Raw genomic sequence first — 142,009 nt, 5'->3', positions numbered from 1 at the left:
TCTCCCAGGTCATGGCTGAGCCAGCTCCTCTCCGTTAGGCCCTTCCCCTGCCCCCATTCTCTTTTCCTATAGAATGCGCATCTGTTTTAGAGGTGGTCTCATTTCCTTCTGCTGGTCTGTGAGCAGCTTTAGCTCAGGTACCAGGGCTTCTGGTCATAAATTCATAGGAAAGGAAAGCCAGAAAGCTGGAGATGGTGAGGTCCGACATCTGCCTGTTTTTGCAGACGAGGCCGTTGAGGCCAAGGGTGGTTAACGACCTGCCCAAAGTCACCGGCCAGTTAGGAGCAGAACCAGATTCCCAGCCTGGTGGTCCTTCTGCAATGCTTTGCATTTCCTTAGTGGCACCTAGTAAAGTGGGCAGGGCAGGTTTGATGGGTGAACACGTGTGTACGTGTGTACATGAGAATCTGTGTTGGTGAACATGGGCACACCTGAGTGCACATAGCTCTGTGTGTACATGTGCATGTAGACACATGTGGCCTCTCTGGCCCCTAGTCCAAGTCTCTGTCATGGGGGCTCCAAGTTCATGTTGCTGGCTGGTTGGTCAGGCTTGTCAGGGTCAGAACCAGCCCTGTGTCCTCACCCCATACACAGCGCCAGTCCTTGACCTGCCCTCTGGCAGGTAGGAGCTATACCTGGGAAGCACAAGAAGCAGGGGGAGGGATGTTCATGTCCAGCTTGCACCTTTCTTAAATGAGCATGTGGTCTCAGTGGCCATGCTGACCAGCTGTGTGACTGTTCTGTGCTCTGTTTCTGTCATCTTTAAAATGGGGATAATAACAGCACTTACCTTCTGGGGTTATTATGAGAGTTGGACCTTTTAATATCTATGAAGAACATTTCCTGCTTTATAAGGGTTTCTTGTTGTTACTATTATTTTCGCTACTGCTACTAATGGAACCAATTGCATGAACCAGAGAATAGTGCTAAGAGCACATAGATGCCTGATCTGGGAGTGGAGGTTGCTGAGGCTCAGAGTTGGGAGCAGTTAGGGACGGCTTCCTGGGAGAGCAGAGGGATTCGTATTGGTGGGAAAGAGGAAGAGGCTTGTAGAAATGATGGCAATGGGGAATCGGCCCGTGGACAGTGAGGTTTCCCCTGCAGAGAGTGGGACATGAGGACCAGAAAAAGTGTGTCTGGACTAGGGGTGAGGCTGTGGGGGTGAGGGACTTCCTGAGGCCCCCAGGCCGCCCTACCATCTCTTGCTCACTCAGCCCTGGCAACTTTTTTGTCTTCTCTCTGGGGCAGAGGCTGGGAGGGTCCTGAATCCACACCTGGGCCCAGTGGAAGAGCGCCTGGCCTTGCACGTCCTCCAGCAGCAGGGCTTGGTGCCCGAGCATGTGGAGTCCCGGCCCCTCTATAGCCCCCTGCAGCCGGACATTGAGCAGGTAGGACCTTGACCCTTGGGCCCCAGAGCCCCCGACCCCCAGCTAGCCCTGCTCCAAGGACACCATGGATATCCTGGAAGCACCAGTGGGGGATCTCAGGATTTGGCCAAGCCCTCCTTGATAGTATTTCTCCAAAGTCTGAGTGGTTACTGCTGTTGGCCTATAAGGGGACCTTTTGGGCCTGGTCTCCCCTGGCTACCTGCAGCCCTCAGGGCCTGGGGAATGAGCCTGACCCGCCTTCTCCATCCCTGTGTAGCCTGGACCTCTGGTCTCCCCTCAGTCATTCTGAAGCCTTCTGTTTTAGCCTGGCCTCAGGGTGCCCTCCCCTACCATTGGTCACTGACATCCCAGATGGCCAGCCCTGTGCTGGGCTGCAGTGGGGAGTTCACACAGGGTGACCAGCACCTGATGACAGAATGGCAGAGCAGCCGCAGAGATCAGTCATCAAGAGTACCAAGGACATCCTCCCACACAGAGGGAGCGTGAGCAGAGGGACAGCAGGCCCTGGGCTGAGACTGGGGAGGACTCCAGGACAGGGTGAGCTCAGGGCTGGGTTTTAGAGGAAGAGAGAAAAGATTACAGACAGACGAGGGCCGAGGCAGCCATGAAGGTGCCTTTGTACACATGCCGAGGACATCACCTCTGTTGTTTGGGACTGAGCTCTCTTCCCCATGGTGATGTGGCCACCAGTTCCCCAGGGTGGCACGGCAGGTGTTGAAACATCAGCTCTTTCATTCTCTAGCTATGCGACCCTGAAGAAGTTACTTCAGTCCCTTCTGTAAGAAGGGGACAGAAATGCACCCAGCTTGTAGAGAGGCAGGGAGCTGAGGGGTGGCAGGTAGAATGGTTTTCTGTCCTGGAAATCCTCTGAGCCCCCTATGACTAAACCATGCTCTTTGACCCTCCACGACTTTGCATATACTGTTCCCTTGGCCAGAAATGCTCTTCTCCCCTTTTCTGTCTGGCATACTGAGACTCAGCTCAAACATCACCATCTCTGAGAAGCCTGCCCTGACCCTCGACCCCCCAGGCGCGGGCCTGAGTCATCGGCCTGTGGTGTAGTGGGCTCGCCTCTGTGGTCAGCCCCGTAGTCCCATTTAAGGCACCTTTCCCCCAGGGCGGTGAGCCTCTCTGTGGCAGGGCCTGGGTTTTCTCTTTCCTGTGCCCCAAGTGTCTGACACAGAGCAGGTGGCTTGTAGATGTTGGTTGAATGAAAAGGGCAGTGAGTGAACAGGGCTGTGTCTCCTCAGGGGAAGCTGCAGATGTGGATCGACCTGTTTCCAAAGGCCCTGGGGCGGCCTGGACCTCCCTTCAACATCACTCCACGGAGAGCCAGAAGGTGACTTACCCCAGCTACAGACTCAGAGCTGAGTGGGGTGATGGGATGCTAACAGCCAGCTGTGGGCAGGACCAGGGTGTGGCTCTTGGGCCAGGCTTTGGGCTACTCGGGCCACAGAATACTTCTCTTGCGTGGGCCTGGCCAAGTGTCCAGCCAGGCAAGCATCGGAGTCTTGAGGGAGCCGGCTTCCTGGCTTCTCAGCCAAGGACTACCCTCCCTTTGGTGAGAAATCCATGTGGATTTGAGTCATTCTCCACAGGTTTTTCCTGCGTTGCATTATCTGGAACACCAAGGATGTGATCCTGGACGACCTCAGCATCACAGGAGAGAAGATGAGTGACATTTATGTGAAAGGGTAGGGGTTTCCTCCTTCCCACCTGCCCCAGCTCGGTGGTGTCGCCCCTGCTCCCTCTGGGGTGGTGCAGTGGGAAGGGGAGTTCTAGTGTAGGGCAGGGGAGAACAAGAAAGGAGGGAGGGTCTTATGGGGGTGTCCCCCACCAGATTTCTTCTTCCACATTAATCTTTGGGTTGAACTTACAAGGTCTGAGGATGTCCCTCAAGGGAGAAGTTAGAACATTTTAATATTTATCGCATGTTTGGTACATCATGGAGATTTCTTGGGAATTATTTTTGCTTTATCATTTACCAAGTTCATTTACCTTCTTAATTTCCCATTTGCCTAAGTTGAGGATGCGTGTTGTGGTAGAAACCTTAATTAGAAATGTTTTCTAAAATATTTATGTCTAGTTGGATGGTTGGCTTTGAAGAACACAAGCAAAAGACAGATGTGCATTATCGGTCCCTGGGAGGCGAAGGGAACTTTAACTGGAGGTTCATTTTCCCCTTTGACTACCTGCTGGCTGAGCAAGTCTGCACCGTCTCCAAGAAGGTGAGTGTCGTTCCTGTCCCCAAGGGTGCTAGTCCCAGGGCTTTCTATATCAGTGTGATTGCACCACCAGTTACTGCTGTGCCATTATCATACCCTCACTACTGCCCACTGCTGTTGGAATCACCACAGCCATCACTGCCTGATGACTACCACCATTGTCCCATCACTACCAATGTCACCACCACCATCATTGTCCCATCACTACCAATGTCACTACCACCACCATTGTCCCATCACTGTCAATGTCACCACCACCACCATTGTCCCATAACCGCCAATGTTACCACCAACACCATTGTCCCATCAGTGCCGATGTCACTACCACCACCATTGTTCCATTACAGCCAATGTCACCACCACCATTTCCCCTATCACTGCACATCACTGCCACCATTTTCCCCATCACTGCCAAAGCCACCAACACCATCTCTGCCACTCTTACTTCTCCTTCCAATTCTACCCTCATTAGCATTGCTGCCACCCCACATCCACCCCCATACCAGTGCCACAACCATCATATGTAGTTAAGTCCAAATCTTAAAACTACTGCCTTTCTCCCTGCTCCAGACAAACCAAGCAGCAGGAAGGATCATGGGGTCAGAGTGGGAAGAACATTTGTAGGGAAACCCATCATGGCCGTCAAAGGGGCCATGGGGCTGACCCCATAGGAGGGCTTACCAGGAAGGCCAGTGTGGCCTGTCACTTGGGTTGTCCCTATGATTGGGTATTGCTTAGCCATGTCCCTCCTGCTACCTTTTTTCCGATGTTTCTGTGTCTGGTGCCTGTGGTCACTGTCCAAGCTGGACAGTCACTGGGAATGACTCTGCCCTTCCAGGCCTGAAGCCGTTGCCGTCCTCTCTCCACCTTCTTCCTCTCACGTCAGGCTGAAGGCACTTGGGGAGACTTGCTCAGCATCAGCCAGAGGGGAGGGGTGGATTCAGGGACCTCAGCTCTCTGTGTCTCAGCATCTCCTAGCTTAAGTCTCATCTGGGCCATAGATGCTTCACTCCTGAAATAGGCAGATCCAGAGGCAGGTGGCCTCCTTCCTGGTATCACTACACCTGCCTTTAGGGAGCAGCCCCCAGAGCACAGTGAAGAGGGTGCTATGGGCAGTGAGGGCCTCGCGGTCAGGCTGACGGGAGATGGGGGGCATCTCTGTTGGAGCTTCTGACCACCTGCATCCCACCTAGATGCAATTCCACCTTGAGATGCTCTCCTATTCGATGCAGCAAACACCTCTCTGGCGTTTAGATTCCTCAAGGCTTCAAGTTGCAAAGCTTCTATGAGTCCTCTTTCTTTCCTGAGTGGTTGATTGGCTCAAAGAAGGGAGATACGTAATGTACTTTGGCTGCCCAGGTCTTCTTAATTCTCTTCATTATATCCTGCTGCGTGACCCCTTCCCAACACAACACACAGGATCATCCACCCTTTAGAGAAACCAGAATGTTCCGCCGAACATTCTGAAACCTTCACACAAAATATGGATTAAAGAAGGTGAAATGAATTTTTTCACCCAGGGATTGCTGCATAGTGCCTGCCTGAGGGCAGAATTTAGCAACAGGCCTGGGATCTGTGCACTCAAGGAAATCCTAGCCTATTTGTAGGCTCCGTCTTGTTTGCTTTTGCTCAGGGTGTTTGTCTATCACGAGATGTTTGCATAACAAAACACAGGCTGCTTTCCTAGAGGAGAGCTCCAAATCCAACAGACCTCACCTCTCTTTGCTGTGGACAGAGGGAGCATGGGGCCAGGAACGGGGAAGGGAGGGCTGGGCATCCTGCATGTCATCTCCAGGCTCACCAAGCCCTACGATGGGGTTAGGCATGGATGGGAAACCGAGGCTGAGATGCAGATTGGCCTGCTCAAATGGGAGGCGGGACAACCCCTTCATTGTGACAGATGGAGATGTGGGCAAAGAGTTGAAGGAAGCAGAGGCTGGTGTTTTTGCTACAGTGTAGGAGGAGAAGGAATCTCCTGGCACTGTGGCAGGTGATTTGACATAAGTGGCTGTTATGCTGAGTGAGGGAGAAGGAGGGAGAAAGGAGAGGGAGAGAGTGCTAATTGGTGGTACAGAGCAGGGTTACCTGGCAGTTCTGAGGGCCAGCTGGAGTTGCTGATTAAGAATTTGAGGTGGCTCCATTCTGACAATGATGGGTTTCATTGTTGCATTGTAGACACTGGCAAGGAAGAAGAGGAGAGTTGGGCTGACCCATGGTGGCAGTTCCAGAGGAGGAGAGGGGCTGAGGACATACGGAAGGGAGCAGTTGGCCTTAACGGCCCATGGGCCTGGGCTAGCCTTGGAAGAACGAGAAGCCCATGGGGGCTGTCAGGGTGGAGAGGAGGACGAGGAGTCGGGGAGTCCAGGAGGGGCCCATGGGAGGGGCAGGGAGAGAGGGCAGAGGGAACGGAAGTTCTGTGTGGTGCCAGGCTCCTGGAGAGGGTGGTTGGCAGGAGGGCTGGAGGAGGGGGAGTCCAGGGGCTTCTGAAGTCAACCAGGAGAGTGAGGGGAGAACTGGCTCGATCCAGGTGGAGCCGGTGAGTCCCTCTGTGGGAGAAGGGACCCTGGGCGGCAGGTGGAGCTGTGCCCACAGTGGGGTACCAATTAGCCAGTCTGGGCTAAAGGACTGAGTCTGGGGGTGGGTTAGCGGGGGGCACTGCACAGCCTGTGAGCTCCCTGGTTCTGCCGGAGCGCCAGCCCTCTGCCAAGGGGTTCAGGGCCTCTGGCAAGCAGGCCCCCCAGGGACCCCATTAACCAGACGAGACTGTCGTAAAGTACAAGGTCTCCTTTCATCTGGCTGCTTTGAACCACCGCTGGTCGCCCCTGCCGGCTCCCCACCTGGAGCCCAGCACACCCACCGGGGCCTGCCTGCGTGTCAGGCACCCACCCTGCAAATAAACAGCTAGTAAAAGGGCCCAGACCGGGAGTGTAATGAGCGCCTGGGACCTGGGGGGCCATTCCCCAGGCTGGAGCCCCGGCCCAGCTGCTCCCACCAGGGGCCGTTTGAACCTCTGGCTCATTACTGAGCCCATAAACCCGGCTGGCCAGGGGAATGGAGGATGCTGGAGGCCTGGCAGGCGGGCCTGCCGAGATGGCCATAAAAGCCCCGCCAGAGGAGGGAGGCACCTGCAGGAGGGCTGGGGCCCGGAAAAGGGGGAGGCACCAGACGGGCTGGGGGACAAGGGGCCAGCTGGGGACTTGAGCCCCTTCACCAACCCAGGCAGCGGTCTAGGCTGCAGTGGGGTGCTTTGCAAGGTGACCGTTCCTTACAGGGCATGGTTTTTGGTTCAGGAGCTCTGTGGGTCTGTGTGACCTGGGGTAGCAGCAAGGCCGTGTGTGTAGGGCACCCAGGGCCAGAGAAACCCTGTGTGGTCAGCAGTGCTCCTGACTCCCCGTGGAGTCTGTACCCCTGAGACTCAGTCCAGGCTCCCACTGTGAGCTGTGACCTGGCATTTAGGACCTAGCACCCATTGTCTGCAGGATGGTCAGAATGTTTCCTGTCCTTACCACCCACTCAAGTAAAGCTACAATGAGAGGACAGAGAACAAGTGTGAGCAGGAAACCCCAGTGACAGGCCTGCTGGTAAACCCAGGCCTCGGCATGCCCTCAGCTGCTCCACAAAGCCTCTCTGAGAAGAAGCCCAGATGATGCTGTTCCAGGCTGACTGGTCTGAGGGAGGTGGGGTGGGTACAGCGGGAGACTGGTGACCTTTCCAGCACCGGGGGCTTTTGATTTGCTGCAGAGCAAGCTCTTGGAGGTAAAGGAGGGGTGGGTTGGCGTGATGAGGGAGGGCCTGGGGTCACTGTCCCCTAGGGTGTCAGCTCCTTGCAGCAGTGTGTCAGGGGGTATCCTTCTCGTGATAGCCATGGTCAGGTGGAGGACCCTCAGGTTCCCAGCCAGCCCAGCCTGTCCCCAAGATCACATGGGCAGAGCAGGGTTTGGAGGTGAGAGCAGGACTCTGGGGCCGACTGCCTGGGCGAGAATCCCGGCTTGCCACTTCCCAGCTGTGTGACTCGGACAAGTTCCTTGCTCTGCTTACCTCAGCTGTAAGGACGGTATCTCCCTGATAGGTTGTTGGAAGGATAAATGAGCTCATAGTGGTGATGGGCTGGCACATGAGAAATGCAATATTAATACTATTATCATTGGCTGTCAAATCTTGGGGCAAATTCTTAGCTTCTCCAAGACTCTGTTTCATTTTCTGTAAAATGGGAGTGAGAACCTTGACTCACAGAATTGGGAGTTTGAAAGGAGCATCTTAAGTAAGCCAGCATGGTACCCTCCTGGGTCCTTGAACACTTCCCTCTGGGGGCTGCCCTTAGTTATCTTCCCATCAGGACCTGGCTCTGGCAAGTCCCTAGGGGATGTACCACTCCACTGCCTCCTCCAGGCAGCCTTCCAGGCTGGAATATATCCCACTGCCTCTCTCTAATGATGCTTCCCTGCTTCCTCCTCTGCTTCTCCTCTGGGCCAGGATGCTTTCTGGAAGCTGGACAAGACCGAGAGCAAAATCCCAGCACGAGTGGTATTCCAGATCTGGGACAACGACAAGTTCTCCTTTGATGATTTCCTGGGTGAGCACTGTTTCCAGACCATGCCATTCTGCAGGTTGGGGGCTGCCCCTGAACCACTCTTGGGCCCTTTGGGAAGGCTGGCAGGAGGAGTGGTCCTATGTTCTGCCCTCAGGGAGTTCAGGGTCACTGGGTCCCCAGGGCCCAGTGAGGTCTGTGACACAGTAGTGCCAGAGTGATCAGAGTGGCCGGCAGGCTGGGCCTGTCAGCAGAGAGGGCGTTGAATGCTAGGCCATGGTGGACGGTAGGACTCAGATCCTTTCGGAAGAGAGGGAAGCATGAGTTGAAGGCAGTCAAGCATGTCACTGGCTGCTGCCAGCTGTCTGACATCACACTTGACAAGGTGCCCCCCCCCCCCCCCCCCCCCCCTCCCTAGGCGCCCCCCCCCCCCCCCCGCCCCCTAGTCTAGACGCAGACTGAGCCCCGTGAGTGAGGGCTCAAGTCACTCTTCACCCTGTGCCTGCGTGATGATGACTGAATGAACAAACAGGGCTCCACCCTCAAGCACCCAGACGGGATTCTGGCGGGGGAGAAGTGCGCGGAAGCCCCAGCTGGGGAGCAGCGAGCGCTGGGCGGAAGGAAGTGTAGGAGCGGGTGCTCTTGCAGGGGTGGGGTGTGGGGCGAGGAGGATGGCGTTGTGCTGGGTCAGCGGGCTGGACTGTGAGTAACAGCCCCGTCACAACCATAAAAGTTAACCGGGAAAACGTGGCCTCTCCGTACCATGGGATGTTCTTCAGCCACAGAGAGAAATGAAGTCCTGACACACGCTGTGACTGGATGAACCTTGAAAACACGCTAAGTGAAAGAAGCCAGACACAAGAGGACAAATGTTGTATGATTCCATTGATATGAAGTGTCCACTATAGGCAATCCAGAGAGACAGGAAGTAGGCTTGTGCTTGCCGGGCACAAGGAGGAGGGGGAATATGGTGCTTCTTTTGGGGGTGATGAAAATGTTCTGGAGTTAGGTAGTGCTGGTGATTGCATAGCCTGTGAATAGACGAAAAGCCACTAGGTCATAACACGTTAAAATGGTTAAAATGGTACATTTTACGTTGTGTGAATTTTACCTCAATTAAAAAAGAAATGACCTTGTGAGAAAGGCAGTCTGGGAGGTCAGGAGTCCTGGGTTCTGGTCCCGCTCTGCCTCTTGGGAGCGGGTGGTCTTGAAGGAAGCACCGAGGCCTCCTCTGGTGGCCCTTGCTTGCAGGAAGGTGAGTTGTCTTTGCTGAGCCTGGGCCCTTGCAGGGGACGTCAGAGGAGCAGCTCCACAGGCGTGAGGAGGAGGACTGCCTGTTCGTCCTTCTCCCCAACCCCTGCCCTCCCGGGCCCGGGCCCCTGGGCTTGGGGGACCCGGAGCTGCTCCCGGACTTCACTGTAAAAGACTCAGGGTGCCAAAATCATGGCACCAAATGGGGCTTTCGTTATTTTACTTATTATTCTGGAATACATAATTGCTGTAGAAAAGTTAGAAACTATAGATAAACAACGCCTCCTCTTACTATTTAATGATAATCCCACTACCCAGAGATAACCTCCACTAATATTTTGGCATATATTATTTCACATATAAGCAAACACATATATGTTACATGTGTATTTTATACATGTATATATATATACACACACATACATTTTTAATATATGACACATATAGCAAAATGGGTTTATATTATGCATACTGTTTTATATCCTGATTTGGGAGAAAACAATGTTTCGAGAACATCCTTTCTGTTGGCAGTTATCTATCTGCATTTATATCTGCAGCATCATGCTTAATTCCTGCCTGATGTGCTGTCATCCAGATGGACCCTGTTTTGCCTGGCCCATCCTCTCTTGGTGGGCACTCAGGTCATCTCCAGGGTTTCCAGTGTGAGTGACACCTTTAGGCACATCTCTGGACCCTTTGTGCATCTCTGGCCTGAACTCTAAGATTCTTAGTCTTTGTACATTTTAGCGGTTTTTGAAACATTTTGTTCAATTGCCCTCTAGAAAGATTTTACATTTTTATACTCCCACCTGTGCCCTGTGCGTCTAAAGGCATCATTTTTCCTGAACTATTGCTACCAGAGTTATCTCTTAAAAAAATTGCCGATACGATACCTCATTTTTATTGGTATTTTTTCATTAGTTGTAAAGAGTAACTTTAAAAATATATTTATTATCCCTATTATTGGTGGGATTTTCTTTTTCATGATTTTGGGATGTTCATCTTTTATTATTGATTTTCAGGGTTTTTTTTATATAGTAAGGACACATTACAAATAATTTCTCCCATTTTTTCAATCACTTTTTAATTTTTTTATGGAGTCTTTTTTCTGCTTAGAGACAAAATTTTTTTAGCATCAACCTATCAATCTTTATGGGTGAGGCTTTAGAAAATTAATTTTAAAAAGGAAAACAAAGAAAACTGCATTTTTTTAAAAAAAGATTTTATTTTTCCTTTTTCTCCCAAAGCCCCCCCAGTACATAGTTGTGTATTTTTAGTTGTGGGTCCTTCTAGTTGTGGCATGTGGGATGCCACCTCAGTGTGGCCTGATGAGCAGTGCCACGTCTGTGCCCAGGATCTGAACTGGTGAAACCCTGGGCTGCCACAGCGGAGTGTGTGAACTTAACCACTCGGCCACAGGGCCAGCCCTGAAAACTGCATTTTTACTGAATGAGGAAACAGTATTCAAAATAAAATTAAATAGGCTCATCTTTTGTTTTTAAAAATTAAAAAAACTATTAAAACTAGTTTTTAACTCCACAAGATTTCTTTTTTCCTCCTTCAAAATGTGTCTTCTAATTGCATATTTCACTTCTTTTGAATATTTATTACTTTTATTTTAAAAGTAATAGCTAAAATCTATAATCTTGCCATCTGGAGATAATCTTATGTTTTCTTACAGTCTTTTATATAGATCATGCTGCAATAATGCTGTGTGTGCGTATATATATATAAATATATATATATACTTTGTACTTATACAAATTTTGTATATATATACATATTACAGTCTTTTATGTAGATCATGTAGGATAATTTTACGTATATATAGTAATTATAGAAATTTTGTATATATATATATATATATATGGTTTAATATCCTGATTTTTCTTAATGTTATGTGGGGACCATATTTACATGGGAAGTAAACATTCATCTACATTTGAGGGATGGAGAGATGTGTGGATGGGCAAATAGATGAAAGCTGATATAGAGTTGAGCAAACAGATAGATGGGATAATAACCTGATTAATGGATAGAATGCCCAACAAATGGGAGCTATAGTGGGATGGAGATAGTTAGAGCAAAGCATGTAGATGGATGGAAGGATAGATGGATGAGTGGAAGGAAAGAAAACTGGAAGACTAGATCCAATCAGTGGATACTTGCAGTAACCGAGCATTCCACACTGAAAAAAATCTAATCTCCTTTGCATGGTGTTCAAGAATTTCTTAAATTTGGCCTCAGAAAACATTTTTTAGATTTATCTCTCTCACTTAATCCCTTCAGCAACTGATGCTCCAATGCCATTGACTTCATCATGTTGTGATCGGATTAGGTGGAACCACATGAAATTGCTGTTTTTATAGGTCAAAGTTAGTTGAATACCAGCGTTTTCGTATGGTTCAATCTAATAGCTGGAGCTATACAGGAGATGATGGATAAAATGGATGAGCAGATAAACAGTAGAGAAAGATGGATCCTTGGATAACTAGGTGGGCAGATGAAAAAATTGGTGGATGAACCACAGGGAGACACCACTTCACACCTATTAGGATGGCTATAAAAAAACAAAAACAAACAAATGGAAAATAACAAGTGATGGGGAGAATGTGGAGAAATTGGAACCCTCATACGTTGCTGGTATGAATGTAAAATGGTGCAGCTGCTGTGGAAAACAGTTTGGCAGGTCCTCAAAATCTAAACATAGAAATTACTGTATGACCCAGCAATTCTACTCCTATTTATATACCCCAAAGGATTGAAAACTGGGACTAAGATACTTGCACACCAATGTTCACTGCAGCATTAGTCACAGTAGTCAAAAGGTGGAAACAACTCAAGTATCCATCAACAGGTGATATATCCATACCATGGAATATTATTCAGCCATAAAAAGGAATGAAGTACTGATACATACTACATGATGGATGAACCTGGAAAACTAAGCAAAATAAGCCAGACCCAGCAGGACAAATATTTTATGATTCCTCTTATATGAAATATCTAGAGTAGGCGAATTCATAGAGACAGAAAGTAGGTTAGAGGTTACCTGGGACTGAGAGGAGAAGAGATGGGGAGTTATGGCTTAATGGGCACAGAGTTTCTGTTTGGGGGGATGAAAAAGTTTTGGAAATAAGTAGTGGTAGTAGTCACACAGCACTGTGAATATAATTAATGCCAGGAATTATACGTTTAAAAATGGTTAAAATAACAAATTTTATGTTATATATATTTTACCCAAATAAAAATTTTAAAAAATGGATGGATGGATAGATGGATGGATGGATGTAGACGATGGGTGAATGAATGGAGTTGCACACAGTGAGATGAATAGTTGAGCACGTGGGAAGCTCTGTTAAGGGTGAATCAATAGGGTAGATTAATGGGCATGTGGATGCCTGAGTAGATAGTTGGGACGCTGTCTAGATGGAACAAGAGGCAGTGGATGGGGAGATGGAGTTTGTGGAATATGACCCTGGCTAAGCCATGGAGAGAAGCTGAGGAGGTGACAATGAGTTTTTCTTGAGCCTGCCCTGCCCCAGGGTAGCCCTAGGCCAAAGAACCCCTCTCTGCTGCAGGCTCCTTGCAGCTGGATCTCAACCGCATGCCCAAGCCTGCCAAGACAGCCGAGAAGTGCTCCCTGGACCAGCTGGATGACACTTTCCACCCAGAGTGGTTTGTGTCCCTTTTTGAACAGAAAACTGTGAAGGGCTGGTGGCCCTGTGTGGCGGAAGAGGGTGAGAAGAAGAAGCTGGCGGTAAGTCGGCTCCCTGCAGCCCAGCAGAGGTGCGGGAGGGTCTGCCTCCGTAGATGTCACTGGGCACTTACATGTTGCTCTCCTCTCCCGCCTGCCTCTCTCCGTTTTCCAAGGCACTGTCCCCCTTCCCTTCCAGTGCCAGCCGTCCTCTCCCTGAGGCTCGCAGCCCAGGGAAGTCTATTTCCAGTGAATAAAGCTCTTGTCTCCCACGGACCCTGCTCCTTGGCCCTCACAGGGATCTGCATCCTGTATTCCCCCTGGCTGGGCTTCCTGCGGAGGACAGGGGTAGCACCTTTCCCATTTGACCAGGACCCCACAAGGACCGTCCTTGTGTTACTCTCCTTACCCAGAGGCCTGCTCAGGGGTGTGACAGACCATGGAGGACCATCCTTCCTCTGGAAAGGAAGTGAATCCCTGACAGTTTACTTAGACACAGCAGGCAGCCAGCCAACCCCCAAAGTGGCCCTTGAAATAAAATATCCTTGTCGTATTAGGAATCATAGCACTTATTAAGAAATAATAGCACCTCAAAAGAAAAATGAGTGAAGGGCACACGTAGGTAAGACAGAAAAGAAGTATGAATGGCCATTAAACATTAAAAAAGGCTTATTCCCCCTACTAATTAAATAAAGGAATATTTTTAAATGTAAAAACATTTTTTTGCTGATTAAATTAGAATCTTTTTGAAAAAAATGGGAATACTCATTGCTGGTGAAGATGCAGAGAGTCTGGCCCCTGCGTTTACTTCCGCTGGGAGTGCTTATGGTTTTACCATTTGGGGAAGCAATTTGGGAATATAGAGGCAGAGATTTAACAATATTTATGCCCTGGGGACACTGTCATCTCTCTTCTAAAATCTCTCCGGAAGAAATAACAAGATGCAATAAAAAATGTAGGTTCCGGGGTGTTTGTTGCAGTATTATTTATAACATCAAAGAGGTGGAAACAACCTAAATGAACCAAAATAAGTAGTTTACTAAGTAAATTATGGTCAACCATCCCATAGAATGTTTCAGCCATTAAAAAGCAAACTTTGAAAAATATATAATTATATAGTGAATTATGATATATTTCTAAGTGAAAGAGGCAAGCTATGGAACTCTATATACACAGTGAGATAGTTCATAAACTTGCAGGGGAAGACAGCTCTGATGCATAAAAATATTAACAGTGCTTGTCTCCACATAGTGGAAATGTGGGTGATATTCTCGTTTCTTTGTACATTTCCATAGTTTCCAAATATTCTACAAGGAGCACATACTGCCTTTATGATCAGATCAACCCTATATCTTTTCTTAAGAAGATAACAAAGTGGCTCTTAGGTCTGTCCTGGCCTAGCTGCTCTCCAAGCCATGGGACAGAACCTTTGTGCCCCTGATCAGGTCTCCTCTGTCCCCTCAGGGCAAGCTGGAGATGACCTTGGAGATTGTGGCGGAGAGTGAGCATGAGGAGCGGCCCGCTGGCCAGGGCCGGGATGAGCCCAACATGAACCCCAAGCTCGAGGACCCAAGGTTAGTACCCAGCCCCTGACCCCGGATGCCCAGAGGGGCTGAGAGGTGGAGCTGCAGTCCGGGAGGCACCCACTGCATAGCCATGCAGAGGTCACAAGACCCACATGGCCCAGAGAGGGACATGACTGGTCCAAAGCCACACAGTAAGTTAGGGGCAGGTGACAGGCATCATGCCAGGGAACCCTGGACTCCTCAGCTAATTCAGAAGCTGGCACTGTTGGGCAGCTGTTTGCTGTGTGCTGAGCGTGCTGTCATATGGCGTGTATATGTTGTGATGTGGACTCTTCTGGGCTGGGTTGTTATTATCCCCATTTTACAGATGAGGAAACCATCTCAGCAAAGTGAGATAAGGTCATTCCACTAAGAAAGTGATGAAGCTAAAGTTCTCACACCTGGTGTGATTGGTCAAGAGCCCAGTCAAGGCGTCTCTCTTGACCAAGCTGCCTTCCATGACCCTCCCGTGGTGTTAATGTGGCTTTCAAATGGTCTTTCAACCTTAATTTTCCCATCTGTGAAGTGGGAAGACCAGTCCCTGTGTTCTCTCCCTTGCAGGCTTATAACGGATATAGACCAATCTAGTCTATTTAGAAGCCTTGGAGGCAGTTACTGGGGGCTGAAAGATGACTGGAGCATGGGGGTCAAGGCTGCATTTGCTGGGCCCCTCCCATGGCCTGCTTGGCTCAAGGTGAACTTAGCACAGATGGCCCACTTTATCACAGTGCTGTGCCATGTGCCATGAGGGTGGCACAGCAGTGAGAGGCAGCCCTGCCCAAGGATGTTGGGATCTGTGTGGAAAGACAAGAGAGATGCAGGAGACCCAGCAGCATGCAATCTGATGTTAAAACAGGCATTATTGAGACACAGAATTCTGCACGCTCTTTGAGTCGTGGGGCTGACCTAGGGAAGGTTTTGAGGTTCTTGGTTGGGAGGGAGAGAAAATCAGCTTTCTGGGTTCACTTCCTACCATCCTTCTCCAACCGTGGACCAGCCATGTGCATCTAGGCAGGTGGCTTGGCTTCTCTGGGGCTCCATGGGCCCTAGCTCTCCTAAAGTGTCAGCCCCTTGAGCCTGTGACTAAGTCCTGGGTCAGGAAGGAGAGAGGGCGACAGGGAAGGTGTCCTGGACAGTGTGGCTGGCAACTGGGCTCCTGAGGGTGTGTGGGGCTCTGTGGCATTAAGAAGAGGAGGGCAGCATGAGTGGGGTTCACACTAGCACAGGTGGGAGGAGAAGGGAATATGAGTACAAAAGGCTCAGTTTTGGGGCAGGGGCTGGGGGCCTTGGGGATGGGCAGGTCCTGGGGGACAACTGTGGAGGGCCAGGGCAATGTGGGAGCAGGGTTTGGAGAAAGCAGCCCTGGTAGGGGGTGCCCTGCTGACCTCTAGGATCTCATTTCCAGGCGCCCTGACACCTCCTTCCTCTGGTTCACCTCCCCGTACAAGACTATGAAGTTCATCCTGTGGCGGCGTTTCCGGTGTGCCATCATCCTCTTCATCATCCTCTTCATCCTACTGCTGTTCTTGGGCATCTTCGTTTATGCCTTCCCGGTGAGCAGACCTGAGGGGGGAGGCACAGACCCTGTGTTGGAGGGGCTCCTGGTCTGATGTGGAGGGTACAGCTCTCGACCTCCAGTAGGCCCTGGTCTCATGGGGAGTCTGTCCTTGTCCTCAAAGAGCTCCCCCAGTCTGATGGAGAGAAGCAGCCTCTGTCCTTGGGGAACCCTTAGTCAAAGGGGGGAAACTGAGCTCTTCTCCTCAGTGGGGAGACCTAGCTGTCCTCAGCAAGCCCCTGGAATATGCAATCAAGGGGTTGGCAGAAGGTGAGGCCCCTTGAGCAGGGGTGGGCAGGAGAACCTTCTTGAAGGAGAGTGTGGAACTGGGTCTGGAAGGGAAGGGAAGGTGTGGATGGCAGAGCAGAGGAGAAGGCCCCTCTGTGTATGAGGATGGCACCTGCTGAGGTCCAGAGGAAGGGGGCACCTGGGGCTGGGAGAGGGTCTCAGTGTCCACGTGAGGACCTTGATAGAGTGTCTGGTCTCCTGCAGTGGGGTGGGTGTGGGGCAGTGTGGGAGAGCAGAGGGTGGGCCGGGAGTCTCTCACTTGGCACAGTGAACATGGGGGTCCCTTTCACCTGGTGAGAAGCCGGTTGATGCCTGACAAAGAGCTGCCAGGGCCACACCAGTGAGGCTGCCGAGTCCCCAGCTCCAAGGGGCCCCTCCCAAGGAGGGAGGATCTGGGGCTCTCCCTGGTTCTCACAGCTCATCAGGGAATCCTCAAGATGCTCCAGCCCCTCAGCAGCTCTAGAACTTCAGCCCTTGAAGGGATTGCAGTGTTCCCAGGCTGATACCCGATTTTTAATGTTAAGTTTCTTTTAACTTTTTAATATAAAATTTTCAAACTGATATAAAAGTAGAGAGAATGGTGTAATCTCAACTCCATGTCACCTTGATTTTAATGGCAAAGAAACACACCCAGAATGGGGAAGGGACTGGCTCAGGGCTGCATGGCAATCTGTGCACAGCTCCCAGTCTGGGCTTCCGGCCACCGTGGGCCTCAGTCCTGGTCAGCACCAGGCCACTGGCCAAGTGCACTGTCCCCACTTGTGAGCTCTTTGCTTTGTGAATCCTCTACGCAGAGGAGGGGGATGGAGGGCTCTCTTCCACCGCGGCCCGCAAGGCCTTGTATGTGAGTACAGCGTGCCTCCTACGAGGAAGACAGTTAAAACCACAAAGCTGCCCCTTCAGTCCCTAACATCACGAATTGTGGGGAACAGTAGAGGGGAAGGTCTGGTTTGGACATCCAGGCCCAGCTACCCTCTGGGCCATAAGTGACGAAGGACAGTCTAGAGCCAGAGTGCCCCTGCGTCCTGCTGCAGGCCAGGCCCCCTAAGCTGGCTGCCGTGGCCTGGAGCGAGCGCCATGCTGAAACGTGATCTGAGGCTCAGCAAGAGTCTTGGCCAATCGGCCAAATATGGCTGTGGTCTGGGGTGGGGGTCCAGATTGTGGGGACCTGAAGCTTCTACGATTTGGGGGGCTCTCCTGAAGCAAAGGAAGACGAAATTATCAATACAAGATTAGACACTGGGCCATGAAAGGGCACGTGCAGGTGTGGTACCCCGGGATCTGGGTGGGGCCCAGGACTCCGCCCTGGTATTTCCTCCCCTGGGCAGGCCCGGGCTGCTGAGTGGGGAGGTGAGGTTCTCCTTGCCTGGCCCGCCCTCCACTTGCCTCCACTCATTTTGAGAGTATCTGGCTGCCATTCAGTTCAAGTAAGGACTTTATGAAGCACGTGGTGTGTCCGGGAGGCAAGGGGCGTCGCGGGGATGAGGCAGAAGGTGATGAGCCTCATGTCACTGGGGAGCTTTGTCCCATAGGAGATGCAGTGAAGCCAGTGAATGAGGGAGAACAGCGGGTGCAATCCAGCGTCCCATCTTGAGGCTCAGGCCAGGGGAGTGCAGGCCAAGGAGAGCTGGTGCAGACCCTTACTCCTCAAGGGAGTGGTCTGAGGAGCAGCAGCAGTGGGGAGCTGGTTAGAAATGCGGAGTCCTGGGCCGGCCCCGGGTCTGCTGAGGAGAACCTGCCTGGGACACATGAAGGTTGGAGAATTGCCATTGTACAGGACGGAGCTCTGTATGTGGAGTCAGGAGATGGTGGCTAGATTCTGGCTCTGCCCTTGACTTCCTGTGTGACCTTGGCAAGGCCCTCTTGTCTGCATGAGGGGGCTGGGCTAGGTCAGCTCTGACCTGCTGTGACTAGGGCTGTGGTTGAGGAGCTGTTTCGCCTTCCCTGAGGGTGCTGCACACCAAGCCTGAAGAGCCGAGAGGATGGCAGGGGCAGGCCCCGAGTGACGTTACCAGCGCCCTTTCTATGCTTAGCCTTTGCCCCGGCCAGCTGGGCCTTGCCCTGTGAGGCAAGCCAGGCCTTCAGGGGCATGGGGAAGGAGGTCCCGCTGCCTGGCTGGGAGAGAGAGGGAAGATTTCCAGCACTTCCAGCCCATGGTCCTTGCATGTCCTTGGCCCTGTGGGCAGGAACCCCAGCAGCCCTAGTCAGAGCCTGTCTCCTGGGTCCCCAACAGCAGCATCAGTGTTTTTTGAGATCTTCTGGAAACTGTCTTCTTTAAAATACCAACCCTGCCTTCCCTCTCCCAGAGCTGGCATGTGGGGGTCAGATCCTAGGTGAGGGGTCCAGGGCTAAAGCGGCAGCGTGGGCCCGAGGGGCAGACTGTTTGTATTTGCAGGCCTTTGCTACAGCCTGGGCAAACCCTGCTTCTCTCCAGCCAAGTTGCCCAGTTACCTGGTGTGTCCTGGATCCTTACCCGGCTTTTAGGCCTCGGGGGCAGAGGGCCTGGTGGAGAGGGGCCCAAGGCCAGGGCTGCACCCCCCGCCGTTGGCCTACTCTCCCACCCTCTTGGAAATTCCCCTGGGAGGGGGACAGGAGGGCAGCCTGTCTGATTCCCCAGCTCCTCCAGAGCCAGCCGGGAGCAGGGCCAGCGTGGGGAGGCAGGAGGCGATCTGGCGGGGAAGGAGCGGCGGCTTTGTTTCCAGAGTTGGCTTTCCCGGGCCGGCGCTGGGGAACATACTGTCCCAATTAGGAGCCCTGTGTTGTGTTGTATGTGTTTTCATGGTTTTTGGGGGGAGGAGTGGAGAGGGGAGATTCCTGTCAGTCCTGTAGCAGCCAGCGCTTAATCAGGGGTGACCCATCTCTGGTTCTGGCTCTTGTCGTGGGTCATCCCCGTACACCCTGCCCCCTGACTCTCTTTTTCTCCTTTCTGGATGGGAGCATGGTGGTCAGTGAGCCCTGGGTTCGCGTGTCAAGGTGTGGGGGGCGCGGGGGAGAATCAGGGCCATGCCTTCAGGTCACCTGTCTGATAGAGGAGGCCAGGACAGGCCTGCCCCGGGCCAGGCCCTGGGCGACCAGAGTCCTCTTGGCAGCTGGTTGGGACATGGGAGTGAGCCCTGGATGGATGGGGACGAGGACAGAGCGATTCAGGCAGCCGTGGCCCCCAGATGGGAGTTTTCGGAGCATATGGGCTTGTCTGATGGTGAGGGCATGGGGAGGGCGGAGTGTTGAGTGGCATGGGGCGCTGAGCGCAGGGTGCAGCCAGGCGGTTGAGTAGATGAGCCTCCTTTCTCAGCTCCTCCGGCCCTCCCAGCAGCTGTTACCACGCATCCCTGCCTTCTCCCTCCCTTCAGAACTATGCTGCCATGAAGCTGGTGAAGCCCTTCAGCTGAGGACTCTGGTCCAGGACTGGCTGCCTTCTCTGCCCAGCTCAGCTGAGCTCCTCCAGACCTCCAGGCCTGACCGTCCTGCCAGGGTGGGCAGACAGACAGAGAGACTGGCACAGGCTCCAAGAGTTGGTAACATCAAGCCCTGGGATCACTCTGCTTCCATCATTTCTTTCTCTTCCAACCCAACCCTTTTTGGATCAGCGCATATGTATTTCCGTATAAAACAGTTTGAACCACAAAGCAGTGTGGGTGTGTGTATCTCAATAGCACCTGAATGGGTGTGAGGGGCAGGGCATGTGTGTGGGGGTGGGGTGTGAGGGGGGTGTATGCATCTCTGGCTCAGTGTTCCAAGTGGGTGCCGGGCCCCAGGGAACCGTGACCCTTTGATAAGACTGGTTGGGGTGTGGGGTAGGCTCTGAGGCTTGGTGCTGGCCGGCCTAACCTCCCTGCCTCCTCAGGACTTCCCTCCTTCCCCTGTGCCTCCTCTTTTTTCCCAGGCTCAGGGGGACAGGTCCTTCTGCCTTCGGGTTTCTTTGACGTCACCTGGGACGATGTTCTGCTTTATACAAATGGAGCCCCAAGGAAAGGATTGGGCCAGAAACTCTCCAGGCAGGGAGGGCTACTGGACACCTGGCTGTGGGCTTGTCCCCCATGCTCCTGGCATTTCTTGGAGTTCCCTCCCTCTGCTTCCTCACCCTGCTTCAAAGGTCTGGTCTGGACAAACCCCTTTGTCTTGTGGTCTGAAGCTTAGCGTTAGCTGTGGGTTTGACATCTCCTGTAGGAATCGGGCTTCATCTACGGGAGCAGCAAGAACATACTTAGAGAAAAAGCAAAAAGCATAAAAACATCGTGATTCCAAAAAGAGGCCTCTGCCTCTCTTGCCCCAGGGGTTGGAGCTCTGGAGCACGGTGCTGGCTGCCTCCTCTCCTGTTACCCAGGAGGGCTTCTCCTGTTTCTTGCTGCGAGCCTGCTCCCTGGCCCAGGCCCCAAGGCCCCAGAGCAATCCTTCCAGGCCCCTTGGCTCTTCACTGCACTCTGGGACCAAGACTGAGGCCCTGCCTCATCCCCAGCTGATTGGCAGGACTCGGGGTGACTGGCATGGGGCTGGTGGCCTGAACCCTCCTGGGTTGGGGAGCTACACCTTGAACACTGAGTAATTCTCTCTTTCGGAGAGGTTCAGGCTGGAGGTGGCCCTCAATGTCTAGCTCTGCTTGGGCCCTGAGAGGCTGGGGGGCCAGTCCTGAGATCCTGATACCTGAACCCTGGAGCCAAGTGGCCGCACCTCACACAAAGCGCACAGCAGGGCCCAGGGCCAAAATTTTTTCTGAGAAGGCAGTCTGGTGAGGACTCACTGTGCGTGCCTGTGTGGGGACAGTGAGAGTCAGCTGTCCCATAGAGGAGACTGGAGGCGAAAGGAAGGAAGAGACGGGGCTGCAGCTTCACGAGGTGCAGAGAGAGCTTAGAGGCCAGGGGGCACCTGAGACGATCTGAAAGTAGAGAGCAGGAAGTGACTGGCTAGGAAAAGATCAGAGACACAAGAGAGAATATGGGATAATTAACAGAACCAGTTTCTGGAGAAGGATGGGAGGGTGTTAGCTTTGGAAAGAAAGTTCTCTTTTCCTTCCAGGTACGGGAAGGCAGGAGAAAATAAACACATACCATGCAACTATCACCTGGGTTAAACCAGTTGTGGGGGACATTGTTCCTGCTCATTAATTTTATCTGCTTCATTTGCTTCTTCTTGCTGCTCTGAGTTGCAGATAATAGAAAACATTGCTCAAACGAGTAAAAGAAATTTAGTGGGTTTGCAGAATTGAAACATTCAGAAGGACGGGCTTCAGGCAAGGGCTGACCCAGCTCCTCAACTAGGTCACCAAGAGCTTGTATTCTCTCTTTGCTCTGCCCTCGGCGGTGTTGGCTTCAGTCTAAAGCTGGCTGCGTTCCTAGAGCTGGAGTTGAAGCTGCTCCCTGGGACCATGTAGGCCACCAAGCAAAACTCAGGGGGGATGGGGAGTGGATGGCAAGAGGACACCATGTCCAATGAATGTTTGCTGAGATACTCCCCATGGCAGCCCTGAAGCAGGTTCCGAGGATACAGCAGTGAGTTACATATGACTCCTGACCTTCCGTAGCTCTTGGCATGGGGAGAGAGAAAATATCCCCCATGGTTATTTGTGCCCTTATGGGAGTAGCAGAGAAGGGGCACCCACTGCCCTAGGGCAGAGACAGCAGGAGACCCTTGAGAAGGGCTATCCTCTGAGCAGAGTGTTGGGCGGGCCTGGTGTCTGAGGGGTAGGGTGTGCTGAGCCGCAGAGATAGAGGCCGAGTCTTGAGCTGTCAGAGAGCCAGGCTAGTTCAGGGGGTGGTTGAGGGAGAGGAGCCTGCAGGGAAGCGTGACGGAAAGAGGGCCTGGAAGGGTGAGGCCAGGGGTTGGAGGACTTTGTGTGTGAGCTGAGGAGTTAGAACTTCATCCTGGAGGCAAGGAAGAGCACAGCAGGACTTAAAGCTGGACTGACCTGGATCAGAATCATGGGTTTTGAAAAACCATTTTAGCTTAGTCCTTAGCTTGGGAGACAAGAGTCCTCTGAGGGCATGTGGGTGGGCTTTGGGTTATAAAAGCCTTATGACCTTTGGGGGGAAGGGTCTAGTGACCTCCCCCAATTCTCAACAAGGTCTGTGATCACGAATGGTGAAGAACGGTTGCTCAGGATGCTGTGTGGCCAGCTGCAGAGGGCCGTTCCAGAAGGCTGGTTTATTAACCCAGGAGCCAACTGGGGAAGATCTGAAAGGCAGAGCAGGAGTGATTCATTCATTCATTCGTGCCTTTTATTCATTCACTAAAGAAATATATATATATATGGCCATCTGTGTACTAGGCAGGGTGCTAGGGTCTAGAGATACAAGGTTGACCAAGTTTAACATGGTTCCTGCCCTCCCAGAGTTCACAATTTAGTAGGAAAGAGACACAAGTAGATAGGAAATTATAATACACTGATGTGTAAGCAGGGGTTACAGGGGTGGAAAAGATGATAGGAGGAACAGAGTGTGCAAAGACTGGTTATAACCAGAAACTGGTTCAAAGATCTTTAAGAATTTCCACATGGGCACAGAACAGTGGTTCTCAACCAGGGGCAATTTTGCCCCCCAGGGCACATTTGGAAATATCTGGAGACATTTTTGATTGTCTTGATGGGGGGGTGCTACTGGCATCCAGGAGCTGCTAGACATCCTTTGATGCATAAAATAGCACCCCACACCCCCCAGCCTGACAACAAATTATCCAGTCCAACATGCCGATAGTGCTGCTGTTGAGAGACCCTGGTATAGCGGTAGAGGGTTCCAGGCGTGCTGAGCAACTCGACTTGATAGATTGACTGGCCAGGGCTGCAGAGGCAGGGGAGTGTGGGGTGGGAGATCAGTTCCGAGCGACTCCCGATTGTCTGGCTTTATGAGCGGTCAGATGCAGGCACCATTTATGAAGTCAGTTTTGGACAGGAAAGTTCAGACATGGTTAGGGCGCAGTCAAAATGCCCTTCCTGCCCTCCGTGTCTCCCTGCAGTTATGGTCTCTCTCCTCCCTTCACAAAGTTCTGGAAAGCATCATCTACACTTGCTCTCTCCACGTCCTTACCTCACACTCCTCCACCCATTATAGTCTGACTTTACCCCTGTGCCCAACTCTATGGGTCTCCTTGCTAAAAGAAGCCTGATACTGTTCAGCTTTCGGTATGATCATGAGCTGAGAAAGGAGCTCCACCCCAGCCCCAGGGGGAGGTGTCTTATTAGATCAAACCAATCACAGTTAAAGCCATTATCCTTGCCAGTGATTGGTTTAGGAAGAAGCATGCGACTCATTTATGACCAATGAGATGTCATAAATTGGTCAGGTGGGGAAGGTGATAGTAGTTATGGGGGGAGGAGGGCAGCTAGGAAAGTTTACAGGAAGCTTTTATCCCCAATAACATAGGACACACAAGGAGGCATAGCTTCATCTTCTGCCTTTTACTCTTGTGGAAAATGTAATGACTGGAGCCATAGCTGCCATTTTGTGATCATGAGGGGACAAGCCTGAAGAAGAAAGCTAACACACAGAGGAAGGCAAACACCTGGTTCTCCAAGAAACTATTGAGAAAGACCCAACTCTGGAACTGCCCTGCCTCCAGATGTCTTTACCTGGGATCATAAATTCCTTATTGTTTAAGCCATCTTTGGTTGGGCAGTATGCTGCCCACAGCTCAAAGCACCCTCGCTGGTAAATTTCCTTCAGCTCTCCTGAAGACAGTTTTTACTGCAGTCACCAATAACTAGGGCGGCTGTGAACAGGCACCACATCTGAGACATCAGACATTTATTATTTATTATAACAATTTTCCCACAGATGGCAGTAAAGCGTTTTGTTCTAATAAAATCAGTGTGTAACAGGAGTTTTCTGGTAGAAGCAAAGTACCTTGAGGAAGGGGCACCTTTTCCTAATTCACACCAGGGCCACATGGAGGCCTGGTTGTTAAATCTGTGGCCACTTACCCCTCCTGACACTTCGCAGCAGCTGGCAGCTCTGAACATTCACTTTCTTGATGCACTTTCAGTCTTTGGCTTCCACGATACCCCAGTCGCTTGATTTCCCTCCTCCTTCCCCAGCCTTGCCTTCTCGGTGTCCTTCTCTGCAGGCCTACACTCTTCCCCAGGGGTCCTGCCCTGGCCTTCTGTTCTCAGGCTGCACACCCCCTCGGCAGCCTCACCTGCTCCTCTGGCTTCAGTTGCCCTCCAGAGGCTGCTGACTCCGAATCCTTACCTCCAGCCGCATTATCTGCCCTGTGCTGTAGCCATGTTGTCCAGCTGCTAACCCAGCGGGCATCTCCCCCAGGGTGACCCACAGGCATCACAAACTCAAACCTCTTACTCAGCATCTCCATCCTCCACCCCATCGCCCTGTCGTTCCCTCCGCCGACCCAGTCACTGGAGTTGGATGTGTAAGAGGCATCTTTGAGTCTTCCCTCCTCCTGACCTCATATCCACAGCATCAGCAGATCCCCCAGATTCTGGCACTTGAATCTGTGGATCAAGCCCCTTCCTGTGACCACCTCCACTTGTGCTCAGGCCCCCAGCAGGCCGCCATCACTGAAACCCAGGCAGTACCCCTTCAGCCTTCCTCCGCTCCACTGCCCGATTCACTGGCCACAGGCAGTCATATCTGGCCCTGCCTGTGGTTCCCTACCATTTTCGGGAGGAAGGTCAACCATGCTGGCACAGGACCCTTCCAGAGCCACCCCTTGCTTGCCTTTCCCTTTGCTCTGCTGAGCTGAACCATTTGCAGGCCCTCGCCCATTGCTCAGTTCTCGGCTTGGCCCGTTCCTCTGGGCTGTTTCCTCTAACTGCCTGGTGCCTCTCCACTGTTGAAACCTGGCAGAATGGACTGTCCCTACCTCCCCTCCCCTCAGTCTGCACCTCCAGGGCTGGAGTCGCATCTCAGTCCTTAATGAGACGTCTGCTTCCTTCACTGAAGGGAGCTCATTGTTCCATTGCAAGTTCTCTTTAAATAGCCAGGTCCTGGGAGCCATTTCAAATAGGATTTTTATGTTCTGAAATTCAGTGAGTTCTCAACATTTGAGACCCATTCTTGCTGCAACGTGGAGAATCACTCTCATCTGTTAAAAAATGGCTTGGTAAAACTTGATAATTCTTTTATATCCAGAATACTCAGTTCCTTGCTTTTATGTTCTCTACTGGTGTTTTAGAGAGAGAGAGTCTGTGCGCACACACACATCCCCATTTTCCCCACAGGGCCATGTGGACCGCCCAAGATGGAGTGACAGGGGGGTTGGACAGACTCAAAGAGCTACAAGCACAGCCCTGGCCCGGCCCTGGGCTCACACCCCCTCCCCATCTCACCTCCACCCCCAGGGGAACGCAAACTGGTCTCAATCCTCTCTCCACGTGTTTCATAAACGTAGGATTACGGGATTTCCAGAGGAGCCAGGTGGGCATCCCCTGAGTGGGACTTGGGGACAGCCCGGGAAACGTTTCCTGCTTGTAGAAGAGAGCAGGCTGAGTCAGAGTTCAGCCCAGCGTGCTGGTCCTTAAATGGCGGCTGAGACCCTGATGTGACGAGGGGGACCTCCCCTCTCTCCTTTGCTCAGAGCTGTTGCTCCCTCCTCTGGGAAAATAGCTGCAGCCCAGACCCTGTGGCTTGGCCCAACGTGGACTTCATCCCCTGTTTCTCTGCCTTTGTTTTGGTCTTGGTTTTTCATGGTGCATGTGTGTGTTTGTGTGTGTGTGAAAGAGACAACAGATGAGACAGATGTAGAGAGAGACAGATTCCTGGTGAGGGAGGGGGGCAGAGACAGACAAACAGAAAGACAGTGCGGCCGTGACAAGAAAGAGAGCAGAACCTCACGCAGCTGCTGGAGGCTTTGCTCGCTTATCCTTCCTCCAGCAGCCAGAGCCGCTCCCTCCTGTTTTCCCCACTGGTTCCCAGGCTTATTCAGTTAGAAACAGAAGACCGGAGGAAGAGAGAGATGCCCCCCTGCACGGGCCCCTCAAATCCTCTTGGGGAAGCTTCATGCCGCAGTTTCCTCATAGCCCAGGAGTTCACTGTGGGCTCCGTTGGGTACCCCTGGCTCCGTTTTCCTTCCCTCCATAGGCTGACTTGTGTGTGTCTGGGGCAGGGGTTGGTGCAGCTCCCTGGCAGCAGGGCTGAGTGCTTGCCCCAGCCTGGCTCGTCCTCCACCTTTCTACCACCAGCCTAGGCCCAGAGCCTGGCTGCCCCTTCCTCCTGCAGGCTCAGGGGACCGCTGTGGGGCCTCCAGGAACCCACCTATGCCTCCCATCCCAGCTTCTGGGGCCCACTGTCTTCTCCTGCTCGACTCAGGCCTACGTAGGAAACTCTTCCCTTTACTGCTGGCTTCAGCAGAGATGTGCTGGGGTCTTTCCAAAAGGAACTTGACCATGAACCAAGGGTGAAACAAAAGACCAAAATACACAATGAAATCACTCACACTTATAATGGGCAATACCTTTGAAAAATACCTGCTGGTGCATCTTGCCTCTTTGCAATCCATTTTTCCCTCTCCTTCCCCTGGAACACTTTTACCATCCAGACTTACCCCCTGGAGAAGAAGAAGAGGGTGTCAGAGACCCCTCAGGATGAGGAAGACAGAAGGGTAACATTGTCTGAGACCCCAGGAAAACCCCCCTCTTAGATGTCCCCGGAAGTGTCAATGTGGAAAGGCCTACCCTGGGAGCCCCACTGTGGAGACCCAAACTCCCCCAGAAGACACAGCCTGGGAGCAGAGCTTTGAGGGCCCTCAGTCTGCGAAAGGACGGCCAGCCTGACAGATTTGTCATCAACAGAGCGATTTTACTAGAGCGTGGATTTTAGAATCAGGCACACAGCAGTTCAAGACCTGCCTCTGCCACTTAGCTGTGTGACCTTGGGCAAGTCACTTTATCTCAGGCCTCTGTTTTCCTTTCTGCAACATGGTGGTCTTTCCCTCACAGCGTGTGGTGAGCACTCAGATGATGTGCAGGGCCTGACACAGTGGGTGCTCAGTTTATTTTGGAAAGGAGCTCTGTGCGGACCCGGGCGTTGGGGAGGAGGGAGGGTGCTGAAGAAGAAGACAGGGCAGGTGGGAGGTGGCTCCCCTCTCCGGGGGCTCCTCCAGGGTGGGGGTGATGGTGACACCATTTCTTTGCCTGGCAAGGTCTGGGCTTGCTGCCCTCTGGATGTGGAAAAGAAGTGAGAGAAGCTGTGTAGCTGCCCCGAGACACCGGCAGTGCCCACCCCACCATCCTGTCTCAGCCGCCGTGTCCAGGCTTTCCTTCCAGAGCAGGCAGGGTGACCTCAGTTGTTCCAGATGTCACCCTCGGGAGGGCTGGGTGAGAGTTGCTGCAAACGACCAGCATGTGGGTCCCTACAGATGGCACACTAGAGGACCCCCCTATACAGACCCCTCATGCAGACGGACGCATCCTGTCATGCTCCGACCCATGGGAACACAGTCACAAACGCAGGCATTGGTACAGGCACATGCACTCGCAGTGTGCACACTCAGGGCACACAGGCTTTCTCTCCGTGCGTGTGTGTGTTTCACATTGTCGGCCAGAATATGCTCTGGAAACCTAAGCAGAAAAAGCGTGTGAATGTGGCCATCATTAGGGATAAATTAATCCCAGACGTGTACGGAGTTTTCTTTCTTCATTCTCAGCCCTACTGCAAATTCAATTATGACTCTCTGCCAGCTACTGAAATAAGGGGACAAGGAAGTACGTGGCTGAGCCTGGAAAATGGGGCAGGGCAGGGGACCCTTCTTGTTCCACACCCTCGTTCCCCTTCCCTGCTGTCCGGGATTCAGGAAAGAGTGGCAATCATCGCTGGATGCCACACACCGCTCGAACCTCGGGGCAGCAGCAAGGTGCCATCCAAGAATGCGGACCTGGCAGAAACTGAGCTGCCCTCTGAGAGCTGAACTAGGAAATGACCGCATGTGGGATCAGAGCCTAGGCTGGCAAAGGCTCCCCGTCGAGGTCACTGGTCCCAGGGCCTGGCAGGCCTCAATGGCGCACATGTTCACCCCTCTAGGGAGAAGAGTGTGAGTCTCAGACACCCACCTTGATCCTGCCCAGGGAAGAGAGACTTGGCTGGGGGACTCCTTGGCCAGCCTTTCCATCTCCCATGGCCACTGGGGTCTGGGCCACAAAAGGTTGAATTTATCCTTCACCCTTCACACTCATGGGCAAACTTCTGACAGTGTTTTGGCTTCCAGCACAGGTCTGCTTATAAGGGTGTGTATCTAAGTCATGCTGATGCAAGCTGTGCTGCCCACTGAACACTTAGACCCTCTTGGAGCTCCGTTACTGGGGTCTGCCCCTTGGAGCTGGACCCTCCGCCCTCAGACTCAAACCATGGGGGATCTTTGCCTGCAAGCATGCCCGGGGGTGGGGGCGCCCTCCGGGGCAAGAGTGCCTGCCCCTTGAGAAGCCTTCTGGGGCATGTGGCCATCCTCTCCTTGGGCTGTGGGAAATCTGGGCCTTCTCATCTGCCCCTCACTAGGAATGAAGGGCATCCCCTCTCAGACCGAGGGTGGTCCTCTGTGACAGCTGCCTCCTCTTCTTTTTCTTCCAGAGACAAAAGGCAAGGAGGGGAATTGAGCAGCTTTAAGGGGACTACAGGGAGAGGGGGAATTGGGCATGTTTGATTCCATAAGAATCCCCGAAGAGGGTCAGGGGAGGCTGGTTTTGAAAGAGGATGGATGGATTGGTGGAGACTAGATTTTGAACGGGAATGTTGTGAGTGGGCAATCAGGGACTTTGAGGCCAGGAGGGAGGTGGAGCAGGTAGGGGTGACCCTGGTGGCCCTGGTTACCCTAGACAGAGAGACTTGAGTGGGGAGCTGCAGGGCCCGTGGGAAGAGGCCTGTGGGCCTGAGGAGCAGGCGTTGGGGCTGGAGGTAGGAGCTCCGTATGCCCCTGTCCCGGGGCCTCTGGGGCCTGTTACATAACCTAGGCCTGGCCAGGGAGGGCTGGATTTTCACAGTTAGGCTCAGACTGCCAGAGAATGAGAAAAATGGGCCTGAGGGAACACCTCCACCACAGAGACTAGGAGGGAGGAGGCCAGGGAGGGAGGCCGAGATCGTGTGTGTGTGTGTGTGTGTGAGTGGGCTGGCTGTGTCAGTCCCTGGTCCATAGGAGCCAGCCCTGGAGGAGGCCGCGGTCCCTGCTTTCCCCAGGGGCCTCCAGGTGGGGGAGGCTCCACTTTGTATTCGGTCAGGCTGTCTCAGATGCCAGAGACTCCTATTCACCAGGCCAGGCTCTCGAGCCACAGCTGGCTCAGAAGGAGCCCACCCCCATCCACAGGGGAACTCAGCGAGGGGCAGGGGCAGCAGTGTGCTCCCGGGGGGCCTCAGCCCTCCTCCAGCCTCCAGAGGTGGCTCAGTTCAGGGTGAGGATGAAGTTGGAGGCTGGTCCTGCCTCCGGGCTGGTGAGGGGGGAGCCCTTGGCTACTGGGGGCCCACTTCATGTCAGGTGCTGTGCTATGCACGTTGTCACCTTTAATCCACACCTGTGAGAGGTAGCTGTTTTGGCCCCATTGGAGAGATGAGAAAACTGAGACTCAGAGAAGGCACACGGCTTTAATGAAAGGTAGACCCAGCCATGTTGACTCAGAGGGTGTGCTCTTCTCCTCCCCTACAGGCCCAGCCACCCATCTCCACGCCCCTCAGTCTCACAGCCCATGACCTCCAGGCTGGACCTAGAGCCTCTGCCTGGTTGGGTGGGTGTGGGGGTCAGGAGCCAGGCAGGAGAGATTGTGCATGGAGGTGGCACTGGCACTGGGAAGCTCTGTGTTTTCATTCACTCCACCCCTATTTATTGAGCACCTGTCACCGAATTCTGTTCTAAGCACAGAATTCTGGCCCTTGTACAAGCTCCCGGTTGAGGAGCCAGGCGATAAACAGTTTCAGATAGTAATAAGTGAATGCGAGGAGGAAAAATAAAGCAGGGGAAGAGATAAAAAGGACGATGGGTGGGGAGCGGCTTTTTTCCATAGCGTCTGGGGAGAAGCCCTCAGAAAATGGGACATCAGAGCCGAACCTGGCTGAAGTGGGAGAGTGAGGCACATGCAAGACCTTGGTGAGAGCATTCCAGGCAGAGGGCACGGCAAGTGCAAAGGCCCTGAAGCAGGAATGAGCTTGGCTGGCTGGTCTGGTCACACTGGTCACCTCCTGGGGGTTGGCCACCATCCTCCAAAAGGGTCCTCTTAAACTCATTCTGGCCAGGGAAGGTTTCTCAGCAATGTCGTCACAGTTCATTCCTGTCACTCCCTGTGTTGCCCTTGCCAAGAATAGGGGGTTGCCCTCACCCCCTCTGGGCTAGGCGTGGCACACAGCCCCTTGGCCGTCATCTTTCCCATGGTTGGCCACTTGGAGAAATGCTTCCAGTATTCACACTCCTCACTCCCACTCTAACCCCTGCTGGGGACTCGGGTAACATGCTCTTTCCAGATGGACAAGGGTGATTATTTACTTTATTTTTAAAAATAACTTTCATTGGTTTTTGCCTTATTATGAAAGTAATATATGTTCATTATAGAAATTTGAGAAAATGGCTAGCAAAAGGAAGAGCATAAAAGAGCCACTAACCTCATTACCCAGAGAGAACCACTATTGGCACTCGGGGATCTCTAGAATTTTCCACGTGAGTATGAAATATATGTTAGCATTTTTAAAGAACATGATCTCACTGTATGTAGTGGTTTTCAACCACTACACTGTGACTATCCGTCTGCGTCACTGAGTGTGCCTCCACAGTGTGGCTTGATGGCTCCGTAACCGCCTATCATTTGGATAAGCCGTGGTTTATTTAGGCCCTTATTGATGGACTTTTAGTTTCTTTTTGGTTTTTTTTGAGCATCTGGTTCACAGGGCTTCTCCCGGGTTGTTCTGGGAGGCTATTCTGTAGTGTCTGAGCAGTCCTTGAGAGAGGAGGCAGGGTCAGATGCCCCAGGATGCCGGAGGTCAGCACAGGGACCCAGGCTGGGCGGGTGGGTCCTTTGTTCCTTCTCTAGGGTAGGGGCCCTTTAGGTTTCTCAGCCACCCCTGGGCAAAGGCTGAATTACTGGGAAGACTGAGGAGACAGGATTTAACTAAGAAAACTGTTTTCCCTACAGCTGTCAACAAACAGTGCTGCTCATGGAGGAAGGAAACTCGACTTGTAGCCTGCACACAATAGGCTTGGGGTGGGGAGAGGAGGGAAGGGGATGGTAGGGGAACTGAATACGCAGAGTAGGGAGGGGGGCGGGCAGCACCTGCCCTGAGGTGAAAGTCCTGAGCATCGGCAGACTGCCGAGTCTTCAGAAGGCATTGCAGGCAAGCTGCGGGGTGGGGGGTGTGGGTGGGGAGGTGCCAGGTGGGGACCTCCAGGGGAGCAGTGGGGGCTGTCTGAGTATCACTGACTGTGAACAACCTCCCTTGCCTCCTTCATGAAGCCGCCTTTGATTTCTCCACCAGGGCAGCCTCATGCTTTCCTGAGCCCTTGCTTTCATGGTTCATGTCTCCCTCAGAGCCCTCACCCCCGCTGCTTACCATCACAGCGGTTCTTTGGGTCGGCCTGAGCTTGACTCCCAGTTCTCTGGCTTCTCTCCCCACCATCTGCGAGGCCTGAGGCAGTTCTGTTCCCTCTGCCAACAAGGAGTCATCGTATCTCCTTTAGAGAGTTCCTGTGAGGTCCACAGCCAGGACTGTACAATGCGGCACATGGTGGATGCTCTATTTTTTAATGTTTCTTTTTACATTTTCTTCTCCCATCTTGGGCTAAATCTCGGAGGGGATATAAAATGTCTTTGCCATCTCTGAGCCTTGCCCCACCCTTAGTGGTGGTCTCCATGTACCTCGGAAGTTACACAACGCTTTACTGGGGTATGGGAAGAAAATATTTACGAAATCAAAGCCGTGACTCTTTCCTAATATGTCGTAATGTTTGAACTGATCCTGGGCTCCACTTGTGCCATGTGGCAGATGGGCACGGTTTTCATGTCAACTAAATAGGTGTCCTGAGAAAAGTGGTGTTAGTAGCATCATCCTGGTTCATTGGCTTTTGGTGACAGCTTTTGGTGCGAGCCTGGATAACAGGATTTACAGATTACATGATCTGGATTTAACTAAAGTAACCCTCATAAAAATGGACACATGGCTTAGAAAGATTCCTTCCATGAAACACTCTGATGGAAGATAAGCTAACAATGCAAACAGAAGAGAAGAGCAGATTGAAGATAAGCTAACAATGCAAAGCAGAGCTGATACCCACAACTCCCACTCCAGCTAGGACTCAGCTGGCCAGTTGCATCAGGGAGTAAGAAAACAAGAAGGATTTAATTAGATCTGACAAGAAGTCAGTGACACAAACTGAACCATCAAGAAGACTGGTTGAAATTAAGATTTCCATCCGTTACCTGTACCAGTGACCCTTGTCCTAAACCTTGAGTGTGCCTTGAGATGTTAACTCATGGCAGTTGTACATGGATATAATTTATGCAGAGATAAGTAGACACACAGCGGGAGTGCGTGCTCAGGCTTTTCCCTGGTGGGGGTTTGCTGTCTACCAAAGGGTTTGGAGAGGGCTGCCTCATGGCCGCCAGTGCCAGGCCTGGCACACAGCGGGGCTCAGGAAGCTGGTGTAGGGCTGTCCTGCTCTTTGTGTGAGAGTGTGCCTGTAGGAGGTTTTTATGACTGTGTAAGTGTTCTGCTCACCTCCCTTATTTGGCACACTCTCCCCTCCTCCTCCTGCCCCACCCCCACACTTTTCCTCTCATTTATCCCCTCCTGCCAGTGGGTGCCCCTGCCTGACCCTCATTAACTCAAAGTGTAAAAACCATTTGTCTACAGCCCCTTTCCCCCTCCTCCTCCAGCTGGAGGCTGGGGCCAGGCCCTTCTTTCCTCCCATCTGCTGTCTACACTCAGACCTCTGTGGTTTATGAGCTAGACCTGAATCTGCCAGTCCCCATACAACAGGCAGGACTTGTTAGGGGATGGCCTCAGGGCTGCTCAGAAGACCTACCAAGAATGAGCGATGCCCCTGTGGGAGTCCAGATCTGTGCCTTATTCCTCAGAAGCTGGCAGGGCTGCCTCAGAAGGCTGTACAGGTTGTGCACTGCACACCTCTAAAGGCCTCATCGGTAAGGCAATGATGTAGATGGCACTCATCCCCAGGGCTGTGTAGGACACAAAGAGTGTCATGTGTGGATATGGCACTGTGTGTGTCCTCTTCAGCTCTCTCCTCTCCAAACCTTTCCCAGGCTCCAGGGCAGCTCCTGCTCCCAGGACCTCTGGCCCCAACCTTCCCACCTTGAAGGGGTGACAGGGAGGAAGAAGGAAGAAATTGGGTCTGGGATTAAACCAGTTAATCAATGCCAAGTGCTTAGAACTCTATAGAAGTGTTTGCTTTGTTGCCAAGGAGGTGATAGGTCAGGAAAGAGGCGAGGAGTGGGGCAGGTGGCCTTTGCGTGATAGCACTGAAGGTCCTGAGGATTGGGGACTGTCCTTAAATGAAGAAGGAGCCTGCCCAGAGTGGGAGTGCATGGCTCCAGGGGGCTGTGCATGGCATCCCTCACCCCGTTGGCATCTCCCCTGGGCAGGGAACCGCACCTTCCTCTGGCTCAGTCTCGGCAGGCTGCCCGAGGGGCTGGTTGCCTGCCTTCCTCGGGGCAGCCCAGCAGGGCAGGCAGAGGTGAGCGGGTGGGGGTGTCCCTACTCCTCCCCCATGCTGGCAGGGGCCCAGAGGAATCCAGGAGTCAGAAGTAGATCCGGGGTTTGTGGCCGGAAGCCCAGCCTGGCCGTGCACAAGAAGGCGTCTGAGTTTTCATTACTCAGGGGGAGCCACAAATTATCTGGACGAGCATGGTTGGGTTTAAGGAACGTAAACATCTCAGCACACAGTGTCCATCTCTCAGGGAGGACAGGTGGAGGACCTCATGTGGTGGCTGCTGGAGACAGGGGTGGGCACTAGCTGGCCTCACCCAGGGGCTGGGTAGGAGCCACCCAAGCAGGGTGCCAGGCTGGAACAGAGTCCAAATTCCCCTACCAGTGCTTCACTTGCTGGCTTCAGCAACCACCTCTCTTGGCTTCTTATTTAAAGGCCAACCCACCCTCCACTCCAGCTGAGGATGACTGAGCAGGTCTCCTTTGTCAGGGTAAGTTAACTGAGACCTTCTCTTCCTCCCTCTACCCTCCTCGACTTTGATGGCCCAGAGCATCCTCAGGGACCTAGGATAGGTGGGTGGTGGTCCTTAACCAGGAATGGGTGTGGGGGCTAGGGGCGGGGCTCTGTTCTGGGGCAACCTCGTCACACGGCAGGGACAGGAGTGAGCATGGGAGAGCAGAGCCGGGGATGGGAGGCCCTGTTCCAGGGAGGCTCTCTTGCTCCTTGGCTGGAGGAGGGCCTGACCTGGCATTGCTTGGTGGGCTGCCTGGGTGGCCCTCTGCTGCCTGGGGCTGTCACCCCCCCACCACTCCCTCACAGCTGTCCCAGACCTTCACTGGCCCTTGTGGTGGCTGCTCTGGGACTCACTCAAAGCCACCGCTGACCTGCCTCCCCGCCCGCCAGGGTAAAAATAGATGTTTCCACCGCGGCCACCTCCGCAGCCTCAACTTTCTCCTACTTGAGCCCTTGCCAGAGCCTGCTCGGCGAGTGGAACACGAACTGCAGGGTGGAGCCTGGCGTCGGGGCCGCTGAGGAGCCTGGCTGCTCCTGAATGCCCCATTGTTCCTGGAGGTGACCCTGTCTGTCCCTCCTCCAGACCTGGGGCCTGCCCTGCTCACCTCCAGGCCTCTTCCCATTCCCTTTGGCTTTGCTCCCATCTGGCCTCTCAGCTCCTTACCTTCCACTTTGTCAGCCGAGGAGGTATAGTCCCTCCCTTACAGGGCCAGCTCCATGGGCATATGAGCTGTGCATGGGGCCCTGTGTTGAGAAGGGACCTGCGCTTGGTTTACTGCTCTTCTGTCACCACCTTGAAATTGTTAATAATTTTGAAAAAGAGGCCCAGCTTCTAAATTTGGTACTGTGCCCTGTGAATTATGCAGCCCGGCGTGCTCCGTTAGGAGCTACTAGTCTGACGGCGAAGACACAGGTCTGATGGGAGAGGCACATCTCTCCCTTAGGGAGCCCAGAGAAGGGAGGAAGAGGCATGGCAGGCCCTAGAATACAAACTGTACAAGGGGGAGATGTGGTCTTTGCCCCTGTTTCTCCGATGTGGGAGAAACAATCCTCTCAGGGAGCCTCAGATCTCCAGCCCCCAAGCTCAGAGAGCTCAAAGATCAACGGAGAAGGCACAGCCACTGCCTCAGAGAGCACATAGTCTGATGGCAGAGGCAGAGCCTGTGCCTTCAGTAAGTCCATGATCAAATGGTGGAGACACAGATCCTGCCCTTGGAGACCCTGAGAACCGATGGCAAAGACCAGAGAGGCACGTGGGTAGCAGGGTTGGTCCCAGCTGAGACTCCAGGGCATTCAGGTGGGCATGGGGGCGTCTGACCAAGAGCAGGGCATGGGAGACCCCTGGGAAGGCACTGATTCCAGTGGGAGCTGCCGAGGGGGAAGAGCTTCCGGCTGGGTGGGCCCTGGCAGGAGGGGAGTGGAGACACAGGAGAGGAAGGCAGTGGTGCCGGTGCTGCGGGGGTGTAGGCTGGCTTGTGCGGGGCTTGGAAGGACTTTTCTGAGGACCCCAGGGAGCAGAGCAGATCTTGGATGCTTTTGAGGGTGGCGGCCCCAGAACAGCATGAACATCAGCGTCCTCCCTGCGGAGCAGCCCGTGGGCCAGGGCCCTGCAGCCCGGGGGCTGGGTGCAGAGTGCCGTGGAGGCTGGGAGCATGGCAAACCCCAGAAGGCCAGAACCCCTGCTTGAGCCCCTGGGACCCACTGAATTTCCTGTGGGTAGGTGGGGTGAGGGGTGCTTGCTGGGGTACCGTGGGAAGAAGAAGGTTGACTGGTGACTGGGCTCAGGGCTACTGTCTCCCCAGCCCCAGTGAAAGCAAGTGGATGCCAGTAGCTTTGTGCTCACGCTTGAGGGCCAAGGGACCACAAACACAGAAGGGAGTGCCCCATGAGGGGACTTCCTGGAGGAGGTGACCCACCTGAGAGCTTGGACTGATGGGAGCTCTGAGAAAGCCCCTGTCTACCCACCAGAGCACCACTTCTTTGGGGGTGCACATCGCCCTCTCAAGGCTCCTAGTTTAAATCGACCCCCAGGAATAGTGCAGATGAGGAGAGGTTTTCCACACAGAGTTGGGCTCCCTGCACCCCGTGAAGAGCTAACAGGCTCATGGGCAGAGACAAGTGGCAGAGCAGGTGAGCCCTGGAATCTGTCCTCCCTGTGTGAGGTCCGTGCTCTGCCCTGGACACCACCTGGCCCCTCATCAAGGGCCTGGCTGTGGGACGCTGGCATTTTCCTTTGGCCTGGCAAGGGCACCCCAGGCCAGAGGCAGCCAGGCCTTGGGGAAGCTTCTCGTGGGGTTCCCACCACACAGAATCCTGGGCATCCGCTGTGTGGCCTCTGAGGAGCTAATTAAATCGTGATCAGGGGCTGTGTCCACAGCGCTGCTCTGCCCGTGGACAAGCCTGAGGGAACCTACCTCCCCTGAGCCCATCTCAGCCAGTCCACCAGCTCTCTGCCCAGTGAAGTCTCTCCCCAGTGATTCCTGGGGGATGGGTTGGACCTCACACGTGGTAGGGGTCGTGGGGGTTGTTTGTCCCAGGGCCTGAGGCTCAGAGTATGTAGTGGGGGCCCTGGGATCCCAGAGGACCCTCCTAGTAGAGTGACAAGTGGAGTCCCTCCGCCAGGAATGGAGGAGGTGGGGGATGTTGAGGAAGAGAGAAGGGAGGACGGAGAGACGGTGGGGAGAGGGCCTTGGGGGACCAGGGCATGGGCTGGGAACAGACGTTTTTACCTTTGCAGAATGACTGTGTCCACCCAAGTGAGGTAATAGGGGTGCCTCAGCTCAGAGGTCCACCCAGGCCTGCCTTCTCAGCACAGTGTCCCTTAACCAAGCCCCCCAGCATGGCCCCCACCATGCTCAAGAGCCGGCTCTGCTGGGTGTTATGCACACACGCACAGGGAATGTTGGAGAGTGTATCAGAAAAATTCAGTTCAGTCTACCCCCTGCGGAGGGAAAAACCAAGCTCTTCCCTGCGTGGATTTCTCCTGTGTGTCTCCTTTACTCCTCACTCCAAACACGTCACTTCTGATGCTTCTGGTCACCAAATGTGTGGAGGTTTTTCCTCACACCAAGCAATTCTCTGCAACACAGCTGGGTGTCCTACAGTTACACTGAATCCTGACACTATCTACCTGGAGACAGCACCAGATCCCACAGGTTGAGGGCTCAGTCCCACAGAACTGCACCCACCCCACTTCAGATGCCGATCTCAAGTAGCAGGTCCCCAGGCTACCCACAACTTCTGTCCAATTTGGCAATAAATTGGAGGTTCCCGTGGTCCCCTCCTCAGGTTACATTAATTTGCTAGAATGGCTCACAGAACTCGGGGAAACACTTAAGTTTACCAGTTTGCTAAAGGGAATGATAAAGGATACGGATGAGCAGCCAGATGAAGCGATGCATAGGGCAAGGTATGGGAGAGTCCCGAGTGCAGGATCTTGTCCCCATGGAGTTAGGGTGCATCACCCTCCCAGTGCGTGGATGTGTTCACCCACCCAGAAGCTCTCCAAACCCTGTAAACTACTGGGATTTCATGGAGGCTTCCTCGTGAGACATGATCCATTATTAGCTCCATTTCCAGCCCCTCTTTCCTCTCTGGAGAACGGGCAGTGGGCTGAAAATTCCAAGCTTGTAATCATGGCTTGGTCTGTCTGGTGAGCAGCCCCCATCCAGGAGCCCCCCCAGAGTCACCTCAATAGAACAAAAGATGCTCCTAGTGCTCTTATCACTTAGGAAATTGCAAGGGTTTCAGGAGCCGAGTGGCAGGAACTGGGGGAGGAGATGGATATTTATTTTCTGTTATCTCACAGAGAGTGAGCGCCAAGATGCCTAGTTCCCACGAGTCCTCGTGTGCCCACAAAGGCTAAGTGGTGGGATGTGCGTAGAGGCCGTTTTGGGCCATGGGGAGAGCAGAGAAGAGCAGCAGGGCAGCAGGCTCGCAGTCTCTTTCCTTTCTGACCATTTAAGTTTGCGCCCACGGCAGGCCGGGCAGCAGGAGGGAACACAGTCAGGTCCAAGGAGAACTTCTGGGTGGTCTCAGGCACTGATACATCCTGCGACAATAATCCAGGCTCTTGGGGAGTTTCTCCTTCTTGGAAGTCAAGACCAAGGGCTGAGCCCCGGTTCACACCTGAAGCTGGGTGGCTCCCGTGCCAGCCTCCCTGGGGGCGAGAGTAGCTCTACCCCTTCTCCTCCACCTAGCTTGCCACCTGCAGGGCTCAGCTCAACTCCCCGCAGAAGCCCCCCAACTTCTGCAGCTCCCACAGCTGGGTTTGCCTTCTCCACCCTCGCAAAGCAGGTCCTGCGTGCACCTTCAGCTACAGGCCCTCAGATCCTACCAGGTTGGGGAGACAGCAGCATCCTCCACTCTCAGCTCAGCTAGTCCAACCCCCTGAAGCCAGAGACAGCAAGGAAGCTGCCTAAGCCTGCACAGCCAAGGAGGGGAAAGCAGACCCCATGGGCTCCGTGCTGTCTCCTGGGCTGCCAGTTTGTATGAGTGCCATCACTTCACTCGTTCTTCGTTTCTTCATTCGGCCAACAAGAATGTCTTGAGTGTGTGCCGAGCACAGGAGCTTGTGCAAGGAGGGCAGACAAATGAGACTGATGCTGCCCTCCAGGAAGCAGACAGATAGACCTGGGCAAGTGAGTGTCCCTGAGCCCTGCAGGCCACTCTGGGCCAGCGGAGCACTCAGTCCTCCTGGAGGGCCAGGGCTCCCTCAGAAGGCTCCAGGGGGAGAGACTCCTGCCCCCCGGGCTTGCGGGATGGGGAGGATGGGGTGAGGAAGGAATTGAGACTGAGGGTCAGGCTGGTGGGGGGACCCCAGCGTCCAGCTCTCCCCTAGGACCACCCCCCCCACCCCCGGAATGTAGGCCTGCCCTCTGTTTGACTTCCCCTCTCACCTCTGGACTGTGGCTCCTCTCGGCCACTTCATTCGCTCCCCTCGCACCTCCTGAGGAAGTGTCCCCTCTCCTCACCAGGCTCCCACCTTCTCCTCCCCTCTCTGTCACCTCCACTCCAGAAAGAAGCCTTCACTTTCCCCACCTGCCTCTCTCCTTTCAACCCCCAGCATCTGTTGGGGAAATTGGGCCATTTGAAGAATAAAGGGAAGGCAGGAGAGAGGAAACTCCCGTCTCGGGGCCCAGCCCACAGCTGGCGGGAAACCTGTTCCTCGTTAACACCCTGAGTCAGGGACCAGAAGGGGGGTGTCGTGCCTCCTCAGTCCTCCTGCAGGGACCAGGAGGTGAAAGGCACGCTGGGAGATGTTAGCTGGAGTTATTGGGAGCAGATGGGAAGGGATGGTGGGAGGGGCAGGGATGTGAGGGAGGAAGAGCGTCAGCCTAGGGGTGGGGGAGTGGTGGGATTATGTGCGGGAGGGGATTGGACAGAGCCTCACCCAGACCACTGGGGTCCTGAGCCAATTATCTGGAAATATCTCCTCCACAAGACGTTCTTTGGTCCGGACTACAGGGAAATCCAGATTTGGGGTACACAGACCTTCAGGAAGGGCAGAGCCAAGAGCCATGTCTGTCTAGGGCTGGTGTGTCCTAGCAGAAGCTCCAGTGTGTAGACACTGGGGATCCACACTGCCCTGCCCCTCTCTGGAACCCCTCTTGGGTCTGAGGATCCCTATCCAGGGCACTGGCAGGGGCAGGGTGAGGGATGGGAGCATGCGTTAAGGTTGGACTGAAGACAAGGAAACTGGAATCTGCTAGACCAGAAATGGGAGGCTGGACACGGGGCCCAGGGGGAAGGAATGAGGCAGGAGTTCTCAAGGGCACTGTGGGCCAATGACCAGTGTTCGAGGGTTGAGGGTGATGGTGACAGTGATGTTGGTGCTTGTGGTGGTGGTGACAGTGCTGACAGTGACAGTGTGATGGTGGTGATGGGGTAACAATGGTGGAGACTGATGTTCTCAGCTTCATTCCATTCGGATGCCCACTTTCATGGGGTACCAGGTTGGCAGATCTTCCCTGGCTTTCTCTTCAGTGCGACCCTGAATGCTCATCTCCAGTCCTCCAAAACGCCTTGGACTTAGCTGGGCTGCATCCTGGTCTTCATCCCTAACCCCATCCTCAGTCCTCGGCCCTCAGCCCAGGGCTGGTTCTCTCTGCTGAGAGAAGTGGTATGGTGTCAAAGCCCCCAGTCACTTCAGAATCCAAGTGATTTTAGGTCCTGGAGGAGGAGGCTGAGCTGGGAAGGGTGGGGTTGGGGCTATTGTTGTGTCACCTCTTGGCCCCTGCCTCTCCAGCACTTTTCCCTCTTAACCCAGGCCCAGGCAGGCCCCCGGCCTGCACTTCCTGCTCCACACGGCTTGGGCCCAGATTCCTCCTCCAATGTTTTAATTAGATCCCTCGCTCATTAGCTGCCCGAATGCCTTCCAGACACCCTGCAGCTGCGGTGGCCCTCCCCGCACCTGCCCATCCAGCTGGGCCTCCCCCACACCTGGAAGACATCGAGGCTTTCAGCCGGGGCCCCAAACTCCAGCCCCTCCCTGTGGCCTCGAATAGGTAGGACCAGGAGAGAAGCTAAGGGAGGCTGGGAGGCCACAGGAGAGGCCCCTGCAGGGAAGGCTGGGATGTGAGTTATAAGGGGTCCGATGCCCCTGTGTGCCATGGCGAGGGGAGCCAGGTCTCTGGTCCTCTTTGGCCTCACCATGCGGAGGCGCCACTCCCAGGCCCCTTGAGAGAACCGCTTAGGGCACAGAGTGTTCACCTTTATAGTGGCCAAAAGGGGTATGTGAGGAGAGAGCTCAGAAAGGAGGCTGGGAGCGGGAAGCTGGGCTTTGATCTCAGCAGGCTTTCCTGTAGGATTTGCCAGGCTCCATCATCATTCAACAATTGGCAGAAAGAGAGTCACGTCCAAGGTTGTGGAAAATGGCCCAGGGTGGAACTCGGATTTGCCCCAGCACCAATCTCCCTTCCTCGTCTGCTGATTTGCACCAACTCCAGGGGGCACCAGCCACACAGAATTAAGTGAATTCCTTTAACATTCACTTAAAAACGCTTATGAGGAGATAGGCACCATCATAAGAACTTTGCAAATATTAACTCACTTAATCTCACAATAACCCTATGAGATAGACACTATTATTTATCCCTGTTTAACAGGGCATTTGAACAGCTCAGGTTCACACAGGTTGTAAGAGGCTGGTAGCGACAGGATTCCAATCCCTGCGGTCTGGGTTCTCAGTCCTCGTACCCTGCTGCCTCTCTAGAATAAACCATGAGTGGTGTTCCCTGGAGTGGGACAGAGGTGGCTCTATTTAAGGCTCTTCCCAGTAACCAATAGGTGCTGGAATTGCTACCATCCCAGGGGAGATGGGAGATTCTGGTTGTGTGGCCAGGGGCAGGCAAGTTCGTGTCTTCCTGACTCAGTTTGTGTAGCGTAAAGTGGGAAAACCATCCTTAGCTCATAGAACTGCCTTGAGCCTTAAATGGATTGGCAGAGCCTCCCCATGCTTCCTCTATCACAGTTCTGACCCCTGCCTCGTGGGACAAAAGCATCAGCTGCTGCTCAGCACCTCTGTTCCCCACCCCCAAGCCCAACCCCTAGGAGGCTGGTTTTTTAAGAAGTAGATCCCTTTCACTAAACGAATGTATGAGGACCTCAATTGATCAAAGCAGGTAAAAGCAGAACTGAGCTGGTTAAAGTCTGGTTTGCATGGAAGTGATGGTGAGGAGGCTGAATGCTGGTATGTCCTGCCCCTAGCACTCTTCTGTCCTCCCAGGCACCTTGCAGAGACCTAGGACTCCCCAGACCTTGGAGTCATTGTCCTGAGGGGGCCAACCGACCATCTTTTGGGGAGCCAGCTGGTGCCCTGGTTGGTGCCCCAACCAGTCCCTCTGGAACCTTCCTTAGGGCTCACTCCTTCCTCTCATAGGATGACAAGTGTGGGCTGAAGGACTTGGTCTGGGAGGATACGTGGAAATGAGAGCATTGAGCTGGAGTTACATGCGGGGAGCAAAGAAGAGGAGCAGAGAGAGATCCCCCTTGCCCAGTAGCCATCCCAGCCATGTGTGTGTGCGTGTGCACGAGGGCATGTGGTTAGTCTCTTAAATAGTTTTTCCATCCGCCCTCCGCATTGTCAGTTTCCCCAGCAGGAGGCTGGGAGGGGCTGGCTGCCAGGCCCAGATCTAAATGTCAAGGCCTGGAAAATTCAACCAGCCCCCAGAGTCCTACATCCTCACTCCAGGCAGCAAGATCACGGAGGCAGGCATGGGGCAGAATGACAAAGTTAGTCCCTCCATGCCTTCTGTGTTTCGCCTCTGCAGGATCGCTCTGCTGCTGGTCTAGACCTGGGGCCTAGCAGATCCAGGCTCCTCCCCAGCCATCCCATACACCTAGACCAACACAGACACGTCATGGCTCCTGCTGCTCAAGAAACTACAGTGGCTCCCTACTGCCCAGCTGGGTCGAGATTAGGTCTCCGCCTAGTACTTAAGTTCCTGTCATCAACTAATTTCATCCATGGTTACTTCCAACAAGACCATTCTGCGTCCCCTTCTAGAATCCACCTTCTTCAGGAAAACTTTGATCAACACCAATTTTTCTTATGGTGCATAGTCTTGTGCTCAGGGAGAGCGCCCCCTATTCATCACGAGTGGGAATATCATACATGGTAGACTGTGGCCTCTGGACAGCGGGAGCCTTGTCTTCTGATGCAATCAGAGCCGAGTTTGAATTCCTTGGGCCCCGTTATGTCCAGCTGTGTGACTCTGGGCTACTCACTTCATGCTTGTGGACTTGAGTTTCCTAATCTCTAAAATGGGGATCACAGTCCCCCTCCTGTCTCTATGAACTTATACATCTCCTAGAAGGTCAAGTGTATGAAACGCACAGTTCTAATCCTGTATTCCTAAAGATTCCATGGGGGTGGTCAGAGATGGGTGGATTAATCTGCATGGGCTGCCATACAGAATGTCACCAACAACACAAATTTATATGCTCACAGTTCTGGAGTCTAGAAGTCCAAGATCCAGATGCTGTCAGTGTTGGTCTCTGGTGAGGCCTCTCTTCCTGGCTTGCAGATGGCCACCTTTTGACTGTGTCCTCACATGCCTTTCCTCTGTGCAAGCACATGGAGAGAGAGAGAGCTCTGGTATCTCTTCCTCTTCTTGTAAGAACGTTGGTCCTGTTGGATCAGGGCCCCACCCTTATCACCTCATTTAGCCTTAATTGTCTACCTAAAGGCCTTATCTCCGAATACAGTCTCACTGGGGTTTAGGACTGCAACACATGAATTTTGGAGGGACACAATTCAGTCCGTAGTAATAGGTTACAAAACAAACAAACAAGAGTTCCATGGTTGACTAAGTTTGGGAAAGGATGAGTTAAAACAAGTTAAACAGGGTTCTTGATTGCAGATCTTCTCACAGCCTTTCCCTGTGAACAAGGATGCTCCAAGGTGGGCCTGGAGGAGATAACATGCTGTGTTTCCCAAGCACATTTGACCTTGGAACTCATTTTGGTTGATCTTGCTGAGCTAGTGTTTTCTGGAGTTCTGTTCTATACTCACTAATCAATTGCTGCCTAGCTGTTTCTAACTTGAGTACCGATGGGCAAGGTCAGGATTATTGTTCCACTCAAAGAATGGAACACTAACCAGGGAGCTGTTCCTAGTTAATGCTAGAGCTCCAGTGAGTAATTTGTTTGTGACACTGTCAACCTTGGTTCCCACACCTACAAGTTTCTTTTTTTTTTTTTTCATTGTGAGGCCCAGCTAATGCTGACTGACAGCTGTACCCTTGCTTGGCTCCCAGATCACAGCAGTGCAGGCTGGGACCCTGGAGGGCAACTCTTTGCCATCAGATGCCATCATGCCCATGCTGCATTTCAGCTGAAGTCTTGCCTAGAGGCTGAGTGGTGGACAACCCTCAGTGGGGTGACCTTTCATCTTCCCCTTACACCTTTCATGCATGATCCCCAAGGTCTTTGCTGAAATTGGTGCTGTCCAGGAAGTTGTGGTCTGGGTCCTTGTACTCCAAGGTCTGAGGACCAGCAGCATTGTATCACCTGGGAGCTTGGTAGAAATGCAGAGTCTCAGGTCCCATGGCAGACCTAATGAACTGGAATCTGCATTTAGCAAGCTCCCAGGTGATTTATAGGCAGGCTCATTAAGGTTTGGGAAAATTAGTCTGGAGCAGTGATTTTCAGAACCACAGGCTATAACCCATAGTGAATTGTGAAAACAATGCCATGAGCTGCAATCAGCATTTAAAAAATAAAAGAGTAGAATTGAACATATAGGATGCCTTGAGTTGACAAGGGCAAGTGTTTCGGGGGGAAACTTTGTGTCTTCTGCGTTGCTACATACAATGTGCGTCACTATCTAGGGGCACTTAAGGGTGGCAAAATAGGGGACTGGCTGTGGTGACCTCTGCCATGCCCTGCCCACCTCCTCCCCACCTGGCCTTTCCCCAGCTGCCCTGGATGCCTAAAGGTTTCCCGTCACTGACCACACACACCTTGTCACCACACCCTGTGGCCCAACGCCTAGGTTTTGGGGTGTGGTGGGGGAGAGCTGGAACCAAAAAGAATGACTTCTAAAATAGGTTCCTTTCCAGGTTTATTTTTTCCCAGCTCCTTCTCCCCGTTCTTTTTCCAGCTCCTTGCCCTGGTTCCTCCTTCTGCCCCTCCTGTTCCAAGCTGGAAGGCAAAGCCAAGTCCAGCTCATCAGAGGTGGGAGTCTCTCTCCCTCCATACTGTAGATTTCTCTTTCCCGAGGCCTCCTCACCCCATGCTGAGGAGTCAAAATAACCCAGCTGACCCTTCGCTTGCAGGGTCATTCCTACCTCTGGCAGTCGGCCACCAGCCCCACGTCTGCCAGAAAATTTACCTGATCTTTGAACCTAGCACTCCCCTGGAGATAAACCCGGGCGACTGCTAAAGGCATCAGCGCTGCTGTAGAGTCAGAGAGTCTGGGCATGTGGAGGGGAGCAGGGCTGGCAGAGGGCAGGAGGCTGGGGGCAGAGGGGCTGGAAGGGGAGGGACTGCCTGTGGCCCCTTCTCCCTCCCTTTACCCTCAGCCCCTGGCTCAAGGCCAAAATGGAACGTCTGGAACTCTATCAGGGGACCTTCCCTTTTGGAAGTCCTTCATCATCATCATCACTACTGTAGATGACATAGGGTGATCACATGTCCCTGTTTGCCTGGAATGGTTGGGGTCCATACCTGTTGTCTGGGTATAATTACTAATAGGGTCCCCTTTCACTCTTAAGAGTGGTCTAGTTTGCATTTTAAATCATGTCATTATCTTATATAAGTAAAATAAACTAAAGAAAACTTTGCCAAAGTTCATTAAGCTAATAAGAAATTCAGCTGGGACTTCACCCAAATCACAAACTTCTCCCAGGATGCTTTATGGCCTCCCAGCATACCTCATATCCTTCCCAGGATGCCTCATGTCCTCCCAGGATGCCTCATGTCTTTCCCAGGATGCCTCACAGCCTCCCAGGATGCCTCGTGACCTTCCCAGGATGCCTCACTTTCTGATTCTCCCTCTATCTGGCAGGAAGGGTATTGTGGATCAGCATGTGAGTCTGTGTGCTGGAATCCTAGACTCCTCACAGGCCCTGAGAGCCAGTTAGAGGGAGTTGGTTCACTCTGTAACAATCTCTCCCAGCTGCAGGGTGCAGCAGAACCCAGGGAAGTTTCTGAAGCCTTAGATTTCGCTGCAAGGGTGGGCAGGGCTGAGACGGAAGTTGAAGTCTTACCCAGGAGGGCAGGATCTTTTCTCAGGGTACTTCCTGGTTTTCCTGCTCTGGCATGCTCAGAATCCCAGCTGTGGAAAACATGAACTTCCTAGGGGTGGAAGACACTCAGGCTCCCACTTTTTGTTCTCTGCAAGGGTGTGTATGGTGAGTGGAGTGGAACAAGAGGGCCTGGGGCTGAGCAGTGGGATGGGGAAGCAGGAACTAGTGCTTTGCATGCTGAAGGGCTTGCCGCCTAGGGGCAGGATCTTGGGATAGAAGGACAGTATTAGCTGTGCATGGTGTGTGCTCCAGTAATTGCCCTATGAACTTGGCCTTGGTGGTTGAGTAACAACTTTGAGGCACAAGGCCACCCCAAAGTCTCCTGGTATCCTTGTTCCTCCAGGCCATTCATGGACCCTGACTGCTGACAAGTTTCTGGCTCTGTCAAGGCTACTGGCCACAGACTTAGAAGGCTTTGCATCTTGTCCTACTGGATCCAAGCCTTAAGCTTTGCTGGGAATCTGAACCTGCCACATCCAGTCCAAGGACTGTGCAGGAAATACAGGTGAGGGGACACCGCAGGCTGCCTCCCCTAAGGAGCACACTGCTAGTCAGGGATGGAAGAACACACGCACACATACACAAATGCCCACATGTCGACACTCCTTATATGTAACCCATTCACAGTACCCACGTAACCCATGCACACCCATGTGCATACCAAACACACACACTCACTTCTAGACACCTCACACACACTCCATCATCTATATCCATGTGTGTGTACACACATACACAAGCACACATACAAACACATGCACGTTCAGACACACATGCAGGTACATAATACACACACCCTGCATAGCAGGTACTCACATGTGCATGCCCCTGGCCAGCCATGCAGGAATGGGGAATGGGCCCCTGCCATGAAAGAGGGGAGGTCTAGAGCTCTAAGAATAGGGGCTGTGTGTATGGAGAGCACCCTGGTTTTCAGGGTCTCGAGACTCAAGAATACTGGAGAAGAATAAGTGGTGCTTAGAGCATAGGTGCAGCAGATAGAATGGGGAGATAGCATGACCAAGGCCCCTCAACCAGGCTCCTGCCCCATTGTCCACACCCCCAATGTCCCAAGGGATGAGCTTCTCCTTGCCCCTTCTGCCCCAGACCCTCTCTCCTCCTGATTCATTAGAAGACAGAGAACGGATTACCTACAAAATGAAACCCAAATCAAATTGACACCAGACTTCTCCCCAGCAATGATGTATGCAAGAAGATAGAAAAATTTATTTAAACAATTCCAGACTGGTGTCCCCTGAATTTTGTTAGGGGAAGCAAGGTGGGGGGGGGCGGTGTCTATTTTTGGGTTTGAAGGTTAGGGAGAGAAGCTCCCCAATGACCCTCTTAGAGGACATATCCTGTCAGGATGATGTGGGTCAAAGATCTTTGAAAACCTAAATGGAGCAGTCAGACTGGCCTTCTCAGGCAAATGGGACTGGATGTGGCAGGATTAGAGTAAGCAAAAAGGAGAAGGCCTGCCTGATGGGGGACTCCAGAGCAAGGGTCCAGAAGCCAAGCAAGGTGCTGTGCTTGGCAACTGCTTGGCCCTTTCAGGTGTTCCAGAAGGTGCTTCTGAGCCCTCTTGCCAGGGGGCAGTCACTGAGGACCTGCTTGCTGCAGGCAGCCCTGGGTTTGCACAGGACAGACGCTCCTCTTCCTGGCCCACATGGCTGTCCCTCAAGTGTGGCCAGACTGGTGCACCTGTGGGCCTGTGAGGCTGTGGTGTGGTGCAGTCCACTAACCCTATTCAGAGGTCAGAAGTCAGTCTGTGGTCAGGGTCAGGGTCAGTTTTGCAGCCAGGGTCAGGGTTAGTCTTTGGACAAGATCAGTTTTGTGGCCAGTGTCAGAGGTTGGTCTTGGCTAGGGCTGGAATCAGTCCGAGTCAGTGTCGGGGTCGGTCTGTGGCCACGGTTGTGGTCAGTCTGAGGTCACGTTGATGTGACCGTGCTCAGGGCTGAGTGAGGCTGGGAAGCAGTTTATCCTCAATGTAACTGATGTGGATGAGACTTGCAGTGAGGCCTGCGACCTCACCAAGCCCCAGCTGATGAAAGGTTGCCTGGCCCCTCTTCCAACGGAGACACACACAATGTCTGGATGTGAGTAGCTCTGAGTTCCAAACTTGGCGAGGTCTGGGGTGGGGGCAACAGATCTGCTGGGCCATGTGCCCACGACTGGAAGGCCCCAGCTCCCCACTGACAGGACTCCTGCACATGGCTTCAGTCTGGGGGGCCTTATGGGAACCATGGCAGATGGTGGCCCTGACTCTGAAGCTTGGCATCTGGAGGCCAGGCTTTGGTGTGGAATGTGGCCCAGGGCAAGGGCTCTTCAGATGTGACACGGCTGGCACAAGCTGTGTGTGGGCCTTCAGCGTAGCTGGTGACAACCCTTATCCCACCCAGATCCATTCCTCATCCCTTAAAGCAACCAGTAATCCCGTTCCACGCTGCTCCTCTGCCTAAGGAAAGGGGCAATTGGACAATTTCTCTGCCCTGAGCTCATGCCTTTTTTAATGTGTTGACCCAGAAACTGCCCATTCTGGAAGGAGAAGCAGGGGAAGGAAGGGGCTTAGAAGGCTGGGAAAAGACCAGGCGCCTCTGCTCTCAGCCAACCCAAGCCCAGTGTCAGAACAAGCTTGCAGGGAATAGGGTGGCCCGACTAGAGGGCTGGGATCCTGGGACCCTCAGATGCCTGTCACCCCACTGGCAATCACTTGAGCCCCTGCTATACTCCAGGCTCTGGCCTCGGCTCTGCAGGGAATTCAGGGGTGAACCAGATTCTTGTCCTTAAGTCTTCCCATAGAGGGCTAGAGAAATATGTCCATTTACTGTATGTGGGCTGACAGCAAACGCTAGAATTGCTCCCGTGCTCCAAGGTCTTCAACCCGGGCTGCACATTGGAATCACCCAAAGAGCTTCTAAAAACTAGGGATGTCTGCATTCTACTCCAGACCAGTTGTAATCTGAATTACAGATTCAGAGGAGGAGGAGACAGGATGCCTCCTAGGCTCCCATGAACACAGGCTTCCTTAAAGCATAATCAGAAATGATGGTGATGCTGATGCTGATTAACAGTAATAATAACAGCTACTCTTTATTGAGTCTTTGCTATGGACCCCCAAATCCTCACAACAACTGTGGTGGGTTTAGAACGTGGCCACCAAATTCTTTAACACTTTTTTCAATGAGAGGTAGGGTCTGTGTCCACTCCCCTTGAATCTGGGCTCTGTGACAGTTTGGCCAATAAAATATGGTGGAAGTGACATTGTGCCATTTTCTAGGACCAGGTGTTAAGAAACTGTCAGCTTCCACTTCCTGTCTTTTGGGATATTTGCTTTTGGAACTCAGCCACCATGCTGGGAGGAAGCCAAGCAGCCACATGGAGAGGTCACACGTAGGTGACCCGACCAACAGTTGCGACTGAGGTGCCAGCCGACAGCCACCACCAACCACCAGACAGGTGAGTGAGCAGGACTTCAGACAGTTCCTATCCCCAAGGGTGAGTCACTCCAGACTCAAGCCACCCCTTTTAAGGGGAAGGAGCAAAGATGACCTGTCCCCACTGAGCGCTGCTCAAATTGCAGATTTGTGAGCAAAATCAATGACAGTTGATGTTTTAACCTGGGGGTTGGCAAACTTCTTCTCTAAAGGACAAGGTAGTAAATATTTTATGCTTCGTGGGCTGTTAGGTCTCCACTGCAACTACTCTACTCTGTTAGACCTGTTCTGCAAAAGCAGCCACAGGCAACATGTAAATGAATGGGTGTGGCTGTGTGTCAATAAAACTTTATGTACACTGAAATTTGAATTTCATGTAATTTTCATATGTCATGAAATAGTATTCTTCTTCTGCTATTTTCCCAACTCTTTAAAAACATAAGAACCTATTATAAGCTTGTGGGCTGTCCAAAAACACAAAGTGGGCCATAGTTTGCCCACTTTTTTTCAAACATAGTTTGACCCCTGTTTTTTCTTTCCTGTGGAAGACTCAGCCCGAGCTAACATCTGTTGCCAGTCTTCCTCTACTTTGTATATGGGTTGCTGCCACAGCATGGCTGCCCATGAGTGGTGCAGGTCTGTGCTTGGGAAGTGAACTCGGGCCACCGAAGCAGAGTGTATGTGCTGAACTTAACCTCTAGGCTACAGGGCTGGCCCCCTGCCAATCCCTATTTGAAGCCATCAAGATTGAGGTGGTCTGTTACATAGCAACAGATAACCAGAACATTAACCCAGCTGTGTAGATGAGTTTGTGGAATTTAGGTGAAATTGAGGTCCAGGGCACTAAGAAACTCCTTTGAGTTCAGAGCTACAGTAACTGTGAACTTAGCTCATTGATGCTTAGCTCATTTACAAGAGGTCAGGTGGACTGGAATAGTGAGATTAGGATTAAAAAGATTCAAGAAACAAGAGCTGTTTGTTGCTTTCCAGCCGTGTTCAGGGAAGAGAGGCTCAGGAAATGGGGAGGGGTCTCTCTTGTGGAGTTGGGATATTTTATTAGGCTTCCCCAGAGCAAAGTATTTCCCTTCAAACGGTTCCACATCCCTTTCCTAGTCCCACATTCATGAAGCAATCTTCTGAGTAAGAATCCATCTTTTCAGGTAGCAGCGGCTGTTAGGAGTAACGTTAATTGGGCGCTTAGTGTGTGCCAGGTGTTGCTTTAAGCTCTTTATGCATATTAACTCATTAAATCTTCACAATAATCTGTTATTATCCCAAATTTGTAAGTGAGGAGATTTAAGTTTAGAGAGTTTAATTTAAAATGTAGGGCTAGGATTTGAACTTGGGCAGGCTGGCTCCTGCTATTCTGTTCCCCACCTTGACCCTGGGAAAGGGTGCCCTGGAGTGGAGAGTGCACTCTAGGCACTAAGAAGGGACAGTCCCTGCTACAGAGGAACAAACTGGCATCTGGTTTGTGCTCTGGCTTGTTTGAGTTGAGTTAATGTGAGTCTGTGTCTGAGGTACACTGAGACCTTCAGCCCCTCAGCTAGAAAGGCAAAAGGCTCCACCTGGAAAGGCAGAGGCCCTGAGGCCTTGCTGGGGTGGGGAGGACATCTGGCAGGGAGGGCAGACTGTCAGCTGGCTGGCGCCATGGTTGGTGCCCCCACAGGTCATTTTAGTTCTCATTTTACTTGACCTCTCAGTAGTATACAACTTTATTTGCATAAAAGTTTTTTTTATAACATTCTCTTATCTTTCTAAGTCTTTACTGCATCTGCAAGGCTTTCTCACCCTGATACTGGTTATTCATGTCTTCTCTCCTTCCTTCTCTCCCTCTCTTTTTCCCTTGTTCATTCCCTAGTGGTTTGTTGATTTTATCAGTCCTTTCAAAGACTCCATTTTTGGCTTTGTTGAACCTCTCTATTATATGTCTGTTTTCTATTTCATCATTTTCTTATTTGTAATATTTCCTTTTATTATATTTGGGTTTATTTTGGTGTTCTTCTCACTATTGGAATCAATGCTGAGCTCATTGTTTTTCAGCTCTTTCCTTTTCTAATACATCAAGGGAGTAAATTTTCATCTTTATGCTTTGACTGAATAGCAAACTTTCATATATTATATTTTCATTATTGGACACAAAAATATTTTCTAGTTTCCTTATGATTTATTTTTTGACACTTGGGTTATATATAAATGTGTTTCTTAATTTCCAAACATAAGGGGATTTTTCCATTATTTTTTTTGTCCCAAATTTCTCATTTAATTGCATTGGGATGAGAGAATGTGTTCTTTATGATTTCATTCTTTTATATTTGTTGAGATTTTCTTTGGAACCCAAGTATGTTTGAAGAAAAAATGTATCTTTTGCAGTCGTTGAGTGCTGTTTTCTATATATGTCCATTAGGTAAAGTTTGTTAATCCTGTTTTTCAAAATTTCTGTATCCTTACTGATTTTTTTCTTTTTGGTGTATCAGTTACTAACAGAATGTGTTAAAGTCTCCCAATGTGATTGTGGATTTGTCAATTTTTTTCAAGTTCTGATCATTTTTACATTACACACTTTCGAGGCTATGTTATTAGGTGCATACAGTTTAAACTTGTCATACCTTTCTGATGAACTAAATCTTTCATGATTGTGAGTGGATCACCTTATCTTTGGCAATGCCTCAAAGTTCATTTCATCTGAAATTAACACAGCTACTTCAGCTTTTGTTTGGTAGGTATATCCTCAGGTTTTTGATATCTTCTGTAAACACATTTAATTGGATTAAAAGTGTTAGCTTTTAACTAATATATTAGTGAAAAAAAATCAGACTACACGTATGATGCCAATTACACAAAATTTCACAGCTTGAAATTCCTTGAACTCTCCCAGTGATACAAGTTTGGTTGTTGATTCCAGTGGAGGGTCTGGCTTTGTTTTATGACTTCTTAGTGATGGCTTTTTCATCCACTCTTTCTTTTCCCTTCCTCCTTCCCTCCCTTCCTCCTTCCCTCCTATTCTATCTCTTCTCCCCAGATCTGTTCTGCATCGTCAACCCTCTGCGTAATCCTGGGAGGCACGTGTGTGTGTGTGTGTGTGTGTGCATGTGTACACTTGAACGGGGGGCAAGTGGGGGGCAGGGGAGGAGAAAGTGAGTGGTCATTTTACTTTCAGTTCACCCTTACCCAAAGGATTCAGTACTTCAGAATTCCAGCTTAATGTGGGGGTGCTCTATCGACCCTGGGAAGGCCCTGGGCTTTCCCAACTTTCTCCTTCTTCATGAGAGGTATGAAAAATCACAGCTGGGCTTTGAAGCTTTTTCTTACAGATTGGCAAATGCCTTCAGGATTGGGGTGTTCCCTTACCTTTCCAGGAAATCCCAACTTTCTCATAAGCTCTTCTACGCTCTTAAGATTATGTTTTTAAAAGAAACCCCTCATCACTTTCAGTTGTCTTCAGTAGGAGGATTGATCCAAATAACTTAGTCCACCAGTACCAAAAGTAGAAGTCAATTTGCTCCTTTTTGAAACCACCTTCCCCTGGCTCACATGGCATCACTATTTCTCAATTTTCTACCTGTCTTTGCTGCCTCTTCTCCATCTACTTTGGACTCTTCTTGGTCCAGGCCTTAGGGCACAGCTCCTAGGTTGGTTTTCCTTTTCCTCTACATGTTTCCCAATGAGTTCACCTATTTCCCTGACTTTAATTACTGCCTGGGATGCTCAGGGTTCCCAAATCAACATCCCTAGCCTGGACCCTTCTCCTGTCCTCCACAGCGTATGTCCAGTTGCCTGCTAGCTACTCCTCTTGCATCTTTTGCTGACACCTCAAGATTATCACGTTCAAAGCTGAACTCATCATTTCCTCCCACACTTGCTCCTCCTCAGTGTCACCACCTCAATAAAGAGCATCGTCATCCACTAGTTCTTCACTGGACACTCAATGGTGTAGCTATCTAAGATCTCTAGTATAAAATTTTACTTAACCAAGCACAGAAGTGAATGGCCGTTGCTATGAGTTGAATAGTGTCCCCACCTCAAAATTTATATGTTGAAGTTCTTTCCCTAGTACCTCAGAATGTGAACTTATTTGGAAGTAGGGTCTTTGCAGATGCAATTAATTAGGTTAAGAAGAGGTCATTAGGGTGGGATGGGCCCTAATCCAGTACGACTTGTGTCCTTATAAAAAGGGGAAGGTGGGCAATGACACACACAAAGGAAGACTGCCATGTGAAGATGAAGGCAGGGTTTGGGCCGGTAGCTCTACAAACCAAGGAAAGCCAACGATTGCCAGCAAACCACTAGAAGCGGGGGAGAGGCCTGGAACAGATTCTCTGTCACAGCCTCAGAAGGAACCAACCCTCCCAACACCTTGATCTTGGACTTCCAGCTGCCAGAATTGTGAGGCAATAGATGTCTGTTGTTTAAACCGCTCAGTTTGTGGTATTTTGTTACAGCAGCCCTAGCAAACAGATATGGCCATCATCCCTTTTTCAGAAAGCAGCTAAAATGGTCTTTTAAAAAAGCGTAAATCAGATCATGTCCCTCCCCTGCTTAAAAACCCTCTGGTGACTCCCCATTTCACCTAGAATAAAACCGGAATGCCTTCCTGTGGCCTACAAGATCTGGCTGCCACCTAATCCTGTCTCATTTTCTCCAATTTTCTTCTCACTCACTACAGCCCAGTCACACTGGTCTTCCTTCTGTTCCTCAAAGACTGCAAGCTCTTCCCTGCTCTGACCCTTTGCATTTTGATTCTGTTCTCTGGAAATGACTTCAAAGGACACCCTATCTAAGGCAGGCCCTTTCCCAAACCACTCTGTGTTGTTTACCTTGCTTATCACCTTCACAGCATTCATTACTACCTAAAATGATCCTGTATTTGTTACATGTTTGTTTCACTTTGCCCCTAAGCCACCAGAATGTAACCCCTGAGAGCAGAGACCTTGTGGTCTTGCTCACTACTGTATCCCCAGTACTTAGCAAGGAACTTCACGTGTGTTAGACTCTCATTATATAGCTGATGAATGAATGAACAAATAAACAAATGTTTTGCTTCTCTCTGTCTCTCCTTCCCACATCCAAATATTCACTATGTCTTGTGGTTTCTATTTCCTAAATATGTCTCAGGACTGCCCACCTCTGTCTACCTCCTCTTTCTATCACCTGAGTTCAGGCTACTACCATTGGTCACCTGCAAGTGCCTCCTAACTGGTCTGCCCACATCCTGTCTAGGCCCCCTGCCATCCGCTCTCCAGGCTGTGGCCAAAGGATCCTTTTCACATATGAATAGATCAGGTTATCCCCTGCTTAAAACTCTTCAATGGCTCCCTATTGGCCTCAGGAAGAATCCCCTTAACTTGGAATCTGAGGCATGCTCTGGCTCCCACTCCCTTCTCTAACCTCGTCCTGCATCTCCTGTCTCTCCCTTTCTCCTTCTGAGTACCAGCCACACTGACCTTCTTCCGCATCTTCAAACAGCCTCCCCCCCTTTCACCCTGGCTGTTTATACACAGGGTTCTTGCGTGGAATTCCTCATCCACTCTGCCTCCCAGGCCTTAGCCCTTCCCTGTACCCCATTGGCAAGGCTTCCTGCTGGCCTGCATCCTCTCTCTCAGCACACCTGATTGTGAGCAGCTGCTGGGGCAGCTTCTGAGTCTCATTCCCTCTGGTACCCACAGTAACTAGCATACCATCTGGCAGATGGTGGGCTCTTGGAGCATCTTCCTGGAATGAAGGGACCCCGGGGCTGACTGTGCCAGGCCTGCATGGCCCAGCCCCTTCACTCACCCCATCGCAGAACTCCTGACAGCCACAGCCTTGGAAGGCTGGGGGGTTCCTTTCAGCAGGGTCCTGACTGAGCTATAGCAGAGTCCCTGTGCCTGACTGTCAGGGACAGTGAGGGGAGGATTTGGCACCCCTCACCTTCTGAAGTAGGAGTGGGATGTTGCTTGCCACAAGACCCACCGGAGGGGGATTCCCCCAAACTGGAAGGAGGCTGAAGGGAGGGCAAGCAAAGTATGCTGAGTGTGCATCACACCCTTCAGAGAGTGAAACTGCTGGACATTGTGGGATTTGCGGGCGGAGGTAGTGGTGCTTTGGGACCCACAGCACAGTAGTGGGGACAGGGATGTTCTCTTCATTTCTGCATGAGACCCTGATGACTCCAGGGCCTGCTGGGGCCTGGAGCATCCTGCTCTAGGTGGGCCCTGAGAAAAGGAGGAGCCATGGCTGCTTTCTCTGAGGCCCCCCACCTGGGTAGGCCCCACTTGCTTCAGAGATCCCTCAGGGCTCTGGACTCCAGAACTTTCCATGTCTCTCACATCCATTTCTGTCCTGGTCTGAGCCTTCTTGGAGAAGAGGCCTCAGCATCAGTCCTCCTGGAATTGGAAGTTGCATGGGGCCGGGAACAGCTGGCTTGGGGAATGAGATACCCTCTACTATCTGCCTCAGAGCACAGCTACACCTCCCCCATCAGACTAGCACTTCCAGAAGATGCCAGCAGAGCTGCCACTCTTGGTCCCCAGTGTGTTTGCAGACTTCTCCAGAGCCTTGGGCTCCATTGCCATCAAGGTCCCTCCAGCTCCTCCCCTCCAGACTCTGGCTCTCACTTCCTTTGGGAAAAGGAGATCCAAGCCGATTTGGGAAACGCTCCCTGCAGAGGAGGCTGGCACTGTGTCCAGGCCGGCAAGGCTATATTTAACTGGCTATATTTGCCGTTCCACTCACTTGTCCCAACCCCGGCCCTGTCTGCCACCCCTCTCCCCCCTCAGCAGCCTGTTCTGCACCATCGAGCCCCACGTTGCCCCTGCTCACCCTGCTCCAGCTGTGCAATTGTGGTCTGGGCCACAGGCTATTTTTTGCTTGGTGCCAAAGATTATTCAGTTATCAGGAATGTGTGTTTAAGTGGCCGTCTCCGGAACAAGGATTATAAATAGGAACTTGGGGTCAAGGCCTGGGCCCCAGTGTCCTCCTCCTCTTTGTCCCAGTTCCTGTCCCAGCTCCTGGATTTTACTTGGGGAGGCCACAGCAAGGTTGTCTGGGGAAAAGGACCCCAGGCTGGGAGGCCAGTGGTCCAGGACTGAGTACGTCCTGACAGTCAAGTCACCCAACCTCTCTGAGTCTTGCTTTCTCTATCTGGGAAATGGGGAGACTCAGACCCATTCATTGAATGGCAAATACATGGTGGATCTCTGTTGGTCTTTGGAGGAAAATTCAAGTCAGACAGATGGGTATCTGCGAGGAGAAAGTATCAACCACCAAACACAAGTTTTTTGAGGGAGGGAGAGAGCAGGGTATTAAAATGAAGAAAATAAGCAAGAAGCTCCCAGTCTGTCAGTGGAGGCTGGGCCCAGGCTTGATTCCAGCACAAAGTGGCCTAAGCAGAATGGAGTGGGCATGTTTGGGCACAAGTGCTTGAGATGAGGCTGAATCTTTCTCTGCCAGAGTGAGGGCTGGTTTCCAAGGTGTCAGTTCTTCTGGAGAGTAAGTCCAGGCCAGAAGCCCTGGCCTAGGAGTTTTGGCTGGTGAGTAGGGGTGAGTGTGCCAGGTCAAGAAGGTTGGGCTACTTCCTGGTGACCAGTGGCCTCTCCTGTCCTGTTGAGAGCCATGTTCTATGACCAGCTCAGGCTACTTTGGCTTCCATTCACCAGGGGGCGGTGAGGGGCAAGGGTGGGGCTCCACCCAAATGCAGGGCTGGGACTGGCTCCTGGGGCTCCATACTGCTCCCCTGAGGTCCTCCTCAGGCTCCTGCCTATGAAGAAGGGTGTCAGCCAGGGAAGGACGTAAGTGTCATCACTTCTCCTTAGCTTCTTCATCTGTAAAATGGCAGAAATAATGCACAACCTCCTTCCCTGGGGGAGTTAGTTACAAAAGTGACCTAAAAGGATATTGTTATGATAAATGATCATGATGTCCTGAGCAGAAGGGTGTTGGTTGACCTGAGTGGTGCCAGCCTCCTGATGTCACCAAACTAGGCCAAGGCCACCAGTCCTGTGGCCATAATCCCAATACTTTGGGCCTCAATCTTCCCCTCAGGTGTAGATCCTTTCACCTATCCTGCTTTCTTAGGGGTCTTTCCCATCCTTCCTCCACTTTGGCAAATCTTAGGCCTGGATGACATCTGGGACACAATTATGGAGACCGCTTCTGCCTCCATTCCAGCTCTCTGGACCCAGCAGTCACTTAGCTCTTTCTTGTCTTTGGGTGGGGCCAATACCCATGCCATATTCTGTCACTAGGGTGGGGCTGCATTGCTAGGTGTGGCATTGCACCTGTGGCTTCACACCCTCACTCTGGGGTCATCGATGGACCTGAGAGTCTTTTCTTTCTGATAATTTTGGTGCATTAAATGTGCACTGTAATTAAATAGAATTGATTTTTCTATCTTGGTAAGATTTTTCATTTAAATTTGCAAGTAAGAAGAAAACATCCTTTGACAGACTACATTTTTGTTAAAAAAAGTAGCCGTAGATGGAGGAGTGAGGTGCTCCCAAATGGAGGTGGGGGTAGGGGAGGGGCTGTCTCCCAGGCTGAGGATTCGGAGGCTCCATAGTGTGAGGAGAGCAGGCAGATGGCCAGGGTGGCCACCTGGCAGGATAAAGCTCTGGGGACGGCAAGAGCATGGAGTGTCTTCATGATGGGCTCTTGGGGAGCCCTTGTTGGGTCATTGTCAAGGGCTTCTAGCTTGGTTTGATTGTGCCGGGGGTCCTAGGGGACCTCAGTCCAGCTCCACAGGCAACAGCAGGTCAGTGTTGTTTTTTCAGCTGTCAGTGGTATTTTATGAGAGGCCCCTAAGTGTAGTATTGCAGGTTGGGTAGTCGGGAGAGAAAGAGGGAGTCCGAGAGACAGGGCATGCTTAGCTTATTCCAATGCTGATCCCCACTCCACACCTGGCCTTCAGACCCTGGCTACTTCTCAGCTGGCTCATGGGGCGGGTTTGGGGGCAGGAATCTGGACTTGTATTAGGCAGCCACTAGGATTCCGTCACACATAGGACTGGATCAAGATGGAGGCTTGAATATTTTTCTCTGAGGGCTCGGCTGCCACTGCTTTTCCCTACGAGCAGACCAGGATGGCTCCCAGCCCAAAGACTTCCTCAGCCCCTGGCCCTGTAGCCCCCATAGGGGAGAATCCATTTCCTCACCTTTTCCAGCAAGAATGCTGTCTGCACTCCTTGGCTCGTGGCAGCATCACTCCAGTCTTTGCTTTCATTGTCATATGGCCTTCTCTTATTTCATCCTCCATCCCCTTCAGTCCAAGCTGGCAGTGTTTCCGCTGGTGTAACATCCTCAAGAACCTCGCTTGGGTGACCCAGTCTGGGCCTTCTTCCTCTACCTGTCAGACCTGCAGCTTGAACCGTGCTGGCCTCGACTGCCTGTTTTGGATAACATGCCTTTACCTTGGCCTTCTGCCCTCCCCTAGGGGGCCTGGCTTAGTGACCCCTCTTCTCAAGACAAGCAGAGCTCTAGCCCCAGGGCTAGCAGTAGGGGCAAGGAGAAGTAGTGTCGGTCAGTTTAGCATCCTCCTGGAGACTCTGGAAGTCAGGGCCGAGATTCTAGACCTGGCCCATATCGCCCACGTGGCAAGTCCACCCTTTGCGAAAGACGCAGGACCAGAACACTGGACTATTAACCTTCACAACAGCTCTACAGAGTGGACATGGCCATCACCGGTTTATGGATGAGGAACCTGAGGCCTAGGGAGGAGTAGAGCGTGGCCTGAAGTCACACAGCCAGTCAAAGACAGAGTCAGGACTAAAAACCAGGTGTTTCTGCCTGCCTTTCAGCACCCCTGCTGTAGAGGCATGATGTGCTCTGCTGAGGGCTTCCTGCTCTCAGTCCCAGTGCTGTCCTTAAACCTGGGGAAAGGTCCTCATGCCTTGAGTACTTACTTTGAAATTTCTAGGTCCCCTCTATGGCTAGGACTGACCACGGCTGGCAGTGTCATCTGAGAGGGGCACCCTGAGCTTGGACTGGGACCTGTGTGGCCCTCAGTCTCTATTTCTCTTCCTTTGAGTACCCTCCAACCCTCTACTCTGTGTGTGTGGGGTCGACTGGATGCCCCAAGAAGCAATGAGACTCATGCCGATGCAGTCATCCTGGGGCCTCATGGCCATGCTCAGTTCCAGGCAGGCAGTCTGGCGAGTGGATTACTCCCCTGGCTGGTGAAGCATTTTTTTTATTTGGGATCACACGAGACTGGGCTTTCAGAATGGTGCTGACACACTGATTTTGAATGACTCAAATTGTTTATATAGACAGGAGCCTGGCAAAAAACATATTTTCCTGGGGTCCCACACACCCTAGGGACAGCTCTGCCATTCCCCTGACATGAAGCCATCCTGCTGTATTCTTGTTTATTGTATTAATTGATTTTCCCTTTGTTGCCTTGAAACCTCTTTAAAAAGACCTACATCAAGGGAGATTTCCCAAATTCCCTTTATTACCCCCTCCCGACCATGTTTCACAATCCTTAGATTTTAAAATTGGATCCAGATCTGACTTCCAGGCCCGAGTTCTTCGGCTCAAACAATCTCCCTTTGTCCTGGTCTCTGTGGACCGTGCTCAGCCCCACCCAACCCTTAGCCTTCTCACAAATAGCAGAAGGCCCGCTCACATCCTGGGATTTCCAGGAGCCCAAAAATGTAATAAAACCTGCCAGAGATCATATGGCTGTCCAAAGAGATATGGGATTGTCATAGCTTAGACTTCCACCCTGAAATGGATGGTTGGAGACCACGGGCAAAGGGACCCCACGGGCCAGGCGTCCTTTGTACTTGGCACCTGCTCCTCTCTCCTCTCTTTTTAGCCTGCCTGCCTAGGTCTTGACCCCCTGGGCCTCCTTCTAATGCCTGTGCTCCCCAGTGAAGTTGGGATGAGGGCTTGGAATGGAACAGCCATGGTCCAGGGAACGATCGTCCCTTGGCAGATGGAGGCAAATGGACCATCCCTCACCCCGGGAGGTCAATGCCGTGAACCACATTTCCTTCCCAGAAGCATCTGCCCATGGGCCCCTCTCTGAGCCTCTTTGTCTCTCTCTTCTCAGTGGGGCTGTCAAAAGCTGAGCCTCACAGGTTGTGACTAATCACTAGCAGATTTTTTTTCCATCCAAGAAGAAAAAGCTGAAGGACATGAAGAAAAACCCCAACAGTGAATAACTCGGAAGAGTTTCCAACATGTGGGTGTTTTTCTGGGACCAAAGATCAGGAAGATTCCAAATGTAAACAATCCCAAAATAACTCAGCTCTCCCAACCCCAGGCATTCCCAGGACTGGATGTCCACACTCCCTCCCTCCCTCTGGGAACCCAAGGTCAGGGAGAGGTGGCAGGGCTCGGGCACTGTAAAGGGTTGCTTGAGTGAGGCCTTCAGGCACAGCACAGGTTCTGTGAGGCTGGGGTTGAGTCTTCTCCATCAGATAACAGTCTTTTTGAGAGACGGCTTCTTCCTGCCTTGTCAGATCAGATCTCCCTGGGATCAGGGACCATGACTATGGCTGTCTTTGCTCAGAGTCATAACCCATTGTGCTGAAACCAAGCTCCTGAGATTCTTGCCAGCATAGTGTAATGGAAAGAATATGGACTTTGAAGTCACACAGGGTTGGAATCTTGGCTCCACTGCTTATTAATTGTGTGGCCTTGAGTATGTTATTTAGCATCTGGGAATCTCAGTTTCCTCCTTGTAAAACTGGGGCAATGGTTCTTACCAGAGAAAATACTCTACCTAATGTGTCCAGTATGATGCCTACTGCCTAAGAAGGGCTCAATGAATGTGCTCTTTCCCCTACCCTCTCTCCATGTATGTGGCTTGAACTGGAGAAACCAGTAGGTCCTTTTCCACCTCTCTCTTTTCTACAAGAAGAATGCTGCATGTGTTCAAAGGTAGAAATCACTCCTTCTCCATATTACTGAAAATCGCTATTGCAACTCATATGGAAGAAGAATATATTTAATATATAGCATAAAAAAACCTCTCTGGAGGTAATAATGCTGGAGGAGATGGTGGAAGTCTTGGTGAAAATTATGAAAGTGGTGACAGTGGAGTTGATGATATTCATGATGATGAGATAGTGGTGGAGGAGAGAGTGGTGGTGACAGCAGAAGTGATAGTGGTGATGGGTACTCTGAAGGAAATTATGGAGAATGTGGCTAAGGTGATGGTGGGGTCAGTGGTGGCAATGATAACGGAGGCGCCAATGAAGTGAAGATGAGGGTAATGGTGGTGATGAGGCTAACAGTGGTGGTGAGGGTGATGATAAAGGGTATGTTAGAGGTGATGATGTTTGTGTTGTTAGGGATGATTACGTTGCACTTGATTTGAAGTCATGGTGAGATATGGTAATTTGTGATGAGGACTACCATCAACCAGTTATCCACTCCAGCAGTAAAAGGCACAGAGGAGGCAGTCAAAGCAAGGTGGAAGAATGCTTTATGATTAACTGTTACTTTGGCCCTAAACTCCAATAAAGAACATTAGACTTCTTAATCATCCCTGATGGAACACACATGTTTATCTTGGCTACTTCCAGAAGCCCCACTAAAATGTCATTAATGGAATTTTTTAAAAAAAGGCATAAACCCACAAGGAAAAAGAGAATGGGAGAGGAAACAGTAGCAGACAAGAGAAGTCAAGAATTTGGAAATTAGAAAGTGGATGGATAAGTGGTACCTGACTTAGCAGACCACAGAAAACTGAAACCCAAGCCTGCATGGGTGTGCGGGTACATGGCAGGAGCCAATAGGTAGCAAAACATTTCTAGCCACAGAATCCCAGAAAATCCTGGGAAGTGGAAGCACCAGTTACTTCTGAAGGCAGGGGTTCAGAATGAGGGTAAAAAACGGGAGGACTGTTCACAAATTTTGAAGAGAAGTAGTAAGTGCCTCCCCATCCAAATTTATTCCTCTACCCTATATATCCAGGTAATCATCCCTTCCTGTGCTGGCAGAAAACAGAAGGTTTATGCTCTGAGATGTTGAACCAGATAGCTTCGTGCAGTGGCAGTATCATAGTCAATGAGGTTTATCTAAGACACAATAGCAGTCATGTGTCACTTAACGACGAGGATATGTGTCATTAGGTGATTTCGTTGTTGAGTGAACATCATAGAGTGTACTTATACAAACCTAGATGTATAGCCCTACACATCTAGGCTATGTAGTACTAATCTTATGGGACCACTGTCGTATATGCGGTCCATTGTTGACTGAAATGTCCCTATGCAGCACATGACTGTATTGCTAATTGATGTTGACGCAGAAAGGTTCTGGATGTGGAAGGACCAGGCACAGCTAGGGGAGGAGTGAGGAGCCAATCTGAAAACAAGGGGATTAAAGATAAGCCTGTTTCCTGAAGGGTGAGGCTCTTAGCTCTCTTCCTCATCAAGCCCCAGAACACTGGAAGCCAGGTTAATATCATGCAGGCAAGATATTGGAGGAGACTTTCCTGGGAAGACAGATTTCCCTAAGAGAAAAGACCTACAGGTTTTGATATTTAGTCTCCCAGTGAAACTGTGAGTCCCACTCAATCACCCTATGGTGAAGTCTACCTGTCAACAACTTTCTCTCTTCACCTTCCACCACTTCCAGTCACAATTTTAGTGTCTTATACTTCAATATGAATGGACAGCTAAGAATTACTTCATATTTCAGGATTCCCATCAATATGAAAGGCAGAGATCAAAACAAAGAGGAAAAGGAACATAGAGGAAACAATAACGAAGAAAAAGACAGAAATTATGATTAACATTTTCAGAATGATAAAAAAAGATAATACCTCCTTTAAATGAGAACTGGAGGTTATTTTTTGAAAAGGAGCAGAAAAAAAGAAAGTTCTTGGAAATTCAAATATAACATCCATACTTGGTTTAAAAATTAAAAGAAGGGTTGGATGGTAAAGTCAAGAAAAGTTTCCAAAAAGCAGAACAAAAATAGCAAAGAAATGGAAAGTGACAGAAAAATTAGATAATCAGTCTAGAAGCAGCATCTAAAAATGTAAGTCCTAGAGAAAAATAAAATTAAGGAAGGAGGTGAAATTACCAAAGAAACAATACAAGAAAACTTCCTAGAACTGCAGAACATGACTTTACAGGTTGAAAAGTTTCTATGAGTTCATGGCAAACTGAATTTAAAAACAAAGACTCACCTTCCTGGCACATTGCAGTGAAAATCTCAAAAACACCAGAGATGAAAACTTTAAAGTTTCCAGAATGGGGAGAAAAGTTTATTTATAAATTACTGAGAATCAGAATTGCATCAAAGATCTCAAAAACTACCGTATAAACTAGAAGAAAATGAACATTGCTCCTAAATTCTGAGGGAAATCATTTTCAAACTAGACTTCTATACCCAGCCAAACTAGCAATGGAGTGTGACAATAAAAACAAAGATATTTTTGGACAAAAATGGCCTTTAAAAAAATTACCTTCCAAGCATTCTTTTCCAGGAGGATATTTAGCGAATACTATCCACCTTAACTAGGAATTAAACTGAAGAAGACGAAAGAGACAAAGGATCTAGAAATCAGGCTAGAGACAGACGGAAGTCTGTGAATGATGCTGAAGGAAGGTATCAAGATGAAAGTCATGTAAAACATGTAGAGAACAGTCAGTCCATATTGACCATGAAGATGGAGAACTCTAGGAGGGAGGGCTCCAAGAAGAAAATGAAATTGACAATAATGTACATTCAAAGGAAAGTTTCAGTTCCATTGGAAAGTTTGGGGATGAATTAGTATATGATATATGGAAAATTAAACAAATGGCCAAACAAGGTAATTACTAATTCCAAGAGAACCAAAACATTGTATAAGAAAGGAAAAATGGTTCAATTGTGAATGATAGTAATATTCTAACTGTAATGCGAAACCTGAATATGGCTCTGATCAAATCAGTATTGCATGCATGTGTATGTGTGAATGGTGGTACAAGAGAGCTGATCCTCATCTGCCATAGTAGAAGGCCAATAAATAAAACCTAAAATTGAAAAATGCAAGAAATACCAGTGCCACCATATCATTTAGAAATATGGAAATAAACACTAGAAGAAAGAGTTAAAACAATTCAAAGTGTTTGCCTCAGGAAAGGAGGACTCTAAAGTGAGCAGGATTGCAGCAGAAGTCTTATGGTTTTCATTATAAACCTTGTAGAACATTTTACTTTCAAAAATATGTACATGTATTACTTTGATAAAAAAATAAAGATTTAAATAGAATATAAAAATGAGAACTCTAGCAAGCCATGCTAGATTATGTGGAGAACTCTTGACCAAATAAGTCAGTCCAAATGGCTCAGAACCAAAATCAGCTGAAAGACCTGCTCCATCTACAGCCTTTAGGTCCAAACCCAAGTTTTGGATGTGTCCACACTCACCAGAAAGCCACAAAAGGGAGCTCAAGAAACACAGAAACATCTTGCATTTGCTCCATTGCTCAGACCTTTCCAGGACCATGTGGCTGCCACATGGGAGAGAGGGGAGTGGGAAGAAGAGATTCAAGCCAAAAAGGAGAGACGATTGGGCCTTCTCCCTGGGGGAGCAGTCCCTAGGCCTCATACTGCACCCATGTGGGCTAGAGATTCAGTCTGGCACACTATCTCCTTAATGAGCACAGTGCACCATAAGATATTCTTAGACCTGAATAACTATTGCAACATTCCTCCTTGAGGGTAGAGCAAGGAGGGAGAGGAGAGCTGTGAATGATTCTTAGAACCCAATAGTCATAGTGGCAGTGAAATTGGAGGTGACAGTGTGATAATGGAGCTGATAGAGGTACAGAAAGTGGCAGCGACAGTGGGAGTTTTATAATGAACATAATAGAGGAAGTGATAGAAGAAGTGATGGGGCAGTGAGGGTGCTAGTGATAGTGAAAGTGATATTGATGATGATATTGGAAGTAATGGTGAATATAATTATAGTGGGATGATGAAAGTGATTGAATTATTGATGATAAAGGTGATAGTGGCAGTGAAGACGGAGATGTTAGAGAAGGGGATATGATCTGTGATAGTGGAGGTAATATGGTGGTGATAGTGACGGTGGTGAGAGAGATGGTAACAGTGGGGTTAATGGCAGTGATGGGAGTGATACAAGGGGAGGTGATAGTAATGTGGATGGCATTGATAACTATGGCAATGAAGGTGGAAGTGATAGTGGTGCTGCTTACTGGTGACAATGGTGGGAGCTATAGTGGCATTGATATTGGAGGTGGTAGTGGTGAGAATGTTGGCAGTGATGATGGGCTTCATAGTGGTGGGGATGCTGGATTGATTATGGCCAAGATGGCAGATTTCATAATGGCGAGAATGGTGGTATTAGTACCGGAGGCAATGATGCTGAACATAGCAATGACAGACACAATATTATCAATATGGGAATATTAATCAAGATCAAAGACAGACACATATGAAGAGAGTCTAAAGACAACTGGATAGGCTGAGTTATGCTGTAGTAATGAACAGCCACCCACACCTTAGGGAGTTTGCATTGCAAAAGTTTAATTCTAATACTATATGTTAGAAGGTGGTTCTGCTCTCATAGTCACCCATGGGCCACAGTGATGTAAGATCCAATTCTTTGTGCTTTTAGGATCACCGTGGCAATAAGAAGAGAATGTGATGAATTATGCATTGTTTCTGTATTGGTCAGCTTGGGCTAGGTTATGGGATGGAAATTAAAGACTCCAAAATTTCTATGACTTTCAGCAACAGAATTTCTCACTCACACTCTATGTACATTGCAGGTTGGCTGTGGCTTGTCTCCACATCGTTTTCACTCTGGGATCCAGGCTGATGGAGTAGCCTCGAGGCATCTGTAACTTTGCCAGTCTTGTGGCAGAGGGAAAAGAGAATATGGTGAAGCATGTTATGGGTTTTCAAACTTCTACATTTTTTTGGCCAAAGCAAGACTAATTTCAAAAGAGGCCAGGAAGTGCAATCTTCTCAGGTGCCTGGAAAGAGGAGATCTGGAATATTCGTGAATTCTTTTATGACCGATAGGCACTGTTTGCTCATAGAGTAGAGGAGGTAGTAGGAACAACGGACACTTCGTGGAAGGCTGATCTGGTCGTGGAGGAAGGACTTGGTCAATGTGAAGAGCCTCAGGAAAAACAGTTTAGAGGGAGGGAACACCAGCTAGAGGCAGGACAAGTCACGGCAAAATCCACAAACCTACTTGCCATTGCTCCTTAGTTCCCCTGGTGTTTCTGGCTTCTCAGAAAGCCAACTGTTCTGGGAAAGTTTGTTCGAAGCACAAGATTCATAGAGAGAAGCAGCAGCATATAAGGATGGAAAGGTCAACTAGAGCCAGAGAATGGGCGGTTTTGAATGCCATGCTGAGATATTTGGCAACATAAACCACAGACAAAAATGCTACGCAGCCGAGTAAGTCTGGGGAATGCTGCATGCTCCATCCCCATCTTGTACATTAACTCTTCACACCAGGAAACCCATTGATGATAACTCTGCCATCCTCAACATGTGGCTTCCAGTCACTCTGGATTCAACCTCCTGGTCAGCAGGACAGGAAAGAATAAGGAGCAGGGCATGGGAGGTTTTTATGGGCAAGGCCAGGAAGTGGTGCACATCATTACTGCTTAAGTATCATTGGACATAACTTAGTCTTGTGGTTGCGCCTAACTGCAAGGGAGTCTGGGAGGTGCAGTCCAGATGTTTACCCAAATCAAGAGAGACACGGTTTAGGAGGACAGCTAAGTTTTTCTTCATGACAGCTCTCCCCAAATCTTAAAAGGACTTGAATCTAAGTGAAGGCCAAAACTTTCTAGGTATCGCTTCAGAGGGGAGGAGATGGGGAGATGGGGAGGCAGAGGTCGACTCAATGAGTAGAAGGACTTTCTTGACCCTCTTAACAGAATTGTGGACTGTCAGGGTTTGGAGGATTGGGAGAACTCTGTTTAGAAACCTCTAACGATGGAACATCCTCCATGTATTAGGCAGACTCTTCCATTTCCAGAGTTCTGCTGGCTGGACGTATTGACCACTGCCCTCACAGAGCTGTGAACAGGAGCAAATGAGCAAAGGTGTGTATTTTCACCCTTTGTCAATCCCTACCTCCATACCTTTCTTCAACAAATGTTGGTCTTTAGTTTTGTTTGATGGACACCTCACCCCCACAAATTCTTTCATATCTCCAAGTACCAGGGCCATATATGCAGCAACTTTTATTTACTCTGTGGGGCGGATGTTCTAGAGAGTGGATCCCTGTAAGCCTGGCCCAGGTGATAGCTTAAAGAGTGATCTCTAGACTTTACTGTTCTGAAAAGTCCATCTGTCACCTCTGTGTTCATTCTTGTTGGCTGTATTTCTCTGCCGGCCCAGCCCTGCTACCATACTCCCCAGCTCCCAGGCACTAACGGTGCAGGGTCTTTGGGTTCTTTTCAGAAGCTGTCAAATTTTTGTTTTCCTGTGCTGAGCAAATTATTTCCCTTTGCTTCCCATCTCTCTTCCCTGAGGCCAGCTTTCACACCATGTGACTCTTCAAGGGACTTTGCATCACACGAAGTTACCTACTTAGGAGAGGCGTATGCCACTCCCCTAGGAGGCAGGATCACTGCAGATAGTGAGGGGGTGAAATGACCTGGGGTTTTTCCCCGTGTTGTCCATCCATTCATCTATTCCCACTGCACTTGACTTATTGAGCACCTGCTGTATGTTGGACACATAGCAGGTACAGGTCTCAGCACAGATCAAGGACTCAATAACTGGTGGCTCATTTCCTTCCCTCTCCTCCCTTGGAAAATTCTTCCTACAGGTGAAAAGACACTTAACCACCATGACGCTCCAGTTCTGGATGCCCAGGAGGGCTGTCCAGCTGTGGATTGGCCACCTCTGAGAATAGAGGCCCCTGTCCCTCAGGCTCCCACAGAGGAGACAATGACCTGGAGAGGGGTCAGGCTTGAGTATTCAACCTCCAAGGCCACTTCTGGCCTATAATATCTGTGCTTGACCTCTGTGCAGACAGGAGATCCAGGCTTATAGTTGATAAACTCACAGGGGTTCTGGGTAGTCCTCTAGGGATGTCTGACCCAGTCTCCTGGGCACCAGACTTAGCCAGGGTGTCCCTGTCTCTTCTGCAGTCTCGTTGACTGTCTCATTAACTGCAGTCTGTCTGATCTCAACTTCATGAGATGCAATGGGCCGGTTTCCTCCTGCAACCCCACTTTGGGAAGCATCATGACCTCATTTAGACTACAGTGTCCTAAGCAGGATTATTCTCCTACAGGGACATGGCTCCCAGAGAGCTACCCAAAGGTCAAATGACCCAAATAGCCCCACTCCCCATGCAGGCAATCTTCTGGACAGCCATTATCCCAGCCATAGTGTCGGGTCTGCAGGTCTGCATCACTCCCCAGAGCACCGATCACATCACAAGGGGTGCCATACTTACAGGCTACAGAGTGAATAGTGCCCCCTGGGGTTGTACAGTGCAGCAATCATAAAAGAAAGTACACTCTACTTGCGTCAATAATGTGTTCCCCTTGGGTGCAAAGAACTGTGAAGTTTCAAAGCCTAGTTCTGTGCTTTCAATTGATCCTCAAAACCCTCTATGGTCAGGTGACATTGCCATTTCACAGATGGGAAACAGAGGCCCTGAGACAGAAAGTGGCTTCCCCAGAGTCACACAGCTGTGAAGTGGTGGAGCAGGAGCTGAGGCCATATGCTGTGACTCTCAGCACAGTGTTCTGTCTTGTGTCGTGTGGCAGCTCCTTGTCTCCCCCCATGATGTCTCCAGCCCCGCCAGGCTCCTGTCACCCTGACAACCCCCTCTCCTCCATCTCCTATTCCTTTTGGGTCCAGGATCCTCATTTCCAAGAAAAATATGCGATAAGTTGTCTGGGCTGGTGAAAGAGGACAGGGATGCAGTCTCCCCTCCAGATCACACAGGTGCGTTTTCTTAGGTGTCTTGTCCTTAGGGCTCCTTTGATGCCTTAATAGGGAAGTGAGGAGGGGAGATATACCCCCTGGATCTGGCCTATGATGAAGCAAGGAAGGCAGGAGCCGAGCTCTGGCAGAGGGGAGCACTGCTGGCCCACCTTGGGTCTGTAGCCCAGCCCCCTTCTTGTCCTCTGCTCCTGTTAGATACTCCCAACATCCCGAAATCTGAGATGCCTGGAAAAGAGGAGACGAGGCGACAAGCAGCTATGAGCTCATCCTTGCCGGCCGGCGCCGGGCGCCCCTGCGGGACCCTTTTTCCATGGCAGGGTCCAGGCTCCTCTGGTGGCGATGACTTCAGGGCTGGAGATTCCCCACTGGCTGCCCCGGGGGATGGACACTGGCTTGTGGTGCATTCCAGCCATGCTCCCCTCAGCCCTGGCGACGTGAGAACCAGAGTCTGCGACCCTCTGTCTCCCGGCTACTCTCCAGGGGAACCTCAGGCCCGGCATGTCCCCGGTCGTCTACTCGGCACCTCCTCCTGACCCAGACCTTTCCAGTCCCAGTCTTCCTGTTCCAGAGATGGAAAGCCCAAGACCAAGAGATAGATCCCTCCTTCTTCTTCCTCTTGGCCTAACTTTCTCTTCTGCATCAGGTCCCCAATCTGCCCCTGAGCCCTTGGCCCTGCTTGCTCAGCAGACGTCAGCTCGGATAGAGCCAGTGTCCCCAGCACTGGATACTGATGGCTCCATGAAGGCTGCGACCTGAGAGAAGTAGGTGTGGGTAGACCCCGGATCAGCCTGCATGTGCTGACAATGGCCCTTTGTGGGAGCTTTTCTTACCCTTCTCCTTCCCATACCCATCATGAAACACTGGACTCCAGCCTTGTCCAAACCTCCCTCCTGCCCAGCCGCGAGCAACCAGGATTCTCCCACCCCGCATTGCCCTGGCAGTTCTCTCCTTTCTCCTGGTCTCCCTCAGGATCTTGGGGTGTTTTGTGGGTCCCGTGCACTGGGATGTCCCTACCCATTGACCTCTCGTATCTAGCCTGCCTGGTTAATCCAGCCACCGTGCTCTAGCACAGGACTTATTTTTTCTTGAGAGCATTTCCACAACTAAGGGGCTTCCCTACACCCTTTCTCTCACTGCACCACAGGGTCTCTTACCATTGTCTCCATGCTGCCGGTGACCGGCCCACAGCCCATCCCTTGGTTCTCACCCTCAGCCTTTCTTCTTGAAGTTGCTGTCTACACCTGCTTCTCTAGTCAACCTGCCCTTCACAGCTCAGCCTGTCCACTCACACTCAGCCCCTCCACCCCACTGAGTTTGTGCTCGCTGTGGTCACCAGTGACCTCATTGCCAAGTCCTTCTCTGGTCTCTCTCCTTTGACCTCTGCAGTAGCCGAGTACGCTGACCACTCTCCTCTTTGACCTCTCTGCTACCCTCCGAGCCCAAGGACCCCAAAATACAGGGGCTTAAGAAAGATAGAAATTCATTTCTCTCTCAAGGAAAAGGCTGGTGTGACTGTTTGATGGTGTCAGGACCCATCTCCTGTTTGTTCTGCCATCTTCCGCGTGGCACTTTCACATCTTAGTCCTGGACAGTGGCTTCAGATCCTGTTGCCAGTGGGAAAGGGGAGACAAGGAAGGGGAAGCCGTGCAGCTTTCTTTAGAGGCAGGACTCAGAAGCTGCAGTGTCACTTCTGCTCACACCCCACTGGCCAGAACATAGCACGTGGCCTCACCTCGCTGGGGACTGTGATTTCCAACCAGGCAGAAATTCCACTGCTCTGTGAGGAGGCAGAACAGATGTTGGGGGACGACTACCTCTGAGAGTTCCTTGTTAGTATTTTTCAGGGGCAGTTTTCGTCTGTCTGCCCTTTAAGTGTTGGTGCTCCCTGTCCAGGCCTACCTTCTTCTCTCTCTCTGTGTTCTCCATGGGAACTTACAGCACCCCCTGGATTCAAACCTGCTTTCCTGAGGTAAGGGCCCCCCAGTCTATATCTCTATCACCAATGCACCTCCTGACTCTGCACCCACGTTTCTACCTCACAGCTGGGTAATTCCTTTTGGAGGTCCTACTAGCACCTTGAAATCAGTGTGCCCCCAGTCCTAACTTATTATTTTCTCCCCAGACCTCCATTCCCCCATGAAGCCCTCTCTCCTGTGTTGTGGCACCACCCTCCTCCCCCAGGCCTCTCTCCACTGTCCCTGTGTGACCCATCCCTCAGACTCCCTCAAAGCCACCCCTTCCTCTCTAGCCCCCTGCCTCAGTCTAGGTCTCTTCACTTCTCTACCAGCCTTGCAGATGCCTGCTAGCTGTCCCCATGCCTCCTGTTTGTCCCTGCGTTGCCAGGTCTGCAGTGCAGCCAGACTCTCTCTAAAATGTGCATCCCTGCCCATACAACTTCCGTGGCTCCGCACACTGCCCATAGTGCACACTCCAGCTGGCTGCTGCTACTCCCTCCAGCCCACGCCCTCCTCTTCCTAGTCCTGCATTGCCGTCCCAAATGACTTTGTGAGCTCTGAGAAGCACACATGTTCCTCAGCCTAGGTTTCCCACCCAGCCCGTTCTCTCCATCTGCTCAGCCATGCGGCAGATACCTGCTCAACCCTCAGGACTTGGCGTAAGTGTCCACCCCTCTGAGAAGCCCCTTCTCACCCACTCTCGTGCCTTTTGAGGGGGTTGAGACATAACTCTAGCTCCTGGCCTTTGTGACACAGCATCTGTCTGTCCCAGAGCCAGAACTGTAAGGAGCTATTTCTGCCCTTCTCTCTTACCGGCTCAGGAGCTCTCTAAGGGCAGGACCACGTACTTTCCATCTCCCTCTCCCCAGCATCAGGCACCAGGCCTGGAAAATAAGAAGCATCCAGGAAGTGTTTGTTGAATGAATGAATAAACACACCATCCTGGCTCAAAAAATATCAGTGGCTCTTTGTTGACTATATAATAAAGTCTAAGCCCTTTTCCAAGGTGTTCAAGGCCCTGCATGGTGGGACCATCAGGTTTTTCAGGCTCAACTCCTACTCCATCACCCAGACGTGCCATTTCTTGTCATACCCACATACTCTTAGGCTCCTGCATCTTTTCTCATTTGCTTCTCTCAGCCTGGAGTGCCTTTTGCCCTTCTTCACCTGTTGAACACTTACTCATCCTTCAAAACTCACTTTCATGCCACCTCCTTTATCTGCCCGCCTCAGTCACATGTTCTTTGCTCTGTACTCCTGCTGCTCACACTGCCGTTGTAGCTCTTCACTGTGACTCGAGAGAGAGTGCAGCGTCCAGCTGTGGTATTAACATCCAGCACGCCTCCTTCCATCTGGAGTGCTCTCCTTTCTCGGCTGTCCCCACCACCCACGTGACAGAAGAGAGGGGACTGCCCTGGGCTTTGGCAACCCCGCCTTTATGGTCACAGTTGGGACACAGTTGGGACTTTCCCATGTCAACTATGGCTCCTTACCTTTTTGGCTCTAGTTCATTGGTTCTAGGCCAACCACCTTACTCAATCCAAGCCGCTCAGAGTCACTCCCTGATATGTTTTTAAAACAAAAACTGAGAAAGAGAATGTGGTAGCAGTAGTGTGATATAAAACTTGGAAGGTATTGGAGACCATGTTTCTTTTGTGTGAAGACAACCATTGTGCGGTAAGAGAAGGAAGCTAACACATGGAGGCATGAATGTGAGCTAGAGATAGACAGAGGGAGACCTGGAGGCGCTTCCTGAAGTTTCCTGAAGCCCAATAGCATCCTTGCTCTTGCCGTGACTTGGTTGGATTCTCTGAGTGAATAATATCCATCTTTTTTCCTAATCTGGCTCAAGTTGCAACCAAGAGTCCTAACTAATCCACATACCTGTTTGGTTCTGCAGCTATCTGAGTGCAAATCTGGCACCTCCCCCATCCTCCTCTAAGTCTGTACAGGGTGCAACCCCCATTGGGTGCCCCCCTTATGGCACAGTCCCCACCAGCCCCCAGGGCTGGTCCATAATTGCTAATTCAGGGACCAAATGCTCCCACACAGGGCGATTGGGCTACTGCCTGACCATGGCTTTCTTCCCATTTTAGTCTGTGTAAACCCACCAACAATTTGCAGATTAATAGTCTGTGAGCCAAGGTTGCTCGTGGTTTGTTTACTGCAGCCGCTGTTCCCCTGGGCTGAAGAGTCCTTTCCACAGGTGTTTCTTCAGCCTGGGCCTGATTTATTCCTCTTCCCTTCCCTCCCTCACCCAGGCTAATTACTGCTTTTGTTTATAATTGAGTAAAGTAAACTGACCTCCATCTTCCCCAGCAGAAGGCCTCATCCTACATGGCCCATTAATGCCACCGCAGAGGGGCTGAACGTCAGCCAGGCTGTAGGATACCAAACATCTGGATCCTGAGGACGCTTCAAGGGCCGCTGCTGGAGGGCAAGTGTCAGGACTTGGGGAAAAGGACACTACAGCCCTGTCAATGACCCAAGACTTTGCCTAGCACTCACACCAAACTGCTCCTGAAACAAAGTGGTGAGTTCAGTCTGGGTGTATGTTCTGAGCTGTGGGCCAGGCCTGGGAGGGGAGTGGGATGTATCTCTGGGAAGAGACAATGGAGCAGAGCCGTAGAAGAAGGGGATAGCCCAATGGTTGTGGCTGAACAGAGGGGACTTTGATGGGGGCAAGGGAGGCACTGTTCCCTGCTCAGATGGGAGCCACTGGGATGGGCAGTCCCTGGAGACCTTTCTGTCAGCACTGCCTGCGCTGAAATCAAAGCAGCAGGGATTAAGTCGTACACTCTCCAAGGGCCCACTCCAGTCAGGGACCCATGAAAGCTGGGCTGTTTTTGGTGTACGAAGACCAGCCGCAGGCCTATCAGCAGGGCATCCTCAGCCAGAAGGAACAGACACACTCTTTCAGTCTGGCTCCCATGTGGCCCAGCACCTGGGGAGCTGTCTGGGTGGGTGGGAGCTACCAACCAGAGCTTGGCTGTCCCCCAGCCCATTGCCCTAAGCCCTGATGTCACCGGCCTAGACATCTGGCTGTCAGGTGTGACTGAGCTCATGCTTGGAGAGAGCCTAGCTCCACACACATCCATGCCCACCCAGCCAGGATCACTCACAGATGCTGCTTCCCTCCTGGGGGCAGAACACTAACCACACTGAGTCTAGATGTCCTCATCCATTAAATGCGGATCCGAATAGCACCTAGCTGGAAGGGTTGTCGTGAGGATTAACAAGATCATCCGCTGAATGTACTCAGCATCCAGGACTGTAAGCATCCAACTGGTGATAGCTACTACTAGCATTACATAACAGGATGCTCCTCTTACCCTCTGTGATGCTACCATGCTGTGTGACCTTGGGAGAGCCACCCTCTCTGAGCCTCAGTTTCCTCATCTGTAAAATGAGAGCATTTCTGTCGTTTCCTTCTCTAAGCCAAAGTTTCATTTACCTGTAAACTGAGAATAATATTGTTTTCTTAATTATCTTATGCAGGGAGGGAAAGGAAGAGGCTCAAATGACATATGGTCAACGTGATAAAACTTTGAAAAGTATAAAGAGCAGTTCTAATTCAAGGGATAATAATGGTAATGAGCAAGAATGATAAGTGCTAATTAATGCTAGTGGTTTCCTGACACTCTTTCATTTTCTTCTTAAAGGCTTAGAGGGGAGATTTTCCAATATTACGCGCTGAGGAGGAAGCCTGGCAGAGTGGCCCTGGGCAGAACGTAAATTATGTGGGAGGCAGCTGAAATGGAGGCATTTGGCCTACTCTTGGAATGTCTCTAAACCATTAGTTGTGGAGTTTGCACAAGCTCCTCAAGTAGTTCTGATGCCCTCAACTCCCACCCCATTCCCCTTCTTGGGTATCCCTCACTTCAGCTCAAGGCTTTGAGGCTTGTTGTCAAGTCAGTGCCCCAGTGATCGCCTTCACAGTGATTCTCAGATACTCTCACCTGTGTGTGATTGAGATTCCTGTAAGGGAAGAGTCTGCACTGAGAAAGGGTGGACTTGGAGTTGGGTCAGAAGGGGAGAGCTCCACAGAAGGACTGCACACAAATTCTCCCTTGGCCAACGGTCTTACATGTCTCCTTTTTGTATTGGCTGAGATAATTTCAGTTGCTGTGGTCTCAGGAGCAGGCACAGGGTCTAGACTGGGCAACCTTGGCCTCTTTAATCCCACATTTCCCTTCCTGCCCTCCATCGGTCTGCTCTTCTCTTGGAAGGTATCTTCGGTATCTTGCGCATGCCTCCACGAGTCAAACAGAGTGTGGTAAGCTCTACTTTCTATACCTTGTATTGTGAGGACGATATGTTTCATTTTTCAAACATAGCATATTATGATGTTAATTAAGGGGTGGGGTAGGTCTTGGGGTGAGATACCCTAGAAACAGTCCTGAGACAAGGATTTGAGTGCAATTAGGGAAGTGATCTCTAGAAAGCGCTGGGGGAGTACAGAAATGAGAAAGGGAAGGGAAGAAGCCAAGGGAGTGCTATATCTTAATAACTATCAGCGAGGGCATCAGGGCTCAATCTCATTGGGGACTCAGGAGACAGACTTGTTCCAGACAAGGGGAAGGAAGCTGGGTGTCTGTCCACCACCTCCCCATCTTTCTTTGGCTGAAGACTGCCTCCAGCACCTCTGGGCTGTCTGTGCACAAGTAGAGTGTGTGCAGCAGGCAGTCTTCAGTCTGCAGAGGCGACTGCTGAAGACTAGGGCAGGGCACCAAGAGAATGAGCTGCCATTTGATTTTACAAATGAGGTGCATCCGCTACTCTTGCCTTCAGCCTCACTGACATTCTAATGTGCGATTCAGAGTTGGAGATCACTGAGCTGGTGCTCTCTGACAGGATGTTCAGACAATGCCAGAGATGGTCATTATGAGAGGACTAAAAAGTTGACTGAGGGCCCAGCCCTGTGGCTGAGTGGTTAAATTCACATGCTCTGCTGCAGCAGCCCAGGGTTTCACCAGTTCGGATCCCGGGCGCGGACATGGCACTGCTCGTCAGGCCATGTTGAGGCGGAGTCCCACATGCCACAACTAGAAGGACCTGCAACTAAGATGTACAACTGTGTACTGGGGGGATTTGGGGAGATAAAGCAGGAAAAAAAAAAAAATAAGATTGGCAACAGTTGTTAGCTCAGGTGCCAATCATAAAAAAAAAAAATTGATTGAGCCTCCTGTTGGGAGACAATGCTCCATGGGTCTTTCATGTTTCCGCACACCTTGCCAGCATAGGCATGGGCTCTCTTTGTTCCCAACTGCCTTTTCAAGGTTATTTGTATGGGTAACAGTCTAGGATGGCAAAGAAGGTGTCTCCCTCTGGAGCAGAGGGCAACTTTGTTTGCTGTCGAGTACAATAAAGAGACTATCTTCCTCTGGGTCAAAGTTTAGGCATGCTTACTGCCTATTATAAAAGATTCAGGCTCCCTAAGCTCAGAGATCCTCTCCTGTAATGCAATCCATGGCTTGTGCAGGCATCACTTGACCCTATTTGCCTCACTGTGTAGGAATTAGGGTTCCTAGAACTGGTGCAAATGCCAGTGCTCTGGATATGGCTATTACTGTGAGTAATAAACTATCCTTTGTCTCTGACCCAGGAGTCTCATGTCTTCTGCCAGCATCCATGAAACAGTGGCAGGCAAGCTTGCTAGCTTGCAACTAGGATAGAAATCTCAGCTCCTTGTATAGTTCTTGACACCTTTCCCAACTGTCCCTCAAATCAAGTGCCTGGTCATCATGTAAGTGATGAAAAGTGACATGAGGCCTCCTGCTCAGGAGCTCAAAATCTACTTGGGCAAATAAGACAAGTGAATAGGAAGTAAGACGTCTCCACAACATGGTCTGATCACTAACAGCATGGTGCTCGAGTAGGGGCTCTGAGAGTGGGGGGATTAGAGGGAGGCAGAAGAGCTGGACAAAGCAGGGAGGCTGGGAGTGAATGCAGGCTGTCCAGGGCAGTGGTGGGATAGGTGAGGGGCAGCCCAAGCATAGAGTCAGGAGTGCCCTGCCAAGGAATGCAGACCCGGTTCTGGGGGTCATGGGAGCCCCGGAAGCCCCTGCATCCTGTTGTCTGTTTCCCCCAAGCTCCATCCTTGTCTTCTCTGACCCCTTCATCCCCCTTAACTCACTGTGCCCTAAGATGCCTTGGAAAAATCCCCACAGAATATGTGGCAGTTTAGTGGGGCACACAGTTGTTTGTGTGGCCTGAGAGTTGGGGGGGGGGCTGGGTCCAGAGTTCATAAGAGCCCCCACCTGCTCTCTCAGGCAGCAGCCAGAGACCACCAGGAATGTCCAACAGGGAGAAGATTTATGGCTGAGCCAAGAGAATCATCCCTGTGAAGATACCTACACAGTTGTTGCAACAGGAGAATTTATAAGCGTCCTCCTTCGATTGCTACTGAGTGGAAAAATACACTGAGCCCAGAGCCGTGAGCTCCTTGCCAAGGCCCGTGACTCATCTCCAAGTCATAAATAATGGGTCCCTCATGACAAAGCAGAGAAGGGAGTCGGGCCCAGGGCCACGTATTTATTAGAAAAGAGAGTGGAATCATTAGTTGGGGGGCTTGGTTTCCGGAAAACTCAAACCACACCATGTTAGAGAAGGTCAGGAGGCACGTCCACAGGAATTCAGACCTGACATTTTTTTCACATTCTCAACCTTTCCTCTGGGGTAGAGACCCCTGATGCATCCACCAGAGGCATCCCCCGGCCACCCAGTTCCACGCACCAAGACAAGACCTTGCTGTGTCCCAGGCCTTGCTGGGCACTCCCTTGGAGTCCTGACAATTCTGACGGCCACGAAGGGAGTCATAGCAGTGTGTCTTGGTGGCCACCGCACTGTGAGCATCAGGAAACATTCACTGCCTGGAAGCGTGACCTCTGGCAAGTTAAGGCCCCTCCTGGGGCCTCCGTTTCTTGAGCCTTCCAGGGCCGCTGTCAGATGAGGTGGGAGAGTAGATGAGGTTCTCTCCAGGCGCCCAGAGCTGGCTCACGCTTGTGAGAGGATGGTCTAAAGATGAAAGGAAAGAGAAGGAAAGAGTCACACCTCTCTAGATCACCCTTTCTGGGTCTTTCTCCCTGTCTCCGTGCCTCTCTCTGTCTCTGGGTCTATAGGACTAGGAATCTAAGGATAATAGATGTGGACAGGGAGGTACAATAAATCATTTACACACTGTTCATGAAACCTTTTATGTGCGAAGAAAACACAGCCATGTGTGATTCAGGGAAAGCTGAGCTTGTCATCTTCCCCTAAATCCCTTCTGTGTGTTCATCACCACCTCCCTAGTTGCTCCGACCAGAAAACTGTGTCTCCAGGATGATACTCCACTTTCCCCTCTCCCTGCAGCAGTCACCAAGGCCTGTGCAAGCTCTCTCTAACATCTCTTTGCTCCTCCCTGCATCTGCTCAGGGCGCCGCCGTCCCTCACCTGGTGGCACAGGCCTGAGCAAGTTGCATTTCCAACTCTTCCGTGGCGTTCCACTACCTTCTGGCTGAAGTCCATTCCCTTCAGTGTGGCTCCCAGGCCCCCTGGGATGCAGGCCTGGTGGTGGGCCGCCATTGAGGCTGCTTGACTCCTCTCTCGTTCACCTGCCTGACACTTGTTCACTCACCAAGGCCCAGGGCTCATCCCTCCTTCTGCATGCTGCTTCCTCAGAGCCACTTCAGCTGAACAGACACCAGCCTCAGCCTCCTGAAGCCTTGGTGGCCCTTAACTGCTACTACCCATCCAGGTCCCCAGCCTGGCTGTGCACTCCTCTGGGCGGGGACTGCCTTACTCACCTAATCCTCCCTAGCTGCACAGCCTTTGGCACACAACTGTGGCCAGGGAGAACTCAAGGAGTGAATGATGAATGGTTGAAGAGATGAATGGAGTGATGAATCAATCCTTCCTTTATGACAGCCCTTGGCACACACAGGAATGCATGCTGAGTCTGCTTCCCCACTCTGAACTGTGCCCTACTTTCATTGCCTTCTTCTGACCTCCAAAGCCGATGGCCTATAACTAACAACCGGCCTTGAGCACAGATGACTAACGGAAGCTCCACGCGTGGGTTGGCTGTTTGATCTGTTAGGGAGCCTTCACTCGTCCACCCTGACCAATGCTGGGCATTTCAGACACAGCCTGAGGTTCCGTGTATATTTATTAGTGTGGGTTTCCAGAGCCCTGGTTTTGAGTTATTGAGGCTGGCAATGCATTCCTCATTGTGTTTCTGTGTACACTGCAATTACAGAGTGTGAGCATTGAAACAAAATGGAATCCCAACTGTCAGACCTGGGAAGCCTCATAGGAATTCTCTGGACCTACCAACACCTTCACCACACGGATGAGGCCTGTGGAGACAAGGGTTTTGTTCACACTTCCCAGGGCTGCTGGGAGAGGCAGCCCTGGAACCTCAGGACTCATTGGTGACCACTCTGCCCTGGGCAGTTGACTCAACAATTGCATCTTGCCACTGCCCTCTGCCTCATGTCCTGAGAGCCCTGGGCTGGTCCAGCTCCCTCTCATCCGGTGGGTGCCTCCACAGCCTCCTGGGCCCTCACCACATTCCTTGGCTGCTTTGCTGGTTTCCAGTTTTGTTCGTCCTTTCTCCTCTGCCTCCCATCAAGTACCTGGTGTCAGGGTCTACTGGGGGGACAATGAGACCTCAGTCTTAAGGATGATGGACTTGGGTCTCAGAACCCCAGAGCTTACAATCAGCTTCTTGAGACTGATTCAAGGCAGAAATTCATCAAGTGCCTTCCTGATCCTGTCTCAGTTTCTGGCAGGCTCAGAATGGGATGAGAAAAGCCTGGTGTGGAGTTACTGTAGGTGTATCCATCTTAGTGGGGCCACTGGGCACTCGCTGACCAGGGAGAATGCACCCAGCCCCAGGCCACAAACAAGAGAAACAAGTGTGAATAAACACATGTGATCCCTGGGCTTGAGGCTTGAGTCCTCACCACTTAAGTGTTCTCAGAGTCAGCAAAGCTACTTGGAGAGGGCTCTCTGGAGGGGGGTAAACTCTGAGAAGTTTCAGCGCAGAGACTGAGAGCCTGGGAGGAGGGGAGGGACAGAGGCCAGGAGGTTGCCCTCTCTTTCTGGGACCCCGATTAGTGCTGGGGCTGGAGTAGTGCCACGCTGGGTTCAGGGAGCCCTCCGGTGGGTGGGAGGGGAAAGGGAGTCAGATTCAGGATGGAGGGGCCATTCAGGCTGGGTCCCTGGGCTGGAGCCCTCAGCCTTGCCTGACTTAGGTTTGCAGGGACATTAGCTCCCTACAAACAGACTTCCCCACCATGGCCCTTGTGATCCAGCTCTTATCCCAAGCTGCTGCCCCTGCCACATTAAACCCATTCTCCGGAGAGAGACACGAAGTCTCCCAGGGAGCAGATGGAATTGCATCCCGTCTTTCCTCCCTATCCCAATCAGGACCAATTGCATTTGTTGAGGAGTGAGAGTCTGAGAGATGCTGTTCTAATGGTGGGATTGGAGGCAGCAGGGATGAGCTGGAGCATTTCTGGAGGAATAAGGCAGCGTGTTTTTTCTGTCCACACCCAGGAAACCTCTCAGGGAGCTCTCTGGCTGGAGAGAAGTCAACACTGTTGGCTTCTTCAGCAGCGTTTTCTGCCTTGGCCATCCTTGGCCCACTGTGACCCGGTGTTCTAGGCATGTCCAGCTCCGGAATCATCTGTGTACTCCAGGTTCTTGCCCAGGATGTTCTCTCCACTCAGAGCACCCTTACTGCCCCCTTCCTAACCCCATCTCAGCCTTCACTCCCTGGATGACTTCTCCTCAGTCTTCCAGAGCCCACTCACGTAATCGGCACATGACAAGTGTTTGTTGAACAAAACACTAAGCCCTGAGCTGGAGGCTGGAGGAACCAAGACAGCTGAACCCAGGCTCAGTTCTCTTTACAGATAATCTTCTGCATCGAATTTCCTTGGGATCTTGGGCAAATCTCTCCCCATCTCTGGCCTCAACTTCTTTATCTGTCAATGAGGCGGCTGAGCTGAGAGCCTTCCAGCTCTGACACACACCCTGGGTGGCAGCGAGGCCAAGGTCTCGGCCCCATGCTCTCCCCGCTGGCCAGCCTCACCCTCCCCAGCCGGGAGGAACATCCTGAACAGCGTTAAGAATAATAAACATGGGCTGATAAACATCAATAGGCCCGCCCGGTGCCAAAAGGGAAAGAGGGAAGACTGTGCTTTGCTGGCTGGAGCCTCCTTGGTCCAAGGAGCTGCTGCCAGTTCCTTAATCATCTGGAGACAGCCGGCCGGCTCCCCCGGCCCCGCCCCAGGCCCAGGGCAGGCAGAGGTCAGGCCAAGCCCCGGGGGAGCCGGCCACTAAGTCCTCAGCCACAGACTAGCCACAGATGACCCCCACCCCATGCCAGGGCTTCTCTATGGATGGGGGTTATGTCACCGCCTTTTTTGAAGCCTTTAGTGGCTCCTCACTGCCCACAAGACAGAGCCCACATGCCCCAGCCTGGCACAGTAGGCCCCGCAGACTCCAGCCTCAGCCTGACTCTCCAGCCTCACAGCTCACCTGTTCGTAGACTGCAGCCACCAAGAGTGTCTTGCCATTTCCCAGAAATGCCAAGCTCTTATTCCTCTGAGGTTTTACACAGACTACTCCCTTTTGGAGAAGGCAAAATCCTACTTTGACACCCAGTTCGGGCAGCAGGGCCCTGCAGAGTTAGCATTTCTAGCTCATGCTGCTCAGTATCCCAATTATTTGGTTCCTTGCCTGGCTCTCTTGTAGACGGTGAGCTCTTGAGAGAGGAGATCCAGTAGGGGAGGAGTAGGGTAGCCTGTGATGCAGAACTTGAGCTCTGGAACCAGGTGGTCTGGATTTAAAACCTGTTCTTTCACTTTGCTATGCGGCCTCGGGCAAATTACTTAACCTCTCTGTGCCTCAGTTTCCAGTAAAATAAGGATGATATGAAGGGCTGTTGTCAGGTTTACATGTGAGTGCTCAGAAGAGTGCCTGGGCCCCAGTGAAGCCCTCCAAGGGGTAGTCCTTGTTATTTACGTTTGTACACAGAAGGCTCTAGCTGCATGTGTCGAATGACTTCATGACTATCTGACGCATAGCTAGAGAAATGACCATAGGCCTGGCTCCTCCATTGAGTCCTGGTCTGCTGTGGTTGTGCAATGAATATCTGAGTACCTGGCTGTGGTGGCCAACAGCGTGGCCACAGGACAGTCACCCCCTAAGAGCAGGAGCTGCATTTTCTCCATCACGACAGGAGAATCGTTTCATGTGGAGCCTATGGGTGTTGGTGAACTTGGGCAATTCTGGTTGCCTAGGCCTCCCCAGGGTGCCGAGAAACTCAGTGGTCAGTGGCTGTGGGTGCTGAGTCATGTAACACTTGGAATCAGGGGTGGCTCGGGGAGGAAGAGTGGCCAAGGCAGGAAATGGGCTGCTATGGCTGGGGCGGGCTGCCCCTATGACCTACGGGCCTCAGGGTCTCTTCCCAGAGCGGGTGACCTGGCTCATTCGTTAAACCGCAAGTGCAAGGGCACCACCATTCCCAGGGAGCCTCGGCCCGCCGACTTCCAGCCTTCCCGCCTCCCTGGGGAAGCTGTGTCTCCCTGCTTCAGTCCAATTTTCCATGTGGGATTTCCGGAGACACCAAATGGGTCATGTGACAGGAGACATGGTTCGAGAACTTCGTACATTTCTAAAATTCCTAGCCCTATTTTCAGATGCCTGCTCCCCTGTGCATACCCCTCCCCAAACATCCCCTTTTATTATGAGCAATATTCTCCTCTCCGGTGGAGAATAAGAATTATTAGTAGATTCATGAATCAGAGTTCCAGTGGGTTGAGAATCATCCCTTAATTTGAGTCTTTCTGCTAGCTTATGCTTCAGGCTGGCCTGAGGGGCTCTGGTGGGAAATGTACAGTGTTTGGAATGTATGTACACTGAAGGAAACTCAGACAGTGCTATTAGTTGGGGGTCATCTATTGACTGATTACTCACATTAAGGGGCTGCCCTGATCTGTCCATCAGGGGACTTGGGAATACCCCTGCCTCAGGCTCTCTCAGGGAAAGTCATGTCACAGCTCTGTGCACCGGTAGACCACAGCTATGTGTGGGCATGGGGCAGCTCTGGGCTCCCTATTCCTAACAGCATAGAGATGGGGAATGTGGGCAGACAGCAATGGAAAATCTGCACCTGGAAATGGTGGGTCATGGGGGGCAGGCAAGGGATAGGGAAAGCCTCTGGGGAGACTGGGGTTCCAGGAGGAGGCAGGGCCAGTGTTGTGAAATAGAGAAGGAAGTGGGAACCCCGGTGTGTGCCCAGCACCGCATGTGTGAGCATAGACCACACCCTTGAACGAATCAGAAAAAGGCACCAGAGCACAGCCCTGAGCCCGAGTGCAGGGCTCAGTGGGTGACGGCTGGGCTGGACTGCTCACCAAGTCTGCACCTCCTGCCCAGGCCCTTATGCAACGAATGCACGACCTGCACAACCTCATCACCTACTGTAGCCTGGGGCCTTATTAATGGGGTACTGAATGTGGCCAGGGTGCCCTCCTTCCCTCTGCTGAGGTGCCCTGGGAACAGCTGATTAAGCAGGCTGGCACAATGTCTGCAATGATTTACGGGCTACCCAGAAGCTTCTGCCTGGAGAGCTGGGCTGCTGCATTATTCATGGCAGTGAGCCATAAATCTGCCCCTAGAGCTGGCTCAGGCTCTGTCCTGGAGGGTGAGGATGAAGGGAAGGGTGGTGAGGAGGGAGGGGTGAGGTGCTCAGAGCTCCAGGTGCTTCTGAACAGGAATCTGACCATTGCTGGTTAGGTGTGATGGGCAATGCCCCCTGAAGTTATCTTGGCCAATCCCTTGCATTTCAGCGGTGATGTTCTATGTCTTCCTTTGGTTTCTCTTGTCCAGTAGCTCTCTTCTTGTCTGACCTGGATGCCTTTTACTGTACCTGAAGCCCAGTGTTCCTGCCTGAGGCGATTCTTAAGAGGACTGTAAAATATCAGATCACATTTCTTTAGAACAAATGGTTTGCCTAAAGTCCTGCTGTTAGGCAGTGGGGGCCTCCATCAGCAAAGTCCGGACTGAGCCTCTGCTTGTCTTAGTCCAGCTGTGGTTACTTTACCTCATTCACTGATGTCTCTGTGTGAGAAAATGCAGGCAAGATAGAGCCTCGGGCATGAGAGGAACCATTAGTGCTGTCCTTCTCAAACTTGACCTTGCATCACCAGCCGGAGGAATTGCCAAATCACAGATTGCCCAACCCTGCCCCCAGTGTTTCTGACTCAGGACGTCCCAGGTGAGGCTTGAGAATCTGCATTTCTAACAAGTTCCCAGGTGATGCCGATGCTCTAACCCAGGAATCACACTTTGAGAACCACTGCTTTAGCGTGATTTAACCCAACTTCACTGTGCTAACAGCACCTAGTGAGGAAAGTACCAACAGTGGAATATGCAATTGTTAAATTCATTCATTCATACATTCATTCAATGCACATTTATTGATACCTACTAAAAACACAGATATGAAGAGCCAGACCCTGGCCTCTGTGTCAGCTCACGGTTCAGCTTGGAAGAGAAGGACACGTGCTGAGAGTTGAATCAAGCAATTCAACAAGTTCAGCCCCTGTTGGGGGCCTGTAAACGCCCTCACTGTCCACTGCTGTGATCTAAATGAGTGGAGAAGACATAGTGGCTTGGTACTTTCTCTTCTAAGGCTGACTGGAGAAACACCCAGAGATTTGCTGGACTGGGAGTTGGTCAAATCTGAAGGTGCTACTGTCCTGAAAAGGAGATGACCCTGCAGATTGAGAGATTAGGAACGTGTCATGGAAGAGGTGAGACTTGAAGTGTGGATTTGGGAAGGAGGCGGAACTGGTAAACATGGCTGTCCACGCTAGATTAACAATCTTTTCGAAACTTAAAACAAATGTGACTGCCCACTTGCTTTCTGAGCTTTGGGCTGGAAAACCTTTCCTCTGACCTTATTGGTTCCAGATATTTAGTTTTTTATAGTTTTTCATTTGCATTTTCCTCTGGGACTTGCAGACAACAAACATGCTTGTCTCAAAGACAAGTACAAACAGAGAGTAAAGAGTAAAGGTTTTCTGGGCAGTGTTTGAGCCTGGCAGGGAGGGAGTGGATTAATAAGCAAGGGGATTTGTGACAGAGCGGAAATGGCTTGAAAGGAGTTGTAACAGGGGGCACCTGGCTGGGTAAGGAAAGTGAGTACGGAGTAAGGAGCAGGTTATCCAGACGCTGTAGTAGGAAGTCCTGTGAGACCACTTAAGACTGTACCTATCACCTCCCTCTCATCCTACTCCCCAGAAGGAAACTTTTAAAACTTTTTTAGTGTTTCTTTTATGTTTATATCCATATTTCTAACTAAAATTAACTCATTGCTTTCTCTTTGTCCATTAACTTCAGACATTATTGACTTTCTATTATGATAGATAAAAACTCACTTATACACTCTCTTCTGCACCCCCTTTTCTCCTAATATCATTATATCTCAATTCTCAGTTCAAATAGTTTTAAGAATTTTTATTATTTTTTATTATTATTATGGCTATAAATTTTGCTCATTGTTGACAGAAATGGTATGGTCTGATTATATCTCCATTCTTGTAAAACTTTTAGTTTTTCCTGGAGTTAATAATTGCCTCGGTTTTTCATTTGTTTCATTTCCTTTGAACATCTGACTAAATGATTTCACACCCTTCTGCAGCTCTGTAAAATGCCTCTCAATACAATTTTCTGATTGGTCAAACCTACCAGATCATTCACCACTTTCATTTTCTCCTGTCTAGAATTGTGTCTCTTGTGCTCTGAGATCTCCTGCTCTCTCTGGACTCGCCTCTCTCGATGGCCATGGCACAGCCTCATCCAGCCCCTTTCCCTTTGCCCTTCTCTTATCTTTATTCCTTGTTGCTTTGAGCCCATGTCATGTCTTCCTCTTTCTTGATCTTCTCCCTTGTTTTGGTGGTGCACATCCTCTAATAGCTTCCTGAGAAACAGTACAGCAGAGGTAAATGTTAGGAGATTCCAAATTTATGACAATGCCTTACTCCACTCACAAACTAGATTGAATACAGGTGAATTGTGGGCTGAAAATAGTTTTCCCTCAGAATTTCCAGCTTTCAGTTTTGTTGTTGAAAAGCCCGGATCCATTCTCATTCTCAGTCCTTTGTTTGGGCTGTCTTTCCTCTCAAAAAGCTTCTGGAGTCTTTTCTTTACCCCTTGTATTCTAAAATTTCATGATGATGGGTCTTGGTATGGGTTTTTAAAAAAATTAAATTTCAATCTGGAGACCCATTATCTTCAATTCTGGGAAAATTTCTTGTGGTCTTTCTTTTCCTTCCTTTTTCTTTTCTTTTCTTTTCTTTTCTTTTCTTTTCTTTTCTTTTCTTCCTTCCTTCTCTCTCTCTCTCTTTCTTTTCTTTCCCTCTTTCTTTCTGTAATAGCTTTTGTGCTGTCTTCTCTTTTCACCCTGGAACTCCTAGAATTTGGAAATTGCGTCTCCTCCATTTGTTCTTTAATTTTTGAATCATCCATTGTATTGTCCATGTCCCTGTCATTTTGTTCTACTTTGTCTTTCTCAGCGTTATCCTCCAACTCTTCCTATTGATTTTTTTTTTTTGGCTTATATATTTAATTTTCGAGAGCTCTTTATTGCTGTCTGAGTATCCTTTTTTGCTAGATCCTCTTCTTATTTTATGGAAGTAGTATTTTTAATCTCCTTGAAAATATTAATTATATATTTTTTGAGTCTTTCCATTGTTTTTCTCACCATCTCTGTTTCTTCTGAGTTCTCTTTTGTTTGTTTCTGTCTTTCACACGAGAAATTTCCCTCAGCTGTCTGCCAATTCTTGATTATCCATTCATATTTAGAGGTGAGGACAAAAAAGCAAATCAAAAGCTAGGAAAGGAGGAGGGGCTTGTAGACAGGTAGTCAGGTAGCTCAGAGGTCTGTAGTTGTGAACCTCCAGCAAATCTGTGGATCTTTTCTTTAACTAATTCAGTTTGTCCACTGGAAAAAAATCCTTCATTCTCTTCTCGCCATTCTCCTTACAGTATAAGTGAGGGAGCCCCACTTCTTTTATACAATGCCTGCTGCTATTCTGGAACTGGGTGAGTGTGGTGCATTAAAGATGCTCACTGAGGTTTTGTCATTGTCCTCTCAAAAAGTGCAGTTGTTTTTCTTCCCCTTAAACCTGGGTTGGCTTTGTAACAGCTTTAGCCAGTGGAATATAGCAGAAGTGATGCTGTGACAGTTCTGAGACTAAGCCTTAAGAAGGCTCAAAAGCTGCTTTTGCGCTTTTCAGAGCCCTGAGACACCATGTAAGAAGTCTAGCTACCTTGCTGGAGAGGCCATGCAGAGAGGCTATACGGAGAAGCCAAGCAGAGAGGCCAAGTATAGCAAAGGCAGCCCTGAGACTACATGGAGAGAGAGGCCCCACCATCCTAGCACCCCAGCTTAGCCCAGTCTTCCAATGTAACCAGTCAAGGCCCCAGCCGTGTGAGTTGGCCACCTTGGGTGCTCCAGCCCAGTTAAACCCCCAGATGACTATAGCACCCAGCCGACATACGGTATGGAAGAACTATCTAGCTGGGTGCAGTCAACTGACAGAATTGTAAGCAACAGAAACCTGCCTTCCTGCTAACATTTCTACATCCATTTGGAGAGCGAAATTGCTGCCAAACAACAGGGCACTGTAGGGTGACCTCAGTGGTGGTGCTTTGCTTTAAAGAGGTATACCACCCCTACATGTAGCCCCATGCCTGTGGGTAGGACAGAGACTTAACAGACCTGGCAGCCAGGCATGCTGGGAATCATAGTTTCAAAGTTCTGGGAAGCCACATAGTGGAGGTGGGACCAGACTCCACCAGAGCACAGCAGCGCCATGGTAAAAGAAAGCCTGGGAACCACACCCTGAGAGTTGACTTGAGATCTCTATAGGATCTAGAGCCCTCAAAAGCCAGTTGCTCTAGATACAAGAAAGGAATTCAACTGATTCCAAATGAACAGTGGGAGGACCAAGGGATATCTATATGTTATTTATTGCTAAGACAGAATCTTGATATATCTATTTTATTTTGAAAATAAGTTAAAAGGGAAAACATTCAACTTGATCTAGTAAAAAAGATGAACTGCAGAACCTGACAAAGGAAACTTCATCTTGATGACTCAGAAGTGCAGAGAGTAACTAGAATTCAATTTTAGAAAACTGTTTGAAACCCTGACTAAGTTGCCAAAAAAAATGTGGCCACTATGAACAGCTAAAGAAAATCCTAAGCAAGGAGAAGACTAAGATGAAACAAGATGAGATGCAAAGATGACAAAGTGAGGTGGAAAGGGAACTAGGTAAGATGTGGGAACACATCAAGTTACCTATTGCTATGAAATGAACCACCCTAAAACTTAGTGGCTTAAATCGCACCATTTTATTTACTCACAATCCTGTGGGAAGGAATTAGGGCAGGGTCAGTCAGGCAATTCTTCCGCTGCACAGGATGTGGGGTCTGCTCCATGAGGTAGTAGCATTCAGTTGGGAAGTGGGCTGGAGGTGGAATGTTCAAGATGACTTTATCTCATGCATGTGGCACCTGGTGGCTAGAGAATTGTGGGAGCTTCTCTTTCTCATGTGGCTGGAGTCTCTTTATATGACAGCTGGATCCCCAAAGTTAGAAAGTGGAAACTCTTAACCCTCTTAAGACTGAGGATTGGAAGTCCCGTAATATCACTTCTGCTGCATTCTATTGGTTAAACCATGTCACCCGACCAGCCCAGATTGAAGGGGAGAGAAATAATCTCTACCTCTTGATGGAGGGGGTGCATGCACATACAGATATAAGTTCAGGAGGAATTGTTGAAAGCTCTCTTTGTAGTCAACCCATCCTGAAACTGCAGGCTCAAAGGAAGGATGGGAAAGAAACTTAAAAAAAAATTAATATCCATACCAAGGGAGGTGAGAAGCAGAAGTGACACTGTCAAAAATTGGAACCATGATGTGGAACATGAACTCCAGTAGTTCTCCTAGAAATTATGAATGCATATAGAAATAAAATAATGAGTGAGAAGATGGAAGACAGAGAAATGGGGCCCTGGTGGAACTCCATTTCTATGCTTGTGGAATTCCTCATGTTACGTGTCTTGGTGGCAGAACTGCCTCACACAGAATCTGAAAGGCCAGAATCCCATTTTCTCAGGCTGATTGCTAGGGTACCAGCATGTGACCTATGTCAGCCAGTCAGGCACACGCATCTGGGATTTTGAAAAGGAAGCTTGTAGCACAAAGATGAAGGGACCAAGAAGAATTCATTTTGAGGGTGGCAGCACTGGGTCCAGGACAGCAGAAGCCGCAGTACAAGCTGCAGAGTGCAGGGTCCAGTGCTAGAGTGCTAATGCGGTGAGCAGCCCCCAGGGTTCAGTGGCAGCATCCCCAGAGTCCTCATTGGATGTGTTCTGTGATGTAGCTTGGCTGGCATTCTGGCCGCTGCTGAGCCTTATTAACTGTGCTGCCCATTTTCTGAGCCAGGTCTCCGTCTTCTTGATATTTTTGTAAGATTCCCAGTATCTATTTAATAAATTCTTTCACTACTAAGACAGCCAGAGTTAGTTTGGGTTGCTTGGAATTAAGATCCATGACTTGTACAAGGATATGAACAAAGAATAATAGGTGTTGCTGTGGGAGGAAAACCAAGACAACTGGAAGAGGCAAGGATCAGTCAAAACAAATTTTTTCTTTATGCTTCTTAGAAGCCAGAAGGGAATCCAAGTATGTGTCCAGAGTGTTTTACTATATTTTAGGCAAGATAATAAAAAGAGCTCTCATCTAGATGTATCATGGAAATAATTATATTTAATAAGAAAAATTATAGAAGAATCAAGAAGTGAAAAAAAATAGATTATCCGCAATTTAGCATGACTTCAGACTTCCCATCTGCAATGGTAACTGCCAAAAGAAAGCGTAACAATGTTTCCATCTTTTAGCTTTGTGGGTAAGAGCCTGCGATCCACATTCTTTCTTTAAAAAGAATTACTTGAAGATGTGTAGCCCAGAACTGAGCGAGTGGTTCTCACACTTCATTCTTCTTTTTCAAGATTGTTTTAGCTATGCTACGGCCTCTGCCTTCTACACAAACTAGAATAAGCTTGTCTATGTCTCCAAAACTTCTTACTGGGTTTTTGATAGGAATTGCATTAAATCTATAAATCAATTTGAATAGAACTGACATCTTTATTACGTTGAGTCATCTAATCCATGAACACACTATGTCTTTACATTGATTTAGATTTTCTTTGATTTATTTCATCAGCATTTTGTAATTTTGAACATACAGACCCTGTCCATGTTTTGGTAAATGTATACCAAAGTATTTCATTTTCCTTGGAGTGATTGTAAATGGCTTTGTGTTTTTAATTTCAGTTTCCATGTGTTCGTTGTTAGTATACAGACACGCAATTGATTTTTGTGTGTTGACTTTATATCCTGTAACCTTGGTGAACTCACATATTATAGTTTTTTTATAGATTCCATGTGATTTTCTATATAGACAATCATGTCATCTGCAAATAAAGACAGTTTTAGTTTTAAATGGTATGTCTTTTCTTCCTTTTTCTTGCCTTATTGCAGGGGCTAGGACTTCCAGTACTGCACTGCGCAAAAGCCGTGAGGGCAGACATTCTTGATCCTAGGAAACAAGCATTTAGTCTTTCACCATTAAGTATGATGTTAGCTTTAGGGTTTTTATAGATGCTCTTTATCAAGTTGAAATATTTCTTCTCTATTCCTGGTGTGCTGAGAGTTTTTATCATGAACTGGTGTTGGATTTTGTCAAATGCTTTACCGTGAATTTAACTGTAAAACATAAAACTTTAAAACTTTTAGGAAAAATAGAAGAAGATCTTGGGATCTGGGGCTAGGCAAAGAGTTCTTAAATTTGAGACCAAATCATGTTCCATACCCTGCAAAAGTGTTAATTGGACCTCATCAAAATTAAAAGTTTTTTCCTCTGTGAGGGCCCATGTGAGGGGAATAAGACAACTACACACTGGGAGAAAATATTTGCAAGTCACATATTCAACAATGACTAATATCTAGCATATGTAAAGAACTCAACAGTAAAAAAAATCCATTTGGAAAATTGGGAAAAGACATGAACTGATATTTCACATAAGGAGAATATACAGATGGCAGATAAGCACATGAAAAGATGTTCAACATTATTAGCATCTTTATTCATAATGGTCTGAAATTGGAAACAACCCAGATATCCTTCAAAGGGTGAACGGTTAAACCAGCTGTGGTACTTTCATACCATAGAACACTGCTCAGCAATAAAAAGGAACCAAGTATCAATACACACAACTTGGATGAATTGTCAGAGAATTATGGTGACAAAAGCCAATCCGAAAATATTACATACTGTATAACTCCATTTCTATAACTTTCTTGAAATGACAAAATTATAGGAATGGAGAGCAGATTAGTGGTTGCCAGGAGTCAGGGACATGGTGTGGGAGTTAGAAGGTGGGACGCAGGTTTGGCTATAACAAACAATACAAAGGATCCTTGTGATGGTGAAACAGTGCTGTATCTTTACTATGGTAGCAGATACAAGAATTTACACATACGGTGAAATTCCACAGAATTAAAACACACACACACGCACACACCTACACAAGTACAAGTAGAACTGGGAAATCTGAATAAGATGGCTAAATTGAATCAATGTTAATATTCTGGTTGTGACGATAGTTTTGCAAGACATAACTTTGTGGGAAACTGGGTAAAGGATACATGAGGTCTCTTTGTGACTTACAACTGCGTATGAATCTACAATTATCTCCAAAAAAAGTGTAATTAAAAAAATGAAACATTAGAGACTTTTACATTAAAGTCAGTAGCAGGACAAAGACACTCACCATAACCATTATTAGTTGACATTGTTCTAGATTTAGCTAATGCAGTTATTTAAGAAACAGAAAGAAGAAACTAAGCAATAGGAAATGAAATTATAATTTGCATATAATAAAATTTTCTACCTTGAACATCCTAGGGAAGCTGCAGAAGAGAGTTTACAAGGAAATAGTTACAAAATGAACTCAGTTAACAAAGTCAAGTGCTTTCTTGTAAAATTGCAATGGCTAGTCAAGAAAAAACCCTCAGATTTTCTCTGGTATTAACTCTTGAAAACTGTGCAGGACCCATAGGAATAAAACTGTAAGATGCTGCTGAAAGACATAAAAGAGGACTCGAATAAGTGGAGGGACATGCTCCTTGTTGGGAAGAGTCAATATGTAAAAATGTCATTTCCCTAAAAATTAATTTACACTTTTAATAAAATTCTGATAAACATCCCCATAGGACTTTTTCAGAACTTAAAGGGAATACAAAGTTCACTTGGAAAAATAAATGGGCAAGAAGTGCTTCATTATTAAATGAAAAAAATAAGCATTCTACTCAAGAAACTTAAAAAAGAAAAAAACACACCAAAGGAAATATGGAGGGAAAAAGTAATAAAGAAAACAATGAATTGCAAAAAGAAAAATAGTAGAATTGATAAATATATTCAATAACTGATTCTTTGAAAAAAGTAATAATTTCCCTCTTATACTGTTAATCATAATAAATCATGGAGGAAATAAAGTATAAGAAAAAATAAATTGGTTATTCTATTCTTATGTTAGGAATAAGATAGGTGTACAAATTTTTCTTATTAACTTGTTCAACTGAGTCTTCTCTCAGTACCAGGTTGTTTTAATTTCTCTAGTTACATGTATATTTAATTAGCATAGTAGTTTAACTTTAAGCTCTGAAGTGATGAGTCCAGGGTTCAAACACAGACTTCTGATATTTAGTTCTTCTCTGATAATGAGAAACTTTTTTTTAACATTTCTAAGGTGCAAGTAATTGTACATCATTGAGTTTTTGGAAAGAGTAAATAGAATCCTTAAGTACTAAGTACTAAGTGCTAAGTACAGTATAAGCACTCAATAGATAGGTTGATAGTATCTGGGGGGCAGCATTTCAAGTTTTTCCTGCCTTCCATCTCAATTCTTTTTTTCTTTTTCTTTCTTTCCTTTTTTTTTTTTTTTGGTGAGGAAGATTGTCACTGAGCTAACATCTATGCCAATCTTCCTCTATTTTGTGTGTGGGACGCTGTCTCAGCATGACTTGATGAGCGGTGCATACGTCCGAGCCCAGGATCCAAGCCCACAAACCCTGGGCCGCCAAAGCAAAGCGCATGAACTTAACCACTATGCCCCCTTCCACCTCAATTTTAGAATTATATTGTCAAATTTTAACACAGTCCCACTTAGATTGTGTTGAATTTATAGATTTATTTAAGGCAGATGAACATTTTACAATATGCATCTTCTTACCCAGGAACAGTGCATCTCTCTCATCTTCTTCAATCTCCTTTTTATGTCCTCACGTAAGAATATTCTACTTTTCTTCAATAGAAGCACATCACTATCAGTCCCCTAGGTCCTTTATAGTCTTTTGTTGATATTGTAAATGGAATTTTTCCCCACTGGGTTTTCAAGCTAGTTCTTTTTGATTTATGGAAAAGTTATTTATTTTAAAACATTTATTCTCAATGGAAAGATATGAAAAACAGTTTTGTGTTTTCCTTTCCAATATTATTCTTTTTTAGTTGTGATTTCTTGACTTCCATGAGATAGCCCTATGTGCATAAACTCGACATGGATTCTGTTACTTGCAACCAAAAAAGTCCTGACTTACATGTCTGGAAGAGTCCTAAATTTTAAAAGGTCCACTTGAGTCCAACTGCTATCTCCATATATCTCATTTTCTGTATTAATTTAAAGTGAAGAGATTTCCTGAGGTTGATCCACCCTGCGTTCCTGGAGTTAAATTGTCTTGGTCACGTATTATTCTTGACACATGTCGCTGAGTTCAGTTTATTATTGTTTGTGTGAAGTTTTTATTTCTTTAGTCGGGTTTTGATATCAGAGCTTTGCAGAATTTGTAAATTGATTCGAGATAGTATCTAATTTTTCTCAGATCTTGGAACTGTTTACGTGGTGCAGGAATGATTTACTCCTTGAGAGTCTGAAACCCTTCTGGGCCTAACACCCTTTGACGGATGAGTCTCTAATGGTTTCTCAATTTTTTCAAGCTTACTTCCCTATTCTTTTTCTATCTTTTTGGAATCAATTTTGGTATTCTATATTACCATCTTCCCAGCCTCCTTGGCTCTTTCCCTTCCTCCCTTCTTGAATAATTCTTCCAGAAGTCATTGGGTGGGACTGGACAAGGTAGGGGCCTATCCAGGGTGGGTGGCGTCCATGGCTCTGAGTTAGGGTGTCAGGGTCTGAACAGGGTGAGGAGGAAGCTCTCATGGGGTGGTGATGGTAGAGAGAAAAAATTGATTATAAAGGGTGGGGGCCAATTGACCCAATAAGTAAGTATATTAAGAATAAATGAGAGTCAGGTTCTCACTGCAGGGAGTTACAATTACGGAAAGGAAGAAAGCTAGAATTAATCCTGTGGTGTTGGGATTGGAGCTATGGCCCGTGAACTCATGGTTCTCAATATATGGAATAGATATAGAAATAAATGTATATGTTTGTGTGTGTGTGTGTGTGTGTGTATTTAATTTTCAATTGCTGTGTAATAAATTACCCTAGGCCCAGTGGCTTAAAATAATAAGACATATTTATCATCTCATAATTTCTGTGCATCAGGAATCCAGGAATGACTTAGCTGAGTGCCTCCGCCTCGAGGTCTCACAAGGCTGCCATCAAACTGTCAGCCAGGGTTGTAGCCTCATCTGGAGGCCCTATTAGTGGAAGACTTGCCTCCAGGCTCACTCATATGATGTTGGCAGGATTCACTTCCTCACTGGCTGTTCCCCGAGGCACCCTCAGTCCCTTGTCATGTGGGCCTCTGCATAGGGAGCTGGCTTCCCTCAGAGGGAGTGGGCGAAAGAGTAAGAGAATGCCGAAGGCAGAAGTCACAGTCTTTTTGCAACCTAAACTTGAACATGACATAAACCTAAACTTGAACTTGAACTTTTGCCATATTCAGTTTGTTAGAAGTGAGTCACTAGGTCCAGCCCACATTTGAAAGGAAAGGATTACATAAGGACTTGAATACCAGGAGGTGGGGATCACTGGTGGCAATCTGGGAGCTGCCTACCACAGATAGATAGATAGATGATAGATAGTAGATGAATAGATAGATAGATAGATAGATAGATAGATAGATAAATAGATAGATAGACAGACAGATGATAGATAGGAGCAGATGGATTTCTCAACTCTGTGCCCTGTGCCAATGAACACACCTCATTCCCAGGTTTTTATGTTTAAGTACCTTTCTCCACTAAAAGGAACCAGGAACTTTTGAGGAAATGGATTCCAGGACTGGGGCAGAAAAGGTACAAGATGATCCTGGAACATCCTGTTGTGCCAGAAAGTAAAGAAGTACTCAAAGAATGACGAGTACAGGTCAAAAAGACATAGAAACCAGATTGAAGGGACTGCCACCAGCCAAATCTGGGATAATTTGACAAAATACAAGAGAATAATAACAGATTTTTACCATTAAATAAAACAGGAATGCCGGAGTCCACAGTGATATAAATAAATAAATGAACATACAAATGGAGAGGAGAGGAAAGCCTTTCCTTAAGAGTAGAATGTTCACTAATGTAGAAGAGATGGCTGTGTTCGAAAATAGCCGTTTGACAACCATGACAGCAATAAGTGATTCAGCCAAGAAACGTCAGTGGATGTTACAGTGGCGGATGAAGAACTGGATGGTTACATAGTCCCAGAGTACTTCCCCATGAAGTACTTACTGATTATAAAGAGAAGAAGAGTCAGTTGACAGTGGAAGACATTCCCTTAATTCAATGATCAAGGTCAATTGAAACCATGTGACCCCTGATAGGAGGCAGTGAAGAGCCACAGCATGTGATATTCTTCTTCAAAATACATAACATGGGGAAATATCAGACATACCCAAATTGAGGGACATTCAGTAACATAGCTGGCCGGTATCTTCTAAAGTATCAAGATCAGGAGAGTCAAGAAAAGACTGAGGAATTGTTCCAGATTGAAGGAGACTCAACAGCAATGACAACTCAGTGCAACACGTGACCCTGGATTGAATCCGCTTGCTTATGAATGTTACTGAGACAGCTGGCAACACAGGAATGGGGGTCATGGATTGGATGGTAGTAATGTGCTGATATTGTTTTCCTGATTCTGATGGTTGTATTGTGATTATGTGGGAGGATGTCCTTATTTTCAGAAAATACAGTCTCAAATATTGGGGGGAGGCAGCATCCTCTTGGCAAATTATTCTCAAATGGTTTAGGGGAAAAAGTACTTTATACTGTTCTTGCAACCTTTCTTTAAGTTTGAAATGATTTCTATATAAAAAGAGAAAAAGAAAGAATACCAAACTGGGTGAAGTATATGATCCCAACTATGTCAAATAAACAAATTTGTCAATTAAAAAAATGGTAAAGAGAGGCCGAATGGTTAAGGTTCTGTGCACTCTGCTTCAGTGGTCTGGGCTCGTGGGTTTGGATCCTGGGCATAGACCTGCTCCCCTTGTCGGTTATGCTGTGGAGGCATCCCACATACAAAGTAGAGGAGGATTGGCAAGAATGTTAGCTCAGGGCTGATCTTCCTTGAACGAAAAAAAGGGGAAGATTGGCGTCGGATGTTAGCTCACGGCGAGTCTTCCTCACCAAAAAAAAAAAAAAAAAGAGTAAAGAGAAAAAACAGTTACCCTGTTCATCAAATTGTGTGTGGTAGTTTCTCCTAATTTTTAACTCTCCTCTGTAGTGGTTGCCTGCCTTTCTCCTTCACTGCATTGTGTGTCTGTGGCCACCATCTCTATTCTCCTTGATGTGCCTTGCTAGAAGGAGTTGTATAATGACTAACAGCATAGGTTCTGGAGATGGACAGACCTGGGACAAAACACTTAACTTCCAACACCTCAGTTTTCCCATCTATGAAATGGGGATATCTGTCCTTCCTACCTCATGAGGTCATGGTGAGATGAATGGGCAGCTGTTAATGTGTTTAGTATGGTACTTGGCCATTAGCTGAATGTCCAACAAAAGGTCACTACTACTATCCTAATTATAGTCTTTTCAAAGATCCAGCTCTTGAATTTCTCAGATCTATCGTTTTTATTATTTTTAATTTATCATCTTCTAATTCATTACTTCAAATTCTTCCAGCTTTTTATAGGGTCACTTTTTTGCTCTTTTACTTGCCCTTTGAGTTGAATAATTGGTTCATTTAATTCTTTTTTTCTGCCTAATGAGAAGAACATAAAACTATATGTCTTCTGTTCTTTAGAGCTTTGAGTTTTCTCTTTGCCGCAGCTCCCTGTTGTCTCATAAACAGTCATTAATTGTACTTTTGATTTCCTCTTTGACTTTAGGGCTATTAAGACAAGTTTTCTCCCTCTCCAGAGTGGCTTCATTTTATTTGTTTCTTTGCTTTTCGTTTTGCTATTAACTTCTGGTTTTGCACTGTGATTTGAGTTTGTGTATTGCACTATTTCTGTTTTTGAGATTTTAAGGAGATTTTCCTTGTGGCCTAAGATATGATCAAATTGGTAACTATTCCTTTGACATTTGAAATGAATATTGATTTTCTGTTTCTAGGGAGCACATTTGGATATAGATCTATTAAGTCAAAATTTTAATAGTAATTTTTAACTCGTCTATATTCTTCTTTTTTTTTTTTTTGGCTGGGGAAAATTCGCCCTGAGCTAACATCTGTTCTCAATCCTCCTCTTTTTATTGGCTTGAGGAAGATTAACTGTGAGCTAACATCTGTGCCAATCTTCCTCTCTTTTTCTGTACGTGGGACAGCTCCACAGTATGGTTGGTGAGTGGCGTAGGTCTGCGCCTGGGATCTGAACCTGCAAACCCGGGCCACCAAAGCAGCACAGGCGGAGCTTTAACCACTCGGCCATGGGGCTGGGCCCTTCTATATTCTTATTAAATTCCTGTCTACTTGATCTCTCAGAAATGGTGAGGCATATTAAACCAATTATAACTGTGGTTTTGTTCAATTTCTCCTTAATTTCTAACCTTTTTGACCTTGTTCATTTGATGCCATATTCAAGAAACACAAATTCATGGCTCTTACACTCTCATTTAGTCTGTATGGTTTCCCAATATAGGATAACCCTCTTCCCCTCTTTAATGTGTTTTTGCTGTGAATTCTACATTGTCTGATATAAATACTGTTTTCTTTTTGTTTGTCCTTGGGTGGTGGACACCCAGTAGATCGTCCAACCTTTTCCCAGAAGATGGTCCACTTTACAGGGAGTTCTGTAAGATGCTGACCCCAGCCACACTTGTTTGCTCCAGGGGTGGGCATCTGATGCTCACTGGACCAATCAGGATCCTTCCTGAGCACTGGGAACTGGGACTAAGGATCTTCACTCAGCTTTGCTGCTCTCTGCATCGAAGGGGATACACGCTTGGTTGCTGCCTGTGCCATGGCTATCTTCCTACATGTAGACTGGAAAATGGTGTGGATTATTGCAAATGGGGAAAATAAAGCAGACCCAGTGACGAGAGACAGAGAGAGTACCCAGCATGGAGTTCCCAGTGTCCTTTTAGTCCTGACGCTCTGGGGTCAGGATATCTATCTCATATGATAATAACATTCTCTGCTCCTCATGCTTCTTTATATTTTCCTTTTTCATTTTGCCATTTGCTCAAGTTTGCTTTGCAAGTTTTTTCTATTTAGAAATTAGGAAGTCACACTTTACATTTTTAGTGTACTCTTGGTTCCTTTAATCACACACACACACATCATATATATGCAATTTCTTTACCAACCTCAAAAAGAATATAGTGTGAATTTATTTCCCATGTAGGATGATTTCATGCTTCTTAAATTTCCTCCCTATTTCTATCTCCCATTTTCCTTGATATGATGACATTTTAGATTCAGACTATTATTATGACTCTGTTTCTTACATTTATGTACCTTCTCTTTCAATGATTATTTTGGACATTTCTATTACTTTTTTCAATCATGTTAACATCAATTTTTTAATATATTAACCCTAAGTTTAACTAGTTTTCCTATTTGTTTCTTGCTCAGCTGGAGGGTTATTTTGAACAAATTTTTCTAGATGGTTGACTGTGTGGTATACATTTGAATGCTTAAATTTTGAAAAATATCATTTAATTGACCTCACAAGTAAATCATAGCTTTCCTGTCTTGGATGAAGTTTTTTCTCCTTAGAACTTTGCAGATATTATTATAGTCATCATATTTCTTGTTGTATTTAGGTTTGTAGAGGAGAAGTCTGATTCCAATTCAATCCTCTTCAGCTTGACATGTAAACTTTACTCCCTCATAGACTTAAAGGATTTTAAACTTTATCCCTAACATCCTAGAATTTCCATCCAGGAGATATTTAAGTGTGGTTCCTCTTTCATTAATAATGCTTGGCCCTCCATGGGACCTTTTGTTTCTGAGATTAAAGATATTCTTCATCTCTCACATTTCTCGCTTGGTCCATCTTCTCTTTCTCCTTCTGGAAGAGGGATGATAAAGTTGCTTTAAAATGTAGGTTTTATTATTATTCACGTGTGGTGAGGCCCTCAGATTAGGAGACGATTGCCACTGAAAGGACAGTTTGTTCGTCACAGTTCTAAAGAGGAGGGTGCATGTCACACCACGCAGGGCCACATGGGGGAAGCACCAGGTCAATCAGGAGCAGAGGGAGTGAGGGAAAAGTACGGGCATAATCTTTATTGTGGTTTCCTCGGAAAAGAACGGGTGAGGCAGAGAAAGCAGGCTTAGAACTGCCGACTTTGAATAATTTCAGTGGGCTCTGGGGCATAAGAAGGGCAGTCCCTAGTTGTCAGGTACCTGGCCCTGGGGTGATTAGGGCAGGTGGATAAAGGAGGTACCTGGCATATGAGCTCTGGATTGGTTGGTTTGCTTATGAAAGGTGCTTGCAGGTGAGTCCTTCCCTATTTCTAGGAATTGGCCAGCCATGGGAGGGGCAGTCTCTCTGGGGTCAGCAAGGACCCAGACATCAAAGCATCAGGAAATACAGAAAATAGAAAGATATAATTAATACAGAAGTAGCTCCCAGAAGCACCCCAAATAACTCTACTGTAGCTGTAGTTGTGTTTGCTTGATTGTTTATAATAATAATATTATTATTATAACATATTATAATGGTTTTTTTCAGCTTTACTAGAGGTTTTTAAAAACAGCTACTTTTTTTTTGTTGTTCTTTTCTATTTTGTGTTATTTATTTTTATTTTAATATTTTTGGCTTTCATCTTTATTTTTTTTTTTTTTACTTCCTTTTGGTTTGCTCCATTATTCTACTTTCAACTTCTTGAGGTAAACCCTCAGTCTATTTATTTTAAATCTTTCTTGATTTCTAATAAATGTATTTAGATTTAGACATTTCTTTTTAGACACAGCTTCACAAATTTTGATATGTCATGCTGTCGTTTTTGTTCCGTTCTAAAACATTCATAATTTTTATTATGATTTAGTCTTTATTCTGTAAGTTATTTAGCAGTGGGATCGTTTCGCTTGTTTGTTTCCAAATATATGGGCTTTTTGGGATGCCATCTTTTAATGGTTTATTTTGAGTTTTATTGTGTGGCAGTCAGAACATGTGGTCTGTATCATATGGAGTCTCTGGAATTTCGTGAGACTCGCTTTGACATGCAGTTCAGATCAAATATCACAGATGACCTGTGAACACTTGAAAGATCTGTGTGTTTTCTATTTATTTGGTACAAAGTACTACATAGCTTTATTATATCAAATCATCTATAACTTTATTATTCAAATATTTTTATTTGAATCTTGTATAATCTTAGCTATTTTTGACTGCGTGATCTATTCATTTCTGAGAGAGTGGCCTCTTCTGATTGTGGATTTGTCGACTTCTCCTTTCATTACTGTCAATTACACATTTTGAATCTGCATTGTTAGTTGTATACAAGGCATTATTGTTATATCATTTTAATGGGTAATTCTTTTTAAGATTAGGAAATGTTCTTTTTCATTTCCATAAAATTAATGTTTCTTTTATTAACTAATATTTCACCATTTTCCTCTTGGATAGCATTTTACTTGAGGGTGTGTGTGTGTGTTTTGAATATGTTTATTTCCAACCCTTCTGTCTCAATTTTATATGCTTCTTTCATAAGTAGCATATATATGTATTAAAAAGAAAAAAATTGTGAAATTTTGTCTTTTAATAAGGGTTTAATCCATCTGGATTCATGTACTATGAATATCAAAATATTTGAAATTACTTTCGTAATATCATTTTTAATCTATTTACCACGCTTTGTCTTTGCTTCTTTATTTCCATTCCAGTCCTCCTTTCTGTGGAATCAATTTTTTTGTTCGTTTTTCTCTCTCCATGTTTGGAAATTCCGCCTTCCACTTCTCTCGTTTGACGGATAATCTTGCCTGATAGCTCACCTTTCATGGGGTGTTCTCCCAAATGCCCTTCCCTATAGGGCGGTTTTGTGGTTCCCTTAGCCCCAGCTACATGGGGTTCAGAGCTGTGAACAGGTCTTATGTGCACAAGTGTCTAGGGTCTCCTCCATGTGGATGGAGTAGTTCTGACCTTCATACCTACACAGGGAGCAGGATGGGGACTCAGTTTCTTTCAGGGGCTGCATCTCTATTTCTGGCCTTGGATGAAGAGTGTGTTTCCAGACACCAGTCCAGGAGTGAGTAGGGTCAACCCCAGCTCCCCTGGTGGGGGCACTGTGTGTTCATGGCTTCTCCCAGGAGCCCAGTCCTGGCATAGCAACCCCGTCTCCAATGACTCATCTCTCTCCCCAGTTCTTAGCTGCACTTCAGCTCCTGCTTACCCCTTTGGTTTCTGGCCCCACTATTTGCCTGTGAAGATCTTCCTTTATTCTTTTTAACACAGTTGTATACATGCATACTAAATTAACAAATATATCTCTCATTCCTATATGTTGAGATGGAGGCAGGAAGTTTGGCACCTTGATGGGAAAGTCCCATATTAATTATTCTTATATAAATTAGACTGGAGCTAAATGACTGACACGTGTTGGAAGACTTCAGGGTAAAATTCCCCTGTGGGCAGCTATCTTCCAGGAAGGAAGGGCACTAGCCTAAAGGCCACATCTTCTTGGTTTATCCTGTGCCTCCCCAGGTCTCTCTGGGCTCTTGAATGGGACCCGGCAGTCCTTAACCTCTCCTGCTCCCCTCCTCACTTGCCTGGAGAGGGAAGTCTGACAACTTCTGAAATACCCACACGCAGCTTGAAGGTCAAAAAAGGCAACACGACAACGCAATAGCAGAAAGAAAAGAGCAATGACAGAGACGGATGGAGCGAAGCTAAGGAAGAGCTTTTTCCCAGCGCTGGTTTCTGAGCTGTTCTGGACACTGAACAACGTGTTAAGATGTTCACCTGAGGTAGCACTAGGCTGGCTCCAGAGCTGCCGTCTGGGTGGCCTCCCAGGCCCTGGGGCCTCCTCCCTGTCTGTGGGCTCTGGCCCCAGGGTGCTCGGTGCCTGGGTGCTGCAGCTGGCCAGGCTGCTGGCTTACTCCTGGGCCCCTGGCATGGTCCCACAACGCTCTTCCTGCCTTTTTGAGTCAAGTGAATCCACTGACGCCTCTCGAGGCTTGCAGGAGCTCTCTGCTCCTCGCCCGCTAGGCACGGCCCTCTAATATTAGCATTTCTTACGCACTTACACGTGCTTCTTGTCAGACCCTGTGCTAAGGGCTGTGTCTTCTTTTGCCCTTGTTGTACCCTTACGTGAGTGCTATCATGATGTGGGGACTAATGTTACCACCATTTTACAGATCAAGAAGCTGAGAATTTAAGAATTTTACAGATTTTAAGCCCACATTCAGAAATGTGGAATGGAGGAACTCTGTTCGTGCTGGAGGAGGGGAGAAGATAATCCAGGGGAAGGGTTAGCGCCCATACTCTGCCGCAGGGCTCAGGCCCACTTCCCGGAGACTCCTGCCAGTGTCCTGCGGCCCAGGCCCTGTGGCAGCAGTTTGCGTCCAGGGCTCACGCCCACTGAGGACCCTGTCCGCTCTCCACAGGGTCTGCCTGGAGAAGGGCGGCTGCACTCGGGGGACTAGGGCACCAGTGCCCTGGGCACGTCTGCCACGAGGCCCATTTGCCACTTTGAGAGGCCCTGCTGATGCTTGGGCTGCGGGTGATTCAACTCCTCCAAGGCCAAGCTCGGACTCCTCATGCACGAGGCCTGAACAGCTCGGGGCTCTAGCCTGGATCTGGGCTGGGCGAAATAAGACTTCCCTGACCCAGCCCTCCTGGCCTCAGGGCCAGATGACCCTCCTGCAATCTGCAAGCTTTCTGGCTCAGAGCTCTTGGAATCCTTGTGTCCCCTAAGGCCCATTTCTCCCTACTCCACTTGGCTTCTCTAAAACGTGATGGTGTGGTGACAAAAATCAGCTCCCTGTCCTTTTCCTTTGCTGAACACTACTGTGTACATCTAGAAGAATCCATCTGCTCCCTCCTCCCAGAAAGGAAAGAGCATTAGTAAGGATAGGATATGTTATATTGCAGTAACAAACCTCAAATCTCAGTGGTTTAAAGCAAGAAAGATTTATTCCTCACTCACACTCCAATGTCCATTGTGGGTTGGCTGGGGGCCTGTCCACATTGTCCTTCCATAGGATCCAGGCTGATGGAGCAGCCTCTTTGGAGCAGCACTGGTGCCTGTGACAGAGGGAAAGAGCTCTGGAGGGCTTCACACGGACACAGAAATGCTCCAGCCTGGAAGTGACACACATCCCATGGTCCACCAGCCACAAGGGGACCGGGAAGCGTGTTCAGACAGGAGAAGGGTACAAATATAAACCACAAGATTTTCAGTGTGGCTAAGCAAGGACACATTTCCAAAAGGGTGAGGAGCTGGGGTTTCAGGTGGGTGGTCAGAAGTCAACAGGTACCCAGGAAGGTTTACTCTCCAATCACTGCTTCATTCAACACTCATGACTTTGGAGCTAGACTGTCCTGCTTGAAGTTAGAATGCTGCCATGAGCTAGATGTGTGACTTTGGGCAAATCGCTTAGCTACTCTAAGCCTCAGTCTCCTCATCTATAAAATGGGGGCAATAGCATCCAAAATGCCACAGCCAGTAAGTGCCAGGGTCGAGATTCCCAGCCACTGGGTCTGGGTCCGGGTCCACAGCCAATTCTCCTTTAAAACCCCAAGTCTTCACCAGTGGGGGGAAAATAAGCCCAGGTGGCTTAATAATACTTGCATGGCACAAGATGGCAGCACGACCTCTCCCTTGTCCTGCTTGCCCATTCTTCTCCCCCTTCCATCCCAGATCCCAAATTTCTCCTCAGTGGTCCTGGGTGCTCTGGAGCCTCCCTCCAGGACTTGCTCCAGACTGGCCGGAGGGTAGAGCTGTTCTCAGCTCCTCTGCAGTCGTTTGGTAAGGACTGATGGCCCATCCGCTTCAGACTCATTCAGCCCAGGTTCTCCCTCAGCCCTGCCTCCCATTGCACAGGGGTGACCCTGGCACACATCAGAGGCCCTGAACCTCAAGCTTCCTTAGCCCTGGGGGGCACTTGGGAGAGTTCTGGGGAGTCCCCTCTGTGGAAAGAAGGGAAGGGTTACAGAATCACTCTAAACAAGGCAAAACAAAGCCATTTATCTTGGGGCATTAGTCACTGAGCTGCTGACGCAGGGAAACATGCTGTGTACTCTTGGCAACAGCCATTTACATTAAAACAGCATGATTTGTGGAGCTGCAGGCCCAAGACCCTTCCAGATTTCACCATCTCCTCAGTCTGTCCCTGTAAGTGGCAGCGTGTGGGGCTATAGTTTTTCCTTGAGGGAGCGCGGCTGGCCTTGGCTTGCACCAAACAGGTGCCCGAAGCCCCGGCCCCATCCCCTTCAGGTGCACGTTGGCTGTGGACTGCGGGAACTGCCCCAGCCTCCCAGAGCCATGCTCACAGGGTTCAGTGTCAGCATCACATTTTATATGTGGTCTTTTTTTCTTGGCTATGATTGTTTAGAGTTTGGAAGGAAGGCCTTTCAATCCCCACATTTCCTTATATTCTAAAGGTAGATGACACCAATGATGAAGACTATATATACAGCCTCTCTCTCTTTCACACACACACACGATTGTTCTCTCTCTCTTTCACACACACACACGATTGTTCCCTATAGGGATAAAAGTTGCACTGCTGACAGCTAATGCTCTCTCTTTCCAGCTTAGGTAAAAGGGGGTAGATAAATCAGGAGAAAAGGAACATGAGAGAAGTTCAGGGCCCACAATCTTCTCCCAGAGTGTTCCTTTTCAAAGTGACTTGTTATCTGGTTTGACGCAAATCCCAGGTGATCCTCTCACCCATTCATGTATAGGACAGGTGCTGTCTCCAGCCCTGGCCCATCCTTGGAGCTCCTGGTTATGGTGTCCTCCATGCCCACTCTGCACCTATATACTCAATGGTGGAGCACATGATCTGGCCTGAGCCAATGAGAGGGTCATATTCTCCTGGTCTCAATGATTGGTTCAGAGATGGATATGTGACCCAGTCATAGCCAATGAGCTTCAAGGAAGTATTTGTTGTGTTTCTGAGAGAGCGAAGCTCCAGTGAGAAAGGGAGGCAGGGTAAAGGTGAGCTGTTATTGGCGCAGGATTTCCTCCCCGGGCAGTGTGGGCTCTGCTGCCTGGAGGGGAGAGCTGGAAGGTGCTGGGGGGCCACCTTGTGGAGCTGAGGATAAAGCAAAGACACAGAGAGAAACTGAGTCTCTGGTGACATCCTTTAAGCAGCTGGGTTGAGCTTTTCTGGTTCAACCTGTTGAGTTTGGGTTGAAAGTCAGCACATTCCCTTTGTTGTTTAAGTCACTCTGAGGTGCCCTTTGTGTCACATACAGCCACAACAGCCTTGACCAGTACAGTAAGTAACAGGGCACAGAAGACCTTGAACTCTAACCTCTTAGCCTTTGCGCAGGCCATCCCACTACTGAGGACACCATTGTTGCCTGGGGGAGCTCTATTCCTCTCCCAATACCCCACTAACGCACCACCTCCCCTCTTAGAAGTGCTCAGTGACCCTGAGAGCTAGACTGCACCTGGGGCATGCTCTGTGCTGCAGGACAACTCTGCCGCACTGACTGGCTCAATACATTTCTCCACCAGGAGACAGACCTGTCCTTGCCTCCAGTTCCTGTGGCCTCTGGCACATAGCAGGTGGACATTCAGAAAATGATTGTTCTCCTGAGCAGCCACACTGGTGGGAAGGGAGGACTGGTCAGGGCAGGGAGGCAGGCAGACCTCAGGAGAAGGACTGTAAGTGGGCAGAGGAAGTGAGGAGATTTGAGAGAAGGAGAGAAATTGCTTTTAAAAATAAGGGGAGAAAGGTCCTGTAAGCTGGAGCTGAGAATGGTCCATCTTTCATGTGGGAGGTGAGGTGAGTGGCATGGAAGTTCTAAGATAGAATAACAGGCAATAGCTTCAAGTTGGGGTGGGGAGGGGCAGGGTGGGGCCGGGCAATCTCCTGACTACAGCAAGGAGCCCTGCTCCTCTGTGCTCTCCTGGCACAAAAGACAGACCAAGAGGTGCTCCCTTACCCCTGCCTATATCCTGTGCTGATCTGGGTCATCCAAAACGGTGGGTGGTAAGAAGTAAGCGATCCTGGTTGACTCGGGAACACATTTTTATACCTCAAGCACAGAGGGGTGCCTGAAGTCCTAGATGTAACTTCAAACTGATAATGAACATTGGGCTTGAAGTGGGGAGTCAGTGTGCCCCCCACCTCACTCCTCCCCTCCACTGAGCTCTTTGGGGCTAATACCATTTTGAGGATGCATGAAACTAGCCCATATGGCACTGTCTTTTCTCTTTGGGTTGTGGATGGCCTGGGCTTCCATCCTGGCTGCTGCCAAGGGGTGATAAAGAACAGCCAGGGTGGAGTCCTGGGGGCGAGGGCAGGGGCAAGGTAGCAACCTGGAACAGAAGGCTTGAAGCTTCCATCCCAGCAGGGAGCAGAAATGAAAGCAGGGAACCAGGCGCATGGACAGAAGGCGGTAGAGTGGGGAGGGGGCCACCTCCAGAGGTTCTTGAGGGTACTTTGGCTCTGCCCACCTCCAGCTGCCAGATGAGGACCTACAGACTCTGGTTTCCAGCAGAGGAAGGAGCTCCCAGTCTCCCCCTAGGCCAGATTACTGGCCTAGGTCAGAGCCTGGGGTGGGGTGAAGCTGAGGTTCATAGGCTATTACTGCTGCCCATGACCAACACAGGGGCAGAAGATGGGGTGGTGGGGTGTGGCCTAGTTTGGAAGGGAGTCAGGCCCTAGCCTGGCCCCATCCAGGAGCAGCTCCTTTAAACTTTCAGCCTAGAAGTTTGGTGCCACCCATCCACAGGGCAAATCCAACCAGGCTGGGTCCTCACCCAGCTGGAGCCCTTAATAAGCATCTCAGGTACATGGGCTGGACCTCTGGGCATCCGCAGAGCTGCCGGGCTGCAGTGCTCTGTGGGCTCCTAACCTCTGTCCTCAGCTGGCCCAGTGCCACCGTCTGCCTGTTTCCTGGCTATGCTGCTCTTCACTTGGGCCTGGGCCACTCCTCCCTCTTCCCCTCCTTGCCCTCCAGCCCAGCCCAGCCTTTCCCACCAGCAGGGGCCCTACTTTGCACCCAATGGAAAGACCAGAGCTGGGGCCTTCTGAGCACTGCCCGGACCCCCACCCCCCCAGTAGCTTCCCCCTCCCTCCAGGCTGGCCCCCACAATGTTGGCATGGAGCCCCCAAGAGCTTTTGACTTGGCTTGAGGAGGAATGGAGTGAAGTGAGGTGACCCAGAGGTGGGCCTATCTCTCCAGCCTGCTCCCGCCCCTGCTTACCACTCCCTTCCTTTCTGCCTGGCCACAGTCACGCACAAGTCTTTATATAGACGTATTATTTCATTTCTCTTGGGTATATATCTAGGAGTGGAATGGCTGAATCATATAGTAGGTGCATGTTTAACTTTGGGACAAATTCACAAATAGTTTTCCAATGTAGCTGTCCTCTGTTACATTCCCTCCAGCAGTGTGTGGGAGTACTAGTTGTTCCACCTATTTGTCAACACTTGGTGTGGTTACTCTTCTTAGATTAGGACTGAGGTCACGTGGGTTATAACAGCAAAAGTAAAGGGACAGAGTTGGAGTTGAGAGTACAAGTAGAGAGTAAGCCAAGAGGAAAGAGACGGGGTTTGGGAATGCATGGTGCTGTTTGAATCTCACCTCCATTGGTTATCAGCCATGAGACCTTGGGCAAGTACTTGACCCCTGCCGTGCTTCCCCTGTAAAATCTGCCATTTTCTCCCCTGTTAAATGGGGATGTCACAGCTACCTCTGTTGAGATTAACTGAGGTGATGGCTGTCAGCATCTTTCACAGTGCCTGGCATCAGGTCTCCTGTTAGCCTGTGCAGCATCTCTGAGGGAATTAGGTAAAGCTGCCCCCTTTTCTGAGTTGATACAGCCCTGGGCCAGGGTGCCGGGAGCTGCATCTTGATGCTGTTGTTCCTTAGACAAGGAGCCTTGGGCAGCACACAAACTGCACAATTACTCGCAGTGATTCTATTCGTCCCACAAATTCTCAGCAAAGGCATGCTGAACAGATGCAGTTGAAAGTGAGAGGAGAATATATTTGTCAGTGGGGTCCTGTGTAGGTTCGCCTCTTCCTCAGGCCCTCTCACTTGCTCTGGTGACTTATCCTACCCTCCATCACTTGCTCCTTTGAGTTTCTGAGACCTTGGGCACCAATCTCAAGGTCAAGTCTCACCAGAGGAAATGTCTTTGGAGTTTGGTGTCTGTATTGAGCCGTAGAGAACCCTGCTTACGCTCATACTCTGGTTCTTGGAAATAATTCAGTATGGCAGAGATGTGCTTGAGACAACAGCATTCATGATAACTGGATTTGCTCTTTAGGGGGAGGCAGAGAAAGGCACAAAATATTTGGGGGTACCAGGAAATACGGCCAGAGTTTGCAGTTTACTGCGGAGAGGTACTGAGGAGCTAGAGACAAAGTCGTTTGAAATGTTAGCGCTGTTTGAAATGTCGCTGGTTTCTGAAGCAGAGCCTTTGGTCTGGGAAGCAACTCTTGAGAAGGCAGAAGTTCCCTCTGCTCTCGCTGGCCCAAACATACAGAAACCCAGGACACATTTACCTAAAACGAACTCGAGGGAGCCAGCCTCAGCTCAGAGTACACTGCTCAGTGGGCAACTCAACTGAACCATGCCTTTTGATTTATGTGTTTACATCCTCCAAAGGAGCCTTTCTTTACCTGAGGGATTTTTGGCTCAGTTCCTTTACTTATGAGAACAGGACATGTAAAGTTTGTCTACAGAGAGGCTGGAGTGGCTGGGAAGGCAGAGGCCCTCAGAGCGGGGCCTGGGCAGCCCTGATAACTACCTGGTGGGGAATGTTGCCTTCGAGCCCTGTGTCCTCTGTGCCTCAGCCCCAGGCACACAGTAGGACTCCTTGGTTGAGCGACACATGAGTCACTTCTGAGACACTCCTGTGAGTCACTGGAGAAGCAACGTCACTTTCCCAAAATTTAACTGAGCCGTGACCTCAGGAATTCAGCAGCGTGTGGAGTGAGGGGTGCCTGCATGTTCATGTGTCCCCCATCCAGGGGCATTCACCTGCAGGCCAGTAAGGGAGGGTGGAAGGGAGAGGACACAGCAAGCACCTCTCAGCCAGGTGAAGATGAGGGAGATCAATTTCATTTTTTTGGCCACCAAAAATAGATCCAAATGTACCGTTCTTTCTCTTTCCAGCATAAGAGAGCGAAGTCAGTCTTCAGGAGAGCTCTCATCAGCTAAAGAATCGCAGTAGGACCCACTTCCGTCCACTCTTTCCCGGCAGAACCTGGCCAGGTCCAGAAGAGTCGGGCATACACAGCTAGCGCCCCACGGAAGAAGGTGACAGTCGGGGCCAGGGGTTGGGGTGCACGGGGCAGCGTTAGCGCAGAAAGGAGGCCTGGAAGAGCCCACTGTGACTACGCGGGGCAGGGGTCAGGGTGGAAACGCCCCCTCCGCCCTCCCCTCTTCTGCCCATCCTGGGTGGAAACTGCAGGCTGCTGTGCCAGCGTGGCGCTGCCTCTGAAGGTGAAAGTCACCTTCCACCGCTCTCCCGCTCTCCTGGCTGCCCGCCGCTGGGGTGGGGAAGCGGCGACATAAATCCTTCCTCGTCCCTGTCCCGCGGCGCTTGCCAGCGCGGCCGCAGGGAGGAGGCTCCGGCGGCCGTAAATCACCAGTCCCCTCCCGCGGGCCGCCTGCCCTTCATCACGGTGCTTTACGGCGCTGACACCGGCCAGGATTTAGTGGGCCCAGCCCGGCTGAGGCCGCCTCATTGAAATGCCCCTTCCACCCGTCACACCTCCTCCCCTTGGAATTAAGGCCACCCATAAATCCCCGGACATGCCTATTTGCATATCCATCTGCATACATTTGCCCCTCCAATTGCCTGCACTGGAACTCTCAGAATCATCGGAGCCAGCTGGGACTGGGAGTTTCTGTCCTCCCAAACCTTGTTGGGGAAGGGGAAACTGAGGCCAGCGAGGGCCAGGGATCTGTCTGTGGCACAGCTGAAGGCAGGGCAGAGTGAGGGTTGGCCCAGGAAGGATTTAGCTAGAAGCAGGCAGAGGAGTCAGAAGTTGAATAAGGGGCAGTGAGCAGAATGGAGCTTCTGGCTTTGGCTAGGCTGAGATGACATTAGAGAGCCCTGGGAGGGGCCGGCACCTGGAGGCCTGAGGACACCTCTTGGGAAGGTCCCACAGAGGTGGGAGCAGCAGAGGGAGCAAAGGCCTCCTGTCGGGGAAGGACGTCCTGGTGTGGGCTCACCAGGAGGCCTCTGTAGAGAAGAGCGGGAGGTTGAGGGAGCAGGTGCTGCCTGTGGTGGTGGCCCAGGGAGGATCCACAAGGCAGACTGAGGACAGAGGGTGGGAACATGTGAATCAGGGCCCCCTCTGGCTCCTTTTGCCTCAAGCTGTATCAGCCATGAGCAGGCCCTGTCTCAACATGAATAATCTGTTGGGAAGAGCCAAGGCCTGGTGGAGGCCTATGGTGCAGCCAGACTCTTCTACTCTATATGACCCCCCTGCCCCACATCCCCGACACCAATCCAGCCACGGCTGTGCCTGAGTGTCACTCATTAGTCCAAGAATGGCTTCTCCGTGCTCCTTTTGACAAGCCCTCTCTGACGGTGAGTGCCCACTGAGCCCCTCCCTTATGCTCCCTTCCACTCCCAGAGCCAAGGCTCAGATCTTTCTGGGCTCTCAGGGAGAGGTAGGGCCACAGCAGGGCCAATGAGCTTTGCCTCCCTTGACCCAGGCCCCCATTCAGTCTTTCAAGCAGAAGCCCCTTAGTTGGGATCCACTGCCCCCAGCTAGGTCCAGGACTGGCTGGAGACCAAGTCAACGAGCTGCTGTGCCCAAGGAGGTTGCCTCTGGCTCTGCATGTCTGCCCCTTCCCTGTCCCTGTCCCTCTGTCTCTCACCCTTGTGATGTGTGCTTCATGTGTTTCTGCTTGACTCATAACAAATGCCTTCTCCTCAGAGGCCTGTGTTGCAACAGTCTGGGGAGGGGCAGGCTTTGGGGGAAACCTGCTCTCCTTTTGAGACCCCGAGTTCTGACGGGATTGGGGTTTGGCTTTTCCTTGAGCCAAGCCAGCATATTCTAATAGCCAGGCCTGGGGACTCACTTTCCCCCTCCCCCAGGATACCACCTAGAGGGTCAGCTGTACTTGGCCCCAGGTATAGAGCCCGCCTCTCAAAGTCACCTTTCATTACCCTAGTCCCCCTCTCTACCTCACCCACCCCATCCCACCACCTCAAGGCTGGGGGACAAATCCCAAGCAGGACAGAGGGGTAGGGACCCTGCAGGGCTGATCCCTGACACTGATGTCTCCGTCCCTAGCCTTCTCTGATCCTTCCCGGGCTCAGTCCTAGGCAGCCCAGATGAGGCCAGCTGCCCCAGAATGGGGCTGCATGTCCTCAACACCCGAGCTCAGGGAGTAGCCGATGGTGGGGACGGGCCAGGAGCCAGAATTGGGGCCAGGATGGTCAGAGTTTGGGAAAGGGGCAGGAAGGGGGCATGTCCCTGAGCATGGGCACCACCTGCCTTCCCCAAGAAATAATCCCAGGAGAAAAGTGGGAGCCCACCCCACAGCAAGCCCTGCTGTGTCCATGGGGAGAAGACTGCTGGGGGAGGGGCTGGAGGCAGCCCGCAGCTGACCCTGATCCTCTCTCCTTTCTGTTCTCCCTCTCCCCAGCCCCTGGCCCTGCTCTCCACGGAGGTCCGGGGTTGTGTCATTTTCTCTTCTTTCTTGAACTTCCAATAGTCTCCCATGGTTTGGGGAGAGGCAGGTCCTTCCCTCCAACCCCTGCTTTCAGGGCAAACCGGCCCAGACAAAGTGGAGAGAAGGGATGCTGGGATGCCCAGAAGAGAGAGCATCTCAGGGCAAGGAAGAGGACCACAAAGATGAGACAAAACTCTGTCTCTGCAGCCTGTTAATATTATTATTAAAGAATAATAGTAAAAGATGGAGTGTTGCCTCTTATTAGTTCCAGGATAGTGGGGATCACAGAGGCAACAGAGTGGCTTGGAAGACCTCCCCAGAGCCACCCGGCTAACATTTGCTGGGATTCTTAGAAAGCGCTGCACAGACTTTGTGGCGGCACAGCAGCAGGCCTGAGCAGAAGGGCCCCCATCTGGAAGCCTTTAAGACCTCCCTCCCCCTCTTCTCCAAATAGCTTGTTCCCAGAAAACAGGAGGAGAAGTTACCCAACAACAAGCTGAGGCTTCCTGTGGGGCTGGCGGCCCCTTCCCCTGCCTCTGTCGTAGCACACCCGGCCCTCACCCTCTCCTCAGGCTCTGCTCATCCAGGCCCCTGCCAGTTACGTAGTGCCGAGTTAGTTCCCGTCACCTCCTCCAAGACCTGGGTTCACAGTTCACCTCCCCCAGGAAGCCTTCCAGAGCCGCCTCTGCAGGTAACTGCTCCACCTCCTTTGTGAACACACATATGTAGCCTTTGTATGTTCCCTCAATTCTGTTCCAGGTCTGTTGGTCTATTTGCAATTGTTCTCTCTTTTCATCCAAGAATATTTAGGGGTTGCTGCAAGAGTGTTTAGGGGTTGGTGAGTCCCCCTTTCTATTTTGCATAATGGAAAATCAAGGCCCAGAGAGGCCAGATGACCTGCCCCAGTGCAAACAGAGCCAGAAATAGACTCCAGCTCTCCTTCTCCCCAGTCCAGGGGTCTGTTGTCCTCCCACCATGTCCAATTGTTTGTACCTGTCTCCCCAGGCTGACAGCACAGGACCAAAGAGAGCCCCCAAGTCCTGGTTTGCTGACTGGATGTGGGGTTTGGCGCAGCCGAGGTGCTCCCCGGGTGCAGAGGCTGGCAGAAGCAGAGGGGCTGAGACCTTGGGGAGATGGGCAGGACTGGGCACTGGCCAGGGGAGGTGTGGTCTTCAGAGGAAAGAGTTGAGGCCCCCTGATGCTGCCCCCTCCTCAGGGGGCGCTGGCTGCCTCCCCTGCCCGCTGACCAGCTGATCTGACTCCTGACCTGCTCACTTGGCCTCTGATTCGGGGCATCTTGGAAGGAAAAATCTCCAACAAAAAGAGATTTTGGACTTTTAGGTAACCAGAGAGTCCGAGTTAGATGGCACTGAGTCCCTGTAGGATCTCACCATAAATACAATGACTGCTGGGCCTCAGTTTCTTCATCTTTAAAATGGGGCTGAGAGCACCTGGGCTTCACGAGGAAGATGGAAATGGGCTTTGAAGGATGAGAAGGAAAAGGAAGGAGAGGCTTCCAGGGCAAAGCATGAGCAAAGATTCCGAGGGTGAGTGGGCCCCGGCTGTTTATGAGTACGGAGGAGGCCAAGCTATGTCACTTGTACTAGCTGTGTGACCCAGGACGAGTTCCTTAAGTTGTCTGTGCCTCAGTTTCTCACCACTATGAAGAGGATTATAATAGCACCTACCTCAGAGAGGTAAGGCTATGTTTGTAAAAGGGAGGTAATATTTGTAAAATTCTTACAAGTGCCCGACACATAGGAAGTGCCCCATGAGAGGCTTATTTATTTATTCATTTGTTTAGCAACACAGTCTTCTTTGTACGATCCATTTTAATTCCTTTAAGCAACACAGGATGGTGTTCACTCAGGCTTGTGACTCCTGGAAACTGGGCCTGTGGGCCAGGGCCACTCAGGGAGGGGGATACTGGGACTTGTACACTCACGCAAGATGCTGCTGGGGTCTGGAAGGGCTTCCCTGACTCCCTGAATTCCTCCCAGCATTGTGGGGGAGTTCTTCTGTGACTCTGGGCCCTAGAGGGCACAGAGCAGAGTGGGGCGAGGGCTCAGCTTGGCGGAGGGGGCTGTTAGACTCTCTCAAGGCTCCAGAGTTGAGCCTGGACCTCAGCTTCCAGTCCCGCTGTGTCCACGACCACGGCGTGGTCAAGCAGAGGTTGGAATAGGAAGCCACTCTCTTGGGCCACAACAACCTGCACCAGGGACCAGAGACCCCACAAGTCCCTGACTCTGGGGCAGCCTGAGTAGAAGGGAGTAGGGGTATGGGGAGGGGGCACGTGTGACCAAGGATTGCAGCTTCAAGTGAGAAATAAGCAGGAGCAGATGGAGCCCAGAGCACAAAGTTCCTGTTTTCACGCAAGTGTCTGGGACAATAAAAGTCAGGGGGGCAGCTGGGGTGGGGGGAATTGGGGGTGGAGGGGAACAGAGACAGAAACAGGGTGGGGGATGAAAAAGGAAGATGCCCTGTCAGCAGAATTAGCTCTTATTTCAAAGAGTTGCCGTTGAATTGGTTGGGGACAGAGGTAGCTTCTCCAGCCCCCTACCCAGGGCACTTGGCCAGCCTGCTAGGGCACAGGCTGCCTGAGAAGCGTGAGGAGGGGTCTGGGCTGGGCCTGTGCCTGCTGGGGATGTCCAGGCAGCAAGTGCTCTTCAGGGCTGATTGCATTTCCTGGCCTTTGATGCCCAAGATCAAAGCAGGGCCAGGCCCTTCTGGCCTCCCCTGCCCGCAGGGTCCAGGCTGTGTGGTTGTGGTGGCTGGAGGAGGCCAGCCTGGCATCCATGATAGGCCTGAGGGGCTGGAAGATGGGTCCTTTCTTACTGGGGCTGCCAGGAGCTGCCACTGTGGATACAGCCTGCATCCACTGTCTCTGCACGCCCGTGCTTATCATGGTGGCTGTGTCCCTGAACACCCAAGGGTTGGACATGGAGGTCACTAACATTAGGCCATGAGGGGCTCAGGGCTGGGGCCCACATGGCCCAGATCAACTGCAAGAGCCAGTCTCAGAGCCCACAGCCTGTGGAGATGGCCGAGGGTCTGTCTTACTGTAGCAAGAAAGAGCTGTAACATTGGTCATGCAAACTGGAGTTCAAGGGATCCCAGCTGGGTGAGATTGTGAGTTGATTTAAAGGAGCATCTCCTTATGCAAGCCTTCCTCTGAAGGACCCCCCAACTCTCCCACTGACCATCAGGGCTCCATCCCGGTGGATCTTCGATTCTCCTGCTCTTGTTTCCACCCGACCTGAGCCCCCTCGGGGAACTAGCCCTGGGGGTCCTTCACTGCTGAGAGGGACCCTCACTTCCTGCTATGAGTGTCCAGGGCTGTGGGTGAGCCCCTCTTGATGCACTACATAGATTTGTAAGGGTCCCACATGCCCCCAGGAAGCTTTCCTGGGCATCTTTGCCTGTGGCGCCATTGGGAGGGCTTCGGGTTCAGGTGGCTGTCTCAGCTCAGGGTTAACCACTTCTTGCCTGGCTCCTTCCACCCAGGTGTCTGTCAGCTGGCACTCCACAGTTTCCCTTTGGCAGAAGTATGCAAGGGGGTGCCAGGCAGAGGGCAGGCCAGGGGCAGAAGGTGGGCAGTGTGGAGGTTCTGAAAGGAGGGCAGGGGAGGCAGAAGCTTCTGCAGTCACCTACCTGCAGGTCCTGGGGGAGGGATCCTCGGGCAGAGTGACAGCGGTACTGCTGCTGGCCTACGTGCCTGCAGTGGGGCCCTGGCTCTCTGTGGTGCCCGCCCATGTGGAGAGGATTAGGGCCCGGAAAGACGTGTTTTCTCCCTTCCTTCTTGGAAGGAGGATCAAGGGGACCTGGTGACAGCCCAGAGATTCTGGGCATGTGGACAGCCTTGCTTCCCTTCCCGTCCATCTCCCAGGCAGCCTGGGAGATGCACACCATCTGCTGGCAGCCCCAAGCCTCAAGCCCCCAGCCAGCCCAGAAAAGGAGCCGCTGGCAGGGCCTGTCTTTCCATTCCTGGAGCCCCTGCCAGAAACGGAACCAGGGAAGCACTGGGCTGGGGGCTTCATGGAAATAAGGCAGCGAGTATTATGCAAAATGGTTATTGGGCTTAATAGACCTAAGAAAAATTGGCCAAGGGCTGCAAAGATGTAGGACCCCTCCCGCCCCGACTTCCCTGTACTCCAATGGTTCCAGGAGCCAACACTGGTTCAGGGGGAGGAAGTACAGGGCCTGCTGGCCCCAGAAGGTGGGGTTAGGATTAGGGCTGGGTCCGAGGGTGGTCCTGGGAGCCTGCTTTTGTCTGTGTTTGTGTTTGGCGGGTGGGGGTAATTCCTAAAACCAGATGCATGCGCACACACATATACACACTCATACTTCTATGAAGACAGTGTCTAGCACAGTGCTTGCATACAGTAGGTACTCAATAAATATTTGATGAATGGATGGATGAATTCATGAATGAACATCCTTGATACTTCTAGCCCACAGGGCTTTTCTTCCTCTGTACTCAGAACTTCATTTTTTGAGGCTCTTCCATTCGCTTTTTTTTTTTTTTTAAAGATTTTACAGCACCTGAGCTAACATCTGTTGCCAATCTTTTTTTTCCTTCTTATTCTCCCGAAAGCTCCCCGGTACATAGTTGTATATTCCAGTTGTAGGTCCCTCTGGTTGTGCTGTCTGGGACACTGCCTCAGCATGGCCTGATGAGCTGTGCCATGTCCTCGCCCAGGATCCAAACCAGCGAAACCCTCGGCCTCCGAAGCGGAGTTCGCGAACTTAACCACTCAGGCACGGGGCCAGACCTGAGGCTCTTCCAGTCTTTATTCCTGGCTGGTGATACGTCCTGGGTTATCTGGGGTGGTTACTCTTCACATGCCGGTTGCTCTCTGATTCTTAGCATGGAGTTAAATTGTGGTTTCTTGGGGTGGAGGCTCTGATCTCACTCCTACAAAGTTCCCATATCCTGGGCTTGGTCTTCAGCCAGTCCCTGCCACTGATTTCTTGGGACATCTGTTGGGCCTTGCAGAGTTCGAGGTTGGACACAGATGGCAATTACTGTTCTAGTCTGAGCTGTTCCCCTGTGAGCAGTGCGGTGGGTGGGGAGCGTGATTTAGGTGGCTAGGGAAGGTCTGGGGCTCAGGGACCAGGCAGAATTAGGACTGGAACAGGGATTCCTAACCTGGGAATATGTGTGAGGTCAGGCATCCCGCTATGTGGTGCCCTTTTGCTTCTCCCCCGCTCCTCTCCTTCCCTTTCAACTCCCCTCTCCTGCTTCCCTCTTCTCCCTCTTGGGTACCTCAGATTGGGCGCAGTGCTCTATCGCAATTTCCCTTCTACTGCCATGCCTATCACTAAGGGACTAGAAACTTCCAGGCTGGCCCAGGTCTCCACCTTGTGGGATGGCTGTGTGTCCTCCCTCTCCTCTGAGGCCTCTGCATAGGTGGGCATGGCAGGACTGGGCATGTGCGGGAGGAGGGCATGGAGACCTTGGTCATTGGCCAACAGTGGGGTTTAGAGGACTCTGAACTTGGTTTTCATGCTGTTCCTCCGCTAGGAACCCTCTTTGGAAGTGACTCAGTGTGACCAAAGCCACTCTGACACATACCCAATAGGATTGTGAAAGATCCTGATTCCCAAGCCATGTGCCACAGGGTCGCTGAGCAGCAGAATGGACAGGGAAATGGCTGGGACCTGACCCATGACAGGACTTGCGCCTGAGGACTGAGCCTCGCTGGGGCTCTCTGTGTGTCTGAGTGTGTACGCACGTGCATGTGTCCCTATGCACACGAGTCAGCCTGTTTGGACATGCGTGCATATGTCTGTATGCATGCCCATGAGTGAGCGTGACAATAACGTGCTGTATGTACATGTGTGCACGTATGCATGTGAGTCTGTGTCAGGATTACGTGCCTGTGTGTGCACACTCACAAACAGAAGGCTTGGCTGGGAAACCCAACTCTCCCCCTCCCAGGCCTTAACCCCTGCTCCCTGGGGCTTGATGGAGGAGAACAGAGAGTCCCCAAATCCCGCGATCTGGGACGGCGGCTTCTGTCGGATTCCCCCCCCCTTCCTTTCTTGACACAAATAGCCTGTGGAACAAAGGGAGCTGGGGATTTGGATTATTTATACAGTCAACATTAAGCAACTTGTGGTCTATTTAAATTCTTCTTTATTAGGCCGGGAAATTCCATGGCAAACACTCAGGCAGTAAGGAAACCTCCAACACGGCAGCTCCCAGCTCCCGCCTTGCCGTTTGGTTCCTCCTCTCCTCTCCCCTTCCAACCTTCTGACCCCTGCTTCTTCCATTCGATCTCCCCCAGTCCCTGCCCAGCCCCCTCTTCCCCACGCATGCCCTTGGGTCCCCTCCATCCCTCGCATCCCTTCAACCTCCCTTCTCAAACCTCCACCCTGACCCCCTGCCTCACTCCTCCCGTGCTTTCTTTGACTTGGGAGGGGCGGCTGGACATCAAGGCTTACGTGCCAGAGTCAATGCTGCAGGCACAGTGTGGGGCGACGGGGAAGGAGAGGAGGGCTCGCCGGGAGGTTAGGGAGGGCAGGTTGTGGCGGGCCTGGTGCGCTCAGGGGGCTCAGAGGACTTCGGCTCTCTGAGGCTGCCTCTATTAGACAGTTTGAGTAGCGAAAGAAAGGGTCCTACCAACAGGAGGAGCCACCAGTGAATTCAAGCCAGTGACAACCTGAGATAAATGGAAGGACCTAATGGTTATCCTGAAGATGGGGGGACTCTGCTGTCACCTGGGCTGATACTCGGGGCCCCATGACCTGGGGCTGCAGCAGAGGATTTATCTGGGCCAGAGTGAGGGAGGGGTGAAGTGTTAGGTCAAGAGCAATGAGGAGCTCTGGGGGTCAGGGGCGGGGGTGAGGGGCAGGTCAGGCGGGTTAGTGGGAGATCCCTGAGGCAGCAGGGCAGCAAGGTAGCTGGAACCACAATAGTGGTGTTCTTTAAGACTTTTTTCTGTGAGGCCCCAGAGCCTAGAACTGGGACCTGGGGCTGGAAGATTCAGGGTGGCGGATTCTGGTCCCCGCAGGGCAGGGCTGCTCTTTTGCTCCTTCAGAGCTGTCAAAAGCTTCTGGATGCCTTCAGAGTGGATATTTGCATCCCGGAAGTGCTCCAGCAGAAGCTGGCAATGCCCAGAGGGGCTCCTGGCATGGCTACCATTGGGCCAGGCGGCCTTTCAAATCTCTCTCATCCTTTGGCTTCTGTGCTTGCAGGTGGAGATGGGCAGGGTCTGCGTCAGAGGAGAGGCGGAGGGTGGGGAACTCACGGACTGCGAGGTCCCTTTGGAGGGGACACCCTCTAGGCAGAGGGTCTGCAGGGCCTGGCCTCTTCTCCCCTGCAGAGGGCTCTCCGTCCTCCACAGGGGCATGGCCAGCCATCTCTATAGCCCTGAGCGCTTGCCCAGAGGCAGACATAGCTGAGGGCAGAAGGAAAGCTTGGGAAGGGGGCGGGGGAGGATAAGAACCAGTGGAGCACCCTGGGGTCCTGGAGGATCCCAGTGGGCAGCCCCTGTCTCCCATACCCGCTCAGGTGCCCCTCTCCTAGCCCTCAGCTCCCAGGGGCTCTCCTGTGTTGACATCTCCTCTTCCCTTGTCTCTCTCCACCTAGACTGTGAGCCTCCTGAGGACAGAGAATGCAAACATTACCTTGTAACCCAGGGCCTGGAGCTTAATGAATGCTTCAGGAGCTCACTGAAATGGTGCTTTCAGGGGGTCTGGCCTAGCCCAATCCTTCACCTTTCTCCCCATAATCTCAGCCCTGGAATCCCTTCCCTTTCGTGTCTTTCCCAGGGGATGGAGCCTGTGCCCACAAGGCCAGGGAGCCCACTGAGGGCTAAAAGGCTCTCTCAGAACCTCTCCTAACGGCAGGCTGTGCTGGGGGAAGGGAGACAGGCCCCAAGGGTTTGGGAAGGGGACGTCAGAGGTAAAGGTCCCCACACCCGGCTACATCCACTGGTGATCAGACCAAGGCTTCAGCTATTGTTTAAGCTGTATTAGGTTATGACTGAGCAATGTGTCCCCCCAACAGGCAGGCAGGGCAGGGGTGGAGAAGCCGCCCCCCTGCAGATCGCGGTGTGACCAGCTCTGTCTCCAAATAGCAGCCGGAGAGGGTGGGAATAGGGACCTAGAGCTTGCTGCCAATTATCACCTTGCTGTCGACCCTGCCCTCTGGGCCTGTCCCTGCTGCCACCTCTGGGCCTGTGTTTCTGATTAGTGGGCCCCAGCTGTGCAGCATTAGTTGCATTTTTCCAGGATGAATCTTGGTTGTGACTTCCTGCCACGGGTCTGAACCAGCTGCCTGCTTTTGCTGCCTGCTTCTCATCCCAGTCCCCTGGGCTGCCCCAAATGCCCTCACTCCCAGGGGGCTCCTCCTTGAGGAGGCAGCGAGGCCGCCCCAGGCTCAGCGGTTTGTCTCCTGGGGTTGGGGGAGATGTCCTTCAGCCCGCCCGGGGCAGTTCAGGGCACAGCCAAGCAGAATCCATTCAGCTTCTCAGATGTGTGGCCTTCAGAGTGGGAGATAGAGCCCCAGACCTTAGCATGCATGCAGATGCCGCGGGGCGAGGGCAGAGCGGGTCAAGGCCAGGGAGGTGTTTGGGCAGGGCTGAGGGCATTGCTCAGGGAAGTCCCCAAACGCAGAGAGCATCACCTTCTGGCTTTCTGAGGTCTGGCCTCTGCCCAGTCATGGTCTTGATTTTAATGGAGCCACAGTCTCCAGCTGCAGCCTCAAGCTGCATCAGCTTCCTTCTTTCTCTGGTTTTCCAGTGTGCTTTTGGTGAGCTACTCAGTGAAGACACCAAGCCAACACATTCGGCATTCATCTGATAGGTAGTGAGCTCCCTGTCCTGCAGGTCTGTAAGTGCGAGCTGGAGAATAAAATCTTTCACATTCATAGTGGCTTTTAGATCTAACCGATCCTCATTATATGCCTGTAAGGGGGCAGGGCAGGGGTGTTCCTTACAATGTTCTGAGGAGGAAACTGAGGCTGGAGTGAATGAGTGAGTGAGTGCTGGAGTCTAGGCTGGAACCCAGAGGTGAGGCCCACTTAATTCAGTGTGAGTTTGATCAATACACCTCCTCTCTGAACCCAACCAGACTCTGAAAGACTATGAGCCCAGAGCACATCATGCCAGCTGGTAGGGCCTCTCCCCTCTCTTGCTTCCTCCCAGCTTCCTGGCCAAGCCTGATTCTGACTATCCCTCCTTGCCCCAACAGCGTGCTCTCAGCCATTGCCTTTGGTCTCTGCTGGGGTTTATGACCTGGGACAGGTGTCTGGAAATCAAAGCCCTCAGAGGATTCTTGAGGCAATCAGCAACCTGAATATGAGGTCCACGGAGGGCAGCTCGCTTCCACGTCCCCAATGTCCAGGCCAGACCTGGCACCCTCCAGGGCAAGCTGGAAGAAATCAAGCAGAGAGTGGCATGGAGAAGTGGCTACAGTTGGCCCCGGGGAGTCGGGGAGACTTACTCGCTCCAGCAAGCAGGCAGAGGCTGGAGGCAGTGGTGTGAGCTCTCCCTCGGGAGAGGAGGCCTGTGTCCTGGGAACATGTGGCTCTTGAAGATGCTGACCAGAGAAGTGCTGGCAGCCGTGCTGGGTGCAGACGCCCTGGGTGGGATAACGCTCTGTGGTGGCCTTCGGGTCAGGGTGGCTGAGAGGGGACCAGATGCTGCTGGGAGCTGGGGATGCCATGGGCCGCCTGTCACCTGGGCCACTGCAGGGTGTGGAGTGCTCAGCCCATAACCCATCCAGGAGTCCCCGCCAGCAGCGGGGCTCCTGAGAGATGGACACATCAGCTCTCTCAACAGCCAGCACAGAGTTTCCTGGCCCAGGGTGGTGGGTGGGGTCAGGCAAGGGACAGAGACCTTGCTCTCGAGAAGCCTCTGTCCCAACCCGGGAGATGCTGCCCCTGCCCTCAGGCCCTTCTTGGGTTTATGATGTGTTGACATATCATGACCCCCAGGTCTCCTTTGCCCTGGAACTAATGGTTTTATTCCTTCAATTCTTTAGTTATTTTAGGCAAATGTGAGCTGTCTCTTTAATTATCTGCAAGGAATTGCCAACAGCTACATTTGGCTCGATTGAGACTATGAATGAAACTTGTGTTCGTCTCTCACGGTCTTTCTTGGTTTTAGCCTTCACTGTTGCCTGAATGGCTGATGGCAGAGTGCTGTGTGTGCAGATTGGCTAATGGAAACACAGTTCTGCCCCAGGCCATGTCAACAGGATCTTGGAGTGGGGTGGACCCATGTCAACCTTTTGTATGAGAAAGAAATTCCCCTGTTTGGAAGACAGCTCCTTCAGCCTCCATCCCAACACCTGCGGAGACAGGGAGCTCACTATCTGCTAGTCGATTTTAGGTTTGTTTTCTATTCTAGGGCTACAGGCCAGGCCAGGGGTCACTGAAGTCTCTCCGCCAGAAGCCTCTCTCACAGGGTCCCCCAGGGCCCCCTGGTGGTCGCTGTGAAGGTGTGCTGCTCTCCCCAGGGGCTCTGCTGCAGCCCTCAAGTGGACAAGGCAGGGCTCCCTTGTGCTGGCCCTGAGGCTGGCAAAGGCTCCTGAGTTAGAGTTTTCATGCTGCCCACCAGGCATAAGGTCAAAGGTCTAAGTCAAGGCCCGTCTCCCTCCCCATGCAGTGACTGACTTTGGGCACCTCTTCGTAAACATCCTCACCCCACCTTGCCAAGTCCTGGCTCACACAGATGCAGCCTGCACAGAGCTCAGGGTGGGCCTGAGAGTCCCTGCGATGGAAGGCCCCGCCTTCTAACAGAGGCCCAGCCTTCACTGCGGGAAGGAGAGGGGAAAGACAAAGGGAAGGCAGAAAGCAAGGCCAGGTCATCCTCACCTGCCATCAGGCTGGGACCCTGCCACCAGCTAACCAGATGGCTCAGCCTGGCGCAGACCTGCTCTGAGCTGCTGTGTCCTGGTCACTGTGGGTCCAAAGGAGAGGAGGCCTTTATCAGTCCTGAGAGACCAGCGGAAACGGTAGAACTCCCCTACTGTCGTGGCTGGGAATATGGCTGGCTACCTGCAGCCCTAGTGATAGGGGCTCTGAAGGAGGACCCTCCATCTTCCTTATCACCTGCCACACCGTGGTGGCCACATCCACCATCTTTCTAATCGAGGCCTTTCAAAGCCGTGTCTTGTTGGGAAGAGCAGGAGGCGTCTCTGCTATACGGTAGAGTCCAGGCTGTGACTTTAAGTTAGAATCATTGAACACCTGGGGATAATGGAAGGGGAGTGAGGGGCCAGTGGGGCTCCAGTCAGCCCTTGGGCCAGTTCCATGAGACCAGGGCACTCTAGCCCAACATCTGGAGCTGTCCCAGCACCCTCAGGCCTGGGAGCACCAGAATGGCCTTGAGACCCCCTCACATCCTGTGTTCTGTCCCACCATAGACAACAGGCCGTGTAGGCTTGTCTCATGGCTGTTGTACGGAAAAACTCCACGTCAATTCGGTTTGGGCTTTTTATCCTTTCGTAGCGCCACAGCAGGAAGTCTGTGGTGCTGTCCGGTTACTTGATGCAGCCTCCCCCCGCCTGGGTTGAAACCCACGCCTGCAAGTCTTTCCTGCAGCCCCTGGGGTTTCCTTCTCAGCCCTCCGGCAAAAAACCATTCCAACAAAAACCTGCATAGCTCCCCAAGAACTTGCCGTAATTTATAGGCACAAGGCAGCCCAAATCCATGCAGAGAAATGTAACATTCCTCCCCAAGAAGCAACTCAGTCAGCCAAGAGAGAGGAAAGAGAAAGAGAGAAGGAGAGATTCTGCTGAAAGATACACCCATTTGCAAAACAAGCTGGGGAGAGAAATGGGGACGGCAGGAAGTGAGCCCAGCCCGTCCTCCCAGTGCCTCCGTCTAGGGGCGGCCAGCCGTCTCCAAGGACAGAGGGTGCCTTAGGACAAAGGATGGGCTACTCATTTTTCTTTGCCCAAATAGTGGTTTTCCCAGAACAAAGGGACATGTTTTTCTCAAAGGTAAATTTAAGCCACCTCCTTCAAAGAAGCCTAGAAAGGTTTGCAACTTTTTAATGAGTTTGTCCAGCATTTACACGATTATACAGTTTAACTTTTACAATGAACTGGTGAGGTTAGGTGTTATCATCCCTATTTTATGAATGAAGAAACTGTGGTTTGGGGAGGTGATGTTGCTTCTACTCTGTGGAGGTGACAGGAGGAGGCAGAATGCAGAGCTAGGTCTGCTGCATCCTCCAGAGCCCACACTGTGGGGTGAGAGAAGGAAGAGAGGACCCCACAATTTGGTGGATGTCAAGTTGAGAGAAGAGGCCAAGCAGGACCACGCTGGAGTGGGAGGGGTTAAGAGCCATACTGCAGAGGCAGTCATTTCAGTACCACCCCCTCCCCCTTCTTTCTCTTCCTTTTCCACTGAGTTGACCTTTAAATTATGGCATCGGCTGCCGTGCCAGACACGCTGCGATTTCCCCTTCCTCCATCTGCCTAGCCTTCCTCCTGGCGCAGTTTCTTCTCTTGCTGCTTTCCTCTGCTCCTTGCCACTCACTTCTCTCTCTTCTGCCCTGGCAGCTGCCTCCTTCAGTGTCCCATTCACAAAATCCCAGCCGCACAGGAGGCCCTGCTGCAGGTGGGCATTGCTGGCATTCCCACTGGCCACCCGCCCCTTCCCTCCCCCAGCTCTGGGACTCTGCAGTCAGGAAAGTCACCTCTTCCTAGTCCTGCTCCTGCCACCCTTTCTCTGGCCCTCAAACCTTCCCGCCAGCCCCTCCCCACGGCTGCCTGATCCCGGGCTCTTTCTGCTCCCCCATCTGCCCCAGCCTTACCCCTCCCCAAAGCCTCACTCGGGGATGTGCCCTCTGCCTAAGGTTCATTTGCATTTGGCCCAAGGCCTGAATGATATTTTTTTTTGGTATGACTGTAGAATATAGCAGACATTAAATCTTATCGGTTTAATTTTCTTCCAGATAATAGTATAGCCTTTGATTTTTTTTTTCCAAACTATGGAAAAAGTGTCAAAGAAAAGTGGAACATTAATCAAGGGACTTTGATGATAGGAATGAAAGTGTTTTCCTAAGAGCCCAACATGTGGAGCAGCTGCTGGTGGATATTTAAATGACATTTTTCATATGTTGCTGTAAAAAAAAAAAAAGTCTCTTTGAGTCGATTCTGGAAATATATTCCAATTTGCTACAATGCCAGTGGTTTTTAAATTATTTAGAAATAAAATGTGTTTATGATTTCTGCTCCACTCTGTATATTTGTCTGCTGCAGGCCTCTTTCCTTTGAGGAGGGCCTAGCCTGTCTCTCCCAGAAGCTGTGGGGCCCTTTAGGAGAGAAAGTCAGACTGGGGGCCCTCAAAGATGGGAACTGTGTTTTCTTCCTCTGTGGCCTTTGGCCCAGTTCCTCCCTCTGTGTCAGAGGTTTAAACTGCAGCAGGAGGGAGTTAGGTGAGGGAGAAAAAGTGCTGAGGTAGGTCGTTATGACTAGAAAGGTTTGGGGAAACCTTAGAAAGGGTGTCATTTCTCCTGCAAGTGAGGAAGGAATTAACTCATTCAACTCCTGGGGTCCTTTACAAGCTTGAACACCTGAACCAGGGAAATCCAGCGCCTAGAAGACCTTGGCCTCCAGCATTTCATGTGTGTGAGGTTATCACAACAGTGAAGGGAGCCCTGGTGCCACTTGGGCTGAAGGAGACCTGAGTTTTAGCCTCATTTTTGGAGCCTGCTGGGCTGGGAAATCCTTGGGACAGTGCTCCCCCTCGCCCTGCTGAGATCCCTTCCTCAGGAGATCACTGGGAGCTTTCCAAACTCCTGCCCTCTGCAGGACCAACTTCTTCTCTCTTTACCTTGCCACCGTCGGGAACTTTGCCAATCCTAATGTCAGGGGAGGGAGAGACTTGCGAGAGGCCGCTTTTCCAGAGAGCATACTGAAGCCTGTCTGTCCCGGACTCTCTGGCTGCAGGGGCAGGGCCCCGGCTGCAGCAGTGGGAGCGCGAAGATTAGATTCCAGAGCGGGAGAGGTCCCCTGAACTTTCCCAAAGGCCAGGAAGGCAATGGCCTGGAGGCTCGCCGTCCTTCTCTAAGGCCAGGCCCCTGGAGGAGATGATCTACGGCCTGAAGGCCTCCCTGGCCTGGCCCTGGGCCCTGCTCGGCAGTTAGTCCTGTCCTCACTGACCAGTGGGGGGCACACTCTCCCTAGTTTTCCTGTCTCTGCTGCAGTTGTCTTGTGGACCTGAGGGAATGTGCAGGGGTGTTGGTGTCTCCCCCCTGCCGGGGGCTTCCTCGGGACCTGGGGGCACGGGTGGAGCCCCACTCCTTCACAGTCTGTCCAGGGCCATCTCTAGACTCTGAGCTGCTCCCTTCTTCAGTACTGGCCTTTGGCTCTCCGCGCATCCTCACAGGGTCTTACCCAGAGAAAACCTTTTATGGAGTATATGTGGTTTGGGGGGGAAGACACCTGCCCAGATGCAGGGCTGATTTCTTTTGACTATGAGCTCAAGTCCAAACTCAAGCCTTCCCTCTTTTCAAATTTGCCACCCTCTTCCCTCCAAATCTCACGTTCCCCTCTTCCTAACCCATCCCACTCAGTTCCACACTGTCCCCCAGTGTCTAGCCCAGTCCTGCCTCTGTGTCTTGACCCCAGTGAAATGCCTTGTTGTAGGCCCAGCGGAAGCCCCACCTTCTCCCTAGGACCCTCATTGTCCTACTCCAGAGAACCTACCCACTGAAGCTGGGGAGGGAACAAGTCAGGGTTTTGTCTATCCAGTTACTCATCTATGTTGTTTTTGTCTTACATCCTTCTTGGCCCGTGAGCCCCTGAGGCACAGTAGTGGGAGGCCCGTCCTCCGTTTTCCCATAACACTGCTTGGTGTGGCTGGGACTCAGTGGAGATGCTCCTGATGGGTTTTGGAGTAGCCTCTTGGAGAAAGCCTAGGGTGCTCATGGAGCCTAAGTTCCAGCTGATTGCTCTAATTATAATCAGTAACTCCTCTCAGTAACACTGCAAACAAATCTCTGCCAATTCTAGAATCTTCTTTTGCTAGAAGGCATAGCCACTTAGCTCCCTGATGTCCTTGGCCTCCTCCTGAGGCATCCCTGGCTGTGAACTCCTTTAAGATGATGTCTTTGTTTGGATTCCCTAGAAAATAGAGCCTGAGGCAAGGCTTGTGTGCTAATGCTTTATTTGGGAGGTGCAAATCCAGAGCAGCAAGAGTGAGGCAAAGTGGAGGGAGGCAGTAAAGGAGAGGGAACAATGCAAGATGATACTGCGCTGGCCATTGGCCTCTTGACAAGTTGCAAAGAGACACAGCTGATCAAGATGTGGGTGCATCCCATCAGCCAGGCAAGACATCTCTGGACAGGTTGTTCAGAAAAAATGTGCCCCAGAACAGTCCATGAAGAGGGGGAAAGGAGAAGGAATTTTACCTAAGGTTCTCTTCCATCTTCTCTCTTTCCAAGTCCGTCCCATAGGGAGCCAACTAACATGAACTTCCTGATTGTATCACTTAGCTCCTTCAGCAGCTGCTTAGGAAGTCAGATCCCACACTTTACATATCGATGCTTCTTCCAAGGCCAAAAGTGAAGTAGCAGCCTGAGACTCTGGCAGGGCAGCTGGTCAACCTCAGATGGCAGAACTGTACAAGCGTGTAAGGAGTCAGTTGACCATGGTGGCAAATGAGGAGGATTAAGTGGCTGAGGGTCTGAGAGAATCTGAGAAGTTTCGTATGTATCTGGTAGAAATGGAGTGAGGCCCCAGAAGAGGAGGATGGGAAGGGGTCCCTGCAGAGAGTCAGTGTCCTTAGAGATCATGGAAAGTCAGAGAAGAAGGCAATCTGGGAGACAAGAGATGAAGATGGCAGATTGAGGAGTTCATGGAAGTCGAAATAGACAAGTGGAAGGACTCAGTGATTCTGCATAGGAAGTTCCTCCAGTGCTAGAAGCTACTCTAAGGGCATTCCTCTGAATAAAAAGACACATTATGTTAGAGCCCATTAGCCAGTGTATGCTCTTGGTTGTAAAGAATAGGTCTTCTATTTTTTTGACGCCTACCTATGTGGCAAAACGTAAAATGGGCATAAATTCTTTCCCTCCCCGAATCCATGCCCTTGCAAAGTGACATTGTAGATATTCCCATCAGGAGATGGTCTGTTTCCCCACCTCTTGTATCTGTGCCAACCTTGTGACTTACTTTGGACAATGGGCCGTTAGCAAACATGACGTAAGTAGGGGCTTGGAAATCACCCTTGTGTATTGAGGCTTACTCTTTTCCTAAGTTTAGGGTAAGAGACCGTGGTGTGAATGAGCCTGAGCTAGCCTGCCGGAGGATGAGAGGCCACATGAAGGAGGTACTCTGTCAGGCGTGAGTGAGGCCATCCCTGTTCATCCTGTTGCTACCTGACCTATAAGCTGACTAGAGACATCTGACGAAGCATAGTGGAGATCAGTTGAGCCAGCCCAACCAGAAGGACTGCCCAACTGATTCAAGAATCATGTACTAAATAATTAAATTTTTGTTGTTTTAAGCTACTAATTTTGGAGGTAATTGTTGTTTTAAGCCATTAATTTTACATAGCAAAAGTGAACTAATTCAACCCGGATAACCCGTTGTGTATTGAATTCGTAGATGGTGTTTAGTGTAGATTTTCAGAATAGAGCTGGATTTCACAGAATCCGTTACGGAGAAATCAACGGAATGAGGAGAAAAAATGATGATGGGGATAGTGATGCTGAGTGGTGGTAATGGGTGTTGATACTAGTAATGGTATTGGTGGTTGTGGATTGTTGATGATAGTAGTGGTGACAGCAATGATGGCAATGTGTCATGATGTTTCTGAAGGTAATAGTGATGAGATGCTGGTGATGCTTGAAGATAGCAGTGGTGATGATGCTCGTGAAGGAGATGGTGAGCATGCGATGGTTGTGGTGTTGATGATAACACTGATGAAAGTGAGTATACGGGAGTTGATGATATTTGTGAAAGAGAAATGATGGTGGCAATGATTGTGGTGAAGATGTTAATAATAACAGCAATGATAACTGAGGATGATTATGGTGCTGGTGGTAATGACTGTTGGTGCTGGTGATGATAATCTTGGTGAAAACAATAGAGAATGTGGTAAAGATGGGGGTGATGATGTTCATTGGATGGTGGCAATGGTGGTAATGGTTGTCATGACCATAGTGATGCTGGTGATATTTGTGACGATGAAGATAATGGTTTTGATGGCAATTAGTTGATATTGCTATCTATAGATGTGCCCAGACCTTTATGGCTAGCAAGCCCCTTTGTCTGGATTTGTCCTTCTCTTTGTAACCCAATACTAAAACCCAGCGCCCAAGGGAGGAGGGGTTTTCTGAGCAAATTATTCTATAAGCTGGAAAGATTAGAACCTCTGGCTTCAATTCCTTTTTTGACAAGAACTGATGAACTAAAGCCAGGATAGAAGTGGGAGAAGAATGAGGGGGCTCTGCTGTTGGCCCTGGCTGCCTCTTTGATGGCAGAGTGCAGAGGCATGCAGGGGCACGCAAAAGGCTGGTCAGCTGGTGGAGGGAAGAGAAGTCAATTCTCACAGCATCTCAAGCCAGAAGCCACATATCTGGATCTTCTGGAATTCTAAGAGCATGCTCCATCTGCCTTGGAGAGAGCCCAGCAGCTGGCGAGAGAGACATGGATCACAAGGATGTCCACAGCCTCATATAGCCAAACTGGGTCACTGTGGCAATGTGTGGGGAAGGTCTCAAGGGGTGAAAGGCTCAGTCTTGATGGAGCTTGGAGTGCTTATCATCTGCCACCTGAGTTGGGAGGAGCCCGCTGTAACTTGGCTCTGCCCCAGTCACTGAGGGAGTGCACTGAGAGCCAGAGGACGAACTGCGGAGTGCATTGTGAGCCAGAGGATGGGGAGAGAGTGAAATAAGATGCTGACGACAGGCTGCTGGCGTGGGGGACAGTGTGATCCACGGAGCCATGCAGAGGTCAGATGTGGGGAGGACAGGGTGGGTCAGAGCCCTCCCAGCTGCAGTGCAGCTGCTCATGACGGGTCATCCAGACCTTGCTGAGGGCTGGGAATGCTGCAGGGCTTTTATCACCCAATGCAGGCCCTCCTGCTGGCTGGCGGGATGCAGTCCTGGCTTCTCTGCTGGCTCTCAGGACTCTGCTCTGGGATCGCACACCTATGTTTCCCCCTGGCCAAATGGGACCTCCCTGCATCCTGCCATCACTAAACACAGAGGCACAGCTGGGAGCCTAGTGGGGTATGCAGGACTGAGGAGGCTGTGTCCACATGGCAAAGCCCCCTCCTCAAATGTGATTCTGAATAAGGTCCATGACAGGTGTCAACAGAAGTGGGGAGAGAATAGAGAAGGGCGAATCACTGATTTGGGAAGAATTAAGGAAGAGGGGAGTCGCCAGAGCTTGTGGAAGGCCCTGACATGTCTGCAGAACCAGACTAGGAAATACAACTCTAAGAGAGGTTTCAAAGAGGTTTCCTAGGGGGGAAGATAGGACACAACTTCTTGAGCCACAACTGGGTCTTGAGAAGGCTGCAGAGTTTCAGAACATGGGTCAGTGTCTTTCGCTAGTTTGAAAATTAGCTCATTTCTGTACCTGGGTCTTAATTAGGGCCTGTCTGCAAAAAGGCGCTTGCCCAAGGGTGAGTTGGAGCTGAAATGTAGCCAGGCCAGACTCCACTCATCCAGGCCTGTGCCCTGCTGCTGGGCTGCACCCTCCCAGAAGAAGGAGCGTCTTTTCCTGATCTCACAAAGGCCTTGTGCAGGCTAGTGGGAGCTCTGCTCTAGATGCTCTTGCAGTATCATCTCCAAGCCAAGTTGGTTTCACCCCTGCTGCTCTGATATGGCATGCAGGCTTCAGCAAGTCGGTTAGAAAGGAGAATGGGACAGGGTCCTTCCAGCTGTTTTCCACAAAGGCCTGGAGTTACTTGAGTCAGCCCAATAAATGCAGCCAAAACAGACAGGGGGCCCCTCTCTCAAGGTGCTTGTCCTAGTCACAGGAAAGATAAATGATTACAGAAGTATCATGATAGTAAGGGTAGTGATGAGAGCATATAACAGGGTATTTACTTTACCTGGGGCCTAGGTAAGATTGTCTCTTTCTGAAGAAGTGGCACTTACGTTGAAATGAGAATGATGTGCAAAAGTTGGCAAGAAGAAGAGAGTGGGGATGGAGAAAGTGTGCTGGGCAGGGGAATAGCATGTGTGTAAGTTGTGAGGGATGTGTAAGTTGTGTGTGTGCTGACGAAGGTGGCAAGTGGCAGGTCCTGAGGAAAGTCAGCATGGCTGTGGTAAGTGAGAGGATGCACGACTCGAGATGAGATGGGAGGGTGGTCAGGGGCCAGAATGTGCAGAAATTTGTATATCCTAGAGGATGTTGATTTGATTTGTGTCCTCAAAAATCTCCCTGGCTGCTGAGTGGAAGGGGACCTGGGCGGGGAGTGGGAAGCTGGTTGGTGGTGCCTTTGTTAGAGAGGCTGTGGCGGTGGGGAGGCAGGTGCCTGCTGGAATTCTAACTCAAAGAGGGTTCTTGGAATTTAGTCTCCACTCTGCACACCAAGCTCCCTGCCCCACCAAGAGTTCATGAGAAATGGCTTTAGAGATGCCCTATCTCTGTGCATTTTAATCAAGTTCTATGAAGGTCAGAGGGTAGAGATAGAAGGTCAATATGGAGAAGGGAAAGCAGAGCCTAGCTTTTGCAGAGGAGTTGCAATTTTAAAAGAAAGTTATTATTATTTAAATAAATTAATTATAGGCACATTTCTAGGCAGTTGTGGAAAAGGAGGGGAAAGAATTGGGGCAGGAAATTAGTTGTTCGGGATTCTGGCCACCTCTAGGATCACCTTGCCCAGTGCTCCTGCCACAGGAGCCTCAGATTCCCTCGCTGTCCCTTCCACTCCTCCTGACGAGCTCCAGGGCTTCCTCTCCAGAGTCTGTGGTCACCATATGCAGGGGAGGTGGCAGTAGAGGGCATCCAGGGCTGTGCTGGCCATTTGGAGTCAACACCTGCTTGAGATTCCTCTTTCAACCCTTTGAGACCCCTCTTTGGACTCGTCCCACCAAAGACCTAGATACATCCAGACAGACAAGCCACGACTTAGCATATGGGGTTTCGGGAGCCCATGTGGGCTCCAGGGTTGAGATAAGTATCAAAGAAGTGATGTTCACACTTAGGGGAGTCTCAGAGTGCTGGTGAGGATGCAGAGCTTGTCAAGGGAGAGATCCATGGAGACCTCAGGAGAGCTGAATGGTAGCAGAAGCCTAACTGAGGAGCACAGCTATAGGAGGGATAGTGTTTGAATAAATCCAGTGGAAGGACAGGATGAATAATTAAAGACATGGTAAATACAACATCACCCTCTACAACCTTGGTTCTGATGGGCCTGCCGCTTTTCACCTTGGGGCTGTTGATGAGAATGGACACAGTGTCTAGTGAGGCAAGTAGTTGAACTTTCCCCAAGGGCAGAACAGAACTTTACTACCACCAGCCTTGTCCCTAAGCTTCATACAAGCTGGGGCAGGGGGGAGCGGGGCACAGAGAAATGGGCCTAGGGTGAGAGTAGGAGTCTAAATATCCAGGGCCAAAGAGTCCTTCCTGCTGGCAGGACAATTTCTATGAGGCAGTGAATCATGGGAGGCCAGCCCCTTCCCACTCAAGAAAGGCTCTGAGAAGGGTCTCCAGAGGCCTCAGATATCTGGTCACTCAAGTATCTCACATCCCACACTTGAGAATTGGCTGGAGGGGGCTAGGATCATTGTAAGGAGATAGTTGAGGGGTCAAATGAGGACCGGAGTTAGAGATCAATCTGTGTCTGGGGCAGGGCAGTCTGAGGCCAGGCTTAGAGGGACAGCCCAAGGGATAGTCCATCTCTGACTAGACTGTGACCTCAGTTGAGGCCTGGTTTATGGGTTGGTCTGTGCTGGGGTGAAGAGAACAGAGCAGAGGTGATTTCCCTTCAATGAGGAGTCACAATTTGGGGCTCCAGCTTCATTAGAACTTTTCTAAAATCTCTGAGCCAGCAGGATACTTTTCATCAACAGAGAAGGGGAGTGACAGGGACATGGAGGTGTTCGGGCCCCAGACAGGGAGAGAGCAGATGAGGTGGCTTGGGAGGAGGTGGAAGGACGGTTTGTGGAGATTTGGGGCCAAGATTCCTGCAGGAAACTTAGAGCCAGAAAGCTTGAGAGGTGATGGGAGGCCAGAGTAGGATGGGGGGCGAGGAGGAGCCAGGCTGTTCTTGGGAGCCTAGACCACCTTGGTGGCCTTCCTGTGACTCCCTCTAGAGTTCTGCCTGGAATGCAGTAGTGGAACACAAGGTCCTGGCCTCTTCTGGGGTCTGGAGTCCAGGGATTAGAGATAACAGCCTCTTTGTGCACTGGGTGCTGGCAGTGGGAAGTGGCCTTGGATCTGGACCCCCTGGAAAGCGAGCAAGTGGAAGTGAATGCTAAGGACATGGAGAGAGAGGCAAGGTTGTGGAGCTGGGTATGCACATATGAGGGAAGCTGGAGAAATGCACTCCCTCGACGAGTTGTTAGATTTTAGGAGCTCCATCCCACCAGGCCTCCCACCCCTGATGACCTGCAGGACAGGGGTGAGTTCTGAGCACAAACATACCCCAGGCCAGGAGGACAGACCCACCAGATGGAGCCTGGTGAGCTCCACATGGCTTGTGAGCCTGTATTCTGATGGATGAGGGGAGTATTCCCCAGGCTGTGGTGGACATTGGGCACCCAAAAGAGAGAGGAGGAAGCCTGAGGATTCAACCAGGTGGTGGGGAGCTCCAGAACTTGGGCTGATGGAGGGGGATGGTCCTCTGTGTGATGGATGGATTCATTTTGGAGAGGCAGTAACTGTGGTGAGGGGCGCAGGAGGCAAGACGCGGCTGTCCACCCTAGTGTCTTCCCTTGTCTGTTTTCCCTCAATTCATGGGCTCTATTTCCTCACTCTTCCTTTTATAGTGGGTTCAGGGCTCTGTACATTCATTCATTTATTCATTCAACAAATACTGAGTGTCTCCATTGTGCCAGCACTGCTTGAGGGGCTTGGGATACACGAGTGAACAAGAGACACCGAGATGCCTGCCGGCCCCAGGTCGGCATTCCAGCGAGAGCCCGGCTTGTCAGGAGGAGCAGTAGCGGGAGGTTTCAGGAGTCTGGGAGCAGGGAGGGTGGTCTGGCCTTTGAGCTGGGGACTCAGGAGGAACTTGGACCTCTGGGAGCAGAAGCGAGAGCAAGGGCCAGACCTGGGCTTCAACATGGTGCCAAGAGTATCTGAAGGGGGAGATTCAGATCCAGGGGATGGGTTTGGGTGGATCCTGGGTTTCAGGTACATGGTAGAACCCAGTTATCAGAATGCAGGCACAAGGGCTAGGCTGCCAGAAGATGGGCCAGGCTATCCCTAGGCTTCTCCTTCTTCTGGCCCACTTCAGGGGTGGCAACAGACAGGCGTGTGCTGAGCAGGTGGTCTTTGACCCCCGTGGATCTCAGTCCTGCCACCCACATGGAGAAGTTGGAGCAGATAGCTCGACAGCTTGATCTCAGGCTGGTGACGGATTCAACATTTTTCAGCAGAAGATCCCCAACGGGAGCCCTTCTCCTGGGACACATGAGAAGTCCTGGGTGCTCTGGCAACTGTGATTTCATGTTAATCCCCCACTGCGCCTGTGAGGTGAGGGGTGGGGATTTGTCTCCATTTTGCAGGTGGGCATATTAAGTCCCTGACTGTTCATGGGGAGCCCAATGTGACCCAGAGAGCTGCTGGTAGAATTGGGCCTGGGTGCCGGCTCTGCTGGGTCCAGTCCAGCTTCCCTCACATGGCTGGGACCTAGAGCAGGGGCCCAGAGTGAAGTATACCTTAGAGTCTCAGATGTGGGGGGTAAAGGAGAAGCAGGTGGGCATGAGCCCTGGGGTCTTAAGGTCATGGCTGTGGTTTGGGGGACCCTAAATGCACAGTTTGGAGGAGGAAGGAGAATGTGTAGGAAATCCCACATCTTCCCCTCAGCCCCTCTCCCCGCTTCCTAGGGGCGGCAGTGAGCTGAGAGCCGAGACTGGCGCCCATGGCTGCCTGGTGGCCCTTGCCCCACAGTACAGAAGTGAGGGTGGGACACACCCTGGACTTCCTGGTCAGGGCTCTTGAAACACCACAATGTGGCCCATGTGGCCGGTTTTGATCTGTCAGAGGCCTCCTGGTGTGCCAGAGGGCTGAGCAAGATCAGAGCAACCTTGACTCTCGTCCACTTGGTCTCTGTCCGCACTACTTCTCAGCCAGCCTGAGGCTCGGTCCCGCCTGGTGCTCCATCTCTTCCCTGGGACCTTCTTTGCTCTCTGTGTATCTACTCCTTTCCCACATTTTCTTCCTGACGATGACCTCCCTGGCCAATTAGTGGGCAATCTGTGTGATTATTGCTGCATCTGTGCCGCAAAACTGGACTCCAGAGAACATCACTGGATCCTTTAGTAGACTGTAAGTGGCCCCACTGAGATGTGCCGTCTTTCTGTGCCGTGGGGCCCTTCCAGCCTTGGGGCACAGCTCTCTCTGGTGGCTTTTTGCCTTTCCCCAGGGATGCATTGACAGCAGACCCCCCAGCTCTGGCCCCTTCCCCGGCTCTGTGCCTCTGATCCTCAGCCCAGGCTGCCTGCATCCCTCCCTCTGCAGGCAGCCTCCTGGCTGACTTCACTCCCTGTCACATTCCTGCCTGTGAAAGGGACCTCTTCCAGGACCCTGGGGAGATGACACGAGTTTGTTTGTTTTTCTCCTGTCTCCACTTCAAGGGCTTCACTGGCAAAAACAACACCCTGATGACTTCCAGCTCTTCCCCTCCTTTGCCCTGAACATGGAAAAGATGGCCTCCACTCTCAGATGTGTCAGCTGAGGAAAGAGGAGCACAGGGGCTGGCTTTAGGGCGGTCACTTACTCCCTTGCCCTTTTGAGGAGCAGTCACAGAGTCACCACAAAGCTCCGCCAGGCCCAGGAGCCCCTCAGGGGAGGCAGGAAGACCATTGTTTGAAAAGAAGGTTCTGGGAAGGCCAGCCTCAACCCAAAGGGTTGGATTTAATGGGAAGACATCGAACCAGTTTTGAAGATTGGGATTCTTTCCCGACCCTCTCTCTCAAAACTGCATGAACAAGCCTCCTCATAGCAAGGGTACATGTTCTTGTATAGATAACCTGTGCTGAGCTTTAAAATCGTGACTATAAGAGACTTCCCTCTACTGGGGTGGGTGTCAGACTAAACCAGTGAGAAGGGATTGTGCGTAGGGCACAGGGTATGTCCATCCCTCAGGTTCCAAAGACAAGCTGCTGAGGATCAGACTGACGGGGCAAAGAGAACAGCTGCTGTTCCCTTTAAGGAACAGCATTTGGGTCAAAGAGGCTGATGTTGAAAGCCCAGTGGAAGGACAAGGTGAATGACTAAAGACAGTCTAAATACTACATCACCCTCCACAAGCTTGGCATTGATGCGGCTGCCATCTTAGGCCTTGGGTCTCTTGTTGAAAATGTCCTAGGTTCTAGGGGGGAAAGAAGTTGAACTCTTTCCAAGGGCAGAGAAGAATGTTACTACCACCAGCCTTGTGCCTAAACTCCAGACAAGCCCATGGAGCACAGAGGAATGGGCCAAGGGTGAGAGCAGGACTCTAAGGACACAGGGCCAAAGAGCCCTTCCTGATGGCGGAGTGTCTATGAGGCAGTGAATGCAGGAAGAACCTTGGGGTCAATTAGGAGCACACAGAGAGCCAAGCCAGAGCTACAGGACTGCCCAGTCCACCTTCCATGGATTCTCAGAGAGCAAATGAAGACGGGGCTCAAGGTGCTGAAACAGGATGAGATAGATAAAAAAAGGCAGTAGAGGAGGGGAAATTCAGCTTCTTGAAATCCTCAAGGTTCAGGCCTGTGTCCTTCACTTTGCCCAGGGCCCAACCACTTGCCCAACAGGTGAAACTGTTGCATTAAGCTCACCTGCGGTTGTAGAGGAGAAACAATGGCATCTTGAGCTCCCTCACATGCCTGCTTTGTGTCTGTCCTGGTGGACAAGAATCGAATGAATTGTTCCACAAGATTAGATCTCATGGTCCTTCCCTTTTCTGCCTTCTGCCTGATGAAAAAACAGGCACTGCCTCCTAAGGAGCCCCTACCTGTCCTGATCAGTAAAATACAGTCCTTGCCCTGGAGAGATGAGGTCTTATAGAGCCTCACCCTTGGGGATCCAACGGTCATCCTGAAGGAGAGAGCAGAGTCATGGACATGAAACATATGCACTGGAACACAAAATGGACAGTGACCACAGCTGCTAAATGGAGCTCCTTGAGACTGAGCTGGGGGATGTTGGGCAGACATGGAGCATGAGGCCAGCTGGGGTTGGTCAGGGAAGCCTCCTGAGGGGTTTGCAAGGACAATGGGGGGCATGAAAAGAGGTGTCGCAGAGGAGAGGTTGGTAGGAATGAACAGTCCTGTGCAGCTGTGTGCCAACATAATGGTGCTACTGAAGGGCACTGGCACAACATCATAGTGTTTCAGGACATGGCAAGGCCACCCTGTCCACACTGAGTTGTCTTCTCTGTCTTTTTCCTACATCATATTTTCTCCTGGTCTCTGTCTTTGGAACATGCTTCACACAAGCCATCTATATTCCTCTGGCAACTGCCACGTGGTGTCTGGAATTTATTCTCTCATCCACTCACTCAGTCCATATATATTTAACATCTTCTATGTTCTAGATACTATACTGGGTGCTAGGGATACAAAGAGCCAGTTTGATCCTCAGGGAGCCCTTAGTCTAATGGAGCACTGTTCAACAGAACTTTCTGTGATGACAGCAATGCTCTCAATCTGTGATGTCTCACATGGAGTTACTGGCCACATGTAGATATTGAGCACCTAAAATGTGGCTAGGGCATTATTTTGCTGGATTTGAGTTAATTTAAATTTAAACAGCCGTATGTGACTAGTGTGAACCATATTAGACAGCGCAGATATAATGGAAAAGAGAGACAAATGACTAGGCCGTTACATTATCAAGACAGTGCAATCAGGGCTGCCATTGTGGTCTGGTCAAGGAAATAGAGGAGAGGGAGTGACTAGAACTGCCTGGGAATTAAGAAGGCTTCCCAGATGAAGTGACATTTGAACTAAGTCTGGGATGATGAACAGGACATGTATGATGATGAGGAGAGGGGCGTGTGTGAGCGGAAGACTCCAACTAGTGATTCCTGCGTTTTTTTGTAGATTTCCCAGCTGGGCTCCTCCATAGATTAACCAGCAGAGCTAGGCCTGAACAAGGAGATACAGATGTGCTCTGCCCCCTGGCCTGGCTCTCTGCCCTCCTCAGTTCCCAGGGAGGTGGGTGATGACAGATGGACTCATGACTCTCCCTAGATTGAGGGATCCAAGGGGCTGAGCTGACCCTAGGAATGATGATTGCACCCAGGGGAGAGGGTGCGGGGTATCTGGAGACCATCTGGGAAGCTGGGAAGCATTTAGGGGAAGAGGATTGACGCAGGGGGAGGAGGTTGCTGGGAGCCAGTTTCCCAGTAGCGGCCAAGAGTCACTCCCAGGGTTAACTCCATCCTCCTGTCTGTATTGAGAAATGAGGGAGGGGTACTTGGGAGCCCAGGGGACAGTTGGAGAACAGTCATTGTGGGGCTGGGGCAAAGAGTGGGTGATGAGATCTTCTAGGGCCCTCGTGTGCTTGACTCCTTGGTGGTTGGCTGGCAGGGCCCACACCACCCCCATCATACAAGGGTCTCCCAGAGGTAAGGCCAAAGTGTGCGGCCAGAGAGAAAAGAGAGTTTGAAAAGTAGATATTTAATCTCTACATGCCTGAAATAAAACTCTTAATTTACCCTTTGAAGTCTCACCCTTCCCCCAGCCTTTCTCATTTCAGGATGGCATCACCACCCAACAAGTTGCTCCATCCAGAAACCTGGGAGTAATTATGGATTCTCCTTTCTTCCTTATTTCCCATATTATCTTAACCAGCAGGTTCTGTTGATTCTCCCTCCAACATATATCTCTAGTCCATTTTCTTCTCTCCGTTTCTACTGACGCCATTCTAGCCCAAGCTTCTATAATTTCTCATCGGAGAATTTGCCTTTAACTAGTTTCCTTATTTCCTATGCAGCTCTTCCTATCTATTTTACACATAGAAGTTAGAGCAATTTAAAAAAAAAGGGATGGAATACTTCATTAACCTGCCTAAAACATTTTTGATGGCTTCACATTTTACTTGAAATAAAATCCACACTCCTTAACATGGCCAGAGAGGACCCACATAATCTGGCTTTTACTTCTTCAGTGTCATCGCCCATAAATCTCTCCCAGAACGTGATGCTTCTGCTATATTCGTCTTCTGGTTCTTTGAACAAGCCAGCCCTTCCCTGCTGCCAAGACTTCATGTTGTGGCCTCCCTTCCTCTTCACTAAGATGGCTGCTTCTCACCCTTGACATGTCCATGTGTGTACCCCACCTCTTCTTCTTCCATAGCACACTCTTCTTTTCTCTCATAGCAGACTCTGAAATTTCTTTTCTTTTTTTTTTTTAAAGATTGGCACCTGAGCTAACAACTGTTGCCAATCTTTTTTTTTTTCTGCTTTATCTCCCCCAACCTCACCCCACCTTACATAGTTGTATATCTTAGTTGCAGATCCTTCTAGTTGTGGCATGTGGGAGACTGCCTCAATGTGGCCTGACGAGCAGTGCCATGTCTGTGCCCAGGATCCAAACCTGCGAAACCCTGGGCCGCCACAGCAGAGCGCACGAACTTAACCACTCGGTCACGGGGCCGGCCCCTTTATTTTCTTTTTGACTGTCTCTTTTGCTAGACTCTAAGCTCTGTCAAAGCAGGGCTATATCTGCTGTATTCACCAGCAGCTGGTGGGCTGCCTTGCACACAGAAGGAACTAGGTGAGTATTCATCAAAAAAAATAAATGAATGGTATTTCTCCTTATGCAGTCCTATGAAATCAACACTGTTCTCTGTTAGGAAGAGCTGGCTGACCCCAAGGGCTTCCAACTTTGTCTTCAGCCATTACTGAGGTTTGTCATTACTTCAGCCATTACTCAGTAATTTTCCCACTCTCCCGTCACCATATGTGAGATAAGTCAGACTTTTCAGGGATTACTAAAGCCCATGAGTTTCCAAGGATTGCATTCATTTCGATGTTCATTCTAGCGTTTCTGAACATAAGAGCTGTTAGTTGCATGAACACTGTGATGGCGTCTATCCTTTCCCAGCCTGAGTCTGGTTGGGATTTCCATAAACTTTTCCTATTCGTAAAAACTCTCCCTCTCTAAAAAATGTGGGTGGTGCGAGAACAGGAGAACTTGATCTTCGAGAACCATTGGGTAGCAGTATTGGAGGGACCCAGGCAGCTAATCCTGGTGAAAAGGGCTTTGTGACCCAGAAGAGGCCTCAGATGCAGCCAGGAACAAGGGGATTGACCCCTCTCTTCCCTGAACTTTCAGTTTCAAGGTATTTATAGCCCTTGTTCTGAGCAGTATAGACCAGCCTCCAGGGCTATACAGTGGTGAGGTTAAGACCTCATTCTTTGAGGTAGAGTGCCTAAGTTCAAAACCTATGTAACTGTAGGTAAGTCACTGGGTCTCTGCACAGTGTTCTCATCCTCTTCTGAGTGCCTCTTCTCCATCAGATTTTGATCCTGTTCATTACCCCCAGGACCATCCCTACTAGAGGTCACATGGAAGGAGCGGTGGGCGGATTGGGCTATTCTGGGAGCCTGCATCTTACATGGTTACTGTCAGTGCCTTGGGTTGGAGGGCAAAGGCCTAAAAGCTGGGCCTGAAAACAGGAGTAGCCTGCCATATCCTTTATCCGTATCCTTGAATCTTGGCTCATATGCCCTCCATGGGTGCCCACCAAATTTTTCTCCCTTAACGCTCCCTTGAAATAAAAAAGTTTCACAACTTAATTGTTTCTTTTTAAAAGAAAACAGTTTCTTCATCCTCCCCATTATAAAAGCAATTCATAAAAATACAAAAACTGTCCAACATTAAGAAGTTTATTCATGTAATTTATTACACAAATAAAAGAGAGAAAATGTATAATCATAGCAATAGACGTTTAGTAAAATTCAACATTCATTTTTAATTAAAAAATTTCAATCAACTGGGCCTAGAATGGTATTTTTCTAACTTGATAAATAATA

General features: G+C 50.2%; 1 protein-coding gene and 1 long non-coding RNA gene across 28 annotated transcripts in view; both read left to right on the top strand.

Moving 5' to 3' along the window:
• Positions 1 to 20,123, top strand: part of DYSF (dysferlin) — a 209,954-nt gene extending 189,831 nt beyond the window's left edge. For all 21 annotated transcript variants that reach the window (XM_046661644.1, XM_046661642.1, XM_046661643.1 and 18 more), the window contains 9 exons: positions 1,249 to 1,388; positions 2,639 to 2,727; positions 2,987 to 3,082; positions 3,475 to 3,616; positions 8,087 to 8,186; positions 12,974 to 13,152; positions 14,554 to 14,663; positions 16,060 to 16,207; positions 19,848 to 20,123. In XM_046661644.1, the coding sequence (XP_046517600.1) occupies positions 1,249 to 1,388; positions 2,639 to 2,727; positions 2,987 to 3,082; positions 3,475 to 3,616; positions 8,087 to 8,186; positions 12,974 to 13,152; positions 14,554 to 14,663; positions 16,060 to 16,207; positions 19,848 to 19,886 (1,043 nt within the window). In that variant the 3' untranslated portion in view covers positions 19,887 to 20,123. The remainder of the gene's footprint in view (positions 1 to 1,248; positions 1,389 to 2,638; positions 2,728 to 2,986; positions 3,083 to 3,474; positions 3,617 to 8,086; positions 8,187 to 12,973; positions 13,153 to 14,553; positions 14,664 to 16,059; positions 16,208 to 19,847) is intronic.
• Positions 20,124 to 39,095: 18,972 nt separating this feature from the next.
• Positions 39,096 to 137,844, top strand: LOC124238863 (uncharacterized). Of its 7 annotated transcripts, none has more exons than XR_006888430.1 (14): positions 39,096 to 39,224; positions 45,188 to 45,261; positions 46,308 to 46,439; positions 46,678 to 46,839; positions 49,609 to 49,787; positions 66,482 to 67,121; positions 67,691 to 67,777; positions 69,555 to 69,641; positions 70,285 to 70,402; positions 73,919 to 74,129; positions 75,259 to 75,422; positions 75,826 to 75,872; positions 110,374 to 110,517; positions 136,620 to 137,844. It is a non-coding gene; the product is annotated as an uncharacterized LOC124238863 (long non-coding RNA). The 7 variants fall into 7 exon arrangements; XR_006888432.1 differs by having other exon boundaries at positions 73,916 to 74,129; XR_006888433.1 differs by lacking the exon at positions 69,555 to 69,641 and having other exon boundaries at positions 66,482 to 66,684.
• Positions 137,845 to 142,009: the final 4,165 nt, after the last annotated feature.

The sequence above is a fragment of the Equus quagga genome, chromosome 5 (assembly GCF_021613505.1).
Source record: "Equus quagga isolate Etosha38 chromosome 5, UCLA_HA_Equagga_1.0, whole genome shotgun sequence".
Lineage (NCBI taxonomy): Eukaryota > Metazoa > Chordata > Mammalia > Perissodactyla > Equidae > Equus > Equus quagga.
The sequence above is the reverse complement of the archived record's forward strand: the minus strand, read 5'-3'. Positions and strand labels throughout refer to the sequence as shown.